General features: G+C 31.6%; 5 protein-coding genes across 8 annotated transcripts; 3 read left to right on the forward strand and 2 right to left on the reverse strand.

The window, feature by feature from the left end:
* Nucleotides 1-21212: 21212 nt before the first annotated feature.
* Nucleotides 21213-21713, reverse strand: LOC134727601 (toll-like receptor 2). The gene has a single exon (XM_063591981.1). It carries the CDS (start codon nucleotides 21711-21713, stop codon nucleotides 21213-21215), a length of 501 nt encoding a protein of 166 aa, XP_063448051.1.
* A 24053-nt stretch (nucleotides 21714-45766) lies between these two features.
* LOC134727602 (toll-like receptor 2) lies at nucleotides 45767-46981 on the reverse strand. The gene has a single exon (XM_063591982.1). The coding sequence runs from the start codon at nucleotides 46952-46954 to the stop codon at nucleotides 45767-45769; it is 1188 nt and encodes a 395-aa protein (XP_063448052.1). The 5' UTR covers nucleotides 46955-46981.
* A 4169-nt stretch (nucleotides 46982-51150) lies between these two features.
* Nucleotides 51151-76360, forward strand: LOC134727603 (uncharacterized). The gene is made up of 9 exons (XM_063591983.1): nucleotides 51151-51245; nucleotides 63172-64325; nucleotides 66112-66211; nucleotides 69183-69301; nucleotides 70565-70751; nucleotides 71115-71251; nucleotides 72664-72802; nucleotides 74350-74514; nucleotides 76180-76360. The coding sequence occupies exons 2-9, from the start codon at nucleotides 64166-64168 to the stop codon at nucleotides 76358-76360; spliced, it is 1188 nt and encodes a 395-aa protein (XP_063448053.1). The 5' UTR covers nucleotides 51151-51245; nucleotides 63172-64165.
* A 2564-nt stretch (nucleotides 76361-78924) lies between these two features.
* On the forward strand, nucleotides 78925-119175 carry LOC134680892 (cyclin-dependent kinase 17-like). Of its 4 annotated transcripts, none has more exons than XM_063540175.1 (10): nucleotides 78959-79305; nucleotides 81189-81406; nucleotides 83526-83648; nucleotides 84876-85064; nucleotides 86377-86513; nucleotides 92539-92742; nucleotides 93309-93351; nucleotides 94392-94482; nucleotides 96529-96606; nucleotides 101442-101591. In XM_063540175.1, exons 6-10 carry the CDS (start codon nucleotides 92564-92566, stop codon nucleotides 101465-101467), a joined length of 417 nt encoding a protein of 138 aa, XP_063396245.1. In that variant the 5' UTR covers nucleotides 78959-79305; nucleotides 81189-81406; nucleotides 83526-83648; nucleotides 84876-85064; nucleotides 86377-86513; nucleotides 92539-92563; the 3' UTR covers nucleotides 101468-101591. The 4 variants fall into 4 exon arrangements, with proteins under 4 accessions (XP_063396242.1, XP_063396245.1, XP_063396243.1 ...); XM_063540173.1 differs by lacking the exon at nucleotides 101442-101591 and adding an exon at nucleotides 97252-98938 and having other exon boundaries at nucleotides 78965-79305; XM_063540174.1 differs by lacking the exon at nucleotides 101442-101591 and adding an exon at nucleotides 97252-98938 and having other exon boundaries at nucleotides 78965-79305; nucleotides 86441-86513.
* A 7686-nt stretch (nucleotides 119176-126861) lies between these two features.
* LOC134681857 (uncharacterized) lies at nucleotides 126862-130422 on the forward strand. The gene is made up of 3 exons (XM_063541501.1): nucleotides 126862-127182; nucleotides 128884-129120; nucleotides 130099-130422. The coding sequence occupies exons 1-3, from the start codon at nucleotides 127131-127133 to the stop codon at nucleotides 130353-130355; spliced, it is 546 nt and encodes a 181-aa protein (XP_063397571.1). The 5' UTR covers nucleotides 126862-127130; the 3' UTR covers nucleotides 130356-130422.
* Nucleotides 130423-144179: the final 13757 nt, after the last annotated feature.

Here is a 144179-nt window from a genome sequence, read left to right on the forward strand (position 1 = left end):
TCAACTCCATGTCAGCGTCACTGACCGATACTTAATCGTTCAAAAACCTCGATTACATCATCAAATATTTCCCACGTCTGACATGCCGACTTCTTCCCCTTTTCATGAAAAGCGGAGACCGTGTCACAGCCAGTAAATGCATGAAAAAATGGCAAAGCCTCTGATTTAGGACCAAGAGCTTGATTAATTTCGTGAATCGGAAGCCATCACAGGTTTTTTCCCTTTCAAAAGGCAACCCAAAGTTTTGCTACTTGAAGTGTTTTGAAAAGAGACACCGCCAAAACCACTACATAAGTGTCTGAGCTGATTATCAGTGAAAACTTACACCCTTTGTGAGCTGCACTTTTGATATAAACAAATATCCTTGTGTCTGGTACTTCGTGATTACACGGACTGAGATCACCATGGTCATCATCGAAATTTGTCATAATAATTTCGCCTTTTGTCACAAAAATAATTTTGTCAGATTGAATCGAGCAAATTTTGTCGGCAAGGAAATAAAACAACGTTTTGTTTTCGTCTCTCGAATGAAGCTTGACCAAGCTTTCGGAGTCTAACTGGTGCCAACAAATTCCCTCCTGCATCCAGTACCCCTCGCTTTAAGTGTTTGTGCTTTTAGACTGTTTTCTATGTTAATATCATAGATGAAATCTACTCTGGCATGTTTTGAAGTAAGGTGGATAATGTACGGCAAATTCACATCTTTTGCATATTCATCAATAGTGTATGTTCCACGCAGTTGTCTTGAATTGACCATAGCCGCACCATCAACAACTACTATGTCTGTCTGAGGTTGTTCTCTTGGTAAATATCCCTTAGCTTCATGATTTCCATTAGCTGTGATTTGACGCCAATATTGATTTTTCCACTTTGAGATAAAGATGGAGGAAATTTCTGATTTTCGTAGCTGAAAAACTCTTCCAAGTCGCATTGTCTACTTTGACAGTCTATGAAAAGCCTTGAAAACAAACTGCAATCTTCAAGGCGAGGACAAGCTTGCTTTTAGTTTCACATGAACTTTTCTTTGGTTGGCGACTGAAAAACAGAAACCTTTTCTTCTTGATAGGCTCATAAATGCTTGCCGTATTCTGCATTCTGTTTCTGAAGTCAGCATACTGATTGCATCCAATTTGTTTAATTTGTGACAGTTTCCTTGTGCCTGCTTGTACAATATCTTTACTGTGTATTTTGTAAATATCTTCAGAATCCTCAAGAAATGGATTTCTATAATCATTCATGACAAATAGAGATTCCGGTACCATGACACGATGATTTTGATGTTGTTGAGTTTGGATTGTGATCTATGTTGTCGACTGCAGCTGTGGTAAACACTTTGCCCTGTAATAAAGGCGGGCATACCACACATTCATTTAAATAATGTTCAACAACAACTTTACCTATAGCTAGTTGAGTTGATTTTTCCAGTAACCGATCGTAAGAAGTATTTACCCATGTTGAAATAATAATTATAATCATAAGCAAACACTATATCTTTTTCAAACATCAAAAGTACATCTCTGCCCTTTTTGTGTGCTTCTTATTCTGGCATCTTTTGCAATAGCTTGTCCTTGAGTCGAGTAGAATGTCCCTGTGAAGGAGAAGAACCAAGCTGTGCCAATCTTTCCTCGTACAGATGTGCCAGGTCTACTAATCGAAACACAACCGACTCTTCAGAGTTTCTTTGAGTTTCAAAAATGTATTTGACCAGCTCAGCTAATGCAGTTTCTTTTATTATAGTTTCCTCCTGTGTGCAACTGCTTTCAATCTCTGTCTGTCTCTTCTTAAATCTCTCTCTGTTATATACAGCTGCGAGACAAGACGGGTGATACTCCATCTCTTGTGCTATAACATCACCACTACTCAGCTTTGCCAACAGTTGTTTATCCTGAAGAGCTGTTGCACAATCCACTCGTCGTTGGTTTAGTTTCACTGTCATTGCCTCTCTTAAGACAGATAATGGTGACTCTTTATCCCAAAAGAAACATTTATGCACATTTCCACTGGATTTTGTTGTTGATCTTTAGAAAGAGGAGTACATACACCTTAAAAGTTTAGGAGGCGTACAATCACTAGAACTTCCAGATGGTATAGGTGACATATTGTGTTTTTTTGGCTCTCTCAAGTTTAGTATTATTGAACGTTATCCTACTCAAATTATGGTACTTGGCATTTTCTTTTTTTTTATTGTGATTTCAATACCCTCTCCGGGGTTTAATCGCCGAATATCAAGAGGGATAGGGAGGGCATTTAATTCATGAAAAAGAGGGATATTTTTGCCTAACATTGTATATCCTTCGTCTGAAGATTTCAGTAGGTCTGTTGTGACCTCCTGACACAAACAACATTTTGTCAATCAGTTTCCCAACTATCTGCTGAAGAAGCTGATAAGCAGATTCTATTCACCATTTCAAAACCTAAGTAACTATTATATAAACAAAAGGAATCAACAATGAACTTTTAGAACAATAACGCAAATCTTATCTGAGCAAAATATAAATGAACAGCAAAAAAGAACCGAGTGAAACCAATCAACTATTAGAGAAGTGCACGAAGAGTGTGTGTCTGTAACTTGAATACATTTACTCAACATAGAGAAACGTCACAGGTAAAATTCTTGAAATTGTATAAAATTCAAGATTACTTTTCTAATGATGTTTTTTTTATGTATTAACAACATTATTATTATAGAATTGTGTTATCAATAGGGATAAAATTCCTTCAAACAATATCCGATCAGAATTGCAAATAAACTTCGTAACTAAAAATATTAACGGTGGATAGACAAGTACCGAGCCACGTCTTATAACAATGAGAACACACACTCTCAAAAAGATTAACTAGAATAAAATTGCACCATCTATTGGCATACAACCTATCGAACCTAATGTAGCAATCGAAGATTAGTCGAAGATTTGTGGAACATAACGACTGACATTATTCGGGTTATAAAACAGTCATATTTGGAATTTTCAAAAAATCAGGAGTTGGTTATAGACCGATATTAGACCGAAAGTGATACTTTATCTTATATAACAATGATTTACTCCATTTTGTAATATTTTGGATACAATACAAGCAAAACGGGCCGTAAATATGATGTATTTTTCAAGTGAAGACGTCATTTTGAAAATCCAAGATGGCCGCCATGTTCGGATGATTTTTTTTCGTGGCCATCCCCCTAATATGAATACATACACCTAAAGGCATGTTCTTACAAAGTTTCATGCTTGAATCACCATTTGCATGATTTTTGTGGTAAGCTGCTTATTATAACTATAACTGAAAATAAGCGACCAGAAAACGGAAAAAGTGAAAGAAAAAGAGGAACAGATAAAGGTAGTTTAAATGACAATAAAAATTGAGGACCTCACCAATCCTCCACCCAACAAGGAAGTACTGATTTTAGAAACAGAATAACATATAAATACTTCCTGTATCATGATGTCCTATCGTGTTACAAATACTTTCAATATTGAAACAAATTAATTTGGTCATACACAAACCTCGAAGGATTTAAATACAATTTAAAAGTGTAAACAACCTAGTCTGCTATTAATATCTGACTTACTTCTCCAACCGTGATGGTATATTGAAGCTACAGATGATTGCGGTAGATAACGGTAAGAAAATTTGAATATTCTCATTCATAAAGCATTGAATATTTAAATGTAAAGCAGTAATATATTGTAAAGAAAGGTCAATCTCCCTCAAATATATTTAACTGCTTTCTTATGAGAAAACATAATCATTTATGGTCTTTAGGGGTTTTCTGTATGTGCATAATGCACATTCAAACAAAACGTAAATTTAACCATTAAAGGGACATGTCCTCGTCACTTTGAATACATGTCGAACCTAAACAAATGCCAATCATCTTTTGTTTAAATATCAAAATGCTGTTTCTTACCCAGTCATCTCTTGGAAATTAGTTCAATCCAGGGTTTGAATAAATTACACCTTAATCAGAGGTGACACCCTCCGTATCCAAAAGCTTATTTATTAATTTCCGGTCATAATATTAAGGCAAACTCTATTTCCCTTATTTTACTTCTATAACTTCTATAAACTTAGACTTATCCTTGTGTACTTTCAAAACTTTTTCAACCCAATTCCTTCTTATTTAAAAAATGTTGATAATAATCATCTATTACTGTTTAAGATCCCCCTGTTACAAATCATTATATACCAGTTTGAATGTGATAAATTTATCTGGCAGACAATTTTGATATGATCAGTTTTTCCATTCTAATTCATACGAAAAAGGGAAGAGGATAGGGTATAAACTAATGGTGATTTTTAAGTAGACTACTGATACAAGGTACATATACTCCCTTTTGGTTCTTAAATCTGTATAGACATATAAATATCAGGTAACGTGCAGTAGTTTACGGATGTTCGAATCTCAAAAATTTATTAAGAATATACAAATAAAGGTTAAGATAAACCCCGGAGGTAATCTTATATATATATGTATTTAAACTAGACAGCCGCGTCAACCTGTTTAGATCTCCTGTAGACATGAATCACTCGCCCTCAAAATGTGACGTTTAGTAAACGTACAAATCGAACGACTTTTCTGGTATCTTAAAACAAGTAGCTTGAGACACAGACACATCGTATGTCAGAATATTTATTTCATATATGTATTTGCCAACGCATATCATCATAAACATCTTTTCAGTTTCTACAGATAACAACAGACATATGCGTACTAAATTATAATCCTGGTACCTTTGATAAATATATCCACTGGATATTAGCATGAGTAAATAAAGGCAACAGTAGTATACCGCTGTTTAAAACTCATAAATCCATGGACAAAAAACTAAATCGGGGTAACAAACTAAAACCGAGGGAAACGCATTAAATATAAGAGGAGAACAACGACATAACACTAAAATGTAACACACATAGACAAAATAAATATGTAGGCGTTTATGTATCTACCATGGTCGTCTATAGTTCCTTGGCAACATTTACCGGTCTTTTCATAGCTAAATAGACACGAGGAGAAAGGGATAACCTTCGGATATTGATTCCTTTATTCTAAAATTAAAAATGCACATTGAAATTAAGTAAAACAGTAATTGATGACCACTGCCTTTTGAGACACCTTTGTATTTTGTCATTCTCTGTATTTAGTTTGGATTAATGTGGTACTACAGTGAGATAACTCAGCTGAACGTTTTTTAAGAATCAACAATTACATTAAATAAAGGTAACAGTAGTTTATCGCTGTTCGAAATTCATAAATCGATGAGTACAAAACAACACTAAAATGTAACACTCAGAGAAACGAACTTTAACATAACAATGGCCATTTACCTGACTTCGTAACATTATAAATAATACCGCATTAGATTTGCTATTTCACAACTAGAGTCTCTGCTGTTGTTTACGAGGTTGCAATATTTAAAAATCCAGAAACCAGAAATATGTTTATTTCTCAATTTTTTGCTTCATTTTGTTAATAATCAAATGATGGTTTAAGAATGTGTACATAAACTTTTTAATTTTTTTTGGATTTTAATCTAATCATTCAAGTAAGCATTATTTTTATTTTGAAGTCAATTCTATTATGTGGTTTCCACTATGTATCACAAATAGGAACATCACAAACAGAATAATTGCAAACTTGTCTTATGTTAAGCAGGTCTTTTATTTTTATCAATGCTGCCTGATATTTGATTTTTTTGTAGAATGTGTTTCAGACAGGATCAAGAGAACACAACCATTGCCAATTTAACTAATGTGAAAGAAATCTTTGTTGTCAATGCTGATTTTTGTATCGTCAAATATTCTACAGGAGTCTGTGTATTTAACATAAGAAAAACCAAATGTTTGAAACTGAAATTGAAGATAAATAAAAGCATTGAAAGGTACAAAATTGTTTAGGTACAAACACGAATAAAATGTATGTTCAATAGCCTTGTATTCTACTGAACTCATTGAGATTATTATATGAATAATGTAGTTTTAAAAGTCTCACTTAATTCCAGAACAACGACCTTAGTGTTAAAGGTGGGTCTCATTGGTGTCTAAGCGTGACGCGGGATTGCCGATTATTTGTAAGCGTGACAAAAAGTCAAATAATTATGTCGTGAAAACGGGTAATGGGGTCTAGCGGGACCCGGGAAATGACAAAAAAATGAGAATCGCTTTCGTACATAGTGTAAGCGGGATGCGGGAATGTGACAAAACAGTAAGCGGAATACGGGAATATGACAAAACAGTAAGCGAGATACGGGAATCTGACAAAACAGTTAGCGGTATCCGGGATCGGAACCCCCCAATGAGACCCCCCTTAAAGCGGTATGGGTCTCGATTCGTTAATGGTGGTATGATTTATGATGATTTCAAATCAAACGCTATGTATATTAAGTAGTTGACCTCTCTGCTTTGCACCCGGTGTAAATGATGAGGACTAGTCCGATCGGAGTCCGAATTAATGTTTGGATCAGGATGTTTCCCTGTTGAATCAATATTGTTCTGATAAACCAATAAAATATATATTTTAAAAAGGATTCAATACAATTTGTGGAAATCAATTATCAAATCAATAATAATGAAATTAAAGGTTATTCCAAATCAACAAATATGGGTGCAAACAGTAGAATATACAAGATCGATTTTTGTTTTATGCTTTCAAACAATAAAAAAATACTTTTTAAAATTGAAAACAATTACCATATGAATTTCGAAAAGCGGTATACAACTGCCTTTATTTACCACCATCCATATTTTATTACAGTCACTTGAATACATGTTTACTTTTTATGTATTAATTTTATAAAAGTTTGATATATGGGTACTAGTAACAGCTATCATGTAAGTTATTTAATGCATTTCCATCGATTGTAATTTGTAACCCCGATTTTGTTTTTTGTTCCTGTTTTAAACAACGGTATACTACTGTTGCCTTTTTTTCTTTCTTTATCTACCTCAATCACAACTGTCGATCTTTTGTGAAGTTAATATTTGATATTGTATAGATTTTCAAATATATGTAGCTATCATATTACAATTGTTTGTAGGGATATTTTAGAAAGAGATGAATGTGTTATTCATTTGGCACACAACATTAATATTCGTATATTGGAGACAAAGATAACGAAAACTGATGAAAGGATTATTTATAGAATTGTACTGCATGCCGAAACCTTACTTTTGATCATTGAGATATCAGAACAACGAAGTAATCAGTAAGTCAATACAACATAACAGTAGCTTTATGATGAGAAATTTTCGCAAGCATTACATTTTATTTATATATATATATTTTATAAATGTATATGAAAAGGTATATTGGTAGGTACAAGTATGTTTTTGAACTCATCATAGAAACCAGCACTTAATTTTGTATATACGCCAGACGCGCGTTTCGTCTACAAAAGACTCATCAGTGACGCTCGAATCCAAAAAAGTTAAAACACACCATTTTTTCCCCTAATGGAACATCTTTTATTGTTAATAATAGTTGATTTATACCTTAAAGTAGAATTTTTAGTCAGGGTCGGGTGCAAAGGTATTCTTATTACTGAATATTGAAAGACCCATTTTTTGTGTGTTGCTTTCATATATGCAGGATCCGTTTCAAAGTGATGCTGGACCGCGGTCTTCATTTGGCTGCGACTGTGAACTGTCCCATTTTTTCAATACCAATAAAAGTCGACACTCTGATTTAATATTCTATATCTTTCAACAGCAATATTCAAACAGGAGTGTTTAACAGGCACATTAAAATGTGTTTTGAATACGTCAAGTTCAATTCCTTAATCTCAAATACTTTTATTAATAACATACATTGTTGGACGGTTATCAAAACACGAAGAACTTTGTAAAAAGTTGGTGAAAAGAATGTAAAAGAGAATTTTTTAAGTACTAGTATATAATTTCGTTAGACCGTTTAAATACATTTCTTAATTTGATGGTCCTTTTAATTCCAAGGACAATAACTGCTTCTGGACCCCTCTCACTACAATTCTTTCAAATTCTCAAAAAGAAGTTTTCCAATTTGAATAAATGGTTTTAACATTTTCATACATGAAAATAGATTTATTTCAAGCTTAAAATATATACCACACGTGATGATTTCAAATTTCCGAACGTCAACTTTTCATTTCTCAGCAGAAACATACCTTTTTTTCCGCTTTATGACGTTTACATATCAAACGTCGTCAGTTACGCTCATGTGTGTTATCACTAGACATACTATATCAACAGGATATCTTCCTTACACAAAAACGCCCCATCAGAGTTATTAAGCAAAAAGTCTGAAATCGGCACAGTAAAATTTGCTGACAATCTTCACAATTTGGCAGACCGATACGATGTGTCGGTGTCTCAAGTAACAAGTGACATTTTTCTCGGTTTAGTGATCTTCAGATACTAGTTCCTGTGGCTAATTGTTTTCGTGGAATGCTAAAAACTTTGATATTTGAATTCGTTGGTTTTGTCAATCTCTGTATTCATAGCCTATTGTAATATGTTATTCGTTAAACATTTGAAAGATGACGGAAGGTACTTAAAAGGAAATTCAAAACTCAGATATTACCAGTTAAATGCTGCATTTATAATTTGTGAATGTAGAGTGAATGTTCCTGAAACTGACAATAACAACCTCATGTCAAAGAAAACTATAAAAAAACTAGTCCTAAAATAACGACACATCTCTATTACAAACAGTAAATAATTTATTAATTATTCAGAAACTTTCTCTAAACATTTACATTTAAATGTAGTATTAAACTCGTTATATCTGAGTTTCAGTATACATGGGATAATGCTGTTTTTTTTTTATTTCTATCTGCTTTAGGTTTTATGAAGCTTGTATAACTACAGCAATACATCTGCCTGGTTTTCCGACATATTTCTGTTTTGTCAGCAGAAATGGTGAGTTTTTATTGACGTGAAAACAAATGCATTTCGAATAAATTTAAGCGGAAGTAATGCAAAGGATACTGTTGTCTCTGATTTTCACAAAAAAAAAATATTTCTCTAGTATATCGTATATATATTTTTACAACCTTTCAGTATTTATAAATATCATTTGAGGAAACAAACCATCTCTATTTATGACATAAAGCTAGTTTTGTTTTAAATAAGTGTTGAACATGACAAAAATAGAAAATGTCTTAAAGCTTTTTTTTCTAGATTAAAAATATGATTTATGAAACCAATAACGTTTTAGACTATCAATAAAGTTTATCATAGTTAACACCATATCAATAAGGGTGACTGGGGATTTGAAAGAAGCCAAGGCACACTTTTTCTTCTTCCAACCGGCTGTAAAACCCTTTGCTGTACAGTATATAACCTAGCTCTCAGAATGTCGACAATAAATCCGATGTTTCTTAAAGAGAGACAGGGATATACTCTTTGAATGATACATTTGCAACAACGGTTCACCATTTGTTTCATGTTAGATAAAATTACTGAACTTATCCCCTTGACTTTCATTTTCCAGTTTCAGTCTAAATTAATATATATCCCGGACGTCCTCTCTATTACTGTACCAATCTTTTGAACGTATTATCAATTTGTTCACGTCCAAAACATGTTTGTAGTATTTACCACTGTACTTTAAGCACCAACCCTCAATCTAAATAGATCGAACTTAGGGGATGTCCTTTTATTGAGAAAAAACTATCAACAATATGACTTTGTTCATGTAAACAACTACATATCACCATACAACGAATCTTACAGAAATAAAAGAACACCCTTACTGTATAGAAAGTTAAAAGAGGTACTTGATTTCAATAAGAAACTATAAAAAACAAAAAGTAACAGTCGGAACTTTTAAATCCTGGCTTCAAGCAGCCACACGAGGAATTTTGCAGGGTAAATATACACCAAATGAATGCAGTGTATAAACACAAATAATATAACTACTCGTTTCACATCAAATGAAATTGCGGAAAGTAAATATGTGTCAAGCAAAACTCATACCGTTTGGAATTATGTTAAGCCCCGACATGAAAAAACGTAAATCAAAGTATGACATATACCAACAAAAGATTGTTGTGAGCTCTAACCCGGCATGTGATAGATGTGCTCGACTTCGATACTAATTTGCTATGATCAGCTATTGTTGGGGATCAAACACTCCGGCTTACTCCACCAAAACAACTGACCGCTGCGTTAAATATTATTTCATGGATTGGATGACAATGACGTTAATCAACAATTAATCAATAAAAAAAAATTCACCACCACCTACTCTTTTGTATTTTGAATGTTATCATGTCACTTTATATATCGTAATGACTAGTTATTTTTACTTTTTAGCTGGCTTTCTAGTTTCTTGGAGACACGAAAAAGAAATAATTCATAAGTATTCAAGACAGCATTTGTTTCATTTTTCCACTGAAGATCAGCTATTAGGAACAATCCCATTCCTCATTATAGATACTTGGAATACATTTGTAATACGTCAGACGCGCGTTTGGTCTTCAAAAGACTCATCAGTGATGCTCGAATCCAAAATATTTAAAAAGGCCAAATAAAGTGCGATGTTGAAGAGCATTGAGGAACACAATTCCTAAAAGTTTTGCAAAATACAGCTAAAGTAATATATTCCCGAGGTAGAAAATCAAAGTATTTTAAAAATTCAAAAGTTTTGTAAACACAAAAATACAAAATGCAATACAAGAAATTGCCATTACACTATATTACTAAGTAAAATATATATCGTTGCACCAACTTTGAATGATATCTTACAAAATCAATAACCAGTATTTCATAAATTGCTTTCAAATTGGCCAACATCAATCATCTAATAAATTATTGTAACCAAAGAGGAATTGTTGAAAATCGATCAGATGAGACCATAAACACGAAAATGAAAAGATGTTTATTGTACAACAGACACTGTTTTCTTCAAATGAACACGACAAAGTAGCAAAAAAGTGGATATGGCTTTCATTTGATATTTGTAAATAAAACAAACAATTCATTTACAAAAATGCATGTTTTGCAAAAAACACATCAAATAACTATTGTGTAAACTGAATACAAATTCCCAAACGCTATAACATATACCTTATTAATATGTCACTTTATTTGATCGGCAAAATATTTCAAACAGATACTCTTTCACGGAGCACCTTACATGCATCTTCAAACAAAAAATACTCCACTAAATAATAGAATGTTTTACCCCACAAGTAGATAAGCTTCGGAGTATTTTGCAAAGCCTTCGAAAAATTTTCATTCAATGCTCTTTATATGGCATATTTTCTTATTAGCGTCACTAATGAGTCTTTATCAAATTTTGAATTCGACTTTAAATTCAGTATTTGTTTGTCAAAGAAATGATCTAGACAATGCAACAATCTAACTTCTTAAAATGATAAAGCAATTACAAACCATAACGAAGTAATGTAATACTGTAACAAGGTAAGTATAACACACAATTTCAATGTAACTGAAAACCACTATTGATTATTAACACAAATCAATATTAATATGCTTGGAATTGTTATAAAATACATCAAATAATATGATTACAAACCGAATCTCAATTTATTTTTAAAAAACTGTCAAATTCAAACTGCAAAATTTGTAAATTCGGCTTTTATTCATAGAAAAAAAAACTTTACTTCTAATTCTGTATTTTTATTTTGTAAATTTTTACGTTTTCGGATACGATATCATATTGTTTAAAGTGACATATAGGTCCAATGGGCCAGGTGTAAATATAAAATTGCTATGTATATAATTGTATAAATGTATGTTGTGATACACATGTCACTATAATAAATAATTACTTACTTACTTACTTAATTATTTGTAATTTTAGAAATTTACCTGTGACGTCACTTTTTGTGAAGTTGACATATTCGTATGACGCATCGTTCGTAATTCTTTTATGCCGATTTTGTGTACTGTCCTAAATCATTTTTTTGTATTTTGTTGTTATTTAGTGGTTGAGATTATGTACTATTATATTATTTGTATGATATGTCCTGATCATGATTGTGCTTGCATTTATTTGTACTGTAATTCTGGCATGTAATGTTGTCATTTTAACGGTATATTTAACATTACCATAAAGCGCAATGTTTGGCTAGCCACAAAACTAGGTTCAACCCACTATGTTTTCTAAAAATGTCCTGTATCAAGTCAGAAATATGGCGTTTGTTATCTCATAGTTCGGTTCATTGTTTCTGTATTTTGTTTTATTATTTTCCTCATCTGATTTGTTTCCCTCGATTTTAGTTTGTTACCTGGATTTGTTTTATAAAGGTTGTCAAAAACATGGTACTTAAAATTTATAGTTAAACTTACATGAATCTCCTTAAATGGTTGATAGACTTTTGGATATTGAACCTATGATTTAAACAATTTGAAGAGAATGAACCATACATCTTGTAGAAATGATTATCAGACATTAATGTGACATTCATTATTGTAAGAATAAAATACGTGTAACAACGAGGACTGGAATCTATCAGTTAGTCCTTTCGTCCTATAAGAATGTTGTGACGTACTCATCACATATACTTCTTTATATTTTGTCAGAAGAAATACAATATTTAACAATTTGTAACATTTTAACATTTCTGTTCGACCCCTCACTACTCTTTGTAGACAATTTTAATATTTCAAAATGTGAAATGAAATGTATATCTTGTAACACATTTCTGCTGTACTGCTGAAGAAAATGGCTTCATACTTGATCACAAGGTTGATCAATCTCCGGCGCAGAGATCACATATCCGTTCCGTTTAATACTACGTAACACTACACTCAATATATTAAGTGTAGTATTGCGGAGCACGTAAGGAACGGATATGATCTCTGCGCCGGAGATTGAAGGTTGATATGACGTCCAAAAACATATTAATTTGTCAATACCCAATATTTGGTTTCGGATACTTAGAATAATGTTCTACAGAAAGACATTAGACAAAAGGCATACTTCACATTGTAAATCTAGAAAAAAAACTAACAAACAGATACACAACTACAAAACAAAACATAATAAAAATAATGGAGCAATGATAAACACCTGGGTTGGTCTAAGCAAGTCTATATATATCAAGAGTTCAATCTCATTGGTGATAATAAAATTCATATTTTTTTAACAGAATTGCACAGTTTCATTTATGTCAGCGGTTTGTAAGCCAATGCAAGCTTAAGACGATTCAATCATGCAGTACAACATCATTGTGTTTACAGACATCTTCCTGAACATTGAATTTCACAACTGGTTTGATTGTGATTTGATATTTCTCTAGTCGAATCGATCTAATTTTCATATTTTAAACGTGATCCTTGTTACTGCCGATAGTTGTGAAATACCGTATTACGCGAGATTTAGTGGTGATATACTTACTCGGATTATATCTAGACGAAATAAGGACAAACTAAATCTTTCTATTTCAATAACCTGTACAAGATGTGTTCTTTTAAATCATCAGGCATGGTAAATGTTTTTTTTATTTTTAGTTGTATGTCATTTTTCGCAGAGGATTCAAGGTTGTGATTGGTAGGGAGAACTGTGCTATTTTAAACAGATATATCATGTTAAGGAGGGGTATTTGCGAAAAATACCAGTCGAGAGAATGTTAAATTTCGCGGGCCGTAAGTTATCAAGTTTAATGTTTTATAAAATAAACATTTCTAGATAGAAACGGTCAAATAGCGTTGGAAATAGAAAAAAATCATTTGATTCCAGAGATGGAGTGCAGATTCAGGTACAGTATGTTAAACAAAAACGTATTAGTTATGCGACTTGTAAAAAGTATATGAGCAAACCATCAATGTAGATCCATAAGGATCTAATAAATCGACCTCTAAAGTATTACATTTAAATATGGTAATATAACTGAACGTACACGGTATGAAAGGATATATTTTCTTAAACTATATCCTTTGTATCATGTTTTATGTGATTAAGGACTTTGCGAATTGATTTTCGTCTAAATTCAGTATTTTCGTGATTTAAGGTGGCTCACCCCAATAGTGACCCCCGGTAGATTTTTTTTATTTTCTCTTATTCTGTAGATTTTTTCATGCTGAATCCAAAAATGCAAAGAAAAAAGGGGGTCACAGGCTCGTTTTCCCCTTAAATTGAAGCGAAATGTGCGATTTTGACCCTATTTCCACACATGTCCACCCTTACAACAATAACGGTTACGTCAAATTCAAAGACTTTTAAAACCAAGTCAGTATGATTGTTATGTGAAAAAACATTAGAATTTGAAATGTAAACCTTTTCCGTGGTTGTTTTTGACTAAAAAATCCGTTTATTTTCAGATTTATGTCTAAATTGTGCATTTTCTAATTTCAGTTTAAGGCAAAAAATATTGATTGAATCGATTTTTCGTAAAATTTCCCCGGTAGATTTTTTTTAAAAACAGATATGTCAAAGCTATGAACTTTTCGAGCATTTTAAGGTAAAATAAAATGGGGGTCACCAGGCTTTTAAAAAAGTTACGAGCTTTTGCTTAACCCCTCTACCCCATACGGTCTGATTTCAATGCACCCCATTAATTACTTAATTGTGAATTCTTTATTGATGGCTTTACTAAAATAATGTTTGTAATTATATCAATAAACGGTGGCTGAATATAATTGTGGTTATCGTATGATTGTTTGTTATCAAAAAGCGAAATATTGATTATTTAGGTGAAATACGGTAATTTTGTCTGGCGCGAGTTGCTTCCCTCTAATTTGGCGCCATTATCGGACCAGAGGAATTCCAAGGTCGCCATTGCCGAGCAGCATATTACATTGATAAATACGACCATGTACATGCATAACAGACATTGTGGCGAATACACAACGATGAAGGTAGAGTTATTACATAAGAAAACATAGATTTCGATATTTAAGGCAGCCAAATGTTACCAGTATCACGAAAAGTACAAACTTGGGGGCTGTCTCAAAATACTCGCTACTGTTGAAAATTACTGCGACTGAGATCTTGCACGGGCTCAATTTCTGTTCCATGTTTAATCGTTATAGCTGGTATCTTATTTATGTGTTTATTTTAGTATTTTTACCCTTTACTGACAAAGTTGTAAACATGTCTGGCCCGTTTTGAAAAATATCCGTCTGCAAACGGACGAAGAGGAGGGGATGACATATCTACTATGATGCACCACAACTGTCATTTTTACGCTACTGTTAGTTTCAATGAATAAGTCTTTTTTAATCATCATTTATAAAATCTAATTTCGTAGCCAAGTTAGGGTCATAATTTGTATGTGGGGTACCCTATAACTTCCCTCGGACAGTTTCTACTCCCTTGCCCTAACTATATTTCCCTTCCTTTGTACCCTAAAATGTTTTCCCTCTTACTTCAATACTTCCATCTCCTTGTTCCAAGGCCAAATTAAAATGACAAAATGTATTTCCAAGATAACCCCTTTCTCTGATCCCTCATTCTCCTGTCCACCCCCTCAAATAATCAGTTAAGGGGTTTGATTGACTTGTTTGTTTTTTTTGGGAATATGAAAAAAATGGCCTAATTTGTAAATGATAACCCTTACAGTAGGAGGCAATACATCTTTTTGAAGGATTCATCTTTGACCAATCACAAATAAACAATTTGTTTACAACTAGCCCCAAAATTCTGTTTGGTATACAGAAATTTCATCAGGTCTAGTAATAGTAGTTTTAGGGTTAAACATATGTATACAGAGTGTGGCCATAAGTATTTGTCGTTTAAGATTTTTAGCTGTATACATGTATTGTATTTAAAACTACATTTAAAAAAAAATATTTTTGGGTCATTTTGGATTGGTTTTAAGCAACCTGGTACCAATAGAAGCATTATTGTCACAGGTACATGTATTAATATATATCATACATATGTGGTTCCATTTTTTTTTAGTTTCATTTTCATTATTTTTTGTTCAGAAATTGACTATATACATGATATAATCAATCAAATTTAATTATTAAAAAATATTTTATGTGTTCTTAAAGGAAAACAAAAACACATAAAACAAACCTATTATTAATTAAACACATATTAATTAAGACCTCATAGATATAAATCTGCCCGGCTAATATAGCGTTCCTGTGTACTGGGCGGAGTTTTAAAATTACCATCCAAACTTTTCCTGAACCTAGTTATAGTATAAAAGATTTTTTTTATATATAAAGTCTGTAGTAGTGTTTGTGACTGCCCGAAACGCTGCAGGTGTTCCTAGAAAACCCCCGACATGGTGAAACCAAAAACTTTGCGGTCCTCCGCAAAGCATGCAGTATTGGGGAATTATATCATAGGTCGGAATACTAGGTCAGTCCCGGTTACTTTTGACAGTGGTGGATCCAGGGGAGGGTTCCCGGGGGTGAAGCCCCCTTTTTTGGACGATCATTGCTTTTGAATGGGAAAATATAGTTGGAACATCCCCCTTTTTGTACTGGATTCGGAACCCCCTTTTAAAATGGCTGGGTCCGCCGTGATTGATCAATTTTCATATTCATGAAAAGGCGGAAACCAGCCAATTATTGAAGTGTCCTTTTATTTCTGCAGGAAAACAAATAATTATTTTTGTGAAATAAATTGCTGGATCCATTAGTCTATTATAATACTAACACTTGCTCTGATTCACTTAATGATGTTTCTTTTTTTTAAATTTGAACTCGGTTGACATATTGATAGATACAACAGAAAATTGCAAATCAACAAAATAACAATTAGCAAAATAAGTAATCATAAAATAGAAAACCTTGGTCCCGAGGTCTTAGATTATTGGACTGATTCTAGTGGTCAGGAAATCATGGAATTGTGATACGAGAAAGTTTATCAGATGATGTTCGCGCTCAATTATTGATAAGGTAATTAACAAATCTTTAAATGAAAATGTAAGGTGTGCCTTTCAAGTATTAAGTCTATTAGAAAATTGGCTTGTTCAAATAATCGGGAATTAACTCCTAAAAATAATTTGAAATAAAGATATTAAAGAGATTTATTACAGAAACAAACTGTTATAAAACGCCAAACGGACACATAGTGCAAACGAATGGGTCCTACTAAATTGCGCCCGGGAGCGCCCGGATGAAGAAAAGGCGCCCGTGGAAAAGAAAAAGCATCCGGAGAAGAAAAAATAGCGCCCAGGGAAAAGAAAAAGCGCCCGGGGAATATATAAAAAAATAGTTGATTAGCATAAGACAACTTTGTGTCGATGAAATCAGTTATGAACATTGATTTTTTTAAAATTTTAGACAAGTTATTTCCAAATTCAGTTAATAGACAATTGTCATAAAGCACAAAAACAAGTATGAATGATTCAATTTTAACAATAATATATGAATACTATTTCGAAAGACAGATAATACTGGATCACAGTTAATGCGGAAGATTTATAAAATGTAAGACGTCAAAAGACATGAAAAAAAACCCCGATATCATCATGTAAAAAAAACAAACTTAAATTCATGTCACTCACAGATAAGTATTAATTTAATCAAAATTATAAGAGTTACACATAATAAATCAGCAAATAAAGCAGTATTATACATGTACAGTAGTTAAAACACGGGGATAAAGAGCAGAGTTTGGTGTAAATTTAAAATTTGCATTAAAACCCTGATAATCATAGCCATTGGAACAGTTTTAGCTTTATAAAAAGATATAATAAAACTGTATCAGTATCTAAATAAGAAAGTGTTCACCACGCAGTTGCGAAAATATTACACCTCCGACACTGATTATTTTTAAATAACAAAATATACATTTTGATCGAGGACAATATCGTTCATGATTTTTCTATATACTCTTATTTATATTTAAAGAAAAAAAAATGTTATTAAATTTTATTTTAATTTATAATTTTCTCCTCCGGGCGCTTATTTCCCTTCTCCGGGCGTTTTTCCCCCGAGCGCTCTCGGGCGCTTTTTAGTAGGACCGAAACGGATAGCTTGAAAAAGTACCCGCCCCGATGCCTTTAAAGCATACTAAAATGTATACGGGTTTTACCTGACGTGTTTGAAAGCTGTACGATGACATGCAGTTGTTTACATCGCTATCATTTGTTTATAGTTAATCATTGCGTCATTGGCAAAACATTTTAAAAAATAAATCTCCAAGACATCATTTAATATTCAATCGGTATTTAGTGAATTCAAAATATGGTACAAACGGACCCAAGGGGCGACCGTGTAAGATGAGAATGCGTTTTTGGAGCGAAGCAGCACCGTCGATGTCATCCATGTGACTTTGTCAGTATTTGTATATTCTTTTTTAAATTTATTTTAATATAATTAAATCATGTTTACTTCTCTCCTTTTAGACATTTATGCGAAAAATGAAGAAAGCACTCTGAATTTCTGACCGTTCGTATTTCCTGTTTTGAAGAACATCACTTGTTTACATCGTCAAGGGTGCTTTCATACACGCCCGCGTTCCAAGGTCGTCAAAGCTATTTTTGAGAAGACCCCTGAAAGCGACCGTTTCCAAGGCACTCGTCGTAGGAAACATGATGGTAGTTAAAATATGCGCATTGGTAAAGGGCCGAGCCACCTTAACATTTTGAAACACGTACAACATTTGGAATCAGACAAAAAAGCGTAAACAAGTCAGTAGGTGGAAAAATGATAACTTATTATGATTTAATCCCATGATAAAAAATCGACTTTACTGCGGAAGAATTACAACATACAAATGTAATTTTTAAAATTCAACCCGTTATGTACATTGTGTGATTTTTCGTTTTTGTTCATGATCACCCGCAATGATATGTTACCTAATTTCAATTTCGGAAGTATTTAAAAAGTATAAATGAAGTGTTAACATTTAAAGCTTTGTGGAAAGCGATATTTTGATTGGTATCACTATAAAGGAATTCAAAGGTTACCTTCAGTGAAAATATGAATCAGGAAGTTATCGCGTTTCATATGGTGTGTACATGCACTTCCTTATTTGTTTGTTTATAATTATTAAAAACATTATATTGAAGTCTAAAACTCTTTGGCCCTGGAATTCAGAAAGTTCTCAATAAAATGCAACATGTATGATGATGTAACTCTGTGTTATGAAACACACATTCTTTTGTGAAATTAGTCGATGAAATATTCTACAAGATAATTGCTAATAAAAATTATATTCTGAAATATCATTTCTTTTGGAAAACATGTATCAATATTTGATCCTGACGGAATTAAGGATATAGAAAGTTGGAGTAGATAAAGATTTTTTTCTAATTTGATTTAGGGGGTTGAACCTCTTTTCCGAGAAACAAATAGACGTCGACAACTGGCCTTCTTTCCGAGACAACCTTAAACGAATACTTATTTTCTCGTAATTTCACAGTTATAGTATAGAAATGGTATTTTCGGAATTAGGTGCTTCTTTTGTTATTGTCATAGGGGTGTAAAACGTTGAATGTGCGCACATTTTTAGTATGAAGCGCGATATGAATTTGATTCTATCAGAATTCTGTGAAAAATGGTATATAGATAATTTAGGGCGGTAGTTTTCTCGTTTGAAATGTTTTACGTTTTTTATTATACCTGTTCCGGACCATATGAGTATTTGGACCATACGCGTATGGTCATGACCATATGCGTATACTCATATGGTCCGACCATACGCGTATGGTCCGACCGTACGCGTATGGTCCGACCGTACGCGTATGTTCGGACCATATGAGTATGATACTCGTTTGGTTATTAACAGGCCGGTCCATATGAGTATTTGGACCATATAGGTATATATATTTTTTTCAAATTACATTAAAAACGTTTCAATAATACAAAAAAAATATCTAAAAAACAGTGATGGTTAAAAACTTGACAATTTTTTTATTTCATAATCCAAAAAACTACGTAAAAATTTAATATTGATGCCATAGTTAGTTTTCACGTTAGTTACATTCGTTCATGTAGGCTTGGATGACATTCACTTCCACACTGTATCATACCTTTTTTGCATTTGCTAGAAATTTGTGCACGATCTTTTTCATTTACACATTTTGTTTGCGAGTGAAAAACAAGCCTTTGTTGCAGCTGCGTATAGTGATACCGAGGCAATTCTGATGTCAACGGTGTTTTTAAGAAGCTCTAGATCTCAAATATCGTATGCTACTTTCCAGTGACTTCTTATGTAACAGTTCATTAAGAAGTTTTTGGAATTTAATTTTTTAGTCGACATATTGCCATTTACTTGTAATAACAAATCGGTAATGACCATCGGTAATGGCCATCGGTATAAAATGTGTTTACTTTAAATTTGACAATTAAGTAAAATTAACTATGTGAACTTCTTATTTTTATTTAGCTTATCTATTTATTATTATAATATAATGATAAAATTTCCTATATGATAGCGTCTTTTGAATGAACGGTCATACCATATGAAGAGTTTAGAAGTATTAAAAGTAAACTGTAACCGAGTGTTAATTACCCCGACCATACGCGTATGGTCCGACCATACGCGTATGGTCGACCATATGAGTATATACCCATATGGTCATGACCATACGCGTATGGTCCAAATACTCATATGGTCCGGAACATACCCAACAATGCAGTATTTGCTCTGTTCTTTGTTGAAGGCCGTAGGGTAACATAAAGTTGTTAATTTCTGTGTAATAAGGTCTTTTATGGAGAGTTTTCTCGTTGGCAAGCATACCACATCTCCTTTTTATATATATCTGTGAATCTTTAGTAACAGCAAGTATCTATTTTGTTAATTTTATAACTTATTACATGTTTAATTGGTTATAGGCAAGGGATGTGCATACATATGATTCTGACTGTTTAGAGTATATGATGTTATTCATTAGGACTCACGCAGTGGATTAAGACTTGCGAAGCATCGGCAAAGCGTTATAATATGACAGAATAATTTAAATGTATTATTTTTATTCTATTGATAACCATTTACATTATCCGTGTTTCTTGAATATGTGAAACTAGATTTACTCTAAACTTTATTGTAATGTTTTGTAATATAATACAGTTCTCATACACAATTAAGCGGTATCACGTGTCTGTCGTACGTTTTTAATTATAAATGCATTTCCAGAATTTCTGAAACTTATTAAAACAAACATTAGGCAAGTCGGAATGATGTACGGAAAATGATTATTTGTTATACAACATGTACAAATACAAAAGTCATAAAAGTTCATTAAATAAATCAAACATTTCAACCTGTTGCTTCGTTCCGTAAAGCGTGTATTGACTTTGTTAATTCATCTAAACATTGTATAACTGCAATGCTGAGCTTTTATACTGAAGTGTTATCATCACTTATTCTCACACATTTGTGTACGACCGTCTGATAATGCTATAGATAGTTTCTCGTAGAAAATGTCCTCTGAATGATACGGAGTATCGGAATCGGATGGCCATATAATGCAGACGACCTTATACCAGATTTCTTTCAAGGCTTTGGGAAGTTTGTCTTTTTTAATGTCATCCTTTAGTATAACAACAACCATTGATTCACGACCCTCTCGGAAGGCATGCATTCTAGTCATTTCTACTTCGTACGTGCCCCAGCTACTCTTTAGGAAATCCTCAGTGATAACGAATATAACTTTCCTGCTTGAATTGATAGCTTTAACGACACACTCAGCAATATCCACTCCAACCAAGAAATCCTTATCATCTAAACAGAAACTAAATCCTTTCGTCTGCAACCTGTCGTGGAGAGTTTTTACCCAAGTTTTGTCGTAATGACTGTATGAGATAAACGCATCATAACTGAACTCTTCGAGAAGAGGCTGGTAATGCCTAAGTTTCATTTTAACTCTCAGAAAGAAATATTCAAATGCAAATCGGTAGCGATAGTATACTATTCCAAAGATTAATGCCAAAAATGTGAAAGAAGTAATGCAACTTGCAAACGTTATCCATAATTCCGTTTGGCAACTGATTTCATATGTTTGAAGATTTTGCAAAAAATGAGACAAAATTGAAATGGTCCCATTTTGGAGGACGCATTCAATTTCATTAACATCACTTATAAATCCTGAACGGTTCACCCATTTTAGAAAACGTAAGGTATTACATGAACATTCAATCGGATTTCCACGAAGAAAGACACGTGAAGGTTTTATTATGTTCAGTAAGGCCATATTGTCATCACTAAGACACGAAAATCTATTGTATTTTAGACTGATTTGTTTAATGGTATTCGGTTTCGACAGAAAGTTTGGTAACGCTTGTAAGTTGTTTTTGTCCAATATGATCGAAAGTTTTTGTCTAAAAGGATGATGAAATAAGTCATTAGGTAGAGAATTTATATAATTTTTCGTCAGGTCAATGTTTTGTAAATCTAAATTCATCTTAAGAAATTCGGAGGCATTTTTTAGGGAATTCAAACCAATTCCAAGATAAGAATCTTGTGCAATGAGATTTATCAGTTTAGGAAAATGTTCCAGAAGATTAACGCTCAAAACTTTGCAAATAAATCCTGAAATATCCAAATGCTCTAAATTTTCCATTCCATGAAACGTACCATCGCAATCTCGGAGTGTTATGTTAGCCATATTTACAATTTTTAAATTTGACGCGTTGATAATAGTTAGATTCGCAATTCTCCTTCTATTATATAATCTTACGTGAGAATAGAAGTCCAATTGTTCTAAGGTTTTTGGAAGGCAAAATGAGTAAGAAATGTCATTTTCACTCGATCTTTTTACTCTTTTGTCTCTTGATATCACATGTGGAATTCTGATTATTTTCAAATGTTTAAATGCACAAAATGCAAAAACATAATTATCCCTGCTGTCGAACATTAAATCAATATTCAATTCTTCTAAACAATTCTCTGTATATCCATATTTTAAAAATGGTCCCAACTTTATGCCAAGTATACTATCACCCATCAAATTTAACTTTTGTAGGCATATTTCTTGAAGAACTGCGAAATGTTTATGGCCTAACACAAACCCGTAAATATGTGGATTATTAGTGATGCTTATTTCTGTCATATTTTTACCTTTGAAAATCTTCAAAGATTTAAATATACTGCCGATAGTGTCGTAATTAGCTAGCCCTGACATAATATTTATTCTCAGTGTCTTTAATGTTTGAAAAGAAATTAAAGTATCTGGTGCTAGGGAAACCACCCGATCAAGTGACAATGCTTCTATTTTTAGACACTTAAATTCTTTAAATGAATTGTCTAAGTATGCTCCCCTGTGCATTCCAAAAATTTTAAGATCCTTTAACTTTGTTAAATTACAAAGACATTTATCTATTTGATGTCGTCCTCGAAGGTCAATTCCTAGCGTAGTCAATGACCTTATTTGAGATATTTCAACCTGCAAAAATGTATATTCGTCGTGGAAAAGATTATCATTTATTCCTAAATACTGAAGCGAGATCAAATCTTGAAATATTTTCTCATGAAGAGAATTTGATGCTAATTTATTAGTTCTTAGGTTTAGATATGTGAGTTCGGCTAGTCCAGCGAATGCTCCCTGTTCAATTAGCCTCAGTAAATTATTTGACAGATCTAAGCGTTTTAGGTGTTTCGATTTCTGAAAAGACCATGCGGGAACTGCTTGTAAATAATTTCCACGAAGATTAAGTTGGGTTGTAGAAATGTGCAGGAAAACAGGCATTGATGTTAAATTTTTCCTAGAACAATCTATGAGGTTGACATTCTGATTGTTTATTGTACTGCATGTGGCCTTTATAAAACCTGCAGAAGTAGAAACAAAAACAATATCATAAAATATGTTTATCATTAGAATAAATAAATATATATGTTGTTCGATAGGGTATTTCTTTAAAGTTCTAAAATACAGGATGATTAAAACAGATAATTTATTCTTAGAACACAATCAATTGAAAAAATCCTATATCGACTGGTTTTATACGTCTGTGCACTCAATTTGTTTAATTTGTAATAAATTATATAAAGACTTTAGATAGTTCGGAGGTCTACCGCTATCTTGATTGTTACATATAAGTCTTATATGAAAATTACAAATTTTCAGAGACGAATGTTATCAATAAGAAATTATTGTTTTTATTTTGATGTAGAATAATGTGTGTTTTATCATATTTTTGCAACTTACTGTTCTTTTCAAAATCAGAATATTTTTGGTAAAATTCAATTATTTCCATATAAGGAAAGATAACCTAAATAATGTTACTTTAAAAGGAATGTGTGATGAGTTTATTTATTATGTTTTGTAGCAAGGAACCTTCTTTTAATTCACGATAGCTCATTTAAAGCACGAATAGAGCGCACCGTGAATGGAATTGGCTCTGCTTCACACGGGATGGCGATATTGAAGCGGAGAAAAACGATGACAACTTCAAGTCTCAAAATGTCTTTTTTCAGAATTGTTTGTTATGTTGTACAACATAATATATATTGCACGGAAAAAAACAAACCATAACCTTTTTCCTGCAATCAAAAGTATACGTTTTCAGTGGTCTGTTTTCTCAAACATCTTTCCCTTATTTTCCATGTTAAATATGTCGAGGCTTCATATGCAAGTTTTAGGATTTAATATTACTTTTGACGACATTTCCGTTATAATTTATATTGAAGTCAATTCCTGTTATATATTGAAGTCAATTCCTGTTATATATTGAAGTCAATTCCTGTTATATATTGAAGTCAATTCCTGTTATATATTGAGGTCAATCCCTCTTATTCAATGTAACCAAATCCCAACTTATCAGTAAACAATTATTGGTTTCTAAACTACTTTTTCATAGAAATATATTATGCATTATTTCGACCTCTATCTCATTCTTTGTAATTCAAATACACCTTTTCTGTTCTGATAACAAATAACAAACTTAAGGATGTTCGCTACTCAGTTTCAGAATAACTTTTCATAAAACTAGTATGTATCGATAGGGAATGAATTGAGGAATCGAAAAAGCAAAAAAAATATAGGGGTCAATGTGCTTGTTTTCGAATTTTAGCCATTGGAATTTTGGCGGGAAAATAATCTCTCTTGATTTTTTATAGATTTATTATTGACCAGTTAAAGTTCTCAAATACTATTAAAAAATAAATGAAGTTATATAAGACTTTTATAAATGACTTATAATTATAAATGTAAAATATTTATAAATAAAAAATGGGGGTTCATGGGGATTTTTTTTTAAGGCATTAAGATGGATAAAACCAGAGGATTCCAAAAATCTGACAAAAAATCCAAAACATGACAAGCAGACAGTCTTAACGTATTTCATTTGACACATATTTTAGTCTTTTAAAGTGTTTTTTTTTTATTTTAAAAATGACGACAATACCTCAAAGTAAGCAAATATTATAATATGAAGAGCTGTTACATGGTATTTGTCTTTGTTGTATACGTATAAAGCATACAACTGTTGAATAGCACAAATATGAATATAAAAGGGTGTACCCGATTCATGATGTACATACGTTTGTTTTCAAATTAAGTTGCATAGGAAAGATATTAAATAGTATAAACAGATAAATCTTTTTATTATCTTTGTTTCAATTTCGTAAACGAAAAGGTGCAAATCTAATTTTTTTTTAAAAACCCTTGGGACTCAAAATCTGATACCCAGAACGCCACATTATAATTTGATGAAAAAGTAGTTTTTAAACCAATAACTGTTTACTAAACTGTTGTTCCGCATTAAACTGTCTGATTTTTACGAATCAAAAGGTAATATGTTTGTCACACATACGTTTACTTGTTAAATGTTCTTTGATAAACAGTGTAGTTGGTGTTCGTTTCGCAATATCAAATGAAAATAATAATTGTACCTAAATTCAATATTCTAATTAAGTATCATCACTCAATAATTTCATGAGCATTTGTTTATATCAATTTCATAAATGTAAATATGAATTTCTTTACAAGCCAGTCATTTAAATGTTTACATTATTCTTAGTTTTAAAATTATTTACCAAATTTCCTTGCATTTGTCGATTTGCTTTCAAACATTTCTAATTGATTTTACCACTAGCAGTTTCAATGATTCGTAATTTATTTCGACTTTTAATAGGCGCAACTTAATTATTTCTTATTCAAAAGACCACCAATTACTCTCATTTTAAAAAGAACTATACAAATATTTATCTTGTATGATGTTTTTGAAAATGATACTTGAAAGCTTCAAACGGTAACATGACGGAATTATGATGTGGTATGATTTAACACAGACATTGTAGAATCAAATCCTACTCGTGGTCGGTGCGTTCGACTCAAAACGTATTTGACTAGGAGTGACTTCCTTGTTTCCTGATTCAGGTCGGAGTTTCTTTTCAAGTACTCTCTCATCTTCAAGCAATACCAATGTTACGCAACGATAAGTCATGATAAGTCAAGAATGCTAAAAGTCGAATTGAACACCACCAATCAACAATCATTCATTGTTCTCCTTTGATAATATCGAAATCTTTGTCTACTTTAAGCAAAGTTATAAAAAGGTGAAAACACAATTACGGGAATCAAATTAGTCAGGAATATAAACATTTTATCCTCAGAGAATTTTGTAAATAACAGCCCATTTCCACTATTTATAATAAAAAAAATTAACTCACCTACTAGCAGTATACATCGACACATTGCCATTAAAACTGCAGACATTTTCATCGTCTGCATGATATGTGTTACAAACTGTAGTAAGCCTCTTTACAATGGTATATAATAAAAACAGATAAGAACTAAGACGAGAAACAAATTACCTAAAATATGGTCGACAAACGTCCGGGAAAACGATAAATCCAAATAAAACAGATGTGGTATATGCTTCGATAAGTATGATTCCGTCGCCCACCAGGTTCTGAAAAACCCGAAATGGCATTTAAATGTGTTGTATAGATCTTGTTCAATATTGAAAAAAGGGAGAAAGAGATATTCATATTTCCGATTATAATAAAAAAAAAATAGTGCTTACACATGACATTAAATATTGTTTTCTCAGTTTTCAAGAGTTCCATTTAAAATGAAATATGGGTGTCTACTCTGGGATATTGTATTTTGTTGTTGTTATGTTTATGTCTTAATTTTGAAAATATTATTGTTTCTTCTTCGTCATTTACACTTATCCAAATTAATTATTCTCCAGTCATAAACGCATTCAGACGATAAAACGTGACTGAAAACGTCTGAAATTCACTTTGATACAGAACCCTCGAATAAGGAATATAAGGTCAATATTAATACTAGTGGCTTTTTGTTTATCCTTAATTATGAAAGATAAATATTTATCAAGATTTAAATTTAGTGAACAATTTCCTTAATAAGTGGTATCAGAAACCATGCGAAGCCGAGAAATAGAGCAATAAGAACATCGACTTTATCATCCAAAAGAACAGTAGTCAGAAAGAAATGAGAAACCGGATGAGGATAGGGATATAGGAGAGATGCAGACAAAGGGTATGCTGCTACGGTAATCTATTCATGATATGAAATGTCATATCTATAACTTACACTAAACTTTCATGGTGTTAAATAAAAAAAAATGCTCAGGAGAATACAAGTGTCTTTTATTTATCCTTTGAAACAAATCAAAAATACAGACAGTCGTTTGAAAACCAATAATTTGTTTAATATTATCACAAGAATGGATGAACGTATGATGGCGGAAGATTTACAATAGTATATGTTTAATTTATGTTTGAAATTTGATGTTTATGGGTTTAGGACTTTTCATTCTTCATTCATTTGTAAACGACAATGATCATTAACCGAAATGTATTTAATCAAAACAATCTGTTAAGTAATTGGGTTTTAAAATAGTATATTGATCTTGTCATATTTCTAAATTGCGGTTAACGATCTTTACAAATTTGAAAAGCATTGTTCAAGGGGATATTTTGTTCCTTTAAATTTTTTGTGAAATTCTATTAAGAAAGTTATCACGGTAGTTCCTAGCGATAATACTTCCTTACTTTTTTTTACTATAATCAAGTATTTCATAAAATAGACGTCTACTTCATTTGGTCAGGAGGAGAGTTGTATTGTTGCCAATCATACCACATCTTCTTACTTTTATATCGACGCTCCACACCATTCCGCAATTCAGTTTGAGCGAGTCATTCTACGAGGTTTAATTTATTTCCCAATTGATTGAATAGATGTTCCTATATATTCTTGGTATCAAATGGAAAATCAAATCACATTATTATTTTGAATTGAACAATGCAGCACAATATACTGAACCAGTATTGTCACTAACAGTTTGAAGTTCAGCATTCTGAAATACATATACCCGTCTGAAATTCCCTTTGTGCCAATCATATTGCTAAACGGTATTTGCCTTAATTTGTCTTCCTTTTATTGTTTTGATACATTATGATTGACATCCACTCAGGAGGAACCCCAGTTGAAATAGAACATAAGAATCGAAGCTTTTTGTAAGACACGGCGATAAATGCTTACAGTAATGTTTACAACATTATAAAAAATTAATAGAAACAAATAACATGACAATTTTCTTCTAAATTACGAAGTGTTTTATTTTGAAAACCTCATTTGCATAAGTTTTCAATTCATCTAGTACATAGTTTAGCAGAACAATTATATATCAGGTCGACGTCATGAGTATCTTCCAAGTTGGATGTAGAAAATGCATAGTCTGCCCTTCCACGAAATATTTCATAAGAATTTTTTTAAATGATTTTGATTTTTTGAAAATTCTACCAAACAACCGATCAGACAAAAGTTTCAAGTTGAATCAATGCAGACAAGATCATTAACTGATGCTCATTAGCTAGTTGATACATTTGCCCTTAAAAATACAACTGACATATAGGGATCGTATCGATGCAATGTGGATAAACTTATCGGTTTCCATGAAAAAAAGTGGCAGCGCGTCATTTCTACAATAGTTTCCATTTCTACAATTTTAAAAATTAACTGCCGTAATGAGGAGATAATTTTGACGAAGTAGAATCCTGACTGCACTATAACCATCAAGGTATGTTAAAATTTAGACTGATATAGTGATACTAGAACGATACGTACGTGGTATGAAAAAAGGTTTTGCGTGATACATTTTTCTTGATTTCGGTTATTGAAACAGTTATAAAATGTCAAAACAGATATTATTCAAGTTATATTTTTCAGTCATACAAGGCATTGGTTACTTGCTCTTCATTCGCCATACCTTGTCCACGTTGTTTTAAGGCATTTTGTATTCTCGGGTATTTTCCCTTGGACATCAATGGAAAAACCATAAATTGCAGAAATGCGAAAAACAAATTTTACATATCAATCTTGTTTTTAAAAGATGGAATTGTATATTGAATCAAAACGTATATAAGTTCGATGTGGGATATGCTTCAATGTGTACGCTTCCGTCTTTTATATAGTTTAAGATCAAATAAATCATTATATACAAATTTCGATATATACAAGTTTCGATATATTGAAATTGATCAATATTGATTGCCTGTTATGATATTCAAAGAGAGGGCTATGCTATTCACGAATAGAAAAAAATCGAACAATATCAATTTACAATATATTGATCTAATCAAGAGGTAGGCGTGTTAACTTAGTATCTATTTTCTTGCTTTGTTATAAAATCACGTTGCATTTGCGAACGTAAATGCAAACTATAAATACATATAGGCTGCAAACGCTTTCAAGCTTAAGGTGATATGCCTAATTTAATATCTTTGGGTGGTCAACTATATGTTTAATTCAGTCTTGTATGATTTTATTTTTTGTTTTTTGTGTATATTCGGAGTTTAGTATGACGTCCATTATCTCTGTACTAGTATACATATTTTTCTAAGGGGTCAGTTGAAGGATGCCTACGGGTGCGGGAGTTTATATCTACATTGAAGACCCATTGGTGACCTTCGGCTGTTGTCTGCTCTATGGTCGGGATGTTGTCGGTTTGACACATTCCCCATTTCCTTTCTCAATTTTATTGACTAGAAAAATAACAATTTGAATTTGTGTGAAAGGCGAAGAACAAAAAATGATTTTTGTCGATCATTTTTCCATTTTAAAAGGAAAAGCATGATAATAATGATTTATTTTTTTTCAAAAGTATCACACATAAATTAAACATATAGTTGACTAACAGTACAAACCGACAACATCCCGACCATAGAGCAAACAACAGCCGAAATCCACCAATGGGTCTTCAATGTAAATAGAACCTCCCGCACCCGTAGGCATCCTTTAGCTGGCCCCTTAGAAAAATATGTATTATAGTACAGTGATATTGGACGTCATACTTAACTCCGAATTATACACAAGAAACAAAAATTAGAAATCATACAAGACGAGCAAAGGCCAGAGACTTGGGACAGGTGCAAATTTGCGACGGGCTTAAACATGTCCATGAGATCTCAACTCTCCCTCTATTTCCCTAGCCAATGTAGAAAATAACACATTCATTTTGTGTATGATGATCACAGGAAACCGTTAAAATTTTGAAAATTAGTATGGTGCAGACTCATTCTAATACAGATTGAAATGTTAGTATAAATGCAATTGGCATATTGGTTATGTATAATTACGCTAGATGAATATTGATTAATATAAATCATTTACTTTTACTGAACATTGGTCGCGAGTGGTAGCAGAAAGCATGAGAGCCAAGGGAGAGAGCTATTATTTCTGGAAAGTTGCAGAAAAGGAATACATTATTATACAATAATCAGAACAAATTAAGAAAGCGTATAGGAATAAGGATCGTGAATGGTGTCAGATTAAGGTTATGACAAATACAGCTAATCCATTTGCAGTATGACAAAAGCAAAATATCAAAAATACCAAACTCTGTATGAAATGTCACCTTTAAAACTCAAACTATAACTGACATGAAAGGTTGAAAGTTAAAATTGATGTAGCTGGGTACAGTTTTCCGCAATGTATTCATTGTAAACTATCACACGCCAAGAAAAAAAAAACATATAAGGAAGTCAGTAGTGTGGAAACCGATAAAATGTTATCACAAGGATAAGAATAGATAACATGGCGAAAAAAAACCAATTTGATAGGTTTAAATTATGTTTGAAATTTGATTCTTTATATTTGGGAATTTTTGTTTTTATATCTATTTGTTCATGCGACAACTTAACCAAAACGTAATGCATCCTTACAAACCGGGAAGTTATTCAGTTTTAAGTAGTGCAATACATGCAACCTGTTTATATTTCTAAATAATGATTAAATAGTTATCAAAGGTACCAGGCTTACAATTTGATATGTAGGACGTGCGGTTTGTCTATATAAGACTTATCAGTGAGGCTAATAACAAAATAGTTATAAAGCCAAAAAAAGTATAACGTTGAAGAGCATCAAAACCCCAAAATTCCAAATACGTCTAAGGTCATCTATGCCTGAATAAGACAATCTTTAGTGTTTCGAATAGTTAATGCTTTTGCAAACAGTTAATTAGAAAACACCCTTAATAATTGATATTCATGTAAACATCGAAGTGATGGCTACTTGGCTGGTGAAAGATCTTTAGAATTTAAGATTTGTGCAAGACTACTTTTTTGTCCCTATTATGATTTTTGTAGCTGTAATACCTAATGTTTTTCTCTACTATAATCAAGTAATGCATGATCATTTGATCTGAGGAAGTCTAGTCTTATCATGTTTATATCGACGGGTCCATACCACTCTGCAATTAAATTGTACATGGGCTAAAATATAACGAATTTAAAGCCTTACTATGATAAAACTACAATTAAATATTCTGACTCTGATAATTACTGTAATTTATATGTCCGATGTGTGTGAGTGTAGACCTTTTGTAAAGGCTCTTCCATGAACCTTCCTTAATGTGTTTGTTAACAAGCAGACACCATGCAAGTGTTTTTTTTCTGAGAGAGGGTTTTTGAACCTGCAACATAAACGTTGCCGTATCTAGATCAAATACGTCAATTGCGACTTTTGACACATTACAGTCATTGTATATGTATTAGTAACAACACGTGCATCATTTGAACGTTATAAATTGTTTTAAAATAATGAAATATATAAAGTATGCTAATTTCATTTTCTGCAGTAGTCAATATATGCATTTGCAAACAAATGTTATCGGGTTAGTTTACAGAGCGAATGATGCGCGTCATATTAGAATTTCATAGGAATGTGTCATTGAAAAGGAGTTCCTTTTTTTTATTAGTTTCCATTGCATGAAAATTGACCTGAATTGTCACTAAACGTGACAGTTTCTTTAACCATGTTTACAGTTTTAAGTTTACCTTTAATTCTATAGTTTTTTTTAAATATTAATTATATATATTAACATTATGTATGTGCCCATCGTATTTTGTATATACCCATCGCATTATATATTTGCTCATCGCATTATTTATGTACTCATCGCGTTATGTATGTGCTTATAGCTTTATGTATGTACCCATCGCATTGCTTAACGCTGGTTGTCATAATTATGTTTAGTTAAAATTGGCATCCATGGCCATTAAGTCTTGTCGATCACTTTTGCTATTTCAATTTTGTATTATATTTTTTTAGATAATGGACATGATGGGCAAGATTTAAAAGTTGATAAAACAGTTAATTAAAAACAAAAGTCGACAAACCTGTTCAGGACTACTAGTATTCACTTGTTTGTAGATCTTGTCGTGTAAATATTTTTCTAGTTTAAATTTCTCTCTATCTGCTATGGTTTTCAAAACGATAAGTAAAATCAAAAGAAATTGTCTTTTAAGGTTAGTTACTCCTTTAAAGAGTTTGCTGACAATTTCAGCCATTCAACTAATATTTGATTGATTGATAAGGATTTCACCACATCAAACTGAATATACTATTTTGCAGTGTTTGTTTTGCTGTAGGTAGCCTGGATTTCTGGAAAACTCATAATGCAATAGCTACGATAAGACTAAAGATTGCTGTAATCTTCTTTCTTTGACGATCCTTTTTTACTTTATATTCTTACTTTTCGAAGTACCTACATTGAATGACCGTAATAGAATTACCGTTTTACAGAATATATCGAATATGTTCCTTGTTTCCTTATTTCACTTCCCTTCCCTTTCGGGAATAAGACCTTCCGAATTAGCCAATTTACGGATTGGAATAACCATGATAACATGAGCAACACAACGGGTGCCACTTTAGTAATAACACTTATTCAAGGAACATATGTAATTGTTTTGGGTAACAATTTATAAATAACTTCAAGTCTTAATTAATTCAGAGGTTTCTATCTATTTATATTTGTCTACCTTCAAGATTGATGAGGAAAATGATATTTTAATAGTCCCAAGAGACAAATCTTTGACCCAAAAGCGTCCATATGAAAGGTAAACGCGTCAGAAACATAGAAAGATTAGATTTCATATTTCATTGAAAAAATAACCAGATGACTGTCAAAATTTGTTAGAGCTAGTAAAATCTGTATAGTTGGACACCTATAAAAATAATATTTAGAAAAGTAACTTATATAAGTCATATTGAAAATAGCTTCGTTTTCAACATTACTTAGTAAGGTTAATTTAAAATGTTACTTGTTATAGTAATGCCCCTGACTGATTATTTGTCTGTTTGTCTTTTTCTTTCATATTTCATAGCCATGGCGTTGTCAGGTGTTTTTTAATCTAAAAGTTTGACTGTCCCTCTGGTATCTTTCTCCTCTCGTTTACAAAGGAATTAGTTAAAAATATATAAAGAAATATATTCTCAATGAATAGCACTGGCCGATAAGTGCTGGTATAATACCCAAATTCTAAAGTTGACGAAGGAAAGTTATTATAACAGAGGCTACGTCAATACCCTTTCAAAAATCATAGCAGTTTGATAACAACAGTTAATGCTATGGAAGGACGGATAATAGTTGTCAGTGAACTATATACAAGAATGTTAGGTGCTTACAGGCATAAAGATTTACTCTTTGAAATCTGAAGAAGTGTGTATACTCTCGTATATGATATGACATAAAATTATTGTTTGTGTCCCAACTCATTAGCGAAAAGTTTTGATATACCAAAAAGTCGTTCTTTTTGTACGTATTTCGATTGTGACATTTTGACGGTAGGTGGTGCATAAGTACGGTAGACACTTACCATGGTGACGCAGTGGGCTCGCTGTTCTTTAATTCTGTATTCATATATTACTAACTGAAGAACGATAATGTAACAGCTGTAAATTACTGAACGTTTCTCGTAATAAATATACCTATACAGGATTAAAGAACCGTTTATCAGGGGCCTTATAAATAATACCATTGGCTTATACTTTTTCCTTTGTCAATGTTCAGATGAACTACAATGAATAAAAAAACATATCAAATTTTTTTATCAGATAAATGTATCACATTCAAGCAGGTCAAAGCAGATTTGATCCAGTGCTAGATAACTGTTTACTAGCTTTTGTCTTTTTAGTTACCTAATTCAGGAATGAAACGGGTTTAAAACTTTTGATGAGTACACGTTCAAATCGTTTTTTTAGAAGTTATGTAAAATAAGGAAAAGAAAGTTTGCTTATTCATAATTAAGAAATAGATACGTTTTTCTTGTTTACTGGAATAATGTGTCGAAAAAAGATGAGTGTTTCAACTGATTTGCGACAATTCATTCAAATGCTGGGTCGAACCGATATTCAAGATAAAACTTTAGATAAGAAACATAATTTTGATTTGAAAAGGAGTGATTGACAGTTGTTTCAAGATTTTAAATGAAGTGTCATCTGTAAATTTATTTCTAGACTAGGTATTGTTAACACAATTAAACCCTTGTGTATGATCATCTTATACTTTTCCGATATCGAAAGTAATTCTAATACGAAGCGACATTACGATACAGGAAGTATTTGAATTCAACACTGCTTCTATAAGTAGAACTTCCTTTTTGAGTTTTGGAAGTATAGGGTCTTTCATTTGTTTTGACATTTAAACCACTTTTCTCTATTTATTTGTTTTTATTTTCTGTTGATTTTGTTTTTCTTTATTCCTAATTTTTCCCAATTGCTCTATTGGTAAATAAGCAGTCTAGTACACTATCGTTTATACAATAATTTTATTTAAAATATCCTTTAGGCTATTCGTTTTAGCATTATCAATATAAATTCATCTGCATACTTGTTATAGGTTCCTTTATAGCTCTGTTCGATGTTAGTCAAATCTATGTGTTGAAGGCCGTACGCTGGCCTTTAGTTTTTTTCTTTTTACACATTATGACTAAAATGAAGGGTTGTCCAATTGTCTCCTCTGAATTCCAAAAACATGATGCAGAAACTTGTCCATACACACATACATCGGGTTTACTGTGTATTTTAGTAAATATAAATAATATTTATAAATGAAGTCTTGCGGTAAAAGAGGGACGAAAGATACCAAAGGGACAGTCAAACTCATAAATCTAAAACAATTTAATTTTTTACTTTTTACACAATATGACTTGAATGAAGACTTGTCCTATTGTCTCATCAATTCCCTCTCCTCTGAATTCCAAAAATGTGATGCATAAACTTGTCCATACACACGAACATCGGATTTAATTTACATTTTAGTAAATATAAATGACTTCTATGAGTTTAGTCTTGCTGTAAACTTGATTCAGGGAAATTAAGCCTTACTTTTTTATTTATTAATTAATCGTTATAGATATTTCTCTTTAATTTTCATTGAATTTAAGATATTTGGATGTTGTTTAGATCTTTATATACAAATTTGATTTCAAAGTTTCTTCGGAAATCAGTGAAGCATATAATTGAGTATATCACGCCCCACTTTTTATTCAAACAATTGTTCCGGTAGTTATTCAGTCTTTAAAATTGATTGGTTGTTTTTTTAATCTTAATTCATAGCTGTTGATTATACTGCGACGTTCGAAAGGTGATTTCAACCTTGTCATTTGTAAAAGAGGCGATGGCTAAAGTTTTCATAGCAATCTGGACTTTTATCCTGCAGGCAGGTATGTAGTTTTGTTTTATTAGAAATTGTACATCAAACGTGCGATATTAATGTTGATAACGTTTTTCTGTCAATACGGTATTACATAATAATATGAAGGTCTAAATGGGAGTTAACAGAATAAAGAATAAGTGATAAATACTACATAAAAAGGAGCTTCATTAACAAAGATTACCGAGAAGGAGGCAAACAAAATTCAGAATAGATAAAACAGGGGTGTTTAAATTATTTAGAAATCATACCTACACATTGCTACGTGTAAAACATAACGAATTGTGCGAAATGTCCGTTATCATCTTTTGATTTTCGTTGTCTATAAAATTATTCACTAGTGTAGACAGTGTGTTGAATTTATACCTTTTCCGAAATTATTTCTTCATGTTATATGCCTTATATAGCAAGCAGGATGATGAAACTACACCGTAATAATATGAGTCATGAATTAAGGTCCAGCTAATCAAGTTTTGAAATTAGTATTCGGGCAAGTGTCAAAAAAATTGAAGACCTTTTTATATAAAATCATTAAAAAAAAAGCGACGAAAATACCAGAGGAACAGTCAAACTCATGGATTGAAAATAAACTGATAACGCCATTTCTAAAAATAAAAAGACAAACAGAAAATAATAGTACAGTAGACAAAACAAAAAAAAAACTTAAAGTCTAAGAAACTGGGGGTGATCTCAGGTGCTCAATCAATTCCTAATTACAGGTTACATTATTGAAAAATATTCACCAGGTAAATGCGTATGTATACAATCTGCTCAAGGTGTAATACCACTAAATCAGGGTACGTCACATCCGGTTGCATACGAAAGTAAGTCTAAAAAAATATTCCCTTGAATTTGACCGTTGTAGGTAATTAATCCTACATTTTATTGCAGTAAAACTATTTCTGTGTCATTAACATATGTCTTGGGGATTTCAAAACACCATTATTTTTTATTTGTGATGTCTATAGAAAATTTTGTAATCTTGAGGTTACATAGTGACTAAACCTTGTACACAGATAGAATAAGGGGAGAAATTTGATTGGTTAACTTCCAATGATGGTTATTTTCTTATATGCAAGGAAATGTTATGTGAAACTTTTTCTATAGAACTGGACAGGATAAAACTTTACTCATGCCAAGTATTTCTTTATTTGAAACAAAGATAAATTCTGCACAATTTTTTGAAAAGTGCAAATTTAACAAAGACTAATAGGGGAAAATCAATGGTGGTATTACACCTCAATATGAAAAGGATACTATAGTATATTTTTATAGTAATACATCTAAAATTACGTTTTTTTTAATATAAGATACAGAACACCCAATTGCGATAGAAAAATATGCATTCAAGAGAACACAAACACAAATCATCACATGAAGCGGTTTTAAACCGAGGAACGTCATTTTAAAAATTATAAGTAAACCAATATAGTCATTGATGAACATGAGAATTAAAAGGGGTAACTCAGATTAGAAAAAGTTAAGATTAACATGAAAATCAAATATAAAAAAATTTCAATAACCCCATAATAGAAATTAGAAATTATGATATAGTGCTTATAAGACATTCCTCAATCTAAGTCAAACTGTGTAAAAGGCAAACAAATGTAGGTCAAAGAACGGTCTTTTACAAGGAGCATTAGTCCACTCTGAACAACAAGCCATAAAGGATCAAAAATGCCTAGTGTAAAAGAAATCAAACATAAAAACTAATGTCTTATCAATATAAAATTGCAGTGAGTTTTTTTGTAGATGTGTGAAATTTATATTTTGATTTTTCTCTTGATATACAGGTTTTTCAAAGACAACGCAATTTAAAATGAATGGTCAGATTATCAACCTTATAGATTTTTCGAGGAAAAATTTAACAACAATGCCTGATGTTCTGAACAATTCTACAACAGATCTATATCTTCAAGGAAATTATCTACATGTAGTTCCTGCATGGTCTTTCCGGAAATTAAGAATATTAAAAAACAAAGATTTATCTAATAATAGGATTAGCTTTATTGAACATGGCGCCTTTGATGGACTAGTTGGACTTAACATTCTCAACCTTAGCAGTAACTTGTTAACTTCAAATTCTCTTAATGAGAATATTTTTCAAGGTTTAATTTCTCTTCAAGATCTGGTTATACTTCATAATTATTTTCACGATAATTTTACATTTTTTCAATCTGTTGTATCTCGAATAAAATCATTGGTTACGTTAAAAATCGATCTGAGCAGACAAAACCAGATAGATAAATGTCTTTGTAATTTATCAAACCTACAAGACCTGGAAATATTTGAAGCGCATGGACTGACATATTCAGATTATTTATTTAAAAACCAAAAGTGTCTTAAAATAGAAACATTAAGGATTAGTTCTGTGCTTTCACTTGCATCAAACACGTTCATTTCCTTTCCGCATTTAAAAACGCTTGGAATAGTAATAAACACGGGTCTTGCTACGTACGACGTTATAAGCAACATATTTAATGCTTTGAAGATTTTCAAGGGTAGAAACATGACGGAACTTAGTATTACTGGAAATCCCCATAGCAACGGATTTGTGTTGGGCCATCCTCACTTTGCAATACTTGAAAAAATATGTCTAAAGAAGTTGAACTTGGTCGGTGATAGTATACTTGGTGTAAAATCCAATCCTTTTTGGAGATATGGACTTACAGAGAATTGTTTAGAAGAATTAAATTTGTCCGGTAATTTACTGTCCGCTATCAAATATAGATATATTTTTGCATTTTGTGTGTTTAAGCATTTAAAAATTATCTCAATTAAAAATGAGGTTGTTGGAGACAATAGACTTAAACGATCCGGTCAAAATGACGTATCTTTCTCGTTTTGCATTCCGAAAACATTAGAACAAATTGACCTCCGTTCGCATGTTAAACTATACACTCAAAGGAGAATTTCAAATATGACAATTATCAACGGCTCAAATTTAAAAGTTTTGAATTTGGCTATCTTTACCGTCCGGGATTGTAATGGTACAATTAATGGCGCTGAAAATTTGGAGTATTTTGATATGTCAGGATTCAACTGCAAAGTTTTGGGTGTGAATCTTCTTTCACATTTTCCTAAACTGATCACTCTAATTGCACAAGACGCCAATCTGGGAATCGGTTTGAATATCCTTCACAATGCTTCAGAATTTCTAAAGATGAATTTAGATCTACAACACCTTAACCTGAGGAAAAATAACTTCAAATCTCTACCAGATAACTTTTTTTGTCATCCTTTCAGACATAAGCTTTCTATCATATTGGACAGAAACAACTTACAATCCCTTCCGAATTTTCCATCGAAACCAAATACATTTCAACTTATCAGTCTAAAGTACAACAGATTTTCGTGTTTAAGCAAAGACGATATGGCTAAACTTAACATTATTAAACCTTCCAGTGTATTACTTCGTGGAAATCCGATTGAATGTTCTTGCAATACACTACGATTTCTTAAATGGGTGCAACATTCAGGCCTTATAAGTGATGTTGATGAAATAGAATGCGTCCTCCAAACCGGGACTTTTGCAACATTGTCCAAACTCTTGCAAAATCTAAAAAGTTTTGAAATTAGTTGCCAAACAAAACTATGGGTTACACTGGCAAGTTGCATTACTTCTTTCACCATTTTAGCTTTGCTCTTTGGAATAAAATACTATCGCTACCGATTTGCATTTGAGTATTTCTTTCGGAGAATTAAAATGAAACTGAGGCATTACCAGCCTCTTTTGGAAGATTTTAGCCATGACGCGTTTATCTCATACAGTCATAAAGACATATCATGGGTTAAAACTCTTTACGACAATTTAAAGTCAAAAGGCATTAGTCTCTGTCTATATCACAAGGATTTCAAAGTTGGAATGCCTATTGCCGAGTGCATCATGGAAGCCATCAATTCAAGCAGAAAGGTCGTATTTGTTATTACTGAGGATTTTCTGGAAAGTAGCTGGGGAACGTATGAAATAGAAATGACAAGAATGCATGCATTCAGAGAGGGTCGTAAATCAATGGTTGACGTTATACTGAAGGATGACATAAAAAAAGACAAACTTCCAAAAGCATTGAAGGAAATTTGGTATAAGGTTGTCTGTATTGTGTGGCCAACCAATCCCGACGCTCCGTATAACTCTGAGGAAAAGTTCTACGAAAAACTATGTATAGCATTATCTGACGGTCGTACACGTCTAAATGATGATAATAATTCCAATAAAATAGTTTAATACTAAACTGGTGCAAAATTGAAATGAATGAGACAATACAGTAAAATCATTATTCATACGTTATAGATTTTTTAGTATCGTGCTGAAAAAATCAGAATAGGTAAAGTATTTGCATACTCACAAAGAGGGTAACCAAGGTAACTTTTCAATCTTTTAAATCCTCAAGTGGAACAGGGTTGACCACATAATGGTAAACAATCAAAGGGAACGAAAAGATAATCAATTTCCAAAAACATAATCAATTTCCAAAAACGTTTCACAAAAAACCTGAGGACCATATAACAATAAATACATATTTCCTAAAATGTATTTGTGCAATGCATATAACCAATGCTTTTACGATAGTTCTATCCGACTAGTCTTGATATTTTGGTTAAATGAACAATGCTTTGACTATAGTTCTATCCAACTAGTCTGTACTCAAAGTAAATTTTGAGGTGAAAATACGGCCATTTTAGCCCTAGGTTCCAAATGAAACCTTAACAATCGAAACTTTAAAAGCGCAACTTTTAACATGTGTCTAGTAACTTTATTTTTTGTCACTAAGAAGATCATTATAAGTAAGCACACAAGTATGTGCTACAGATTGGATGTTTTCTTTTCACCGTACATCTTCGAATGTGTGTTTGCATAAAAGAAATCTCTTCACTGAGGTATCTAGAGCTGAAACCTGTAGTCTTCAGTTAAGCAGGAACTTAACTCTTTAAGTTCTTTTTATTCATTTTTGAAAATAGGATCTAAAGAACACACCCAGTGCAGAAAAGCTATGCTTCCAAAACAACATGTTTATTTAGATACGAAATAATGCATCAAAATAATGACTTTGCGATATATTTCTAGAAACTCTTGGACATATAACAAACCCTTTCTTATAAAAAAATTTTGTATATATAAAGGTTTCTACCTAAAGTTTGTAAACGGACCTAATATCCATTTTAAAAGCCTTATTTGGTTAAAAGTTAAATATAAAAAATCACTAACCTTAAATTATGTTAAACTGAAAGACCTGAAAATTGTAGTCCCTACATATCATGGTTTTACCTTTCCAACCCTGTATGTAAGTCTAGTATAGTACGTCTTTGTCATGCACTCGCTTATGAGAAAAAAAGATAGCTAACATTTTCAAATACTTCTCATTGAACGTTTCTATTCCACAAGACATTCATGAAGAATTGCCGTTTGATGTAGCTGCGTTATGTGCAGCGACAAATATATCAATCATAATATAAAAAGATAGTACCATATATGTGTTGCAATACATTGCTTTAGTCAATTTGAAGCCCCAGTTAATAGATTCTACAAGGTATTCACAGAGAGGTGTTATTTGATGAAGCTGATTTATGTCCAGCGACAAATATGTCAGCCACAATACAATAAAAATAGTAATATGTATGCATGTTATGAGTTGCAAAACATTTCTTCAGTCAAAATAAAATTCAAGTTTATAAATTCTTGTTTACCCAACCAAAAATCGATGTATGAAATGTCTAAAACACAATGCTTGATTTTATTGATATCTTGGTGTGTAATGTCACTTTCATCACTATTTGCGTTTTCAATGCGGACAGTTTTTTTATGTGGAAAATAAAATAAAATCGAAAAAAAACCTTATACAAATGGTAGCATCTGCCAAGTGAAAATGTCGTTCGTGTATATTTTTAGTCGCTGTGATGCTGTCACATTGAGGGAAACATGCATATCCTATTTCACATTTTAGCGTGCACATGTCTTTTGATTATTTTGATTGCTAGGTTACTGTTCCTTTGACGTTTACCCCATATTCTGAATTATTTTTTGCTGCACTCTATATATTTTCAAACATGCAGTACATGTCTTATTTCATGTACTATAAAGTGAGGAAATGCCGAAGAGAAGAGCAAATGACTAAGTAGAAAAAAAAAGAAATGATGTATTTTTTTCGATGTCAAAGACCGACTTGTTTTGGCCGCTCGCAAATTTTTTTAAATCGGCTGTCTACAAATATAGTTCCTGTCATTTTTATGAATGTAAACGACAGATTGCATTGTCGGACTTAGTGTCAGAATTTTAGAAACTCTTGGACATACAACACACCGTTTTTATTAAGACAAAAAAATGTATATATAAAGATTTCTACTTAAAGTTTGAAAACGGACTTATTATCCATGTTAAAAGCTTAACTTAGTTAAAAGTTAAATATAAAAGAACACCAACCTTAAATTGTGTTAGACTGTAAGACATGAAAACATAGGCCCTACTTACCTTGCTTTTACCTTTCCAACCCTGTATGCAAGTCTAGTAGAAGGTATTTGTCATGTATTTGCTTATAAAAAAAAAGATAGCTAACATTTTCAAATATTTCTCAATAAATGTTTCTATTCCACAAGACATTCATGAAGAGTTGCCATTTGATGTAGTTGTGTCATGTACAGCGATAAAATAAAAAGATAGTACCATATATGTATTGCAAAACATTGCTTTAGTCCCAGTTAATATATTATACAAGGTGTTCACAGAGAGGTGTAATTTGATGAAGCTGATTCATGTACAGCAACAAGAATTTGTCAGCCACAATTCAATAAGATAGTAATTTGCAATTTATACTATACGTTTGCCTATTATGTATATATAAGGGTACAAGCCCTGTGTGTATGTTGTACCGATGTTTATCATATATTCATTTATGGTTTTACACTAGTAATTTTGGGGCCCTTTATAGCTTGTTGTTCGGTGTGAGCCAAGGCTCGGTGTTGAAGGCCGTACTTTAACCTATAATGGTTTACTTTTTAAATTGTTACTTGGATGGAGAGTCGTCTCATTGGCACTCACACCACATCTTCCTATATCTATTTAAATTGTAACCGATTTGTAGCATAGAGGTTTCGTCGACGTCGATATGTTGATATCAGTAGCACGCTAAAGAATTCATGGACGGGTTCGATTCCTAGTGAAGGCATATAGAAATTATAAAAATGAAAGGTAAGTTTTAAAACAATTCAATAGTGAACAGAAATCAGTAAATTAGTCCATTAAATTTATGTAATTAATGTAATGTAATTAGGCACACAAAGGAAACAAAATAATATTAAATGTTGAGTCCATTTCAGAGACATATTTAGGAAGCGTTAGATCTAGAAAAAGAATCTACGATAAATAAATAGGCTTACGTCATCTCAATGGTTTAATTAAAAGTTATCCCACAAGAACGCGGTGTGTGAGTGTAAGATCACCCCGATGGCCGGAGTCTAGAGGATGATCTTACACTGACATATACCAAGTCCGAATGGGATAATTATATAACATCCAAGCTGCTTTAGATAAAATGAAAACCCATTTACAATTCATAAAATCTAGTTTCGAACGCCACACAATCATTATAATATACTTTATATATTACTATATGATGTATACCCTTTATGACCCCCGAACACGATGAGTAGATATCAAACAATGTCAACTCGGCCCACTTTCCAATCTACCCACACTATCTCGCAACTATATAAAAAAAATCGCCCATTCTTGTTTACCGACTCGCCCCATTTTTAAAAAAAGTGTAAAATCAGTCTGAAAACTCATTTATAGCGAAAAAGGTTTAAACCCACTGAATAAAAGTCTGCCAACTCGCCCAACTTATAAAAATATCTTTCTTCCTTTAAGTATGTTAAATAACTGTTAGTTCGTATCCAGTCGTCCTGGTGTAGCGGTATGTGTCGTGGCTGGATATGCTAAAGGTCTTGAGTTCGAATCCCAGAATATACACGAGATTTTTTCTACGTGAATGCTGATAGATAGTCTTTTCTCTATAAGTAATTATAACTTTTATAGTGTATTTGACATTCCCGCCAAAATGTTACAGAACAAAGGAAAGCGTGGAAAAGACAGAAACTGAAACTGGGGTGATCTGGTAGTGGTGATCCGGCCCAGATAACCCCTGTTAGAACAAAGGAGCTGGAATGTAATCACTTTGATAGGCCACTAGTAAAAATACCACACGAGAAGATAGTCGGTAAGATAAATTCGTTACACGGCGTGCTATAGCTAGTGTTCAAATATATATACTATGGGGTCAGTTAATACCATATGGAGTTTTGAGCTTTGCTCTCACGCCATATGGAACTTACTTACCCGATATAAATCGTGTTAGGTCATTATCACACCTTATAACTAATAATATAAGCATGCATTATATTAAGTAATTCATATATCTAAATACAACTGTAGAACTAGCTTTTGGTGTTTTCTCGATTATTAGAAAAAGGCTCCAAAAATTATATTACGGTCTTATTAAGAAAAGAAGAGTAAATATAAATGAGGATAGCAACTATTATTATGATTTCCTCACTTTGTTCATCAGAACTTAACACTTTACTGGTTACAACTGAAGACTAGTATGAATTATGGAAGCACCGAAGCAGTTCGACAAAACAAAGGAAAAAAACATTAAGCTGTAGTGTGACCATTTTCATCTCATTTCTAACGACTATCAATTCAAATATTTTGAAAGTGATAATCTTTGATTAATGTTTTCTTGTATGAACCATCTTAAGTAAAAATTGTAGCTCTACGACCGTGCGATTTTAGTAATCTTTCCAGGGGGTGATTATGTGAAGACTCTGAAACCCCGCCAATTTTTTTGAGTTTGACTTTCCCTTTGGTATCATTTGTCCCCCTTTCTTAAACCTTGAAAATCAAATGGTTCTTTTTTACAACCTATTTCTGACAATGCGCTAAACAAAAGCACTAGGGTTCGTGTATATGACAACGATATATTTTCACAAAACAAATGAATACCCCTTCATTTAAAAACAAGAAATAGCTCTAAAGATAAACTCATCTGAAGACAGGAGAAAGTATGCTTGCTGTTTTCATATAGGTTTTTAACACTTCAGTGTGCATAATTCAGAGTTTGATCCTCAATGCTCTTCAACTTTGTACTTGTTTAGCTTTTTAACTATTTTGATCTGAGCGACATTGATGAGCCTTATGAAGACGAAACGCGCGTCTGGCATATTAAATATAATCCTACTACCTTTCATAATTAGTAACACCACGAGGTGGATACCACTGCTGGTGGACGTTTCGTCCCCGAGCGTAATACCAGCCCAATAGTGATAAAGACTTGGGAAACTGGATGGGGATCAGGATCTGAAAACCATCCAGCCAATAATCTGCCTAATACAGCTACGGTAATCTCTTCGTGGTATGAAATATCACCTATAAAACTTACACTATAACTTATAGCTTCCTTGTGATGTTTTTACTTGTGCATGTAGTACTTAATTTCTCAAGGAAGTTTTCCGTGTAAAAAAGAGAATTTATTCCGATTGTAACACAAGAATGAAAATAGATGGTGAAAGATTTACAATATAATAGGTTTAAGTAATGTTTGAATTTGATTTTAAAATTTAAACGTTTGGGACTTTCATTTTTTAAATCATTTGTTAACGACAATGATCTGAAACCAAAATGTAATGCATCATCACAATCCAGGAAGTGATTTTGATTGTAAAAAGTGTATTGACCTCTGTTCAGATTCATAACGTTTAAAGCTTTGTGCAAGGTGATATTTTTTCCATTTAAATATTTTGTGAAAAACATATATATTATATTATTATTTGTACACGATTCATTTTCATAAAAAAAAAAGAAGTAAAATTTGTGATACATGAAATTAATTTTGAAAAGTTTATCACATAAATCGCATACAATTATGTAAACATTTATTTCAAACGGTTTCAATATAATATTTATATTATTTGCATATTCGTCTTTACTTTACACGAGTTTAGTGTTTGCCTTTTACATTGAAGTGTTATCATCACTTATTTTCATACGACCATCTGATAATGTTTTACTTAGTTTCACGTAGAACATTTCCTCAGAGTTGTACGGAGCCTCAGAATCAGATGGCCACACAAAACATACGACTTTATACCAAATTTCCTTCAATGCTTTTGGAAGTTTGTCTTTTTTTATTTCATCCTTCAGTATGACAACAACCATTGATTCACTTCCCTCTCTGAAAGCATGTATTCTTGTCATTTCTATTTCATACGTTCCCCAGCTACTTTCCAGAAAATCCTCCGTGATAACAAATACAATCTTTCTGCTTGAATTGATAGCTTCTACGATGCAATCGGCAATTGGCTTCCCCACTTTAAAATCTTTGTGGTATAAACAGAGGCTTAAGCCTTTTGAATGCAAATTGTCGTAGAGAGTTTTAACCCATGATATGTCTTTATGACTGTATGAAATAAACGCATCATGAATAAACTCTTCCGAAAGAGGCTTGTAATGCCTAAGTTTCATCTTTATTCTCAAAAAGAAATACTCAAATGCAAATCGGTAGCGATAGTATATTATTCCAAAGATCAAAGCCAATATGATGAAGGCACTAATACAACTTGCTAATGTTATCCATAGTTTTGATTGACAACTGACTTCATATGTTTTAAGGTTTTGAAAGAATTGAGACAAAATTACAAGAGTCCCATTTTGGCTGACGCATTCTATTTCATCGACATCACTTATAAGACCTGAATGTTGCACCCATTTAAGAAATTTTAGTGTATTACAAGAGCATTCAATCGGATTTCCACGAAGAAATATACTTGAAGGTTTTATAATATTAAGTTTGGCAATATCGTCATCGCTAAGACAAGAAATTCTGTTGTATTTCAGACTGATAAGTTGAAATGTATTTGGTTTCGATGGAAAGTTTGGAAGTGATTGAAAGTTGTTTCTGTCGAAAATAATAGAAAGCTTTTGTCTAAAAGGATGATTGAACAAGCCCTCTGGTAAAGATTTTATGTTATTTTTCATCAAGTCAATATGTTTTAGATCTGAATTGGTCTTTAGAAATTCTGATGCATTTTTAAGGGTATTCAAACCGATTCCAAGAGTAGCATCTTGTGCAATAAGAGTAATCAATTTAGGAAAATTTGACAGGAGATGTTCACTCAAAACTCTGCAGTCAAATCCTGACATGTCCAAATACTCTAGATTTTAAATGCCATAAACCGTACCATTGCAATCTCGGAGTGTAACGTTGGTTATATTAACAACTTTTAGATTTGATCCATTTAGAATAGTCAGATTAGCAATACTCCTCGTATTATATGTTTTAACGTTCGAATGGTAGTCCAATTGTTCTAAAGTCTTTGGAAGGCAAAACGAGTAAATTACATCATTTGGTGTCGATCTTTCTAGTCTGTCGTCTTTACCTATAACATGTGGAATTTTCAATATTTTTAAGTGTCTAAACGCACAAAAAGCAAAAACAAAACTATCTGTGCTGTCAAACATTAAATTTATGTTTAATTCTTCTAAGCAATTCTCTGTATATCCATATTTAAAAAAAGGTCCAAACTGTATGCCAAGTATACTATCAGCCATCAAATTTAACTTTTGAAGACATATTTCTTGAAGAACTGCGAAATGCGTATGGCCTAACACAAACCCGTTTCTATGTGGATTTCTATAGATACTTATTTCTGTCATATGTTTACCTTTGAAAACCTTAAAAGAATTAAATATACTACTTATTGTGTCGTACGTAGCAAATCTAAACACAATGCTTATCCTTAGTGTCTTTAACTCTGGAAAATATATGAACGTATCTGGTGCTAGAAAAACCACCGAATCAAGTGATAATATTTCTATTTTAAGACACTTCAAGTTTTGAAATAAATTGTTTGAATATCTCCGCAATCCAACAAGTTCAAGATCCTGTAATTCAGATAATTTACAAAAGCTATTATTTATTTGGAGTTTTCCACGAAGATCAATTCCTAGCTTTACCAATGACTTTAAATGCGATATTTCGGACTGCAAAAAAGAGTATATTCATAAGAGAAAAGGTTTGTGTGTATTGTTAAATCCTCAAGCGAGATCAAATCTTGAAATATTCCACCATGGAGAGAATTTGATGTTAACTTATTTTGTCTAAGGGAGAGATATGTAAGTTCTGTAAGTCCTGCGAATGTTCCCCGTTCAATTAGTTTTAGTTGATTCATTGACAAATCTAAGAGTCTCAGTTTTTTCGATTGTTGGAAAGACAATGCGGGAACTACCTGTAATAAATTTCCTTGCAGATATATATCTGTTGTAGAATTTTGCTGGAAAATAGGCATTGATGTCAAATTTTTCATGGAATAATCTATTACGTTGACGGTCTGTTCATTCATTTTACTGTATGAGGCCTTTATTAAACCAGTAGAAGCAAAAACAAATGAATATCAAAGGAAATGTGTTATCATTTACATAAACAGCTAATATGTTATTATATTAGATGGATTAAAGTAAAAAAATAATTGTTTATAAAAAAAATGTTTTCTCATAACCTTTGTTAACTGTTAATCGCGTATTTGGACTAAATCTATTAATAAGTAATAACTGATAAAAAAAATAGGTTGATCGAACTACGAGGTCGTCTGCCATCTTGATTGTAAATATCAGAAACAAAATCGTATAGATCAAGGATTGGCACGATTACTGACTCATGTAATCGATTAATACTTTTTTGTGTATTCGTTTACCATTTTTATCTTTGCTTTATATAACATGTATAATATCAGATAATTCAGATAATGTATAATGAATTCACATAGTATGACCAGAGGCAAGAAAACAAGCACATTAATCCCATTTTCTTTATTTCTGAGAGCACACTATATTATAAGAGATATATTCCTATATCTTATCTTAAAACTCTACAAATATCGTTTATATTTTTTTCATTCTATCAAAATTAGGTTGACTGTCCATGTATTATCTGCAAAATCGGTGTGACTTTTTATTATATCATTAAAAGTATATACTATATTTTGGCAAATTATAAACAAGTTATCAATTTCAATTCAACTACCCATGTACATTAAACAATAAAAACTATAATTATTCAAAAAGTACGATAAAACAATTACAAAGTTTGTATAATAATTTATCCGGACCATTGGTCCTATAAGTCATCTTTTTATATCGTTTCTTGGACTAAATACTAATATGATATTTCTGAATTAATTTAAAATTATAAAATATAAATAATTTGAAAATGTTATGGATTATACAACAACTGGTGACTTATATGAATTGCACGAACTATATACCTAGCTTTTTTCCAACTTTTGTAGAAAGTACTCAAAATTTTGATACAAATTTGAGAAATTGCCTTTAAATTGTTGAAAAAATCACCAACATGTTTAATTCGACAATCAATATAAAAAAGGCAGTCAAAATGAAAAAAAACATGGTACTCAGTTTCGGTCATTTTGCAATTGCTACAACACATGTAGTCTTTCTTCGAGAGTTTCGTTAAACAAATTCCAGTTATAAACTCATTTTAACATTCAGATTCCAGTAGGTTTATGAACCTTAAATCTAAAAAGGCCCTATAAAGGAAATAATACAAATGAGCCTCATCATGGGTTTGTAATTATGTGATAACTTGGTAGTTTTTATAGTGACTACATGATTACAAGACAAAATATAAAATGATTATTTGATTATTTGATAATTTAGGACTGTATTATTGCTTTTTGATTATTTTGTTAAAAAATCTTAATGCTTATGTGATTTCTTGACCGTCCCCATGAGGGACCTCACTAGCAGGTAAAAATATCCCCAAGTGAAATTATGTCAAATGATTTAATCTGACTCATCCAACTGTTTTTTTTCTCTTAAATATCAGCACTACACCCTTTAATATTGATAATATTATTTAATCATAATAATGAAAAGAATACTCACCTACTAGCAGTATACATTTACATAGTGCCAGTAAAACATTAGATATTGCCATCTTCTTTTTGATATATTACAGTCTATATTGAAAACGTTTTCACATCTGTAATGAATTAAAACGACTAATAACTGAGAAAAAGAAGTTGTTTTGAAAAGACGAAAGACTTCCTGAATAAAAATACATCTGAACTAGAGGTCCAATAGCGTCACTAGGCCCTCACCGGCGTCTTAACCAATGACCACTTATGTTGTTAAAATCATAATCAAAGGGGAATATCTCTATTAAGAGTTAACTGATTTTATCTATTGAAGTGCCAGTCTTTGTAAGAATCAGGCAATTTAGGTAAAAATTAAAACATGATGAGAAAAAACCCACCGAGGTAATCATGCTATTTAATACTAACCATCATCCCGAGTTAAAAAGTTTTAGTCTTTCGTTTGTGTGTGTCTGGTAATATCAAATAACTTGGTTAGAAAATTGGTTAGAATGATAGTAAATTACAGAGTTATCTCCCCTTATTCGTTAATTTCTAGTGCATTTCAACCAAATTGTATCTTCTATTACCAGGACAGAAAATGGAAATGAATGTTATTTTTGTGCATAAAATGAACTGAAATCGATTTCAAAATGAATGGGTTTTTTTGGTCATGTTTTCACCACTGCCTGATTCTTAGGCAGTCTGGCACTGATTTTGTCAAGATAATAGGAACAATGCATCAAATTGGGAACAATCGTAATTAAAGGATAATAACTTCAGTAAGTTGTCGATATAATAACATAAACGGTACAATTTTTTCAGCCCCAGATATTTGAATAAAGTATCGACTGACTATTTCTGTCTGGTTGACGTATTTGTAAATCTTAACCTTGTACATGTATTGCCGATCATGTTTTTCTATGCATATGTTCTGTTTACTTATTATGATTTAAAAAAAATAATAAGTAACGTCGAACGACGACGGCCGACAAACGAATTATGCCAAGTGATGAGACAAGTTCACTTGTCTCTTTATGCTCTTTAGGCCAGGTGAGCTTTAAAGGTATAGCGTGACACCATTGTCTTTAATCTTTTCATTGTAAAATATACAACTTTCGCACACAGAAAAAAACCCACCTTATAATGCAAGTATTTGGAAAAACAATAATGTTTTAGATTTCACAATAATGGAAAAAGATATGATTTTGGAGGAATAACAAAGAAATTCGTGTTAAAAATTTGGTTCTTTATGTATGAGACTTCGTTCAGTAGGTACGACAATGATCGGTCAACAAAATTCAATGAAGTATTATTTACCATCCGGGAAGTTTTTTAGTATTTGACAGAGGCGTAACTTGTATATGTATACATTATGTTGAATGATCTTTGAAAGATCGAGCCGATAGTCTTTTTTTCGCTTACTAAGAGGTAAAAGAATGTTCCCTTTGTTGCAAATACGATATCAGGAAGTTGTCACGATTGATCACCGGTAGTACTCATAGTTTTCTTTTCATAAAGATGCACAGTACTCAAAGTTTATACTGACTATACAGTGTTAAGTAAGAGACGACTTTGGTCTTTTGGTTGTATATCCTGATGTTACCTTTCAGAAAACCTAGCACACAAAGCATGTGTAAAATCTAGTTTCGATAATTAACAGTCTTTTGTGTGGAACTTTACAATATGTCTTAGAGAAATCTATGATAGTCTTGTTGGATTCCACTATCTATATATATAGCTATTGTCATACAAAAGATGATGTGGCATTGCTAGTTTACCAATGATACAACTCTCTAAAATATTCCACATGACACAGAAACAGCTATAATAGTTCAACAAAGCCCATCTGCATAGTCAGTTGTTATAAAAGACCCCGAAATGACAAATGACAAATGAAGAATACTTTTATTGAGAATTTGTGAATTGTAATACTTGTTCACGAGATCGTTTAGTAATTTGGTGTCACGACCTTTCCGAGCTCTAGATCCATGTTGCTATATGTGGTGTTCTTTTCTAGAGGTTTCATTAGGTTGCTTGTTATGATGTATGATCATTGTAATTTGAAGCATACACATGTTGATAACACTGGGCGGCAGTGGTTATTATGACTTGCATTGAATCGGCGGTCGTTTCTTTTTCTATTCTATTCTACCATACAGTTACCGCTTTCAACAAATTGAAGATTATGTCACAGGAGGAAACTTACAAGACATAGATTGAAAAAATGTACAATTTTTTTAAAAATATGAAAAATTAAAAATATAAAATGTTTTTTATAATAAAGTAAGATGTTGTAATTGAGTTAATATTGATGCTTAGAAATTGAAGATTTGAAAGTCTACTGAAGTGCAATTTACAATGTTGTCCGGTAGTTTGTTCCAGTCGGTGATAGTTCTTGGAAAATATGATTCTTTTCTGTACTGTGTTTTTGCAGGATGGAATTTGGAAGCTGTTCGAATTAGAATGTCTTATTTGTCTTTTTAGTGGAATTAATTTATTTTGTTTAGGGATTACAACCTTTTCGTGTTCAATTTAGTAAAGCATAAGCTGCATTACCAATCTGGAGTCTTTTCTTCTGTCAGAGAGACTGCGCCATCCAAGAAGTTGTAACATATTACCAACGCTTGAGGTGTTAATTCTGTATTTGTTGGTATAACAAAACGCGCAGCCCTCCTTTGAACTTTTTCAATGCTATCTATGTCTTGTTGTAAGTATGGATCCCAAACAGAGCAAGCATACTCTAGTGATGGTCTTACTAAGGACTTATATGCTTGCTCTTTAATGGATGTTGAACTTATGTTCAGGTTCCTCCTTAGAAAGCCTAGTGTGCTATTAGCTTTCTTGCATATGTTGTTAATATGCACATCCCATTTAAGGTTGGAACTGATGGTGACCCCCAGATATTTTACATTACACCCAGATAGCAATACTTTGTTGGGCCAACATTGGTGATAAGTTGGCACAGTTGGTAAACAGTTGGCGTTGGCAGGACAACAAGAGACCAACGTTGGCCCAACAACACTCAGCCAACAGTTATTTTGACACTGTTGGCCCCTCGTTGCCCCAACAACTTGGTACCAACAGTCATTTTTGAATGGTTGGCCAAATGTTGGCCCAACATTTTCTTACCAACTGTTATTAAAGTAGTTGGTACAATGATATTCAACTTATGTCGTCCATTGGTTCAGTGTAAGATCGTCTGACTGAACCCACTGAACCAATTTTAAACAAACTGGGCCTTTATAGCTTGTTGTTCGGTGTGAGCCAAGGCTCCGTGTTGAAGGCCGTACTTTAACCTATAATGGTTTAATTTTTAAATTGTTATTTGGATGGAGAGTTGTCTCATTGGCACTCACACCACATCTTCCTATATCTATTTATTTGAATGCTCATTCTTAGGATATATTTCATGACAATATTGAAATATAAGCCAACATTGTGCCAACAATATGCCAACGTTTTAAGTACTTATCTCCCCGTTTTATACCACAGAATTTTTTTTAATTTTTTTTTAAATATTTATAATTTATTCCAAAGTGCAAACAAAAAGATGTACTCTTCATTCTCTTTATCTAACATTTTCAAATCTGTGTAGTCATTTAAATGTATTTATCTTAATGTTTGAATATTTTTTTGCGCAAACAAAAAATATTTAAATCCAGCTCAAAAAAAATAAATAAAATTTGAATATAGTTTCATTTAAAAAATAATCATAAAATTCTTCTAACCATTTGACACGAGTGATTTGACATGAGTGGATTTTAAATGACTGTTGATTGTATATCATCTATGTACCATACAGTAGAGACCATAATTTACTGACTACTAATAAAAACTTATATGAAAAGCATAATTAAACGTTGTTAAAGACGTTGGCAAACTGTAGTGCGACCAACAATGGCCCAACATAAATTCAAAACTAGACTACGTTGGTAGACTTTTGGCAAATAGTTAACTTTGTTAGCATACTGATGTTGGCCCAACAAAGACCCAACATGTTGTGCCAACGAAGGGCCGATGAGCAAAATGACAGTGGCCCAACATAGTTTTCCAACGTTGGCCCAACAATGTTGCCAACATAATGCTAACGTGGGCCCAACAGATGTTTGCTATCTGGGCACTTATCTTGGTGGAATGCCATTTTCCAGGTACTAGTAGTTTCCCACGATGCCAGTTTGTCGAGATCTTTTTGTAGTGTTAATTTATCCTGCAATTGGGTGTCCTACTATACAGATACAGCCCTACAGATATCGCTATGCTGTATCTGTATACTATACAGATATCGCTTCTAAGCTCCGCCCACTGCCGGACTATGTATTGTTTGGACCTGTGTGACCTCAGAATGTGTATTCCACTTGCATTCCAATGACGATGACAATTGTCGATTTCAAAACTTGAATGTGTATGATTGTGTTACAAAATCAGCCATGTCAATTTCAGCATGCATGTTTGTGAAAGTCAAGTCTGAAGCCTAGGACAACTCGTACACTTCTGTTTCAAATCGGACGATGTTTTGTTTTTAATTTTTACTGTTGAAATTACTTGTTATGTTAAAATAGATATTTATTCACCTTGAGCGATGTATTATTATTTACCATTCGAGATTCTTTTTTTGCGAATCCATCTTCAGCGTAATGTGTGATTTTGATATTACTACGCGGGCCATAAGGGATTACAAATCGAAAATAAATGCTAAATATGTAAGTTTTTGTGTTTTTCAAAACACAAACAATTTACAGAATTTATTGCAGGATAAAGACAATAACTGTTTAGTGTCTTTAAATATCAGCTGTATTTGTATTCGGCTCGAAACAGGTGTAGTAGCTCGCTAAAAGCTCGCATACACCTTGTTTCCTAGCCTCGTACAAATACAGCTGATATTTAAAGACACTAAACAGTTATTGTCTATGCATCGGAGTTTGATTTTATTGCCAAATAAACTATCGTGTCGTCTGCAAATAAATCTACTGTATATATGTTAGATTAGTTGGAATGTCATTAATAAAGTACAAGAAGAGACTTAAATTGGTCCAAGAACTGACCCCTGTGGAACCCCTGACTCAACTGCAACATACTCAGCCTTTTCCCCCTCTAGAACTACTGCCTGTTTGCGATTGCTAAGAAAATTTTGTATCCAGTAATTTAATTCCACCTGTATCCCGGGATGATGAAGCTTATTAGTTAAAAAAAGAATGTGAAACTTTATCGAATGCTTTAGAAAAATCCATGACCTAAATATCGGTTTGTTTACCGTTTTCCATAAATTCTAGTAGTTGTGTTTCGCAGGATCAACCTCTGCGAAATCCATGCTGTAGGGGATAATTAACTTGAAATGTTGTAATTATCTGATGTGTTTTACTACGACTCGATGATGTGTTCTAAAAGTTTGCAACAAATCGTGACATGTAAGTGATATAGGACGGTAGTTTTCAGGGTTATATTGTTGGCCTTTTTGGTATACAGGAGAGACATGGGCAGTTTTCCAGTCATCTGGAACAACGCCTGTTTTGATTGACTTCTCAAAGATAATAGTAAGTATGGGTGCAATTTCATGTGAAAGTTCTTTTAAAAATCTTGGTTTAATTTCATCTGGTCCTGCTGCTTTAGATCATATGATACATTTCTTCTGTGGTTTTTTTATTTGTCCCGAATGGGATTTTACCATTTTGCATAAGTGGTGCGAGTTGGTAAACAAGAGTGGGGCGATTTTGTAAAAGCTGGGGCGATTAAGGAGTGGGGCGATTTGTCATGGATTCTTTTTAGAATCTGAATACTTTTTATCTGCCTGTAAATCACAAAATGTCGAAATGTTAACCCATATTATGCTCATTAAGCAAAAATTTTGTTCAATATTTTTTTTTATCGCATTCAAAGTTACGGAATCTTAAAAAATTACAATCGACAAACTTCGGTAGATTTCGTAGTCAAATTTTATGTGCCGAGTATTGCCGAATGAAAAACGACGTCATTGAACTTTTACTTTCACTTTGGATGTTGCACAATATTTACAGAACTTTCTTCGGATCCCCAGTAGCAGAACCACCTTTCCTCCCACTTCTTTATGGTGCAGTCGTTCATACAAATGCACAAGATTGGTAGGTTGACATGCAACTCGTTTACTGTGAGCTCTTCCAGCAAATAGGTTCTGTTATAGCCTAATATAACAATATAAAATTCATACTAATCGCCTTACCTCACAGTTAATTTTATAAAATTGTGCGTGGTGTGTAATTAAACACAATTTAAACAACAGAGTTGAAATTAGTGACAAATCCTTGGGCTCTTCTACATTATAATACTTATTTAGAAATAAATTTAGTTATTGTTGAATTGAGGGGGATAGGCTCTGGGTCCTGATCCCGAATTCCCGGGCTTAAATACACTAAATCCTGAGGTCCCGAAATTAAATAAAGTAAATTCTGGCATCCTGATATAAAAAAAAAGAATTCCCAGATCCTGAAAGGGTCAATCCCGAAATCCTAAGCTTAAAAACAGATGATCCCGGAGTCCCGATAAATGTCATATTCCCCCCTCTTGAATCACCAGATTTCATTTTACTTTTAGCATGTTTAGTGATATATCGTCGCTGTTATGCAAAAACCTCGTATCTCAATTTTTTCAGACCTGCCAACTATCCCGATTTTCGCGGTATCATCCCGATTTTTACCCCTCAACCCGAATCCCGATATCGGGATAGTAAAATTAGTCAAAATCCCGATTTTCAAGAAATATACCCGAAAAAATTATTGTTTACCGATTTTGAAGTTTTTCTGATCAATTTTAAAAATTCAATCATTTTACCTGGGGACATATTATGACAAGTTAATGACCCTACGCTAATCAACAGTAACAACAGGTGTCATAATTAGTGGTTATATGTAATCAGATTTATAATGGGTCGTAACACAATTTGATCAAACAGCCTTTCAATTTATCATACAAGCACAATTTGCAACATTTGCCGTAGTTCCACAGCAAAATCATAATTAATTGAAAGATGAGAACTGTAATGAACTCTCAAGAAAACATCGTTTATCTTGAAATCTGTTTTATTTTTGAAATCAGACATGTGTGTCTGTTGATTTAAAATCGACGCCATTTTGTATATGTTACAGTAAATAGGTGAAATTAGGAATTACATGTAATTACTAAAATTTAGGAATTACAGGTAATCCCCGATGCACTTAGTTAATACAAGTAATTCCTGAAATGGCCCAGTTATTACCAGTAATTACTTATTTTAAAATGAATTTTTACACCTATTTACTGACTGCTAAAACAATGTTGAATTATGGTCAGGTGATCAAAAGTTATGGTAATACTAGCTAAAAGATCAGTAAGTACAGTACAGTAAAATTTGAATGGTTGATTTCTATAAAAAATATCTTGAATAAATATGGACTTTCAAATATTTGGTTAAATCCGAGTATAACTTTAGTTTTAATCCAAAATGGTTCAAATTGAGCATTATACAGATTATTTTTTATCAATTTCAGCAGACATGGAAATCAGAAATGGAAAATTCTCCTAAAGCATTATGTTTTAATTTTTTTAAAGAAAACTTTGAATTTTAAGAATATTTAGACTTACTACCTTAAATAGATAAGGTAACGTTATGTAGGTTAAGAACTGGAATGAACTGTTGTGTGCATTTAATAGCTTCGAGATATAAAAAAAAATATAAATATATTTTTTGTTGTTGTTAAACCATTAATAAAAATGATATAGTGAAATCATAATTAACTGTTAGCAGCCAATCTGGTTATTTAAAATAGCTGAGAAACAAGGTTGATGAGTTGTGCACTTGCGAGTGAATACTTGGACCTCATTGAATACGTGTTCATGTGACCTTCAATTCAACCTCTAGCTGGAGATGGGTTATCGATGTATTAAGCTATTAAAGTTGTGAGGGTTTTGCAGAACAAATAGCCTACTTTTGCTGTAAAATAGCAGGCTCAAGAAAAATGAGGAAAACATATTAAAATTTTCCTCTAGATACTAACTTTTGACTAGTACTGTAAGAAGCTTCTGTCAAAATTGGCTAAAAATCCAGGATGGTTTATAAAACCTAATGTTTTAAAAACTTTAACTGCATAGTGTATGAAATGTTAACTGGGAACAAACTCTAGTCTATTTATAAGTAATAATACGGAAAAAAAAGGATTCTTTTTAAAAACTTTACTTTTGATATCAACATATGATCATGAAAATTTTGCTTCTGTCCATGTTTGGTAGAAATCCAGGATATTTGGAGAAAGTTATTTTAAAGTTTTAAACCACAGTGCATGATGGAGATTTTAGTTTAACCAAATTATGAAAATCAATTGGAGATAGATATCATTGTCTTGCATACATATATTTACAGAGTTTCAAAACCTATAAAACAACCAGTTTCCAGTTTGAATTCACAAACTCTAAAGAGTATGCACTTTTGATGTGCCTTATATTCCTACATCCTTAAGTAAGCTCCCTTAAAATCCCTATCCCTTTACTTTGTTATTTGGTATCTTGAATTATGTTTTTAATTTTAAAACAAAAACATCAAGTTAGTAAATAGCTGTAAAAATGACAAAATAAATCAGTGATTACCAGTAATCACTGAAACAACTAGTAAATACATGTAATTACTAAATGGGCTAGTAATTACAGGTATTTACTGAAACGTTTAGTAATTACGTGTAATTCCTAATTTCACCTATTTACTGTAACATATACACTTCTACTGTGTTACTGTATAAGCCTCCGCCGGTAAGAGCACCTCTGAATACAAAGAAAGATAACTCAAATTGTATCCATTTTCTCATTGATACTGATAAGTAATCCTGACTTAATCAAAATCTGCCTTCATCCTTCTTACTTTAGGACATGAAATTTTAGGTGTTTTGAGTCAAGGTTCATAGATGAGAAGGTCATTGGAGGGGGGAAAATGGGGGGTCTCTACTTTGAATCCTTTATTTTTAATGCCATTTTCTCAGTTATTTTGACAATTTTATAATTTAATAGTACAAGAATCATACAAATAAAAGAAATCAAGGCCTACAAGCTCATTATTAGTATTCCAAAAGAAAAAAGAAGAGAACTTAGACTATTTAAGGAGTAAAAAACAATGCTCACAGAAAAGTCGCTAAAATTGTAACCCTTAAAAATCTTGTTGCGCGCTAAATCCCCCATGGAGATTTTCAAAAGTTGGCAGGTCTGATTTTTTGCGGAAATCTTTTTATCGATTATTAAGAATTAAATATGTATGTTCCACTGAATGCGAAAATATCTGATCTTCTAACCAATCATTAACCCGAATTCTGACAAGTGACGAAAAAGTGTAGTCGGATTGGTGAGACATTTTGTTGTGCGAAAATATCATATCTCAAAAGAAAAAAAAGATGGCACTAACAGCTGAGATTATAACAGGTACAGTTTTGTCAATTTTTTGTCTAATATATTATGTATAGCTTAGAAATAATGAAAAGCTTTGAAAATACAATATAGGTGCAGAAATTTTTGCTCGCCTTGGTAATTGATTGGTTAGAAGATACGATATTTTTGCATACATTGGAACATAAATATTTAATTCTAAATAATCGATAAAAAAAAATCAGTTTTTATTGCCTGGTGTAAAATTATGAAAACCTTAGATACAAGGTTTTTGCATAACAGCGATGATATATATATCTGCGGACTAGAATGACTTTACATAGACAGCAAACCAACCATGAAGATTTAACACTCATCAGGGCAAACGACCATTTCCATCGTTGTTCTAATGGACGATTTAAAATATTTCCATTGTATATGGTCAATCGTCAAAATGATTTTCTCCGGAGGAAGAAGGAAGAATTATTCATAAACATTCTCAACCCGGGATTAAATGATAAATGATATTCTAATTTTAACATAACATTTTAAAATCTTAAAATGACATTATGACATAAGTAGTCTCCCTTGTATTTGTTAACGTCATACTATTGTTAACGTCAATCAATTGTTTTATTTATATACAAGTCACATTACCTGAAGATCTGCGGAAGCAGTGAAAGTACTAGTAAAAAGTGATGCATTGAAACCGTTATTATCTTTTAATAATTTTCTTATATATATATTTACAGATCTAACATTGTTGGGTTGATGTTTAGACGAGTTGTATATATATATATATATATATATATGCATGTTTATATAATAATAATTTGGCAGTGGCTATTTTGCTGGCACTGGCTTTATACAATACAATAATACAATATTTTATTAGCAAACTTGTTATTGTGCTGGTACCATTCTACTAAAATATCTTAATTCAAGCGGGCAAAATAGCCTTATGTATAGAAATGGATATTTGACTAGAACCAGCATATGCTATTTTGCCGTCTCTGATTAAAACATCGGAATTATATATATAATTTATATACTATACAAATCCTTGCAGTAGTTTAATAAGCTGACAATTATATGAGAAATATAATCATTTTAAAACATTAATTTATAATACCAACCGTCAATATCAATTGTTTTTTTTTTTTCACCAGGAGATTTTCTACTAGTGTAACAACTATTTTTTTTTCTTGACAAGGTTTGAATTAAAAATCAATGTGCAGCAACTCACTAAATCACCAAGAGCATAAATTTAGATTCTTTCATGCAGTTATGAACTAAATTTTTTTTTTTTGGATGAAAAACACTTGGTCGGAGGAGAAAAAAAAATTAAAATCAACATTTTTAATTTAATTTTTTTCCTATTTGGCAAAAATTAGGGTAGGAGGGTTCGTAAAACTAAAAATTAAAAAACTACGGCCATATGGATATGGATAGTAAACTGCACATTGCCAGAAAACAAAAAAATAGTGATGGCAACGTTAAATATGTTAATATAGTGATGCAAATAGACAGGAAATAATAAAAAATAATTTAAAAACATTGATTTACAAAATTTTAATCCGCTAACCGAGTCCCTGTGGCAGACATTTGTTAATGAACTCTATTACGTCAGTCTTTAGTCAAAATAATTTGCCTGTTTAAAATTAATTGCGGAGTTATTTCCCCTGATTTTGTTTATTACAAATAAATGCTCCTCGCATATAATTTCTCATTGAAAATAAAAATAAAGTACAAATTGAATGCAAAATTATATTAGAATGTAATATTCAGGATTGAAAACTTATTACAACATACCAACAAAAATGTTTTGCAAATTATTTTTTAAATCAAACCTTTATTGATTCGCAGACATTATTATACCGAATTGGTAGTTTTTTGGTATGTTTTGATTGCGTGAGGGATTTGCTTCTGCCAGAATTAAAAAGGAGTACAATATAATCCCTTGCAGGATTATAGCAATTTTAATGAATAGATAAAACATTTAAAGCAATTTGAAAGTATTAACTATAAAATTAAATTGTTTGGTAGCACTATGTAGTCTAACAATGATTTTTTGAAGATATTTTTTTTTTTACCTAATTTTGAAGTTATTACTATTCTGCACAGTTTGTAAAAATCCCAAAGTCATTATCATATCACAACAGGGAGTAAATTGATAATTAACTTATGTAAATAAAAGCACATTGTAATTAATCTAAATATATAGGAATTTGGGAGGGGCTAATATGTCAATCATCTGTCGATGCCAGTGTCCAGATGTTAATCCCTGACCACAAGATAAATATTGTAGTCTTATCTCTTATGTCATTGGTTTGCAACAAAAATAATTTATGTATCAGGGAAGTGAACAGAGAAAAAGAAAAAATCTGAAGGGAAAAAAATCTACAAAAATGAAAAAAAAATACTATGGAAAAGAGTGGGAAAGTATTAAAAAACCTCTAACTGCCAGTATAAATTAATTCCCTTGTTCTTCTTCATTTGAATACAGTTTTATGCATTTTAACTAATTTTTATTTTATGTGTATTTTTTCAGTTCCATTAAATTAATAAAAAAAAATCTGAGGAAAAGTGTATTTTCAAGAAGAGGATGGTCTAACTCTTGATCTTATTATAAACATGTTTTTTTATGCACACTTTTAATGTTCTAGCTTATTTCAGACATAGTTTATTTCTTTTTTAAAAATTCAAAAGAAAATTATGCTTTATATATCTAGAATAATGATGTTAAACATTGATTATATGCAGCTGGTCAATCATCTTATTCTCTTATCTTAGACAGTCTGGAAAGAGGCGGAGCTTTGTCTATATTTAACTACTGCACTACAGGTGTTGGTCAAATCTGTGATGTCAAACTCCCGCCAAATGCTAAGTTATTGTTGGACAGTTCACATATAATGCAAAATTTACAGCATTAGAGCATCAAAGACACAAAGTGTGTGGTTCTATTGATATGGTAATGGTACCAGAACACTCCTGGGTGGGGTGTTCCCAGTGGAATATTTGTATTTGTATTGACTTTATAGAGGTTCTAAGGGGGAAATTCAGTTTTTAGGTCATTTCTCAGAACAATTTTTCATGAGAATTGTAATGAAAAAATGAAAATAGAAACTTGATGGGTACCCCCTTTGGCTTGAATTTGATATATATGATTGAAGGGTGTATTTTCTACAATACCAGTTTTTGGATAATATGCTTCTAAATGAATTTATTGATCTCCAAAGATGAAAGGTGAAATGAGGTTTGGAACCCAACAGTTAAATCTATATATCTTCTTACTGGAGGCATATATCAAAAATCTAAGACACGGTTTTGTTGATTTTATATGGTTGATTAAAGAAATGGAAACAAATTTTTACTACCATTCGACATGAATGTGCCATTTTGATACAAGTTGGAAGACCACTTTTTTGGCAATTAATGAGCTATATTTTGAGATTAATCAAACCAAAAATAAATTTTTAAATATATTAAGAAAGAGTTATATTTCAGCTTTAAAATGAGTTAAAGTATTTAAAAATCCATGGAGTACGAGTAGTTTTAGAGAAATTAATCTTTAAAGACTGTTGATTGGAGTCAGAAAACTCTGACTGTAGTGCTACCTTAAAGAACGATGTCTGAAACTGTGGAAAATAGTTTATAATTTACTGAATGTTCTGTATCAAAATTTAATCTTGTTCAAAGTTCATAGTTATGGTGAAATCTAACATGGGGAATGTGTAGTGTAACAACAAGTATCGGGACAAAATGGCTTGATCAAAATATAAGAAGTGACTTTAGTTTAAAGACTAATTGTGCTTTCTTTTATTTATTCTTCAAAGATATTAAAACTGTTTATTGAATTACTTTTTCTACCAATAATTTGTTGACCCAAAGTCCATACAACACAGTACCACAGTAAACAAAACAAAGGCAAAAAGGTTGTGACAAAAACTAACAAGAAAAAAATAAGCGATGCAAAGCGACACAAAATATTGTAAAATTCATTTTGTCACGTGTCACCCTGGTGCTATTCAAAAATCCTGGGGGGAACACTGTCCCGGTCTCGTTAACTCTAGTAAATGTCATTTTTATACAGTTGTCAGTATATTTCATCTTTTTAGTACTCCATATTTTTAGATAATGGAAGAAGCCAGATGTTTAGAGAGGCTGGTGGAACAGAGGTCTCAGAGGATATCATATATTAGACTGTTGTCATGGGAAATGGATCCAAAATTGTCAGAAAATCCTGCAAGGAAAAACAGGCAATTGGCAAGTGCTGAAGTCCAAAATGAATCTTCAGGTTTCCAGATTCATAAAATTAGCAGTGAATCAGACATGAATCTTCAGAGTATTGGGACTGAGGTTATAGAATCTGACAAAAGTTCAGACAGTGATACCTATTACTCTGCAGATGGAAATCAACTACAAGATTGTAGCTCCAGTGAATCAGATGAATGTTTTGATGCTTTTGAGGACTTAGGTGACAAAACTTGTACTGACATGAAGGAATTTGAATTTGATGAATTGAGTTATAAAAATGAACAATTAAATGATAAGGACATGGATGTTTATTGTACAGGTGCTACTAAATTTGAAAAATTAAGTGATAAGCAAATGAATGTTAATCATGGTCATTGTAGTACTAATTCTGGAGAATTCAAGCAGAAGAGAGCACTAAGTAAAAAGCAAAAAAGAAAAAAAAGGGGGAAAAGTAAAATGACATGGGATTACGATAACCAATTACCTTATATTGATGATGATATAGACTTGAATGAGATAAAAGAGCATATTAATGAAAGAGATATCAGCGTTAGAAAAACAATTCCCAGTCTTGCGGAACTCTGTCTCATGAGCTCTAAAGGAATCAGTTGGATTATTGTCGGAAAGGAATTATTTCTGTAAGGCATTTAGAAAACTGTATTGCGATATTTTTGCTGAAACAACATTCCATAAAGATCAGTTGAAATGGTTATTGTATTTGTTATCCTGTTAAGAGCAGGAGGAAGAAAAAAAAGAAAATACTACCAACAGTGAACCGACCTCTAATTGGGTTCATCATACTGACCATGGGCTTGGTGATAAAACAGTTTTTCTTCGCAGTTGCAGAAACATTTGGAGTCCTGCATTATATATGAAACGATATTCAAGTAGACTTTTGCAAAGTTTAGAGCAGTACACCTATTCACACATGGCATTAACTGCTTGTCTGCCCCATAATTTTCTCTTGTCTTTGATTACCTCAGATCAAGATTATGCTAACAATTATCTCTGCAGTTTTCTTGGATTATCAGGTAAAGTACTAACTGTATTTTGTAGCTATATTGTTAATAATTTAATTTTGGATGTAACACGTCTTTTGATTGGCTAACATTATTTTGTTATGAGCCCATAGACATAGTTGGGTCATGCGACTGTGACATCATCAACATTTTTTCATGGTTTTCTACGGTTTAAGATGGAATTTGGAATTAAATGATAAGAAATGACTGTAATATTTTTTCTGTCTATTCGAAATAACATAAAAAATGTGGTGCACACTGTTGAATAACCGGCTACGCCCGTTATTCAGTGTGCACTAAATTTTTTATGTTATTTCTTCATAGACAGAAAAAATATTACAGTCATTCCTTAATTAAAATAAACATGTGGAATGATTGCCAATGAGACAACTCTCCACAAGAATCAAAATGACACATCTTGTTGGTTACTGCAGTGTGCAGGTTTTGTATATTATATTTTAACAACAAATGTTTTAAAAAGATGAAGGGGATAACATGATAAACTGATTTAACTTCACCTGATAGTCATGATAATGTATCTGTACTGACCTGATAAATTGTTGCGAAGCTCAAGCAAAGAAAGAACTACACATAGATATTATGAAACCAGTGGCGGTGGTTCTTGGGGTTGGAACCTCCCTTTTTTGGGATGATCAATGTAATCGAATGGGAACATATGGTTTAAACCCTTTACAAACATGCTTTATCATTTTTATCTTGGGTTGGGAACACCCCCCTTTTGAAAATGTCTGGATCTGCCCATTGAAACAATGTATGCATAAAAACAATTGAGTTGTTTTTAAATTAGTCTTCAAGAAGACATGTGACCCTTCCTAGAAATATTTTTCTGACTCCAAGCTTATTGGTATTTACTTCTGCTCCTACTCCTGAATACAGCAGGCTGTGTAGAGAAGAAGCATCATCAACTTATACCAATTTTCAAGTCCAAATTAGTTTAACCTGGCAGCTGGGGATCAAACTCACTAGACACAAGCATGTCTATACATTTAGGGTTGGGTTGGTCAACTTTAAAGTCCAATAGACAGGGACTATCAATAAGTACTGGTACATTTACATAAAAAGTTAAAATGCAGATTTTTGTTGTTATCAGAGATTAGAAATTGTCTTTTTATTTATTAGAAATACATTCATGACATACATGTTACCAGAGTTTAAATAGGCAGCACATTAACATGGCCCCTCTTGTGCACTCTCAACCTTCCACTTCATTTTGTTTTTATCTTAAAACCTGCACATTCATCATTTTCAAATATAATGCAGATATTATAGGTGATTGAACATAGTTCTAACTGGATTATCTCCCTTTTACCAGAAAAATACGTGACTAAAGAAAACTCAAAAAGAATTAAATGTAAAACCGCATTGCATGTTCATGTTATATTTATTTCAAGGAGATATGTCGAATTCTTAGATAACGTATTATTTATGTCACTTCTCCAGACAACTCTCTCAAGAATATGTAAAAAGTACATTGAAATATGATAAAAGCACCGAATATATAGTGCTTTGAAATACATGAAATATTATGATAAACATTGCCCCAAAATCTGGAAGTTATTAAAATTGTGCATTAAATTAACACAAATGTCAATCAGATAATGATTCTTTGAGAAAATGCTACATTACAAATAATGAAAGCTTTCAAAATTGCACATGTTATTATTATTTTTGCGACGACTCATAACCTATATATAGCTATACATTGCAATAATTCCATAATTTACAGTAATTCATAATTTTTTTATTATTAGATATTTTTTATCACATTGTATTTTAGTTTTTGCTGCAACTATAGATTCTATGTTACCGGCCTCTTACCTTGAACCAGCAAGATACAGTACACTGAAAGGCAGAGTCAAGCATGTCCTTCAGAAAAGGTATTTTAAATAGCTACATAAGTTAAATTTAATGTGAAAACAAGAATTTAGGAGAACTTTTTATACGACCGCAAATTTTGAAAAATTTTTCGTCGTATATTGCTATCACGTTGGCGTCGTCGTCGTCGTCGTCGTCGTCGTCGTCGTCGTCCGAATACTTTTAGTTTTCGCACTCTAACTTTAATAAAAGTGAATAGAAATCTATGAAATTTTAACACAAGGTTTATGACCATAAAAGGAAGGCTGGTATTGATTTTGGGAGTTTTGGTCCCAACATTTTTGGAATTAGGGGCCAAAAAGGGCCCAAATAAGCATTTTCTTGGTTTTCGCACTATAACTTTAGTTTAAGTAAAAAGAAATCTATGAAATTTTGACACAAGGTTTATGACCACAAAAGAAAGGTTGGGATTGATTTTGGGAGTTTTGGTTTCAACAGTTTAGGAATTAGGGGCCAAAAAAGGGCCCAAATAAGCATTATTCTTGGTTTTCGCACAATAACTTTAGTTAAAGTGAATAGAAATCAATGAAATTTAAACACAATGTTTATGACCACAAAAGGAAGGTTGGTATTGATTTTGGGAGTTTCGGTCCCAACAGTTTAGGAATTAGGGGCCAAAAAGGGACCCAAATAAGCATTTTTCTTGGTTTTCGCACCATAGCGTTAGTATAAGTAAATAGAAATCTATGAAATTTAAACATAAGGTTTATGACTATAATAGGAAGGTTGGTATTGATTTTGGGAGTTTTGGTCCCAACAGTTAAGGAAAAAGGGGCCCAAAGGGTCCAAAATTAAACTTTGTTTGATTTCATCAAAATTGAATAATTGGGGTTCTTTAATATGCCGATCTAACTGTGTATGTAGATTCTTAATTTTTGGTCCCGTTTTTAAATTGGTCTACATTAAGGTCCAAAGGGTCCAAAATTAAACTTAGTTTGATTTTAACAAAAATTGAAACCTTGGGGTTCTTTGATTTGCTGAATCTAAAAATGTACTTAGATTTTTGATTATTGGCCCAGTTTTCAAGTTGGCCCAAATCGAGGTCCAAAATTATACATTGTTTGATTTCATCAAAAATTGAATAATTGGGGTTCTTTGATATGCCAAATCTAACTGTGTATGTAGATTCTTAATTTTTGGCCCAGTTTTAAAATTGGTCTTAATTAAAGTGCAAAGGGTCCAAAATTAAACTAAGTTTGATTTTAACAAAAATTAAATTCTTGGGCCTCTTTGATATGCTGAATCTAAACATGTACTTAGATTTTTGATTATGGGCCCAGTTTTTAAGTTGGTCCAAATCAGGATCTAAAATTATTATATTAAGTATTGTGCAATAGCAAGTCTTTTCAATTGCACAGTATTGTGCAATGGCAAGAAATATCTAATTTCACAATATTGTGAAATAGCAAATTTTTTTTTATTTAAGAGTTATCTTTCTTTGTCCAGTATAGTAAGCAAGAAATATCTGCAAGATTTTTTTTTAATTGGAGTTATCTTTCTTTGTCCAAAATCAACTTAAATCTTTGTTATATACAATATACAATGTATATTCACTTTTTACTACCAACTGATAAATTTAAATAATCTTTACCATTCAGTGATAACAAGCAGTTTTTTTACATCTTAATATTTTATGATGTATTTAAATGAGTAGTAATTGTTGCAAACTCCATTAGAATATTTTAATTGAAATTAGTTTTGGATTAAGGGAAAGGGGGATGTGAATAAAAAATTGGGTTCAATTTTTCTCATTTGAAATTTCATAAATAAAAAGAAAATTTCTTCAAACATTTTTTTGAGAGGATTAATATTCAACAGCATAGTGAATTGCTCTAAGAGAAAACAAAAATTTTAAGTTCATTTGAATACATTCATTCTGTGTCAGAAACCTATACTGTGTCAACTATTTAATCACAATCCAAATTTAGAGCGGAATCCAGCTTGAATGTTGTGTCCATACTTGCCCCAACCGTTCAGGGTTCAACCTCTGCGGTCGTATAAAGCTACGCCCTGCGGAGCATCTGGTTTTTATTAAAAGTATAAATTTATCAGATAACTGTTGCTTTATTTGGTAGAACCTTTAAGAATTTTAGGGTCCCTTGAACCAATCATAGAAAATCATAGCAATTACGTTAATGAACAATGGCTCTTTAACTGTCATGTAACATCATAGTACCTAAATTGCACCGAATACTCAAATTACACCTACATGCATGACCTATTCAACATTTGAACAGCTGAGAAATTCTTAAAAGTTTTCTTTGAGGCTAAAAAATTTGTGTTTTGATTATTTGACATTATGCACATCTTACAAAATAGGCGAATTAATTCAAATATTCACTAAATTGAACAGATGAAGTTTTCACTGAATAATAAAAATATACAAAAACACCACCATGTGACATTTACAAAAAGTCATCTTTTAAAAATTCACCAAAAAAATATGTTGCAAGCATCCATTTAATTTTTTTTTATAAGGGATCGAGCATGTTCTAAGTTCTAACGTCATATTGTTCTACATATTTGAAAAAAATAGAACAAAACATCTGCTATTTCATTTTTAATGATCTGAATTTAAGCATGGATGCAATTTGGGTACTCCTCATTACGGAATCATGGATAGTTTGGAGGTCGATTCAAACCCTTTTTTCTATGACCATGATGACTCAATGGGGATACAAAAAAATCAAAATATAAAGAAGGATATGGCTAAAGAATAAATACAGCATGGACATTTTCTTCTTTATCATAAAAAATGTAGGTGAAAAAAAAAAATAGGTGCAGTTTGGATTCTGTCACGTTAATTATATACCTAAGCATTGTGATAAAGAAAATATACAGAAAAGGCATGAAAGTTAAATTCTGTTAAAAGGCTAGTGTATAAAAATAATATCCATTAATAAAGTAACATTGTTACACTGCTAATTTATTTTTCATGTAACTTTGACTTAAGCATGATATGATACTTTGTAGATTTCCAGTTGGAACTAAGGTCTGTTTTGATATAGCCCTGCCTTATGTATACTGGGCCAGAGGAGAATTAAAACTGGCAACAGATCATTTCTTGGCTTTAGTACAGACAGAAAATAGAGGTAATTTATGTTGTCAAATTTGAATGTTGATTACTTAAAGTTAAGGTGGTACCCAACACTTTTACTAAAATTAATTTGGCTCGTTTAATTTTCATAAAATTTCGTCAAAGTATTTACTTTGACCCTTTAACAAATAAATGAAAATTTCAAAAATTTTGAACCAACCATTTTGTCAGAAAAATTACACTTGCCCTACCTAAGATAGTAGAGGGGCATTATGTTTTCTGGTCTGTGCATCCGTTCGTTTGTTTGTTCGTCTGCTCTTTTGTCCGTCTGTTCGTTCGATAGTCTGTCCCGCTTCAAGTTTAAGTATTTGGTCAAGGTAGTTTTTTAACTTGAAACTTAGTATACATGTGCCCTATGATATGATCTTTCTAATCTTAATGCCAAATTAGAGTTTTGACCCCAATTTTACGGTTCACTGAACATAGAAAATGATAGTGCAAATTTCAGGTTTAAGTTTTTGGTCAAGGTTGTTTTTGATAAAGTAAAAGTCCAATCAACTTGAAACTTAGTATACATGTTCCCTTTGATAAGATCATTCTAATTTTAATGCCAAATTAGAGAATTTATTCGAATTTCACGGTCCACTAAACATGGAAAATGATAGTGCGAGTGGGGCATCCGTGTACTGTGGACACATTCTTGTTTTGCATATTATCTGTATACAGTAAATATCAAAATTCTGCAAAGTGTCTTGTTATATAATTTAAGGGTATAGCATGTTTTTATGCTGCCTTTGCCAAGCCCTTCATTTTGTGATAGTACAATTGATTCCATAAATATATATTATACTGTTAAGTATTTATTTTCACACATAAATATCATGAAAAAGTAATCTCTGTTATAATGTGAAAAATGGCAGCTAATTAATTAATAAACAAAGAAGCATGGATATTTAGAATATCTATAACATGTACAACACGATAATAGTTTTGAAATTCCAAGTTCACTGCATAACAGAAAACATATCGACAAATTATAAACTGGAAGCAAATAATTAAACAAAATAGTAAATTACTTCTAAATTTGGACGAATTATAGAATTTTCATGAGAAAAAAGTTAATGCACATAAGTTGTATATTAAAAACTACCCATTTAATTATAAAAAAAACCATACAGTATGCTTCAATTTGTTTTTATTTCGAAATTTCATTTGACTTTAAAGCATTGTTTGAATAACTATGACAATTTGAAAATCTAAAGTCTATACAAGGGGAGGTTCAACTTTCTGGTAAATCATTGAAAGTATTTTTTTACAGGAAGATTTAAAGCACTTTATTTGAATGAATTAGCAAGAATGCATGCTCAAATTGGTGAAGGAGATCTAGCTGCTAGATTCTACAGAATGGCTAGTGATGTGGCACTGGAAAAACCCAGGGATTTTATAACAGGGAACCAGATTAGTGGCCAGTCAATGATGCTTGTGGCCAACCTTAGTGATCAGGGGTAAGTATATTTTACAGAATGGCTAGTGATGCAGCACACGAAAAATGCAGAGATTTTATAACAGCTAAACAGGGAACCAGGTAAACATCCAGTCAAAGGTGTTACAAAATGTAGTAGCAAACCTTATAAATAATGATCAGGGGTATTTTTTTTTCAGTTTTCAAAATTTAATTAACATATATTCTGTCCATTATACATTTGTATTTGCGCTCATACTATAATTACCATGTGCAGCTGGTTTGCTTTCAGTCAAACATTTTGAAATAAGTCACTGTTGAATTTAGATTTGTGTAAGGTTGTGTATGTCGAGAAACAATCTATGCTTCACTAGAACTTAAATCTTTTATTTACATATTTTTTTAGGATATTGAGTGAGGAGAAGGCAAGGAGGTCTAGAGGTTATTGGCAAAGTGTGCAATCTTCTCCTGAATATCATAAAGAGGGAAGTGAACGTGCAGCCATTGAAGCTATGTTATGTTACCATGATTACTGGTGGACAGGTAATAATAAAGTTATCAATATTTCAAAAAGTAAGTTTGGGAAAAAATTCACTTTATCTGGTGCTAAAATCCATCTTGAACTTGTAATAGTTTTTACTGCACTGAAGACCTCACGGACATTAAGAGGGAGAACAACAATGCAAATGTTAATTCCAGTGCTCTTGGTTTTTTCTCAGATCTATAATGGAATTGAAAGAACAGTTTTAATATGTAATCATGTCAAACCTGCGACTTCTATGTTGTGGAATTAAAACAAAGGGATCCGACATTCAATTGCTCTTGGTAGCATTAATATTTAGGTTAAGTATGTAGTTTTTTGATTGAGTTAAGTCTGCCAATTGATATTTTATCGTATGTTTTATATGTTGTGATGTTATGCTATTGTTTCAGAAAAAGGGAGAAGGTTTGGGCCCATTAAAACGTTTAATCCCGCTGCAAATGTTTGCACCTGTCCTAAGTCAGGAATCTGATGTACAGTAGTTGTTGTTTATTTATGTAATATATACGTGTTTCTCGTTTCTCGTTTTGTTTATATAGATTAGACCGTTGGTTTTCCCGTTTGAATGGTTTTACACTAGTTATTTTGGGGCCCTTTATAGCTTGTTGTTCGGTGTGAGCCAAGGCTCTGTGTTGAAGGCCGTACTTTAACCTATAATGGTTTAATTTTTGAATTGTTGTTTGGATGGAGAGTTGTCTCATTGGCACTCACACCACATCTTCCTATATCTATTATAATGTTTATTTATATCAATATCTTTGTCAACCCTTCATGGAATTTTTCATGATAAGAAAAACAGTTTACAGAACAAAGCTTGAATATATTTATTGTGGGGACTATTTCAGAAAAATATATATGGGGAGTTGAGTTCACTGATGATATTTGAAGTATTTTTGTATGGTTTATGGCAGTCAACTTATTACAAACTGTGTGATTATTTACTGGTATGCAAAAAAAAACCAATGCAAATATGGGTGATTGCCATACAATGGCTTAATATACACAATGCTTATTGCATTGTACTACCAAACAGTTAACACAGATACAGTTGGAAACTGGTAACAGGCAGGCCCAGAGCCAAGGGAGGGGGAAGGTTCGTTGCACTCACAAACTCGACTTTAACAGTCACAATTGGAACAGAACATTAACTTTAACAGTGCTTATTTGATTTCAAGGGGGGGGGGGGCAAAACCTCCCCTGGCTACGGGTATAACAGGGTCATGTTTGTCCCATGGGCAAATTCTTCTTTAATTTAAAGAAAATTCTGTATTTTACTTACAAATAGACTTACTTTTTATGGTTAACATTACACTTGAACACTGACAGTTGCAATCTAAGGTATAAGACACAAGGTTTAAAAAAAATTCCTCTAAATACAAATACTTTACAACATAACAGTGTGCTTTATTTACAGATGATAAGTCATCATGGTTACAGGTGGCTGCTGATTGGTTTAAGGAATCGGTAAGGTCAAATCATGACCTTCACTATTATTTGGCTTGTGTTTATGGCTTTATGGGTAATTTTGATGAAGCAGATGCTTTAATGAAAATGTAAGTTAGAAATTGTTGAAACATCATACAGTTATTTAAATATTTTATAACAATACACTTTTTTTATAATGTGTCTTTTTTATTAGTTGATTAGGGTAACTGTTTTTATACCACCGCAGTAATATTGGTATGACATTGTCGTCGTCCGAAGACATTTGGTTTTTACACTATTACTTTAGTAAAAGTAAATAGAAATCTATGAAATTTAAACACAAGGTTTTATGACCATAAAAGGAAAGAAGGGATTGATTTTGGGAGTTTTGGTCCTAACAGTATAGGCCATAAGTACCAAAAAGGGCCCAAATAAGCATTTTTCTTGGTTTTCGCACAATAACTTTAGTACATGTATAAGTAAACTAAAATCTATGAAATTTTAACATAAGGTTTATGGCCATAAAAGGAAGGTTGGAAGTGATTTTGGGAGTTTTTGTCCCAACCCTTTAGGAATTAGGGGCCAAACAGATCCCAAATAAACATTTTTTCTTAATTTTTGCACAATAACTTTTGTATAAGTAAACAGAAATCTATGAAATTAAAACATAAGGTTTATGACCACAAAAGGAAGGTTGGGATTGATTTTGGGAGATTTGGTCCCAACAGTATAGGAATTAGGGGCCAAAAAATTATCAAAAAATGAATTATTGGGGTTCTTTAATATGCCAAATCTAACTGTGTATTTAGATTTTTAATCTGTGGTCCAGTTTTCAAATTGGTCTACATTAAGGTCCAAAGGGTCCAAAATTAAATTTAGTTTGATTTTAACAAAAATTGAATTCTTGGGGTTCTTTGGTATGCTGAATCTAAACATTTACTTAGGATTTTTGATTATGGGCTCAGTTTTTCAAGTTGGTCCACCACGGGGTCGAAAATTAAACTTTGTTTGATTTCAACAATAACTGACTATGTGTGTTTCTTCAATATGTTGAATTTAACCATGTAATTATTTAGATTTTAATATTAAGGCCAGGTTATCAAATTAGTCTACATTGAGGTCAAATTGAACATTATTTGATTTCATCAAAAATTGAATTCCTGGGGTTCTATGATATGCTAAATCTAACCATGTATTTAGATTTTGGATATTGGACCATAATAGGTAAATGTCCAATTTCAAAATTTTTAAGTTTTTAAGTTTAATTTCTTAGACCACATTCATTCTGTGTCAGAAACCTATGTTGTGTCAACTATTTAATCACAATCCAAATTCAGAGCTGTATCAAGCTTAAATGTTGAGTCCATACTTGCCCCAACTGTTCAGGGTTCGACTTCTGTGGTTGTATAAAGTTGCGCCCTGCGGAGCATCATTTTTTTTTAGTTTTGCATTGAGTTTATAGCTTAATCAGAAGCAACCACATAGAAAAGCAAGATACTATTTTGCCATTGGATTTATCTCCAAAACTGACCAGTAAATAAACATGAGGAGATGTTGTATACATTGTAGTTGTATAATTGCCTGTGTGATGCAGATATAAGCAATTAGAAATGGTTCATTTGTATTAACTGTATGTAAACAGTTGAGTAAAACTTAAATTTATATGTATTTGTAGGAGTAACTTTAGATCGCCATATTGTCGTACCATACCAAGGGATATAAAGTTGTCAACAGTTAGGAGAGAATGGGGATTTTTAACATCATGTGACCAGAGAACAATTCCTCACATGAGGGTCATGTGGAGGACACAGTTATGTCATCCCTTATATAATGGTTTACGGTAAGTATATATATACATATAAATAAAATAAGAAGATGGGATATGATTGTCAGTGATACAACTCTCCTGCAGAGACCAAATAACAGAAGAGTTAACAATTATTGGTCACCATATGACTTTCAACAATAAGCAAACCCCATAATCTCATATAAGGTCCCGCAATGACAGATGTAAAACAATTCAAACAAGAAACTAATGGCCCAATTTATGTACAAAACAATGAACTGAAAACTGAAATACAGCAACAAACAGCAACCACAGAATTACATGCTTCTGACTTGAGACAGGCACATACAGAAGTCAACATGCCAAATAATTTTTGACAGGAATATAGAAAAATCCTCTGAAAGTACATTTATTGCCATCAATATAAATGGGTCATTTAGTTACTTAACTACATTCAGTTTAAACTAGATACCTTTTTATTCCCAGAAGAAAAATGAGAAAAAATGAAGATGCATGTGTCTATACATTTGTGCATCTAAAACAAATTATTGTCATGTAGATGTCATTAAATTTGTTAGTGTTGTTGGTTAGCTGTCTCATTGATGTTTGCCTCTACATTGTATATCCTCTTTTCATGTTTCCAGATGATAATACTGTAGATTCATTTATTTTCGTGGGTACCAATTTTCGTGGTTTGAGGAAAACTTACATATTCGTGGATATTTAATTTCGTGGTTTTGACAAAGTCTACACTCATTCCTTTACAAAATTTGTTATTCGTTGAACATTTGAATTCGTGGTTCTCCTGTACCCACGAAATCCACGAAAATTGGTATCCAACGAATAATAATGAATCCACAGTATTTGATTTGGCTCTCAATTCAAATCATCTGAAAACAAATCTGCTGAAAATTTGTAGTCTATAAAAAAGTTAATGGTATTTGGCAAAATGTTTTATCCTGTATTGTAGGAAAAAACAATTGATCTGAACATCTGACAACAAATCTTTTACATTATCTGACTACACAAGAGTGCACACGCTGAAATGTCTCCCTTTCTTTACAAATCTTTGATATTATGTTGGTAGTCCTAAATAAAAAACTTTACTACAACTTTCACATAAGGGCTATTCCAGAAAAAAAAAATATAGGGGGGGGGGGGGGGGGGTGTTGGAAGGCAGTTTTATCCTTACCCCCCACCCAGACAATTGTAATTGAGAATTAAAGTGCATTATAGTGTGAAAAGTTGCTCTGATACCCATCACCCATGTATTATTAATACAATGTGCCTTCCAACCCCCCCCCCCCCCCCCCCCCCCATTCATTTTTTTCTGGAATGCCCCTAAACTTATTATGATCCAAGAACATTAGGTCATAGTCATATAAACCAAACAAAAAATACATGTACACCTTACAGTCATTCAATATACTAAATATATAGGACCTATTGCTTCTAGTTTCTAAGAAACAGACTTAATCAAGAAAACTAATCATTGACCAATGAACCGTGAAAATAAGGTCACGGTCAAATGAACCATGCCCAACAGACATGTACAGCTTACAATTCTTTCATAGAACACATATAGTTGACCTATTGCTTAAAAACCCCAGACATAAACACAAAAATTAAAACTAATACTTTAAACCAATCAGAAGACACCAAATTTATTTATTATGGTATAAAATAAAACATCTTGTATATTTTCATTATATTTTTCAGAAAAAATGGAATGGAGTCTGATTTTTGTAACTGGGACTTACATTTACGTCTTAACAGAGACGGTTGTAGCACAGGAGATATGCAAATGTGTTTACCACCAATCAGAGCAGTTTGTTTAAATCCATATACTGGGTATGTACATGTAGTCATGGATGACAATGAAAATATTTATCCTGAGTAATTTCCTCTAATTTGATTGGCTGATATCTATAATACTAAAATAACTAGGTCTAATTTGTCAGCCCTTATCACGTAAAGACGACGAATCTAAGAATTCAACTTTATATATAACTAATATAGTACAATTTTAAGGTATAGATTCAAAATTACACCACTCCCAGCCCTTTTGTCTTCCATGTAATTAATATTGCCAATAATTAAGAAGTTCCTAGTTGAGTCTGATACCGATACCAATAGTATATTCACCTGTTACCTATATCTTATCTGTACGTTCCACATCTGACAGGCGCACGACCAAACAGTGTATTAAGGATTAATATGCTATATAACGGGGTCATAATCACAGGGTTGACACTACTAAATTGTCAAATTGTTACCTGTTGTAGTATTTTAATCAGTAAGACTTTCTAAGATAACAATACAAATACTAAAAAGCTGGACTAAAAATAAGGCGTATGGGTATAGTTTTCAATTTGTTAGTGGGCATGACGTAAAACAGCGAATCGAAGAATTCAACTTTATTTAAAACTAATAAAGGGCAATGCTGTTGATTAAAAAATACTCCATTCGATGACCTTTTGTTTTCCAAATAATTAATATTACCAATAATTGATAAAACAGAAAGATTTGAAAGCAGAGAAAACTGTGTAACCATCTTGTAATCGGCATGACTTTATCAGATGACAATACTAATACTAAAATAAGGCTTGGGCAAAGTTATATACTTTAATTCAGTCACAGACCCGGGATATCACGGGTGTGTTCTAGTTGTCCAAATAATTTCAAGTCCAAATAAATTTCAATGCAATATTTTATTTATTCAATTTGAGTTATCTCCCTTATACTATTGACTTAATAAATTTTTTTTAAGTTGCTTTCCATTGTTTATTACTAGTGTATGTTAGAATAAAAATCAGTGTTCATTTATTCAACAGTATCCAATTTTCATTATACTAAATTTTTCATGGAAAAAAACCCAGTAAATTATAAGTGGTGTAATGAAAATATCTGGATCAATTCATTACACAATTTGCAATAATTTTAATACAGAATTTATCTTTGAAAAAAAGACAATAAATAAGTTGTGCGATAACAAAATAAGGATAAATTCTTTACACATTGTGCAATTGTCCTAATACAGAATTTATCAGGTCAATTTAACTCATATCAGGTGAGGCAAATTAATTGGGTCAATAAAATTCATTCACCTCAAATGGTGTGAATTTTATTGACCTGATAAAATCATGTATTAGCTTAGGACAATTGCATACTGTGTAATTTATAGTGTCCCTCCATCAGTCAGTGGAATTACTTAAACATTTAACTTTTAAAATTACCTATACAAGTAATTCTGAAAACAAGGCTATTTTTAATATTACTTATATAAGTAATTTTTCTAAATATTATTTTTATAGGTGTCCAATTATACAGATTTTACTAGCTTTAACAAATTTTCACAATCATCTGCTTATTTTTCCCATGAAATATAAAATCTAATCCTTCTGAAACACTATAAATTGCCTTTCTGACGCACTTATCTTTCATATTGACGCTTCTGGGTCAAAGATTGGTTCTTGGGACTATTAAAATATCATTTTCCTTGAAAATCTTGATGGTAGACAGATATAAATAGACAGAAACTTGTGATTTAATTAGGACTTTAAGTTTTTTATAATTTGTAACCCAAAATAATTACATATGTTCCTTAAATAAGTGTTACTACTGATTATTTCAAAGATGTATAAAATAACTTATTCAAGTAATATTTTTGTCGTTATTCTTAAAGTAACCCTTTACCCCTATACTCCTTTCAAATTTCATAAATTCTTAATTAAGTCTCCCAAACAAATTAAGTCTCCCAAACAAAGTTTGGAGACTTATTGGTTTTGCTCAGTTCTTATTATTTTTATTATGTCACCTGATTTATGTCACCCGATCGACAATGTCGGGTGACATATTGCTTTTCCTCTGTTTCTTTTTCTGTATTATTATTATTCTTCCACCTATTTTGTCCGGCAGTTTTCTCTGAGCCAATTGAACCAATCGTAATGATAGTTCACTATAATGAGGAACACCAAATTTCGGGTTGCAGTAGGGTCTAAGACCATAAAAAATGGCTGCCGTTACCATGGAAACGGAACAATTGTGAAAAATTCCAGTTTTTGGTTTTAATGTATTATTTGGAGTTGCTTTAACTTAGAATCATTATATTTTGATACAATGTAGGTACCGGGCATATACTGGTTTTGGATGATTTTGGCAATCATTGGAACTATCATGTTGCCATGGAAACTACACCAAAAATTTCCAAAATATCAAAATGCTCCAAATTCAATAATGACGATTTTGACTTTTACAGTTCAGGAGTTATGGTTCTTGAAAGATTGAAAAATGGTGTTTCCACTCGTGTCCATGCATTTTCTCATGAACCATTCAGTCAAAGCTTTTCAAATTTTAATATGTTGTTACTGATGACAAAATAGAGGTCAAGGTCAATAATGACGATTTTGACTTTTACCATTCAGGAGTTATGGTTCTTGAAAGATCGTAAAATGGTGTTTCCATTCATGTTGTTGTATTTACTCACGAACCATTCAATCTAAGCTTTACAAATTTTAATATGTTGATACTAATGACAAAATGGAGGTCAAATTTGATATTGACGATTTTCACTTTCACTAATCATCAGTAATGGTTCTTGTGATATTGCCAGGACACAAATAAATGTTAATAAATCCGGTTTGCTGTCGTTGTGACAGCCTCTTGTTACCTATGAAAGGGGACGTAGTCTGTATGAATTATTTTTTTTAATTCAAACAGGTTTAAAAAAAGAAACAGAAATACTGTAACACTTCCAATTTTGGTGCTGTTGATAGAGTTTTTAGTGGTGACGTTATTTAAATTATGACGTCATTTTCAATGTAAACAAAGAAACACTGTTATCAGGTAATGTTTTGTTTATATCAAACTATTATTAAAAATGAATTGGTATTGAGTTCCTTCTCATATTTTACTTATATGACTGATAAATGTATATTTTATTCAAAGTCTCATGCAAACAAGACTGCAAAAAGGGAGTAGATTTATGCACAGACTGCATCCCTATATTATTTATATAAGGGGTGGAGATAATAAAATAAGATTCTCTTGTATTTTTGTACTGACCAAAGAGGAATATATCTTGAATTTTACTATGCAAATAAATCCAAGAGATGAGAGGCTTACGGGTATCTGTACTGCTTTTTACCTCTAAACTACGACACTTACTTATTAAAAATATGAGGTAAACAGCTTATTGTGCTGCTTCTTATCTCTATGAACCCCTGCAGGGATCCTTGCTGTAGGCCAAATGTAAATAAGCAAAGACAGACAAACTTGATCTTGCTCGGGTATTTATTCATAACTTATTTGAAGTATACATTCTTAGTTGGAAGAAAACAATGCCAAACAATGAATACAAATATTAAAAAGAAGAAGTGGTATGATTGCCAATGAGGCAACTGTCCACAAGAGACAAAATGTCACAGACATTAACAACTATAGGTCACCGCACGGCCTTCAACAAAGATCAAAGCCCATCCCACATAGTCAGCTATGAAAGGCCCTGATAAGACAATGTGAAACAATTCAAACAAGAAAACTCACTGCCTTATTTATATAAAAAAAATGAACGAAAAACAAATATGGAACACACAGGCATCTGACTTGGGACAGGCACATACTTAAATAATGTGGTGGGATAAAACATGTTAGCGGGATCCCAACCCTCCCCTAACCTGAGACAGTGGTATAACAGTACAACATACTTATTCTAATAAACTATCATGACTTAACCAACCTGGACATGTCAATTCTTCTAGTTAAAAAATCATAAGAGTACACTTTAGGGTATACACATATAATATTGACCACAACAGTAACATTTGAAAAACACATGACACATTTTGCGTCATATTTAACGTTATAGATACAGCTAGCGCTGATAACTTAAAGTTAAATGTGCGTTACTTGTTCATTATGATATACTTAAATCGTATCAAATGTATCAGGCTTATAATTTGATACGCCAGATGCATGTTATGTCTACGAAAGACACATCAGTGATCCTTTGATCAAGTAACAATATTTCATAATTTTAAAAATCATCAGTGAACACATTTGCAACAAGTACTTTAACATTCCTGTATAATCAATGCAACACTATATTCATGCATACAAAGGGGACATCATCTTTGTCTGCTGTGGATTCTTTATTATTCATTTAATAAAATTGAGAATGGAAATGGGGAATGTGTCAAAGAGACAACAACCCGACCATAGAAAAAAACAACAGCAGAAGGTCACCAACAAATATATACTAGTTCAGTGATAATGAACGCCATACTAATTTCCAAATTGTACACAAGAAACTAAAATTATAATAATACAAGACTAACAAAGGCCAGAGGCTCCAAACTTGGGACAGGTGCAAAAATGCGGCAGGGTTAAACATGTTTGTGAGATCTCAACCCTCCCCCTTTACCTCTAATATAATCTAAGCTGATGTAGAAAAGTAAACGCATAACAATACGCACATTAAAATTCAGTTCAAGAGAAGTCCGAGTCCGATGTCAGAAGATGTAATAAAGGAATAAAATAAACAAAATGACAATATTACATAGATAACAACAGACGCCAATTTTTGCAGGTACAGCAAATTTACTAAGTACTATGAATGAATATTTTTTGTTATGGTTTGAATGTAGATTTCAATAATCCACGAAAATTGGTACCCGCGAAAAATACAAGAATCCCCAGTAGTTTATAATCTAACTTTCTTCTTTTTTCAGATTTATTTTATATTGCTACTCCATATGAACTATATAGTGATGAAGATGGCATAACAGTTCATCTTAAACACCCACGAAGTGAACATTTTGCAATTAAATACCGTGGGTATTCTAAGAAATTAGAGTCCACACATTCCATTGTTCTCAATTGGAGGAATAACGAAGGACTTACAGAGAAAATTAACTTATTAGGGAAAATACAAGATTATTTATACAAGGTTTGTTCATTTGCTTTCTGTTATATTATATTGTGCTTTTCAAGAAATTGTCTGTACGCTCAAATTGAAGAGGGTGAAAATTCAAGAACTCTTGAGATATGGAAAAAGATTTGGTTGGAAAAATGGGTAGAATTCTGGACAAAATGTATGATATGAAAGAGCGATAAAAGATATCAGAGGGACAGTCAAACTTATAGAGTGAAAATAAACTGACAATGCCATGGCTAAAAATAAAAAGACAAACAGACAAATAAAAGTACAGAAGACGCAACACACAAAACTAAAGACTTAGCTACACGAACCCTACCAAAAAGTGGAAGTGATCTCAGATGCCCCAGAATGGTAAGCAGATCCTACTCGACATGTGGCACATGTAGTGTTATGAATCTTATAAACAATGCTTTTGACTGCAAAACATAGATCAAATTTGAATTTTGGTGCATCATTTTTAATATTCTATAGAGTTATTCTCCTTTTCAAATGGAAGAATTACTGAATTTTTCTTTTCCATTCTGTTTAATACTTATGTTTGTTTTAACCAAATGTAATGAAACTTATACAAACTGCTTATTACCACTTTGAGTTTTAACTTTGATGGCGTCATTTTTCCTGTTCTAGAGTAATGCCCCTTTTCAAATTAAAAAAATGCTTAACCTTTCAATTCTATTCTCTTATATATTTATATAAGTTGACTTCAACTAAATGGTATCTTCTTATCTTCTAGGCTTGATACCATAAAATGCAGATTAAGAACAAAGGAGTAGGTCCGGTAAGGGCCGATTTTGGCCTCAATTTTCAAGTTCATCTGACGACATATTTTATACACTTTTTAAACACTTAAGTGTGTTTTTCAATTGATTTAATTAGTTTTTGTGAAAGATTTTAACTGATTTAAAAATCATTAAAAACGCTCCAATTCAAGCTGAAATATGAATAATCTATCAAATTTGCAAAAAGTCATCACTTTTCAGATGGTTATTGTCAAAAATGAAAGTGGCTGCATTCGTGTTCATCCTGAACCTTTGTATATATTATGTATTATCGTCAAATACAACTTGCATTTCAATATTATGAATGAACACGAATGTGGCCACTTTCATTTTAGACAGAAACCGTCTAAAATTTAACTAAAATGCTAATTTTGTGAAGATTTCAGTAATTTAGCATGACTTTATGATGCTAGTACCTGATATATGGGCATTGTATTGTCAAAAACAGTCCATATTTATGTAATAATAATAATAATAATAATAATTCTATATTTAAAGAGGGTTACACAGTTAGCTATAAAGCTAATCTTCCCTGAGGCCCTCATGAAATACAATGAAATATGACAAACAATTACAAAATATCAAACAGACACACATACATGAATAATGAAATTTAAAAATGTCATGAAGTATACAATTTTCAAAACAGGTTAAAAATTACAAATTCACATATGACATATATTTATAGTAATAACATCAACAATAACGTCAAGTTTGAGTAAGTGTGTGAAAATTATTATGCATATAGAAAAACACTCAGCAACTTAATGTTCCAACCTGTAATTTTTTTAATCTTTTTTGAATGAGCTTGTACTTGATGTTGATTTTTTCTGGGATATTGGTAAATTATTCCATAAAATAGATCCTGAATATATAAAAGATTTCTTATAAAGCTCTAGATCTGTTTTGGCTTTTGGAACTTGTAATTTTTGCAAGAGGCATTTCTCAAACAATATTGGTTTATTTCTGGCATTTCTTTAAATTTTTCAGTGAGATATACAGGGGCTTCATTTTTAAGGCATTTCTGCATCAAAACTGATTTGTGGTATGAGATTCTGTTCTCTACTGTCATCCATCCAAGCTGTTTAAACAGTGGAGCTGATGATGCAAGTGGATGTAGCAGAATCATTCTACTTTCCAATAAATAGCTCAATGATTACAATATCCTAATTTTGTAAAACTGCTATATTTTGGGGCCAAAAAGGGGTCTTACTGAACCTACTCCTTTACTTTAACAGTTCTTGAGTTATGTCCCTTTATAATATCCTATGCAAGCAGGGACATCATTTGTGTTCCATTTCAAAGGTTTAACAAATGTTATACTTTTTATAAGATGGTATAATTTTCAGGAAACAAAGAATGAAATTTTGCAGAAAGATTACAGTGACATGGAAAACCCTGAAAAGTTCAAGAATGATGCACTTCAGTTCTTGGAATTTGCCTACAAAAATGGGTGGTTTATTTCAATGCAAGTATGTATATATATAAGTTTCTCTAATTCTTTGGAAATTTATCCCTTTCTGAACCCATTGTATAAATAAATTTAATCAACGTGTGGTTGCTGGTGATCTCAAAAGATCATTGGATGATTTTAAGGGTCATGACCTTTTTAGCTAACTGAATGAATCAAAATATGATAACAGGTGTTAATGAAATTGAAAACTTCGTGCAATGTGAAAGGCACTCGAAGGGGATTTTCGGTTAACAAAAAAGAAAATGTCTTTTTAATCATTAGAGAAACAGATTTTTACATAGTTACTCGTGAATTATGGGATTTATACTATCTCGATTGGATAAATCCGATAATCCACTGGTATCAATGTAAGAATCTATATTTATAAGAAGATTAAGTTTAAATGGGAAACACAATGTGATTGGTATAATTAGAGAAGAGTGATGGTGTAGCAGTTAGCACATCAGACTACAAACACAAATCTTCCTGGTCCTATCCCCTTTCTGGGACTGAATTTTTCAGCATCTCATTGACACCATTTGCAAGTATGATCTTCAGAAACAATTATAGTCTTGAAAGAGAAAGAATAAATGGCTGGCAGGTGAAAATAAAGAGCAATATCTCTTGCACGTAATAGACTTGAAGATTTCGGAAAGAGGGCAGGCAACACTTGCCCAAACAAAGTAGAAAGGGATTTATATAAATTGTAAACTTGATTCCCAATCCACTACATAAATATGTTTAAACTAATTATGTTATATATAGTGTAAGACAAAATACACCATTTTAGATTATGAGTAAGTGATCCAAAACTCTTGAAAATAAATAAGATTCCACATCATGTGGACTAACTCAAGACTCATAATATTGGGAAAAATAAGAAGTAGGTGCCTGAAATATCTGAAAAGCACTTTGCATTTTACAGTTCATCCATACATGATATGTGATTCTTCCAGCGGAATTCAAAATTTTAAGTTTCAGACCCTCTTCTGTCCCTTTTCAGACCCTCTTCCGTCCCTCCCGTTAAAATTTGAAATCTTCTGCTTTTTGAAAATGTCAACCTCGTAAAATTTTCAATACATATTTTTGTTTACAAAATCAATAGGGACAGAGAAAAAGTCTGAGAAACTCGAAATTGATATGGGAAAAGTCAGAGAAAAACAGAAGTCATCACTGTGAAAACTTATGATAAATGATACAACAAAATAGTACATGAGAAAAGTGTGATGACTTTATATATTTTCAGGTGTGTATGTTAGCAGCAGATCATCTTAAAGGTTATGAGGGGAAAAAAGCAAAAACTAAGGAAACATATTATCAAACAGCATTAAGTTACAAACCAGAACTGAAAATACAAGGACACCCAGTTATTTATGGAAAATGTCTAATGTTTCTGGTTAAATATAAAAGTTTCTGGACAGATACGTTAAGAGTGGTAAGTCTAGGTGTGTGTACAATTTTGAGTTTAGTATGACATTCATTATCACTGAACTATTAAAATTGATAATGGAAATGGGGAATGTGCCAAAGAGACAACATCCTGACCACAGAGCAGACAACAGCAGAATGTCACCAACAGGTCTTCGTATATGTTTGTTTAGGGACCTCAGGGTGCTGGAATTTCTTGTTGCATTGAAGACCTGGTGGTGACCTTCTGCTGTTGTCTGCTCTATGGTCGGGTTGTTGTCTTCTTTGGCACATTCCCCATTTCCATTCTCAATTTTACTAATATCACATAACTCAAATTGCGCCTAGCACCCAAATTGCACTCATTTAGTAAAAATAGTAAAGCAAATCTTAAAGAGTTATCTAAGAGACTAAGTAACTTATATTTTTAGGATTTTTCATTATGAATGTCTTTGGACAATGCTGAAATATATTTTGATATACACAAAACAATCACAGTAAATTATATTGCAACAGATAAATAATCCACGTTGTAAAAAAGAAAAACAATTGAGATGTCACTATGCCACTTCAAAAATAAGTCAACTTTGAAATAAACGAGCAGTATTAGTATGCAACAGGCATCCATTTCTAAATATATTAAAAAGTAAGCATGTAATTTTGTCAAATTCTTCTAAATAATTTTACAAATAAAGCAAAACAGTTTTATGATTTTTAGGCTGTAAATTTAATCAAGGCTGCAATATAAGTACTCCTCATTACAGGACCATGAATCATTTGGAGGTTTTCAAACCCATTTTTCTATTTTTTAATATATGGATTAAAAATTGAATTGGTGGACAGAATTTATATGATAAACAAGGATGCATCTACAAAATAAACACAGAAGTAAATTTTTGTCTAGATAATTTACAAATGTAAGGTGGAAAAGAAATGCAAAAATTTGGAATTTGGGTCCCTCACTTTGATATACTTAAGAAATAGTCTTTCCCCCCTCCCATTTTGACAACATATTCCTTGACATCTGTCAAAACACATAATTTTCAAGTACTTTTAATTCATTATTAATATCTACCAAAAACGTCTATGACAAATAAATTTATGACCAATCCTTACTGTCTCGTCAATCAAAACAAGGAAATTACAAAAAAGTGCCCAGGTCAAACAAATCACAAAAGGTTGTTCATTTAATGTTACTTTTTTATGTGATTAAAATACAGAAAAAAAATGCAATTTGCTTGAAATGCACATGAAAAACACATAAAATGCACATGAAATGCACATTTTCTTACAAATGAATACATGTTTAAAAATTGATTGTTAAATTGTCTTTGCTGTAGATAGTTAAATGTGGTGACAAAGAAAGCTTTAAAAGTCCTAAAATATAATGGTTTAATTCCACAGACACAGTTAAAATCTGTGAAACCAAGCCATACAAAACTGTTGGAGCAAAATTAGCTTGGTCTATAGAACATGGGTAAGTATTAAATAGCACAGTAAAAATGATACCACTGTTTTTGATTCCCCCTTTCACAAACTTCAAAGATTCCTGGACTTGAAGGCATAAAACTTTGCTCATTACTCTGAGCACAAAACATAAATTCCAGCAATTTGATTGGTTGATGTTCGAGTCTGAGTACAAAAATCATGCTCAAGAGTTTTATGACCGTGACGACTGGACTCTTTGACTTGATTGTCTTATTCTAATTTTATTTTCTTGCAATAATTTTAGAAAGTTTTCATTATATTGTAATCATTTGCTTGAACTAGTTTATGTCATTGTATAGACCAATTGCAGTGTGTTAAGAAAAGTCTCCCAAAAAAGACCAAATTAAAGAACCTTAGTGAGCACGCTCACATACCCCACGTCCCCACATTGTCACTGGAGGAATTAAATAAGTGTAAGGAAAAAATTGTATAAGAAAAAATATTGAATAATAATATCCTGTCAATATGCACATCTACGTAGTTTGTCCTTATTATCTACAAAGTTTCATGAAATTCTATTGTGTGGTTTGAGAGGAGTTGAGATGACAAACTGTTGAAGTAGTACCTTAAAGCAAATAAGTTCAAAGAGGTGTAACTCCTAGAAAAAAAAATTGAATCGTAATTTCCTGTCGATATGCACATCTACATAGTATGTCCTTATTATCTGAAAAGGTTTCATAAAATTCTGTTGATTAGTTTCAGAGGTGTTGCGATGACAAACTGTTGCAGTAGTACATTAAAGTAAATAAGTTCAAAGGGGCGTAACTCCTAGAAAAAAAAATGAATCGCAATTTCCCGTCGATATGCACAACTACATAGTATGTCCTTATTATCTGAAATGGTTTCGTAAAATTCTGTTGTGTGGTTTGAGAGGATTTGCGATGACAAACTGTTGCAGTAGTACATTAAAGTAAATAAGTTCAAAGGGGGGTAACTCCTGGAAAAAAAATTGAATCATAAATTCCCGTCGATATGCACAACTACATAGTATGTCCTTATTATCTGAAACGGTTTCGTAAAATTCTGTTGGTTTGAGAGGAGTTGCGATGACAAACTGTTGCAGTAGTACACTAAAGTAAATAAGTTCAAAGGGGCGTAACTCCTAGAAAAAAAATTGAATATTTCCAGTCGATATGCACAACTACATAGTATGTCCTTATTATCTGAAAAGGTTTCGTGAAATTCTGTTGAGCGGTTTGAGAGGAGTTGTGATGACAAGAAACAGGACTGACGGACAGACGGACGGACTGACAGGTCAAAAACATTATACCCTTCGCAACTCGTTGTGTGGGTTATAAATATCATGAAAAAACTTGTTTACATGCATGCATTAGTCTTAAAATTTCCATAAAATTAATATGACCAGAAGCTCTTAGAACATATTTTAATTTATTCCAACCAAATGTTATGATGCTATTATTTACCACCAAACACAGATTTAGTCGAATTTGTGTGGCTTCACTTTCACCATTCCATATAGTATCTGTTTACATCGTATAGAAACAGGTCTGCAGCAAACACACAGAAGAGAGATTAATTTTCATAAATATGTTTGCAGCAGGTCTGAAGCAAATACTCATTTGCATATAAACATTTGCAGCAGGTCTGCAGCAAACACTCATTTGCATGGTAAATTGTTTGCAGCAGACCTGCAGCATATTTGCAGCAAACACCGTTTACATGCCACAAATACGGACTCTGTGTTCGCTGAAGTCTGCAGCAAGTTGGCAGAGGACTTGCAGCAAATGTTTGCAGGAGGCTGTTATTTTTTCAGTAAGGGAACCTATTCACAACTTTTTATACGACCGCAAATTTTGAACAAATTTTCTTCGTATATTGCTATCACGTTGGCGTCGGCGTCTGCGTCGTTGTCGTCGTCGTCGTCCGAATACTTTTAGTTTTCGCACTCTAACTTTAGTAAAAGTGAATAGAAATCTATGAAATTTTAACACAAGGTTTATGACCATAAAAGGAAGGTTGGTATTGATTTTGGGAGTTTTGGTCCCAACATTTTAGGAATTAGGGGCCAAAAAGGGCCCAAATAAGCATTTTCTTGGTTTTCGCACTATAACTGAAGTTTAAGTTAATAGAAATCTATGAAATTTTGACACAAGGTTGATGACCTCAAAAGAAAGGTTGGGATTGATTTTGGGAGTTTTGGTTTCAACAGTTTAGGAATTAGGGGCCAAAAAAGGGCCCAAATAAGCATTATTCTTGGTTTTCGCACAATAACTTTAGTTTAAGTAAATAGAAATCAATGAAATTTAAACACAAGGTTAATGACCATAAAAGGAAGGTTGGTATTGATTTTGGGAGTTTTGGTCCCAACAGTTTAGGAATTAGGGGCCAAAAAGGGACCCAAATAAGCATTTTTCTTGGTTTACGCACCATAACGTTAGTATAAGTAAATAGAAATCTATGAAATTTAAACACAAGGTTAATGACCATAAAAGGAAGGTTGGTATTGATTTTGGGAGTTTTGGTCCCAACAGTTTAGGAAAAAGGGGCCCAAAGGGTCCAAAATTAAACTTTGTTTGATTTCATCAAAATTGAATAATTGGGGTTCTTTGATATGCCGAATCTAACTGTGTATGTAGATTCTTAACTTTTGGTCATGTTTTCAAATTGGTCTACATTAAGGTCCAAAGGGTCCAAAATTAAACTTAGTTTGATTTTGACAAAAAATGAATCGGTTGGGTTCTTTGATATGTTGAATCTAGAAATGTACTTAGATTCTTGATTATTGGCCCAGTTTTCAAGTTGGTCCAAATCTGGGTCCAAAATTAAACTTTTTTGATTTCATCAAAAATTGAATAAATGGGGTTCTTTGATATGCCAAATCTAACTGTTGAACTAAATTGGCCTACATTAAGGTCCAAAGGGTCCAAAATTAAACTAAGTTTGATTTTAACAAAAATTAAATTCTTGGGCCTCTTTGATATGCTTAATCTAAACATGTACTTAGATTTTTGATTATGGGCCCAGTTTTCAAGTTGGTCCAAATCAGGATCTAAAATTATTATATTAAGTATTGTGCAATAGCAAGTCTTTTCAATTGCACAGTATTGTGCAATGGCAAGAAATATCTAATTTCACAATATTGTGAAATAGCAAATTTTTTTTTAATTAGAGTTATCTTTCTTTGTCCAAAATAGTAAGCAAGAAATATCTTATTGCAAGAATTTTTTTTAATTGGAGTTATCTTTCTTTGTCCAGAATCAACTTAAATCTTTGTTATATACAATATACAATGTATATTCACTTTTTACTACCAACTGATAAATTTAAATAATCTTTACCATTCAGTGATAACAAGCATTTTTTTTACATCTTAATATTTTATGATGTATTTAAATGAGTAGTTATTGTTGCAAACTCCATTAGAATATTTTAATTGAGATTAGTTTTGGAATAAGGGAAAGGGGGATGTGATTAAAAAATTGGGTTCAATTTTTATAGGACCGCAAATTTTGAAAAAATTTTCGTCGTATATTGCTATCACGTTGGCGTCGTCGTCGTCGTCGTCGCCGTCGTCCGAATACTTTGAGTTTTCGCACTCTAACTTTAGTAAAAGTGAATATAAATCTATAAAATTTTATCACAAGGTTTATGACCACAAAAGGAAGGTTGGTATTGATTTTGGGAGTTTTGGTCCCAACATTTTAGGAATTAGGGGCCAAAAAGGGCCCAAATAAGCATTTTCTTGGTTTTCGCACTATAACTTTAGTTTAAGTTTATAGAAATCTATGAAATTTTGACACAAGGTTTATGACCACAAAAGAAAGGTTGGGATTGATTTTGGGAGTTTTGGTTTCAGCAGTGTAGGAATTAGGGGCCACAAAAGGGCCCAAATAAGCATTATTCTTGGTTTTCGCACAATAACTTTAGTTTAAGTAAGTAGAAAATAATGAAATTTTAACACAATGTTTATGACCACAAAAGGAAGGTTGGTATTTATTTTGGGAGTTAAGGTCACGACAGTTTAGGAATTAGGGGCCAAAAAGGGACCCAAATAAGCATTTTTCTTGGTTTTCGCACCATAACTTTAGTATAAGTAAATAGAAATCTATGAAATTTAAACACAAGGTTTATGACCATAAAAGGAAGGTTGGTAATGATTTTGGGAGTTTTGGTTCCAACAGTTTGGGAATAAGGGGCCCAAAGGGTCCAAAATTAAACTTTGTTTGATTTCATCAAAATTGAATAACTGGGGTTCTTTGATATGCCGAATCTAACTGTGTATGTAGATTTTTTACTTTTGTCCCTTTTTCAAATTGGTCTACATTAAGGTCCAAAGGGTCCAAAATTAAACTTCGTTTGATTTTGACAAAAAATTAATCGTTTGGGTTCTTTGATATGCTGAATCTAAAAATGTACTTAGATTCTTGATTATCGGCCCAGTTTTCAAGTTGGTCCAAATCGGGGTCCAAAATTAAACTTTGTTTGATTTCATCAAAAATTGAATAAATGGGGTTCTTTGATATGCCAAATCTAACTGTGTATGTAGATTCCTCATTTTTGGTCTTGTTTTCAAATTGGTTTACATTAAAGTCCAAAGGGTCCAAAATTAAACTTAGTTTGATTTTAACAAAAATTGAAATCTTGGGGTTCTTTGATATGCTGAATCCAAACATGTACTTAGATTTTTGATTATGGGCCCAGTTTTCAAGTTGGTCCAAATCAGGATCTAAAATTATTATATTAAGTGTTGTGCAATAGCAAGTCTTTTCAATTGCACAGTATTGTGCAATGGCAAGAAATATCTTATTGCAAAATATTGTGAAATAGCAATTTTGTTTTTAATTAGAGTTATCTTTCTTTGTCCAGAATAGTAAGCTAGATATATCTAATTGTAAGAATTTTTTTTATTTGGAGTTATCTTTCTTTGTCCAGAATCAACTTAAATCTTTGTTATATATACAATATACAATGTATATTCACTTTTTACTACCAACTGATAAATTAAAATAATCTTTACCATTCAGTGATAACAAGCAGGTTTTTTACATCTTAATATTTTATGATGTATTTAAATGAGTAGTTATTGTTGCAAACTCCATTAGAAATTTTAATTGAGATTAGTTTTGGAATAAGGGAAAGGGGGATGTGATTAAAAAAATTGGGTTCAATTATCTCATTTGAAATTTCATAAGTAAAAAGAAAATTTCTTCAAACATTTTTTTGAGAGGATTAATATTCAACAGCATAGTGAATTGCTCTAAGAGAAAACAAATTAAGTTCATTAGAACACATTCATTCTGTGTCAGAAACCTATGCTGTGTCAACTATTTAATCACAATCCAAATTTAGAGCTGAATCCAGCTTGAATGTTGTGTCCATACTTGCCCCAACCGTTCAGGGTTCAACATCTGCGGTCGTATAAAGCTTCGCCCTGCGGAGCATCTGTTTTTTTTTAATACTAATGCATTTTATTGCAAGTGTGGTTGATATAGATAACAAACAAGTAGCCCAAAAAGAAAAAAAAGAAAAATAGATATCCACATATGTATAGTACACAAAAAGTTGGATCAATTAAATATATAATAATTAGCCAAAAAGAAAGTAGAAATTAAACATGTCCATGACTCATCCTATATAAAAAAATAGAGAAACGAAAAAAAACTTATGAACTGCATCAACAAACAACTTCTACTGAATATAACATTCCTGACTTAGGACAGGGCAAACAAATGCAGCGCTTTTCTTCACAATTTGATGATTCTTTTTAGGATGGAAAAACTTTTTTCAATTTTGTATGGACATTTTGATATCTATGTAATTGATTTTATTTTTAGCTGCAGTATAAAAACTATAGAAGGTCAATTTCAGAAATTTTTGACTTTTTTGTATTTGGCAGGAAACTGTTTAATAGTTCAGCAAACATTGCCCTTCCTGAGATTAAAAAATAGATATTTTTTTACATTGACCTTATATTATTTATAGATATATTTATGATAGTATGTCATTAACCAACTGTTATATAAAAGTTAAACTTTATCTATTTTCTTTTACAGGGGAGTTGGTTGTATATTTTATGAGATGGCATGTGGTCGGCCATTGTTCCCAGGGTCAACAGTAGAAGATGAACTTCATTACATATTTAAAATTCTAGGAACACCAAATGAAACTCAGTTCCCAGGACTTAGTAAAAATGAGGACTATTTGTCTTATAACTTTCCTTTCTATAAGCCAGAACCACTTATTAATGTAGCACCAAGGTAGGTTTAGATCTTCTCACTAAAGAATCCAGCTTCATATATTTTCATAGCAAGTTTGAGTTACTTAGCTTTTAAAAGTCTAGCATGTCATAATGGTCTACATTATTATGACATATAATACAGGTACATTTCATAATAACATTGAATCTAATACATCATTTCATATGGTATTTCATAACTTTATAATTATAAAAAATTACTCATAATGATCATATTTTAGAAATGCAATTTTAAGGAATTACCCATAGTATTCATGTTTCAAAACTATAATTATGAAGAATTACTGATGGTATTCATATTTCAGAAACAATGATATAAACATATAATGAGTAATACATGTGTAATGACAGAACTGAAATGTGTTTTTTTTTATTTTATTGCATGAAAATATATATTTACTATTTTATGTTACATTAAATTAGTTTAGTTTGAATTTCATGCTGCCCACCACTCAGTGGTAGGGATACATAGTGTCGTCTTTGTTCCTGACTTAATGTAATATTTAATTGATTCTAATTTCCCATGATATGTTATATTAAATGTATTTTGATCTTGTTATATTACAGATTAGATGGAGATGGTTTAGATTTGTTATCAAAACATTTACTGGTAAGTTGTTTACATTGAGGAGGCAACAATTAAAATTTCAATTTAAAAAAAATAAAATCTGAGGAATCAACCAGCCATTAAATATAAACTCATTACTGTGGATTCATTAATATTTGTTGGATACCAATTTTCGTGGATTTTGTGGGTACAGGAGAACCATGAATTCAAATGTTCAATGAAAAACAAATTTTCTAAAGAAATGAGTGTAGACTTTGCCAAAACCACGAATTATAATATCCACGAATATGTCAATTTTCCTCACGAAAATTGGTACCCATGAAAATAAAGGAATCCACAGTACCTATACTACAGTTGTAAATTGAGGTTTCAACAATATTTGTTAAGTTCTGTGATGAGGAATTCACTGTTGTACCAGTAACTTTTTATCTCAATAACGACCATATATTACATTTTTCATATTTGTTTTCATAAGAAGTTTTGTGTAAGCAAATTCCCATATGGCCATTCCTACATTGTGATATTTAGCCAAAATGCCAAGCTTCTTATTTCTCTGAAGGGAAAAAGAACTGAAACACCCAAAATTCAGTAAATGAAACAAATCACTCAAAATACAAGATTTAGTAACACTTACCCTACAAACTTGAGTTGAACTCGTGAACTCAATGTGGAGATTTCCTGCTTTACTAGTAGCACCCTTTGTGTTGTTAATGGCAAAACAAATCATGATGATAGGTCATAATCAGTATTGTCACAATTTAAGGTTAACATGATGGATTGAGGCTATGATAAGTACAGTGAAAAAAATAATTTCAGTTCCAAAAATAATGGCTTCAACAAGAGTCATGTTTATATAGTAAGTCAAGCTCTGAATGGTGTCTTATTTATAGAAAGTTTGTTAATGCGTTTCACAGAACTTATCAAAGATCTTACCTAAACACCAAAGTCTCAAAGCAAAATAAAAATCATTGAGGCATAAAGAAAACTAGTGGCAAGGTTCATGACTTGGAAATTGGAATATATGCATGATTATATTATGTATATGGGTTAAGATTTTAAATCTATAATTTAATGTTTTACAGTATACAGCTAACAGAAGGTGCTCAGCTGCAGAGGCAATGAAATATCCTTTCTTCAACAGTTTGGGACCAAGTGTACATAGGTTACCAGACAGTACGTTAATACTTATAATTATCACATGATTAATCTGTGTGTAGTGAAAATACCTATTTTAGTTACATAGACACAATCAAACCTGCCACAAAAGCCAACTTTTGACATTACTTCTAAAAATATAGCATATGAAATGTGGACTTCAGGAGTGACCCATCAACATCAGATGAACTTGGAGGGGTTCACCAATTGGGTGGGAAATAAATGGTTTGACAATGAAAAAAAAATCAAATTTGAAAATAACTTAGATAAAACTTATTTTATAGTATCAAGATGATTGTTGTAGTACTTTCTCAATAGAAAGTATATGTACACTTTGTCATCTCAGTGAAATAGGCCAATGTTGTTAAAAAATGAAGGAATTCATGATTATACACTTGAAAACATTTTAAAAAGATCACTAAATTACTTTCAATATACTGCTGATGGAGGATGTCCTCAATTTGATGAAAAAGGAAGTATTAAACGTATTCAAATGAGTGAAATAGGCCATTTATAAAAATTTCGTTGAAACCTTGAAGGATGCTTTAGGATACACTTGAAAACATTTTAAAAAGATAATTGAATTACTTTCAATATCCAATTGAGAAGGATGTTTTCATTTTGATGAAAAAGGAAGTATTCACCTTATTTAATATTTAAACGCCTAATAATGTTATGCCCCATTTATGGGCATTATGTTTTCTGGTCTGTGCGTCCGTTCGCTTTTGTTCAACTGTCTGTTTGTTTGTTAGTCTGTCCCGCTTCAGGTTCAAGTTTTTAAATGAGGTAGATTTTGATAAAGTTGAAGTCCAATCAACTTGAAACTTAGTAAACATGTTCCTTTAGGCCAGACTTTTTTTATTATCTGTTTAACGAGAAAATTTGTAAAAAAATAGGGTCGAGGGGACGAAATAAAAAAAAAAATAAAAGTGCAAAATTGGTCCAGTCGACACTAAAAATAAAAATAAAACCAATCTAAGTGACCTTTTTTTTTTTTTTTTTTTTTTTTAAGAATTTATCAAAATACAAGAAAAATGGAAGAAAACAGACCTCTAGATTGTGAGCTGGGCTACTAAAATTTTGATAAAATTTAGTTCAAAATACAAACATCATTTAGGAATAATTTGGTCTGGGCTACCAGCTTGAGTTTCCTAAGTTTTATTCCGGTGTAGGGTGCAAACGTGTACTGTAGGGTGCGAAAGTGAAAGGGGGTGAACGTGAATAAAAAAAGTGGTTTTTCAAATGATTTGGTCCCATCCATACACAAAATTCAAAAAGCATTATTGATTTTAATTGATATCTTTGATACTATTTTAATATGCATACTATGATACTACTTCAAAGGAAAAATATAAACCCACTCTTCCAAAACGTTGACCTGCATGTCAGGTTCAACATCTGCCTCGTTGGTTATAATGCAGCTGATGCCAACATCTTCCGGTAACTCATTGGACAACATGACCCCGATTGCCTCATCTCTATTACACTTAACAAATTTGAGTGAACACGAACTTCTCTCTAGTGATCGGACTTAAAGTTTAATGTAAAAAAACGGTCCCTTCACGGAAGTCGCCGTTTTGTTTGACCATGCGACAAGAGATAAATTAATAATCGCAGACCCGAACTCGTACTTTTTTTTTTTTTTTTTTTGAGGATTTCGTAACAGTCGGCGGAAAAAATAAAAATAAAAGTAGGAAGCACTACTTTTATTTTTATTCTGAAATTGGACAATGTGGAGTCGGCGGATCTCGTTAAACAGATAATAGAAAAAGTCTGGCCTTATGATAGTGTCTTTCTAATTTTAATGCCAAATTAGAGATTTTATCCCATTTTCACGGTCCACTGAACATAGAAAATGATATTGTGGATGGGGGCATCCATTTACTAGGGACACATTCTTGTTTTATTTATCTTTTAATGGAAACACAGAAACTATATTTAGAACATTTCTTGCTCTGAAATGTATCGGCTAAAAAAGAATTGAAATCAACTGATTTTCTTAGAAAATAGAAATGAAATGATGTAATAGATATTGTATATTAACTATAATGATATTTGTTTCAGCTGTATCTATATTTACACTACCTGGTATAATATTACACAAAGATCCTGGAATGAGGTCCTCATCATTATCATCTACAGGTAGGGTTAATATAATGTCATGATAATAGATCTACTAAAAGTACAGCTGAACAATTGACATGGCTACTAAACTGGTACCATGAACTAGGTTACATGATGAAATAAAATTGAGAATGAAAATGGGGAATGTGTCAAAGAGAAAACAACCCGACCAAAGAGCAGACAACAGCGAAAGTCCACAAATGGGTCTTAAATGCAGCAAAAAACTGTTTATTAACTGTGCTACATGTAAGAAGTAAAATAACAAAAATACTGAACTCCAAGGAAAATAAACAAACAGAAAGTTCCTTATCAAATAGCAAAATGAAAAGCTCAAACACATAAAACAATAGTAAGCAACTGTCATATTCCTGACATGGTACAGGCATGTAGAAAACAGTAGATAACTTGCTGTAGAAAATGAATGACGATTTGATAAACTGTATCATATTCAAGATGTACAAGATAAATGAAACATTTTCACAGAGTGATATATACATTATCAATATAGAACTAATATTTAGGTAAAATGATTATTTTGAGATGCAGTCTGTGGCAGATCCAGCTTCTTTTGGATCTTCCACTGGCAGTTGCAGGTTTACAGTTATTCAAAATAAAAGTTATTTGAAATAAATTAGTTCAATTATCAATTTTTTATCATTGTAGGTAAAATAAGAAGACAGAGTATGCTGTTTTGATCCATGTGACATGATTAGATTATGTATTTAACTGAGCTTGCTGTTTTAATCCATGTCATGTGATTAAATCATGTGACTGACATGTGATACATTTCATGTGTTAATCAAAGCAAATATTTCTTATGTGCAAACCAGTGCTTTTGAATGACAAACTATACATATGATAATTGCTGTTAATTGATTTTGTAGTATAAAACTAGTGTGTGCATGCTATAATTACATTTTTAACCGTATTTTCACAGGAAAAATTGGTTATTTACTAGTTACCTCTCATTTTTTAGTTAACCATATTTTCAAAGGAAATATTGTTTATTTACAAGTTACCTCCCATTTTTAAGTTGACTTAAAAATGAAAATTAAAATAACACAAGGTCTTGTATTTTTATTTTAAAATTTTTACTTGTCAAACCAAATATGAAACTATATGAATTTCATCGATATTCAGAATAGAGTTGTTAGTAGAGTAGCATACCCGTAGCCAGGGGGGTTCGGGTTGAAAACTAATAAGGACTGTTAAAGTCGATGTTCTGTTCGAATTGTGACTGTTAAAGTCGAGTTTGTGAGTCAAACGAACCCCCCTTTGAAAATTCCTGGCTACGGGCCTGAGTAGCCAAGATCACATTAGTTTAATAGAAATACCATTTTGACAGTTTTCAGTACCATGTATAAGATAGTAATTATATGTTGATTGCTATGCTGGTTTTCAAAGATAACATATTTTAAAGTTGGACAGTAGATATATTTTGTATTTAATGAAATAACATATCATGCTTGGTGCTTTTCATATAATTGCAATTTTTTTATGACAAAACTTTTTTTTGCTTTAAGTGCTTTAGAATAATAATACTTTTTTTTTAATAATGCACAAAATCAGTCATTTTATAAATAAGATTGTGGACAAGCTCTAACATAATAATTTTGGAGTTCTTAATTTTTCTACTCACTGCATTAGTGAAAAGATTTGTTAAAATTCTAGAAAATAGTATCTCATATAAAGTCATAGTATACATAATAATTTGAAAGTGCTAAAAAAAGAAAAAAGTGTCCCATGAAGATTAATTTGGAATGAAAGTTGTCATGAGTGCTTATTTTTTTTTTAAAGTTTACATAATTAATGAAAATTTAAAGAAATTTTAAAAGCATGAAAGGCTTTATTTATTAGGAAAGCTGAGTCTTACAGACTTATCATTTTCAATAGAAAAAATTCTTGTAGCTGCCATCTTGAACTTCATCTTCATTCAACCATGTAACAAGTTTGTTTAACTCAGGCAAACATTTTAAAGGGTGTTATTAATTATTATAATTCTTCTTGATGTGTATATTGAAAAGAAACCACCGATTTTTCATCATTGGTCATTTTAACTGTGCCATGTGATGTATTTGTTCATTGTATTGTAATGTAAGATTGTAACATAAATTGTAACAGTTGATGACATAGAACACTACAAATAATGACATAGTACACTACAAATTATGACATAGTACACATATTATGACAATGAAGACACTAGCCTAGTGTTGCATGGAATAGTTAACAAAACAAGACAATGTTTGTATAGTATTTTTATAAATAAGTTTATATTAAACTTTTGATTACACCAATGATCATAATTGTTTACAACGGAGAATAATGGGAATATACATTGCTTTCAGGAGTTATTCTAATTGTTGATTTTTCCTCTAAGTTCAGTATTTTTGTGATTTTACTTTTTACTGAGGTTTCATAGCATTGTTCAGTAGTATTTGAGATGTTTGAGGAAACTGTCAATTTAAATTTACAGAAAAATACCCTTTTTTGGTTGATTTTGTAAAGATATTTTTATACGACCGCAAATTTTGAAAAAATTTTCGTCGTATATTGCTATCACGTTGGCGTCGTCGTCGTCGTCGTCCGAATACTTTTAGTTTTCGCACTCTAACTTTAGTAAAAATGAATATAAATCTATGAAATTTTAACACAAGGTTTATGACCATAAAAGGAAGGTTGGTATTGATTTTGGGAGTTTTGGTCCTAACATTTTAGGAATTAGGGGCCAAAAAGGGCCCAAATAAGCATTTTCTTGGTTTTCGCACTATAACTTTAGTTTAAGTTAATAGAAATCTATGAAATTTTGACACAAGGTTTATGACTACAAAAGAAAGGTTGGGATTGATTTTGGGAGTTTTGGTTTCAACAGTTTAGGAAAAAGGGGCCAAAAAAGGGCCCAAATAAGCATTATTCTTGGTTTTCGCACTATAACTTTAGTTTAAGTTAATAGAAATCTATGAAATTTTAACACAAGGTTTATGACCACAAAAGGAAGGTTGGTATTGATTTTGGGAGTTTAGGTCCCAACAGTTTAGGAATTAGGGGCCAAAAAGGGACCCAAATAAGCATTTTTCTTGGTTTTTGGACCACAACGCTAGTATAAGTAAATAGAAATCTATGAAATTTAAACACAAGGTTTATGACCATAAAAGGAAGGTTGGTATTGATTTTGGGAGTTTTGGTCCCAACAGTTTAGGAAAAAGGGGCCCAAAGGGTCCAAAATTAAACTTTGTTTGATTTCATCAAAATTGAATAATTGGGGTTCTTTAATATGCCGAATCTAACTGTGTATGTAGATTCTTAACTTTTGGTCATGTTTTCAAATTGGTCTACATTAAGGTCCAAAGGGTCCAAAATTAAACTTAGTTTGATTTTGACAAAAAATGAATCGGTTGGGTTCTTTGATATGTTGAATCTAAAAATGTACTTAGATTTTTGATTATTGGCCCAGTTTTCAAGTTGTTGGTCCAAATCTGGGTCCAAAATTAAACTTTATTTGATTTCATCAAAAATTGAATAAATGGGGTTCTTTGATATGCCTAATCTAACTGTGTATGTAGATTCTTCATTTTTGGTCCCGTTTTCAAATTGGCCTACATTAAGGTCCAAAGGGGTCCAAAATGAAACTAAGTTTGATTTTAACAAAAATTAAATTCTTGGGCCTCTTTGATATGCTGAATCTAAACATGTACTTAGATTTTTGATTATGGGCCCAGTTTTCAAGTTGGTCCAAATCAGGATCTAAAATTATTATATTAAGTATTGTGCAATAGCAAGTCTTTTCAATTGCACAGTATTGTGCAATGGCAAGAAATATCTAATTTCACAATATTGTGAAATAGCAGATTTTTTTTTTAATTAGAGTTATCTTTCTTTGTCCAGAATAGTAAGCAAGAAATATCTTATTGCAAGAATTTTTTTTAATTGGAGTTATCTTTCTTTGTCCAGAATCAACTTAAATCTTTGTTATATACAATATACAATGTATATTCACTTTTTACTACCAACTGATAAATTTAAATAATCTTTACCATTCAGTGATAACAAGCAGTTTTTTTACATCTTAATATTTATGATGTATTTAAATGAGTAGTTATTGTTGCAAACTCCATAAGAATATTTTAATTGAGATTAGTTTTGGAATAAGTGAAAGGGGGATGTGATTAAAAAATTGGGTTCAATTTTTCTCATTTGAAATTTCATAAATAAAAAGAAAATTTCTTCAAACATTTTTTTGAGAGGATTAATATTCAACAGCATAGTGAATTGCTCTAAGAGAAAACAAAAATGTTAAGTTCATTAGAACACATTCATTCTGTGTCAGAAACCTATGCTGTGTCAACTATTTAATCACAATCCAAATTTAGAGCTGAATCCAGCTTGAATGTTGTGTCCATACTTGCCCCAACCGTTCAGGGTTCAACCTCTGCGGTCGTATAAAGCTACGCCCTGCGGAGCATCTGGTTCTCATTTGAAATTTCATAAATAAAAAGAAAATTTCTTCAAACATTTTTTTGAGAGGATTAATATTGAACAGCATAGTGAATTGCTCTAAGAGAAAACAAAAATTTTAAGTTCATTAGAACACATTCATTCTGTGTCAGAAACCTATGCTGTGTCAACTATTTAATCACAATCCAAATTTAGAGCTGAATCCAGCTTGAATGTTGTGTCCATACTTGCCCCAACCGTTCAGGGTTTAACCTCTGCGGTCGTATAAAGCTACGCCCTGCGGAGCATCTGGTTAGACTCTTGCGAAAATTGAATATTAACAAGAATTTGACATAATATAAAGCTATCTTTCTATTGTTCAAGACTATATGGACAGCCAGGTTTTATTTTCATTACAGAAAGTCCAGCAATATTACCCTGTTAAACCAGAATGGAGAGATACATGAAAAAATACCTTATGAGGAAGTACTTAAAAGAAAAAAGAAAAAGAAGATAAAAAGCTTTTGTATAATGGGAGATAACTTTGTTTACATTGACACTAATAGCAGGTAAGCAAGTTTTGTTTCATGGGAGATAACTGTGCAAAATAACTATTAAATAAAGGGAGATAATTTGGTTAACTTAGACCTAGAATTCACACTACACACACAATAAAAATATATTTGCAAGTTCACAAAGTAAAGGGAACGGACAGACAAAAATATATCAAAAACAGATAGCCAAAAAAAAACATGAAATATACAGATAAGTTTTTGAAAACAAGATAACAAAATAAATCAACAATGCAAATTTATTAACAGACTTAAACCAAACCTATGTATATATGATTTTGGTATTGCTTTCTGTATGGGTTAGTAGACAGTAGAGTGTTTTCAAATCTTTGTAAGAGAGGTTGGACACAGGATCACATTTTATATAGATTGGTACTTTGGTAGCAATCCAAAAACATAAATATCCAAAAGACATCTAGATGTTTGTAATCAGCACTGATTTTTGTTTCTTTCAGAATGTGTATTCGCCAGGAACACCAGAACATCCCCATCACTAGTTTTACTGGAGTTAAAATGATCTATGTTGTTAATGCTGATGTGTGTATTGTACATGATACTTTAGGAGTCTGTATGTTTAACATCAGGACCAGCAAATGTTTGCAACTGAATGTGAAAATAGAAGACAGTATAGAGAGGTAAAGCATGATGACATTTATAAATTTTACCCCTTGTCCAGCACTCATAATAAGTAAATAATCAATCTTCTTAAGTCTGAGTCTCTTTTGAATCAATATAGAAAAAATACTGTTTTTGTCCAGCCTGTGACTTTTGTCACAGAAAGCTCGACATAGGGATAGTGATCCAGTGGCAGCATAAGTTATCTTATTAAAAGCTTTATGTTTTAGAAGGTTGAAGACCTAGATGCTTCATACTTTGTATATAGATGCATCATGCTACAAAGTGTCTGTCAGTCACATATCTAATGTCCTTGACCTCATTTTCATGGTTCAGTGACAATTTGAAAAAAAAGTTAAATTGTTTTGTAATTTTAAATATTCTCTAATTATACACAATAGGATAACTATATTTGGTATGTGCATACCTTGCAAGGTCGTTATGCCTGTCAGACAGTTTTCACTTGAGCTCAACCTCATTTCATGGATCAGTGAACAAGGTAAAGTTTTGGTGGTCAAGTCCATATCTCAGATACTATAAACAATAGGTCTAGTATATTCTGTGTATGGAAGGACTGTAAGGTATACATGTCCAACTGGCAGATGTCATCTGACCTTCACCTCATTTTCATGGTTTAGTGGTTATAGTTAAGGCTTTGTGTTTTGTCTGTTTTTCTTCTACTGTATGCAATAGGTCTACTATATTTGATGTATGGAATGATTGTAAAGTGTACATGTCTAGCTGGCAGGTGTCATCTGACCTTGACCTTATTGTCATGGTTGAGTGGTCAAAGTTAAGTTTTGTGTTTTGGTCTTTTTATCTAATACTATCTGCATAAGTCAACTATATTTGGTGTATGGAAACATTTTATGATCATGCATGTTTTATTTGACATTGACCTCATTTTCATAGTTCATTGCTCAGTGTTAAGCTTATGTATTTTGGTCTGATATTTCTTAAGGTAAAAAGAAACCTCAAATTAAAAAAAATATACATATGTTTTTATAACTCAATGGATAGTTTTCATTATAAAACTTATTTACATTTACTTTTTTCTGAAGAAAATTCTTTAATTTGTTCATATTTAAAAGAAGCTTACTTTATTTTAATTGCTTCTTTCCAGGAAGCAATTCCCCGACATATTTTCCGTATGCAAAGTGACCACTCGTAAAAATCCAGTGATCACAATACGCATGGATGTCCTTAAAATTAACTATTATCTGATTGTACATGTTAAACATATGCTCAAGATCCATGCTTTTTTGTTGATTGTTGACAAACAGATGACAATCGTTAAACTTCAGCTTCAAAACATGAACTTTAATTACCTGCCATATTTTCACAACAACACTGACCGATTCAAAAAAAAAATTTGGCAATTAAATGAACTGTATGCGAAAAACTTGATAAAATCGTGCACAGAAGACTAAGTTTATGATGTTTGTATGCATTGGTTCAAGAATTGGAATAACATTATTTTTCACTGGTTACTTGTTTACTATGACTTTAAACAATAAGCAATAGGTCAACTATATTTGTTGTATGGAAGTATTGTTAGCTGTACATGTCTGCCTGGCATGGTTTATTTGACTTTGACCTCATTTTCATGGTTTATTTGATGATTTATTGGTTAATGTCAAGTTTATGTGACAGTTGTAATAAGGCTTCATATTTAGGACTATCGACACAATATCAATTATTAGTAAAGAAGGCGAGACATTTCAAAGTGTGCACTCTTGTTTTTTAGTATTAACTAATTTCTACACAAGAAATTATCAGCACTAAATAGGCTATTTGCCAATTCCCGTATTTGACCCTATTATTAGAAGCCTTATTTTTTTGTTGTCTCCCTTAGCTTTATGAGGGACATAAATTTTTATTTACAATGGAGAGCTAGCAGAAATAGCAAATTTACCTGTGCATAATGTGAGTAATCTATAAGGTTTTTAAATCTATTAATTACATTAATTTGTTGTTAAGCTAAATACTTTTGACATCAGAAATTATTTTTCATGAAAAAATAGTTTGACAGCCGATACATCACTTTCAATTCATCATGCTTTGCATTGGCAAAAGCCAATATTGTCAGATATGGAACCAGTCTAAGATTGACAAAGGGAAGTAATTTATTTATAAAGTGTGTAATAATAGAATCAAATCGGTCATTGGCAAATGGACTATTGATGCTACTACGGGAGATAAAGTTCATGAAATATGTCCAAAAGAGGGATAGATACTCGAGGAATAGTCGAACTCATCAATTGATAATAAACTGACAACGCCATGGCTAAATATGAAAAAAGACAAACAGACAAATAATAGTAAACATGACACAAAATAGAAAATAAAGACTAAGCAACATGAACCCCACCAAAAACTGTACATTAAGCAATCAAACAACAATCAATCTTATTCCCTTATGATAAAAAAAACCATCGAAATATGGTGAGATGCAGTTGTTTAAATTAGCACCATTTAAACTCTGTTGGATATTTGTCTAGTTGGCATCATACTAAATCTTCTTATTGTCTTATTGACAAGGTTCCAGACTTGGCTAGAAAATTAGATTTAAATGACTTTATTGGTTCAATCATATATCCAATGTTAAGAAAAATTTTCAATCAAACCATGAGAATAATTTGAATTGTATTTTCATTTTGTTAAAATCACATTGTCTTAATATTTTTTGCTTTGAAATGTTATTAACACTTTGAAACAGCTTAAATCCCTAAAGTTGACATGATTCTAATAAATGAATTAGTATTATAACAGTATGTTAAATTACAGTGTGTTGCATAGTGTTAATGTGTGAATAACAAAAGTGGATGGACATGTATTACATTGTTGAAATTAAATAATAATCAGCTTTATTTTCTAATCAATATTTAATCCATATAAATTGTACAAAATACATACACATGAATACATTGTATGTTAGTTAAATTATTAAGTTAATTAAAATAAGATAAAAGTAAACACCTACCTAAATAAAATCTATCACAATTTAATAATTTGACACATTCACTTAAATAAAATATATAATATTAGCAAATTAAAGCAAAAAGATATTAACAAACATTGACTAAATTATAATGAAATAAGATTTAAAAAAAAGATGCATACAATAAAATTACATTTAAGGTGGTACCTAACACTACAGGGAGATAACTCTGTAAAATCAGCTAAACTTTTTAATTATGTTGTGTTGTTAAGGCAATATAAAGCTTCTCAATGATTAAACTTAGTGTATGTTAAACTACTCTATAACCAGTGTAATTGTTCTGATAAAATAGTTGGTTAAAATTTTTGAAACTTTGATATTTTTGTCAAAGGTTAAAAGTAAATACTTTGTCAAAAGTTCATGAAAATTAAACTAGCCAAATTGATTTTAGCGAAGGAGTTGTGAACCACCTTAACTACATTATTACAAAATAAAACTGAATACTGAGAGACAAATAGAATAAATAAATATACATTTAAATGAATTACTAGTATACCAAAATAAAATTTAAAGCAGACTTAATATACATGTTATATAAAGTGAAAATATATTTAATTGAAATAAAGTAAAATAAAATGGACAAATACAATGAAATTCAGTGTAAAGTTAACTAAAGCATAATGAAACAATATCAAATACAGAAAGATTAACAAAACAGTCATTAGATTGTGTCAATGGCACTCACACCACATCTTCCTACATATATCTGTCTATTAAAAAGATTATATAGCACTCAAGAGAGACTGACATTTTAAGACAACATATTTTTGTTGAATCGAGTTCAGTTGTTCACACAAATAGATAAACAAATAAACAACAATAAGCAAACAAATAAACAACAATGAACAAACAAACAAAATAAATCAATTTTCCATAACCTTGTGACGTCATTTGGTGAAATATGACAACATTTTACTTTGTAAAATGTCATAACATATTGTTAAGCATTTAAAAATTCCTATTAAGGTGGCTCATGGGTACAAAAATTTTAGCAAAAAATTAAACCTTTATTTTTTCATTACAAATTTTATTTATTACACTATTAGTTGTAACTTTATGATATGGTACAAAAAACAAACCAAAAAAATGATTTAGTTTGTCCCCAGATGACTTTAAAAATTGAAAAAGCTCCAAATTATCTCCCTTTGATGCAGAAATGCCATTTTTTGGCCTTAAATTTGAAATATTTTTTCTAACTCATCAGTGACCTATATTTTTTATTATTGTTTTCAAATAAGCAGTACATAAACTAAATAATTGTAGAATTTAAGCGATTTCTTATATTAGGTTATTTTTTTATTTCGATATTTCCTCTTTTTCTCCTATTAGTTCAACAGTAAAAAAGGACATTAACAAAAATGTAGGCTTCTTCCAGAGGCAGATTTTAGCTTAAATGAACGGTGACCCCATTTTTTTATTTCATTTTTCTTTTAAGTATATGATAAAGTTCATTTATGAAAAAATATAGCGAAATCCTATATTAGAAAAAAAAAATCATTTATACCCAGGAGCCCCCTTAATGGTTTATGTTACAAATACAGGATAACTGTATGTCTGTCCCCCTTCAGGTTAAAATTTTTGGCTGAGGTAGTTTGTGATGAAGTTGAAGTCCAATCAAATTGAAAATTAGTACAAAAGTTCCCTATGATATGATCTTTCTAATTTTAATGTCAAATTAGAGTATTTGCAGGGTCCACTGGACATTGAAAATGATAGTGTGGATGGGGCATACAATGTACTAGGGACACATTCTTGTTTCAATTTAATTTTATTAATCTTATATAATACATTGCAGTACTTGTTTAAGATATACCATGTTCATTGCTTTTACAGTCATAAAATGGAAGTATTAAAAAATTCAGTTCAAATTCTATTAATTAAAAATGGAAATCAAGGCAACCAACAAAATACTTGGGAATATATTAAGATAGCCCCCAAATTTACCTCCATTCTACTTTGGGTATACTGATTAATAAGGTTCATGTGCTGATTCATGGTGCTAACAGAGGAAAAAGACAGTTTCTCGTGTACAATTTGGAAATCAGTATGGTGTTCATTATCACTGAACTAGTATATATTTTTTTAGGGGCCAGCTGAAGGACACCTCCGGGTGCGGGAATTTCTCGCTACATTGAAGACCTGTTGGTGACCTTCTGCTGTTGTTTTTTTCTACGGTCTGGTTATTATCTCTTTGACACATTCCCCATTTCCGTTCTCAATTTTAAGGAACAGAATCACAAAGACCAACTAAACTTCAGTATGGTTAAGGGATTATAATGAATAAAAACATTAATGTATTATTCACTACAAGTTAGTTACAATAATATGATGAGAAATATTATTGACAAAATCTGCTTAGGATTTACAAAAAAACTCATCATATATACAAGGAATAAAATTCTATAATTACGCCTGACATGTGTTTTGTCACAGTCTACAAAAGACTCATCAGTGATGCTCAAATCAAAAATGTTTAAAAGGCCAAATAAAGTATTAAATTGAAGAGTATTGAGGACCAAAAGTTCCTTAAAAGTTTGCCAAATACAAAAAAAATCAAATATTTGTAAAGAGTAAATTTATTATTATGAACATATTAATGATAACTCTTGTCAACACATAAGTGCTGAGTACTGGGCTGGTGATACCCAAGTTTCTGATTTTCTCACTGCATCTACAACTTTATATAGATATAGGAAGATGTGGTGTGAGTGCAAATGAGACAACTCTCCATCCTAATAACAATTTAAAAAGTAAACCATTATAGGTTAAAGTACGGCCTTCAACACGGAGCCTTGGCTCACACCGAACAACAAGCTATAAAGGGCCCCAAAATTACTAGTGTAAAACCATTCAAAAGGGAAAACCAACGGTCTAATCTATATAAACAAAACGAGAAACGAGAAACACGTATATATTACATAAACAAACGACAACTGCTATACATCAGATTCCTGACTTAGGACAGGTGCAAACATTTGCAGCGGGATTAAACGTTTTAATGGATCCAAACCTTCTCCCTTTTTCTGAAACAATAGCATAACATCACAACATAGAAAAACATACGATAAAATATCAATTGGCAGACTTAACTCAATCAAAAAACGTATGATTACACAATGAACGAATTAATTTTATCTGCGATATCTGAAAACAAATTCACAGTTAATTAAATATTAGAGACAAACATTCATGACCAAAAAGCTAACAAACAAATTCAAACACAGGACATCACTGAGAAATATTTAACCAATCAATGTTCACTTTAGAAAAAAAACGTTTTTTTATAATCTTGAAGTTTATACAAATGTTGTAAGAATAAGTGAAAAATTGAAGATATTACAAATAATCAAAGCTGGTGTATAGACAAGATCCATATAAATAAAAAATAACAAAAAAGAATGTTTCCACAATTTCAAACATAATATGAAGTTAATTCTTCCCTTAATTTATCATGAAGGGATTAACATTTTTCGTATTTTGTTTGAATTTCCAGTTACAATTACCTTTTAAGTGATTATACTTTATTTCCAAATACCCTTCAAACACAAATTAATCATGACATAAATTTATAGATATATTATCATGATTGTCAGTAATATTTGGGTTGTCTTTGTAAACATTTACTATAGAATGTCTTTAATGTTGTCCTGAATGCTGGTATTCTGAGCAATATCAAAATAGGATCTATAAATGATACCAAATATCTACACATACCACAAATGAATCTGATACTTCTACTACTGGTATAATAAGACAGTAACTGTCTGTTAGATAAAAATACAAATGATGGCATACCACTTAGAAGATGAAATCCTACGTGCATGAGAACTGTTAAATAGGCCTTGAAATTTTTCGACTTCAGAAAATTGTAGGTCGTTGATGCTATCGTTCGCTGCTTGGTTGTTGTTTTAAGTTTTTGATTGTGATCCTTGGTTATTCTCTTTTCTATAGTTTGACTTTCCAACTCACTTTTTATATTTACTTGTGACTTTGATATTTTTCTTTTTGGCAACGGCACATTTTCTGGGATGTTAGTGTTGAATATTTTATGACTAGTACGAGGTTCATCTAGAGTACTGGATGTTTCCATCTTTGTTGTCAGACCTCCACTGATACCCGGCTCTAGAACAGACATGTTAAACATTCTATCTTGTTTTCCATCCATAACTTGGTTGTTGTGTGGTTTGCTCTCCAGAATTCCATTGTTACTTGGTTTATCAACTACAATTGAGGTATTCAGTACATTTTTGAATATTCTAATTGTACCAGAGTCAACGTTACCTCCAGTGTCCGGTTTAATCTCCAATTTTTTGTTGTGACCAGGTTCATCAGATGAAGTTCTTGTTTCTATGTTCTTTCCGGAAACTCTGTTAACAACACGAGGTTCACCAACTGAAGATCCAACATCTGATGAAGCAGTGATCATTTTACTTCCTAGAACTCCTTTAGTACCAGGTTTATAAGTGGAAGTGTCGAGTTTACCTTTCAAAACTCCTACCCTTTTGTTTCTTTTTATTATAGTCATAACAATCTTTGCGTTCAATATTATCAGTGAAATAATAAAAATTCCCATGGCTGATTTTCTTAAAGTCATAAATTGTCCAAATTTGTCTCCATATGCACTGTACAGATCACATTCTTGTCCTAATGTATACACTTGATTTTGTACCCATAGCAGTGATGGAATTATGACAAGTCCCGAAGTAAATATCCACACTCCAAAAGATAGACGAATGGCCATTTCACGTGTGACATATTTTAGACATTTCAGAGGAGTGATGATAGAAAAGAATTTCACAAATGTCAGTAATAAAAGTAAATATCCAGTTATAAACATGTGGGTTTGGGCCAATACGGCAATTGAGAAACAAAACTTATAGTTTTGAAAAAGAGAAAAATCTTTATAAAAGTATGTGAATGAATTCATCAGTAAAAATGACCCATTCAATAGATCCGATACTCCGAGAAATGTATAAAATATGTGTAGTTGATTCCTGATTTCCTTTTTAATCTTGCATGAAACAAGAAGTAGGATTGTGTTTAAGATAATTATTCCTAATCCTTCGATAACAGATATAACAAAGACAGGAGCTCTGTTTTGAAGAAAGACATCAGTATTGTTTCTCATTATATGCACTGGATTGTGTTTAAGCAAGGATTAATATAGATTAATTTAACTATAAGTTCCTTACTTTATAAAACTTTATTCCGTTCTGCCCTCTCAAAATAAACTGAATTCCTGTGTATTTTGTAGTACATATTTATATTGTTATTTTAAACCAATATATCAGCTCATTAAAAACAACAGGCAAACTACTATAAAACATCAATGAGAATCATATATTCCTATTGCTTCAATAATCATTACTTGAAGATCAGCAGTTACGATAATTATAATACTTTATCCAAAAAGCAATACAGCTTATAGAATAATACGTATTTTACAATAAATCTTTCATTGCACCAGTGACAATAAACTATGCTATTGTTTGTTAAGCATAATTGCTAATTTATGGCAATATACTAACAGTTTTCATGGTTAGGTTAGCTTTTTTCGTTGACATTATCAATTGAAAAAAAAACTGGTCAAATTTCTATTGCTCCCAAGTTTGTTTATTACAACATGTATTATGAAGGGTTATATGAATAATCATATAAATATTTATTACACTTTTTGTATTATAGAAACGTGATTTGTGAACATGTGTTTAATTATGATTGTTGTGAAATACTACATATTAAAGGCATTTATAGTTATGCCCCAACTTATGGCATTTTGATTTTCAGTCTGTGCCTCCATATGTGTGTCCGTTTATTTGTTCATCCGTTCATTCGTCTGTCTGTCTGTTCCGCTTCAGGTTGAAATTTTAGTTCAAGTAGTTTTGATGTTCATAGTTGAAGTCCAATCAACTAGAAACTAAGTACACATTTTTCAATTGATACGATCTTTCTTATATCAATGCAAAATGAAAGTTAATTGACCCCAATTGCATAATCTATGGACATTATTATTATTAGAAAATGATAGTGTCCGCTCCACGTTAAAATTTTTGTCAAAGTAGTTTTTGATGCAGTTTCTGCGTCTGTCCAAGGTCAGGAACCTCTGGCCTTTGTTAGTCTTGTATGTATTTGTTTAAAACCCACTTTGAAAATTCGAGAGTATACTGTTTTACCTCTTTCTGTCCGTCAGTCCAGTCCATCCATTCATCCGTTAGTCCGATCCATTTGCGTTTTCATATTCATCACTCAACATCTTCCAGTTTACCGAACACTTTTATCATATTACACATGCTAGCCAAGTAGAAATTTTGTCACAATTTCCTCAGCAACTGCAATACAAGGATTTTTCAAATTTGGTTTCAGGGTTTATATAATGCATTTTCAGATTCATCACTCAACAACCTCCTGTTTACAATATTTGGGCGGGGTTATCATCAGTGAGCAGTAGTTCATACTTTCACTTGTTAATTTTTGTTCATTTATATGTTTTGGGGTATAGGAAGACGCTCATTTTCACAGAACTAGTGTAAAATTTTATTTAGGGGCCAGCTGATGCCCGACTCCAATAGTTAAATTTATCGCTGCGTTGAAGACCCATTCTTGATCGTTGGCTGTTTTATACTCTTTGGTCGGGTTGTTTTATTTGACATATCCCTATTTCCATTTCCAATCGTTTTCTTTGCTCTCGCTTTGAAGGAGTTGCATTAAGTGTTACCTTTTTCCGTCTGTACGTACATCCGTCCACACTAACGTACGTCCTACAGTTGGTTTCTGTACTTCAGATTGTCTCAACCAAATGTTATGAATATTATTTGAACTTTGAAATGTTCTAAATTTATGCTCCTTTCCAACAAAAATGTTGAATTTTTCTTTTCCGTATTTTAACTGCAGTTTGGTTCTTCCTAAGGCTATAAAACTTATACATAATGTTTGTAACTATACAGTACTTCAACTTTGAATTTTGGTGATATTACTGAAACATTCTAGTCTTATGCCCGTTTACATATGAAAACATTTCTTAATTTTTATTTTCTTTTCTCTAACTAAAGTTGCCTCAACCTTAAATGTTATGAAACTTATACAATTGTAATTAACACAATACTCAGGTCAAGTACATATTTGCGAAGAGCACTATAACCGTTTTTCAGTTATGTCCGTTCATTACTTAGTATGATAGACAAGTGGGGGTATCATCTGTGTCCCATGGACCCATTCCCCATTTATATTTATATTTAATTGGAGTATTCTGTAACACTAATGCTTGCAATATGTTTTTGATATATAGACATTTTTCACAAGATAAACAAGAAGATGTGGTTCAAATGCCAATAAAAAACTCTCCAAACAAGTCCCAATGTTTAAATTTGTTAGGTCAAAGAATATAGCCTTTAACACGGACTTCGGCTCACATGGACCAGCATACCATAAAAGGCTTCAAAATGACAATATTTGTTTTATGAATAAAATCTATCACCCATATCAACTTAAGATGATTTAGAGCATACATATATAGGGTCATATACACAACATATCTCTTGCGTTTTGTTTTTAAGGCAGTCCATCTGACTCTATTTCAACACTGTAGATGTCATGATAGTTATCAAAAGTACCAGGATTATATTTATATACGCCAGACGCGCGTTTCGTCTACATAAGACTCATCAGTGACGCTCAGATCAAAATAGTTAAAAAGCCAAACAAATACAAAGTTGTGATGATATGACAGATTTCTGCAATGATCACTGCATTTGAAGTAATTTTTTGAAAAAGATAAGCAACCTGCAAAATATACAAATTTTCCAGTTGTTGTTCATATGTTCTGCATTAGATCCCATCAGATCCACTTAGCACAGATTTATAATATACCTATCAGGTTTACTGTTAATCAACTGGATGTTAAGTTAAGTTTGATTTCATTACTGTTTTTTTTTATTAAAGTGTTATCATCTAACCCAATATACTAAAAAAATAAAGAGAAAAAAGAAGACAATATTTGTCTTTTGTAAGGAAGTGTCTTTTGTAAGGAAGTTGTTTGAGTCGATGTCACTGCTGGTCGAGTTTTTATTTATCGAGGGTATCACCAGCCCAGTAGTCAGCAATTCTGTGTTGACATGAATTATCATTGATATGATCATAATCATAAATTAACTACATGTTTACAAAACTTTGAATTTTAGACAAACCAAGAATGTTTTACCTTTGGTATAGATAATTTTTTAATTTGGCCTTTTTAACATTTTTTTAAAACATCTGGCGTTAATACAAAAATTTTAGACCTGGTATCTATGATGAATTTAGTATTTATAAAAAATTGAGTTAAAAAACTACTTGATCCTTGGTATACTAAAATAAAAATTGATAAAAGATAAAAAAAAAAAAAAAAAGAATAAAGAGAGTATAAACCCCTTTGGAACATGAACATGATAACAAGCATTAACTGTATGGATCAAGACAAACAAATAGTAACAAGTATATAACAATCAACAGTAGTAGAATCCCTGAAGAAAAAGATGAATATCCGTTATATGTAGGTGTTTCCTTAATTTTAGTCATTCAATAATGATTTATTTAAAAACAGACATAGATCATGACTTAAATGAACACCTGTTTACAGGTATCAGGTTGTATATCCTGCCTTGATTTCCTATTTTCAATATTTTGTTTTAATTACTGACAAGAAGCATCAAGGAGACAGATATAATAAGTTAAATTACAAAAACAGTTGGGTTCAAATAAAGGTAAACAAAAAATCAAGCATGAATAAGGTTGTATTTTGTTGCTAAATAAGTGAGACCCGCAAATAAAACAAATTGCAAATGAAAAAACACAAGGATAAAAAGAAAATGTGATTAATTAAATTAAATCTTTTTTAGCTGGGGCTATAAATTATAAAAGTTTTTAAAACTATTGACTGACAAACATTTTGTCAACTCCTATAGGTTAACATATATAAATATAGTGCTTACTTAAAAATATCAGTTACATGTGACTAAGTAACAATAAAATATCAGTTATGTGTGACTAAGTAACTATCAAAATATGAGTTACATGTAACTAGGTAACTAAAAAAATATTAGTTATATGTGAATAAGCAACTATCGAAATATCAGTTATATGTGAATAAGTTACTTTAAAGAATCAGTTATAAGTGACTAAGTAACTATAAAAGTATCAGTTATATGTAACTAAGTAGCTATAATAATAACAGTTATATGTGACTAACTACCTATAAAAATATCAGTTTAATGTGACTAAGTACCCATAAGAATATCAGTTTAATGTGACTAAGTACCCATAAGAATATCAGTTACATGACTAAGTACCTACAAAATACTACTTCTATGTGAATAAGTAACTAAAAAATATCAGTTATATGTGACTAAGTAGCTATAAGAATATCAGTTACATGACTACGTAAGTATAACAATGTTAGTTCTATGTGACTAAGTAACTACAAAAATATTATTTATATGTAACTAAGTAGCTGCAAAAATATCAGTTATATGTGACTAAGTAGCTAAAAAAATATCAGTTATATGTGACTAAGTAGCTATAAGAATATCAGTTGCATGACTAAGTAACTATGAAAATATCATTTAATTGTGACTAAGTAACTAAAGGAATATCAGTTGTATGACTAAGTAACTATAAAAATATCAGTTATTAGAGACTTAGTAACTATAAGAATATCAGTTATATGTGACTAAGTAGCTTACAAAATATCAGTTATATGTGACTTAGTAACTTTAAGAATATCAGTTACATGTGACTAAGTTACTTTAAAAAATATCAGTTATATATGACTAAGTAGATATGAGAATACCAGTTGCATTACTTAGTAAATATAAAAATATCAGTTACATGTGAATAAGTAGCTATGAGAATATCAGTTGCATGACTAAGTAACTATAAAAATATCAGTTATTTGTGACTAAGTTACTATAAGAATATCAGTTATATGACTAAGTTACTATAAAAATATCAGTTATAAGAGACTTAGTTACTAGAAGAATAGCAGTTATATGTGACTAGGTTACTATACAAAATATAAAATATCAGTTATATGTGACTAAGTAGATATAACAATACCAGTTGCATGACTTAGTAAATATAAAAATAGCAGTTACATGTAAATAAGCAGCTAAAAAAATATCAGTTATATGTGACTAAGTATCTATTAAAATATCAGTTACATGTGAATAAGCAGCTAAAAAAGTGTAAGTAACTATAAAAAATATCAGTTATAAGAGACTTGATTACTATAAGAATATCAGTTATATGTGACTAAGTTACTATAAAAATATCTGTTGTATGTGACTAAGTTACTAAATAAAGGACAACCTTACAAGACATGTCTGTTCATGTTTCAAATGCCAGGTGACCATTACTTGTAATCAAAGGGAATTGGGCCTATTTGGCTAGTATAGGAAACACTAATTATAATGCAACAACGCTTGTAACGTTCATTTTGATTGGAAAACGTCACTGTCTTACATGGCAACAATTGACAATTGATGCTATGGGACGCACACGAAAGCGCAGACGGCATATGACAGATTTTAAATACATGTTTAAACGTTGTTTTCTGTCAGTTTCATTAGAATGGAGATAACAATATTGTATTTTAAGCTCCGACGGCATCAATTTGGGATTTGATGGTCGCAAATACCCGTTTACTGTCTCCGCAAACGCGTCGCCAGTAAACTTAATTTGCGACCATCAAATCCCCAATTGATGCCGTCGGAGCTTAAAATACAATACAGTTATCTCCTAATTTTATTGCATATTTTTGTTTTACATTTACAGGCAAAGGTTAGAAAAAGACAAACATGTCATCAGTTTGCCTCACGACATTGATGTTATTGTTTTAAAGACAAAGAGGATAAAAATTGATGACAGAACAATTGACAAAGTTGTACTTGTTGCTGAAACCCTATTATTGGTCATTGAGGTACCAGAACAGCAAAATAATGAGTAAGTTCTCTCACAATCTAAAATATTGTAGAATAGAATATTTTTGGAGCGTTTTTTTCTTTTGATAATTAAGTTTAATTCATAAAAAAACATTGATGTTACTATATCTTAAAGTGGACCAGAATTACAGACATGCAAGAAAACACAATATATATATAATCAAACCGGTTTGGCCTAAGAAACCTCCTTTTTTTTTGTCATAATCTTAATTTCTTAATATGAAATAATAATAGCAAGCCAAATATGAAAATGCATATTTTCAATAGTCAGATATTATTTTGAAGTATGAAAAATATATCATTTTTATTAAAGGTGCAATGATGTTTCTATAACCACAGCAATACATCTACCTGGTTATCCAACAGATTTCTGCTTTGTCAGCAAAAATTGTGAGTTTTGTTTAAATTAAAGTAAAACATGCATTCAGTTTACAAATTGATTGATTGCTGGTTTCTTAACGTCGTGAAAAATATTTCAATTATATTCAGGACGAGAACAAATAAAAAATACATTCAATTATAGGTAGGTTCTGTAATACAGGTCATAGGGAATGAAGGTCAGAGAAATTTTGACCCCTCAAAGAGTTGTTGCGATGTTATTAACATGCAAAGAGCATGGAATTCTATGTTCAAGAGGCATCATATTTAATATCCCCATCATGTCAGGGAGTGGCTGGGGCTACTTATACATCCTGAACCTACAAACAGACGCTCCACTTCAGCTAGAATTTTAGGTATGAAAAAGACCAGTACCCATACTTTCACTTTATTAAGGGCTACTATACATATTAAAATGAGGTAATATGTTTCTGTCCCTTGCTTCGACTATTAGTCACAAATTTTTCACAAAACATTGGTCAATAATCAAATTAGAAATAAAGTTATAATATTAATAGAGGTCAGACTGGAAGCACGAAGGTGCCTGCATCTTTCACCTGAGATTTAAGGTACACCAAGAATATTAAAACCAAGTTTTGAGGTTTTTTAGCTCACCTTTCCTAAAAGGAAATGTCAGCTTTCGCCATCACTTGGCGTCCGTCGTCGTCCGTCCGTCGTCGTCGTCGTAAACTATTTCAAAGATCTTCTCCTCTGAAACTACTGAACCAATTACAACCAAACTTTAGCTGAATGATCCTTAGAGTATCTAGAATGAAGATTGTGTTTTATTTTCCATTTTGTGAAAAAAAAACATGGCCGCCATGGCTAAAAATAGAACATGGGGGTAAAATGCAGTGTTTGGCTTTTTTCTCAAACACGAAATCATTTAGAGCAAATCTGACAGGGTAAAAACGTTCATTAGGTCAAGATCTATCAGCCCTGAAATTTTCAGATGAATCAAACAACCCATTGTTGGGTTGCTGCCACTTAATTAGTAATTTTAAGGAAATTTTGCAGTTTTTGGTCATTATCTTGAATATTATTATAGATAAAGATAAACTGTAAACAGCAAAAATGATCAGCAAAGTAAGATCTACAAATAAGTTAATATGACCAAAATTGTCAATTGACCCATTAACGGGTTATTGTCCTTTAATGACAATTTTTCACAATTTGTTCATCTTATTTGCTAACTTTAAAAAAAATTCTCCTCTAATACTACTCAACCAAATTCAACTAAACTTCAACTGAATGATCAGTAGGGTGTTTAAAATAAAGTTTGTGTTTTATTTTCTATTTCGTCAAAAAACATGGCCGTCATGGCTAAAAAGAGAACACAGGGTAAAATGCAGTTTTTGGCTTATATCTCAAAAACTCCAGCATTTAGAGCAAATAAGACAAGAAGTTAAAGTATTTTTTAGGTCAAGGTTTACCTGTCCTGAAATTTTCAGCCGAATTGGGTAACTGGTTGTTAAGGTATAATGCCCCTGAATTGGTGATTTTAAAGAAATTTTGCAGTTTTTGGTTATTATCTTGAATATTATTATAGATACAGATAAACTGTTAATAGCAAAAATGGTAAGCAAATTAAGATCTACAAATAAGTCTATTTGACCAACATTGTTAATTGATCCCTTAAGGAGTTATTGCCCTTTAAAGACTTTTTTCACAATTTGTTTATCATGTTGACTTACTTTAAAAAATCTTCTCCTTTGAAACTGCTGTATCAGTTTCAGCCAAACTTAGGCTAAATGAGTTTCAGAGTATCTAGTATAAATTTTATATTTTATTTCCTTGTATGTCAAGAAACATAGCTCCTATGGCTAAAATAGAACACAGGAGAAAATGATTTTTTTTTGCCTTTGAAGAAAATAGGACGATTCAAAAATCATTTAAATAAATTGAAAAGCCAAAATAATCATTTATGAGAGATTTAACCAAAAAAATTAAGGTGAGCGATTCAGGCTCTTGAGAGCCTCTTGTTTTAAATACCAGTTTCTGATTTTTACTAAAGGTTTCTAAGTCAGAAGAGGAAATTTAATATACTTCAATGATAAGTCGATTAATGATTTAAGTAATTTGCATTTTCTATGTAGTATAGTTAGCAAGACCAACGTTTTTTTAGCCATGGTGGCCATGATGTTTTCTTATGTGGTGTAATCAATAACAAAAATTAAATAAACACCCTGATAATAAATGTTGCGAAGTTTGATCCAAATTGGCAAGGTAATTTCATTATTTATTTTGTTTTCAGGTGGCTTTCTTGTTTCTTGGAAACATATCAGTGAAAGAGTAAACGATTTATATGCACGAGAACATTTGTTTCATTTTTCTCCTGATGGGAAGTTATTAGGAATAATTTCATTCCTTGGTACTAGCCCATTCTCATTTTCCCCAGTTTTCCTTGATGGAGATTTGGGCATAAAGGAAAAGTATCTAGGCTACGGAAGACCGGGATGGTATGTTTACATGAGGGATGGACATGGTGGAATACTATGTGTAAAAGTAATGGACTGTTAATAACTACTTTCTATATACACGATTGTGTTCTGTTCAAGTTAACATTTGAAATTGAAGTACTGACTGCTGGGTTTGAAGTTATTGTAATAAAGACTAATATATTTGTAAGATTTTTGTTTTTGTATACCCAAATAACTTTATTATTGTAATTAAATGTACAAAATATAGCATTCACAGTGATCATGACCTAATTAATCACCCAAAGGCCAATTGAATTTTTTTAATAGTTTTGTATAGATTTTATTGGTTGATTATAGAAATTTTACAAGGCGTGGCTCGTGAGCCTGTGTCCAACTGTGAAGATGGAATTTATAAAACCTACCTGTCACTTACAAGCTTGTTATATTACCTTAGACAAATAGTACATTGTAGTTAGGTTTTTCTATATAAATTGGACTCTTTATAAATAATATTAATCTGAAGAAAAGGAATATTTTTAAAGTTTAGGATTTGTTCAAGGTACAATTAGTTTAGTTAAATTATTGTCATTAAATGCATTGTTTTTCTTGACGCCCCTTTCGTCTACAAAAAGAATAATCAGTGACACTCCATTCCAAAAAAGTAAAAAGGCTAAATAAAGAACAAAGTTGAAAAGCACTGAGGACCAAAATTCCGAAAAGGTTTGCCAAATCGAGCTAAGGTAGTGTATGCCTGAGGTAGAAAAGCCTTAGTATTTCAAAAATTAAAAATTTTGTAAACAGTTTATTGATAAATATAACCATATCAATGATAATTCATTTCGGCACAAAAAGTGATGACTACTAGGCTGGTGATACCCGTGGGGAAATATATCTCCACTAGAAGTGGCATAGATCCAGTGGTTGTAAATAAACTCATCAAAGATACCAGGACTAAATTTTGTATATACGCCTGACGCACGTTTCGTCTACAAAAGTCAATAAAATCACATAACTACCTCATCAAAAGACAACTATATCTTATCTATTAAAATTAACGGTACCAATTTTCTTGCACCAGATGCGCATTTCGACAAAACATGCCTCTTCAGTGATGCTCGTGGCCAAGATATTTGAAATCCAAAGCTTATCTAAAAGATGAAGAGTTTAATCCAAAAGGTCCAAAAAGTATAGCCAAATCCGTAAAAGGAATCAAAGCTTTGCATGAGGGAGATACATTCCTTAATTTATAATAATTTCTAACTTTAGAGTCAACCTATAAGCTTTCTTAGTTTCTAGTCTATATTCTTCATTTGTTCTATTTCTAGACTTTTTTTTTTAGATTATTACTGATAAGAAATGATTGTTTTATTATATGAACTATTTAAATAAACACCATGCCTATACATATCATAAAGTGCTATAACTGAATTGTACATTCACCTTACTATTCTATGACGCACATTATTTTTGGATTAATATAATTTCCCAGATGCTCTGTTTTATAAAATACAAGGAAGAACAGAGGTGAAAAAATACCAAGGGAAGTTTCAAAAGTGATTGCCACAAGCTGACAAGAGACCAAAACAAAAATGGAACAATACAAGGGCAAATAAAAAAATAAATAGTATTTTCCACAAAAAACACCATGAACCCGACTGAATCAGGTTTACCTCATGGACTCCAGAACGGTATATATATCCGGCTCCTTATAAAGTGGCACCAGAAGGATTCTGTTAACAGTTTCCTATGTGAGTAATTAACAGGCTAGCTAGAACATAAAAAATAGTGTTTCAGGAAATCAGATGATCAGTTTATTGACGTTTGAAGCTTAGTTATGGGATGATGAGACTTAAAATTTAGATTTGATTTTGATTTTTGGTGTTTAAATGCTACTTTTAAGAACCGCTTTTGGGTTAATTCGTGGCGGCCTGGTTTTATTGGTGTAGGGAGCCGGTGTGCCAGGAGACAAGCACCGACCTTCATCAACTGACAGTCCTAGTCAATTAAGATTGGAGTCGAGTGCACGAGGACGAGCGGGATTCGAACTCACAACCTGTTGGCTGGCAAGTGATTACAGTATTAGAACTACTTAGACCGCTCGGCCACCGAGGCTTCTTTTTTTAAGAAAAAAACGTGTTTACAATTCAGAGACACCTTTTTAAACCTAACCTATTGTGTGCTATGGGGAATAGTGTAAATTATCCTTTTTAAATGTATTAGCTTTTCTAAGGCAGACAATGAAGTAAAGGGGATACTAGTACATTTACGTTTGAAAATCACTCAATTGCCTTCATTTCAAAGGGGAGATACATTTCTGTATTCTTAAATGTTTTGGGTAATTTTTCCTGACTACTAACATTTTTATGCTCCATTTATTGACATAATGTTTACTGGTCTGTGTGTCTGTCCTTTCGCCCGTCTGTCTCGCTTCAGGTCAAAGTTTTTGCTCGTAATAATTTTTTTTTATCAAATTAATTTCAAACAACTTGAAACTTAGTACATATATTCCCATTGATATGATCTTACTGATTTTAATGCCAAATTAGAGTTTTTATCCCATTTTCACAATCCACTGAACATAGAAAATTAAGTGCTGATGGGGCATCTGTGTATTATGGACACAATCCTGTTCTAATATTCTCCTATGCCAAGTAAAATCAGAAAAATTACTCGAGGAAAATTGAAAACGGAAAGTCCCTTATCAGATAGAAAAATCAAAGCTTAAACTTATCAAACGAATTGACAACTGTCATATTCCTGTCTTGTTTTAAGCAAACACTTTAGGGAGCTACCATTTGATTTTTATGGGGGGGGGGGGGGGGGTAATGGGCTAGGATGAAAATTTTTGTCCTGCATTTTATTTTTAGCTGTAATCTCTGTCCTGCCTTTTTATTTTTCACTCTGTACGGTCCTGCCTTTTTTTTTTAGTTTATCCTGACTTTTTTTTACCTAAATTGTCCTGCCTATTTTTTTCAAATTTCATCCTAGCCCCCCCCCCCCCTCCCCCCATAAAAATCAAAAGGTAGCTCCCTACGTAGGTAATGGTGGGACCACATTATTTGAAAAATAAGAAATAAAATGAATAGATCACTTTCGAGTTCATCCGGCACCGGAAAAAACTCGTCAATTATACGCGCCTTTGTGACGTCATTAACCAGATCTCGCCTGTATCACAGCACTATAAACATTAATCAAGCGTCTTCGTGATCATCAGTGTGCAGGATAAACTAGAAATAAAGTTTTAATTCAGTAGGTACTTAATTCAAATATCCTAAAACAGCGGTGCAGATTCGCAATTATGAGAATTTAGTTTGCCGAATAATTCGTGCAATATAGCTTTATAGTTTATCAATCACACGCACAACATTGAAACGGAAGTCATTACGTACCTACATTTAAACGCACGTTTTTGACGGAACTGCATCGAACTCGAAAGTTGTCTATTAATTAAACAATAGTTGACCGAATAAGAATATTTTTAAAGGACATGTGGACCAGCATATAATAGGGGCTCGCCTGTATCACAGCACTATAAACATTAATCAAGCGTCTTTGTGATCATCAGTGTGCAGGATAAACTAGAAATACAGTTTTAATTCAGTAGGTCCTTAATTCAAATATCCTAAAACAGCGGTGCAGATTCGCAATTATGAGAATTTAGTTTGCCGAATAATTCGTGCAATATAGCTTTATAGTTTATCAATCACACGCACAACATTGAAACGGAAGTCATTACGTACCTACATTTAAACGCACGTTTTTGACGGAACTGCATCGAACTCGAAAGTTGTCTATTAATTAAACAATAGTTGACCGAATAAGAATATTTTTAAAGGACATGTGGACCAGCATATAATATTTACTTGGTCGAAATATTGCATTAGTTTCCTTCTCAGATATAAATAGGAAGATTTGGTATGATTGCCAATAAGACAATTATCAACTAGAGTTAAAATGTTTAAGATATCAACAATGTTTTTAAGCATAAATCTGAATGTAACTAATATTCATAGACATTGATTTACAGTTACTAAAACAATTGGAGTTGTGAAGAAAATGTAAGGTAATAAGAAAATAATATCATCAAAACTATGTCATGATTCAGACAACTGGGAAGCACTGTTAAAGAAAAACAAATTTTACAATACAAGAAAATATAAAAAGCACAATATTAAAAGAAGACAAAAGATTTCATGTAAATGGGGAAGGCACATACAGGGTTTAAGGTTGCCTCAAAACAACCATTTACCTTGCATTAACAGGTTTTTTGGAAAGTACTTTTGTTTGCGTCTTTAATATGTAGTCGAGCCATAAACACATATTCCGAGACCACTTTTGATCTACTTTATTTAATAATGCTGTCTTCTCTAATATCTCGGAACAAAGGACACCGATCTTTATGCCAGCTGAGTCTTGAATTCACTATTTGTATAATGATTTCCTTTACAAAAGGTAGAAATCTATATCGTGTTTAAAAAATCTTAAAAATATCAAAGGTTCTCATCTGGCATATGCCCATTGTCCTTGAATAATTGTCAGTAGTTGAAACACTATAAAACACGAGTGGACACGCGAAGATGTCTAGCCTGCTTAAGTTCACTACAGATATGACATTACCGTAACATTATCGATGATCAATTAAAGTAAGATCCATGTCAACTGAACACTGCCAAATAAACAAACACACATAACAAACACTTCAAAACTAATTGCAGTTGACACATTTCTTTTCGTGTCTTAGAAATGTCTTAACGATAACATAATTTGACCTTGAACAATTGCTATGAGATAAGATCCGGCCTGTCAAAAAGTTTACTTATTATGTCTATAGTATCGATTCAAAATTTCTTTTCAAAATTAGAAGTTATCTCAGTTTGAGTTGACTACCATACAGATCTATTAAAATTTTCTACCGTTAAAAATGATTCACATAATAATGATACAAACTTATTTCAGAGTTTTCTCTTCCTCATTATAGATTGTACATTTAAATAGTTTTGTATTCATTGCTTTTAAAGTCATAAGAATAATAATAAAAAAAATATTGCATATGTTTTTTTATAACTCAACGAATAGTTTTCAATATAAAACTTATGTACATATACTTTTTTTGGAAGAAATTTGTTCATATTTAGAAGAAGCAATTCCCCGACAAATTTTCTGTTTGCAAAACACGAACTTCAATTACCTGCCATATTTTCACACCACTGACCGATTAAAAATAAATTGACGATTTTACGAAATTTATGCGAAAAAAATGGTAAAATCGTGCACAGAAAGAAGACTAAGTTTATGATGTTTGTATGCATTGGTTCAAGAACTAAAATAACATTATTTTTCACCGGTCACTCGTTTCATATGACTTTTAATATTACCATATATTCAAGTGTTTGCCTGATTGAAGTAAATGCAGTACAAAAAAGTTGATGTAAAGTAGGATCGGGGGTTGCTCAGTATAATACGTTTTGAATTAAGACAATACGTACATATTTTTCAAATTCATTCTTTTATGTTAAAAAAAATTACTCAACTCAATTTTAAAAAGTAAACTGACATTTATTTTAGGCACAGGTCTGCATTGGTGTTTTACAAATTGGTATAAACTGAATAAAACTACTCCATGGGTAAATGAAACTGCCAGGGACCGTAGTAGGGTACATAATGTCTGTTTTTGTTTTTGTTTAATTTTTACGGTATTTTTATCTTTTAAAATAAAAATCGCATGGCAATGATTTTACTCTCGACAATTTCTATAATTAAATGATTTCTCTACTCTGTACATTGTTCATCTCTATATTCAGTTTTGTATATTCCAAATTCTTCTATATACAACAATTATTCTGTATACTTTCACACCTTACCATTCTCTATTTTTTATAATTTCACTTATTTGTACCAATTCGTTTATTTTTTGTGCCATTCAGGAATGAATTATTGGAATGATATGAAGTGCATATAAACCATGTTAGACAGAGATTTACACATTACAATCATCCAACTCACAAATTAAGGTACTATCGAAAAAAAAAGTACAGGAGAAGCAAATCAAACCACAAAATCTTAATATTGATCAATGTATTATTAAAACTAGGTCATATGAAACAATGCTAGACAAACATGTACTTGTAATCTTTCCATACACCAAATTTTGTGGCCCTTTCAATAAACCGGATTAAACCACAAAATCTTATCATTGATCAATGTATCATTTAAATGAGGTTAAGGTCATGAGAACAATGCTAGACAAACGAGTACACCCTGTAATCATTCCATACACCACTACAGTGGCCTTATCGATAACAGTACATGAGAAACAGACCAAACCACAATATTGACAAGTGAATCCTGAGAATAAGGTCAAGGTCATATGAACCATGCATACAAACATTTCTCGCTACATTGAACACCTGTTTGTGACCTCCTGCTGTTGTTTTTTTCTATGGTCGGGTTGTTGTCTCTTTGACACATTCCCCATTTCCATTCTCAATTTTAAACATGTACACCTTACAATCATTCCACACGCCATATATAGTTGACCTATTACTGCAAGGTATCTGATATATTGACAAAATAACAGAACTTATCATTAACCAGTGAACCATGAAAATACATCCAAGGTCATTTGAACCCTCCATTACAGTCCCGTACATCTTTTAATCTTTCCTTCGTATGCCTATAAGGCTGGCTGAAAATAACAATGTGCATATCATATGTATTATATAATGGCAATTCAGGTTGCACTTAAAAGAATTATTGATTCATTCATATATGAACAAAAATTGACATATTGCTTAGAATATCTGACAAGTAGACTAAACGATAGAAAAACCTTGTTCAATGAACAATGAAATTAAAGTCGCCGTCAAATGAAATCTGCCAATCCGACATTTCATACACCCAATATAAGTTACCTCATGCTCATATTATATGAGATACTGAGATGACCCCGTAGCTTGAACCTTGATCACTGGTCCATGGAATGAGACCAAGGTCAGATGAATACTACTCGACGGATAGGTATGCGCTAGAAGGAACTTGTATACCCAATATATTTATCCTTTTACTCATAGTAACTGAGTACTTCACTTAATGGTTCGATAAATTCTAGCTTCGTTACGTGTGTATTTAAGTCTAGACGGCTTCTAAATAGATATGGAGTTGACCTCGTAAAACCTCCGATGATCATATAACGTATCAAATATATACATGTATATAAATATAAATAAATTAAGCGAAATCGTGCATTTGGTTTTGTTTAGGTCTATTTAATTCCATATTAAAATATATGTTAATGTTGTTATCTGTATATAAGAACAATTTTTTGTCGAACGAATCAGTTAATGAAATAATTTACCTTTGTTTCACTTTCAATATTGACATTATTTTCCTTTAAAAGACTGATCATGCACGAATGGTGCGGTTTCCATCTATAACTAAGGGGTTAAATTGAAGTAAATAAGGATTCAATGAGGTCGAATGATTCACTTGCAAGCTAATAATTAATTTTCAACGTTTCTTCGCTTACTTTGTCAAAATTGGCCCATACTTTCTGCTAAAAGTTAAATATTATTCAACTATTTCACTTTTATTATTGATTGAACCAAAATATTCATATTTTAGATTTTCAATATATATCTCGTAGCTAGTGCCCCTTTAATATTACAACGGTAATTTTTTGTAAGCCGATTCTAAAAATGAGGCCAAAAACAATTTACAAATGGCAGAAGAAAACTTCCGTAATATAAGGTATTTGCATGCAAAATAAAATGCACCTAGATCTTCCTATACTGTTTGTTTTTTTGTCTGTATGTATGTGCATTTACTTATGTTCCAATTGTCGTCGACATGGTTGACATTGTATCGTTTGTTCAATGATTCTCATCCAACAAATAAATTTAAAAGGATTCTACCTTGAATACAGCGGATTATATAAATTTCAGAAATTATACTTTATTAGCTACATCATTGCACCCAAAAAATTAAACAAGAAATAAGATCTTTCTCGGTATCTATTTTTTTTTTACAAAGGACAGAATATGGTTAACTTAATTTTTACATGTTTACTATATTTATAAAAACTAGTGATTCGAAACAATTCACTAACGGCTCGGTGTTTTTCTTCGAATTATCAATTTAAAACTTCGTCAAAATGAAGACAGTTTGGATCATAGGACATCTATTCTTCGTTGTTTTTATTTTCGGTAAGTTTTTAAGTTTCGAACCGAGTATTCAAGTGTTCTGTACACGATTGTTCAAATAATTTGATTATAGCAAAACGGAATCACCACGCCGTTTGAAAAACTCAGATTTTTGTTTCTCTGTCAATTTATCAATGTTTTCAATCATTTTCTTAATATTATTAATTGATCTACACCAGATATATATGAGATGCTGTGTCTCAGCACATACAAGTTTTTGTAACAATTTGTTTCTCCTTATTTATATAACAAAAACAAAGTTCATTTCAAACCAAGCTTTTCACAAAACAAACTTCAGTGATCGGAAGACGAATAGTGAAACACTGAAGTCTAGAAAACTATTTACAGACACTGACTCATCTGTTAAAAGAAATTTTTATTAGGAAAAAGATTTTGATATGATCAAAAACAAATGTTCCGATTCAGCATTTACTTTTGCACAAAGCACTAACATTTTTCAGTTTTTCGAAGCTCTTATTCAAATTTTTGTTTTGAAAATTTAACGGCGTTAGTTACGGCAAATCTGGATTCAGAATAAAAAAATTTGTCATCTGCTTGACCAAAATTTTGTATTTCTTCATCCAATTGGGGATCAGAATATTTTTAAGGAAAAAAATACCCCCCCCCCCCTTTTTGAAGTTAAATGGTCGTTTTCTAAAGTGAAAATGTTAAGCCTTTTAAACGAGGATGAACAGTTCTTCTTTGCGTGGATTAAATAATTTTATAATGTGTGGGTATATATTAATTTGCTTTAAAATTTAAAAAACTTCTTATCCATCATTTGAATTTATAATTGCATTTTACAATAGGTGCAATACAAATTCATCAGAATGAATAATACATGTAAAAAGCTTTTTGTAGGTGTATTGTGTGTTCTTTTTTATTTGTACCATTCATATTCTGTCAATCGTATTCTTTTTTTCCTTCAGCTTTTGTACTTGTTTAAAAATTGATTGTTATACCTTGTGTGCCTATGGGTAAGAACAAAGTATCTTCTATTCTATATGATATGCCCTTACACATGCACTAAAAATAAACTGTACGATAAAAAGAATACAAATTCCAAGAATAACAATACGTGGAAAAATATTTTCTTTTCAAATGATTATTCTTTTAACAAAGACGTTATCACATTTGATACTGCTTTATATTTTATTCGTGTTTAAGTTTAGTTTGAGGATTTTAAATTCAAAATGTATTGTTTATTTGTTTGTTTTTTTATCTTATCCATGTTATTGTTTTAACTTTAATTTTTTATGAATATTAATGTAAAAAAACTAATCTTTAAAAATAGCTATTCTAAAAATTATAACTTCTTGAATTGAATTTTAAAGAAAATATAAATCACATAGGCATTCAAACTTAAATATGTTGCAGTCGCAGTCGTTTTCTCACTTTGTATATACAAGAGACAGATCATGTGCTTTTAAATTAGGTAAATGTCAAATTTTTAACTAACAATATTATAAAATAGCAACAATTCTTTAGTAATCGACAATCATGCATCCAACACTTTTTGGCTTGACCGTTAAATTCCCTCAAACCTTTTTTTAATATTTTTTTTAAAAATAAATTAAAGATGGCTCGCTTCTATATAAGCATATTTAAAACTTATCTGATCGAAACGAAACTACGGGGGCGGTACTATTGTAATCGTTTCGAAATTAAAGTAATATTAAATGATATAATTCTTGAATATTTCAGAAACAAAATGTGAAACTCGAATGTGTTTTGCCTGCATGGACTCTTCCAACGCAGAAGGTAAAAATGACTGTCAGGTAAACACCGGAAGGATGGAAGAGCTACACACTAAGCTAATGTATGAATATAAAAACAATACAGATGTTTTTATGAGAGATTATAAGAATGATCCGTACGTACAGAATTGTAGTGCTTTGGCTGGACATAACTATTGTTGCGTAGAGGAATATGAAGGAGGGGGTATGTTTTTAAACAAAAACAATTTTACAGTCTTAATATATAATATAGTATAATTTCCTTTACACTCAGAGGTCCTTTTTTCAAGTTTTCCTAAGATGTTATGTTTTCTTTATTATTAAGACATTTTTTTATCATTAATTTGTGAAGTTTAACCGTTTCTATCATTACTAAGATATATAAAAAAAAAATTAGGGGGGACGGGGGAGATACCAAGTGAAGAAAAATAAATTCAAAGAAAACGAACAACATCATGGTCGAAAAACAAACGAGGAAAATACAATTTACCAAGTGAAGAAAAACAAAGTCAAAGAAAATGAACAACATAATGGTCGAAAGACAAACGAGGAAAATACTGACAACAGCCTACAAAACATACAAGATAGAACTATATATTGAGCAATACGAAATCGACCAAAAATAAATCAAACGAGTTAAAGTGGAACAATGAAATGTTTTGCATTACAAGCATGCACCACCGTGAACGCTACAGGTGTTCTTTCATTCTGAAACTCCCGATAAATCAGGAAGTTAAAGACAAATTATTCTTTTCAGATCTGCCAGAAAAAAAATGTTCTTTATATTTTGTTTTCACTTAGGCTAGGTAAATGCTTTGAAATTATCCCATATAATTGGTCCCCTGACCTCGTTGTCGATTTAAAGCGCCAGCCTAAATTAACAGTGTAATATTTTATAAAAAGTACTCTAATATAACCTTGATGTTAGTAGAAACAAAAGGTTGACATTATCATCCTCTGAGGAACAAATGACAATAGTAGTTAGCCTGCCTATTCTATGGTGACATGTCTGTGGAACAAAATCGTGATAAAAAATAACTGATCAATGTTTTCTTGTTAGAAATTCAATCTTATTATCATCTAAAAATCCCCAATGAGGGATACGTGACGACATTAAAGAAACACAACTTATTCAAATTGCATATTAACGATGTAAAATAAGTAAGGGTTTTCTATATTTCAGGATTTGTGAAAGCGTATATCAGAACATGTTGCGATGGCATTAATTGGTCGTTTAATACAACAGTTTTCAAAAAGCTGAAGAATATCCAAACCAGCAACGATTCTTTGTGTGAATATCGTTTAGACAGTGAAACAACCACATGTGTTTCAATGTGTCGGGGAAATTTCTGTAATGGGCCAATCGCTGCAGCAGATAATTTACATATAACATACATAACTTTTATAGGCACTTATATGTTATATCAGTTATTTTTTTAAACAAAGTATAATTTCCTTTACACTCAGAGGTCATTTTTTTCGAGTTTTACTAAGATGTTATGTTTTCTTTATTATTAAGACAAATTTTGTTTATCTTTTTTTTATCATTAATTTGTGAAGTTTAACCTTTTCAATCATTACTAAGATAAATATTTGTATCTATTATCTATATAACATGATATATATTGTCAGCTATTTTTTCAAATTTATATGATTTGCAATTTAATAAAACAAAATAAAAAGTAAATCTTTAACTATGATTATGGCAAAGTTTAAATCAATTTTGCTCTGTAGTTTGTGAGGAGAATGTATGTGTTAGACCTTAGAAATAAACGAAGAGAGATTTTTTTAAATCGTCTTTAAATGGAAATAACACTACTTAAAAGTAATCTGATGTTTTAAACAAAGTGGGATTATTTTTAGTTCTAGTCTTGCTGTTCATTTCTGTTAATACAGTTTCTTTCAATACTTTTAATGCCTCTTTTATGGGCATTATGTTTTCTTGTCTATATGTTTCATTCGTTCTTTTTTTTTCGTCCGTCCGTTCGTCCATCTGTCCCGCTTCAGGTTGAAGTTTATGGTCGAGGCAGTGTTTAATGAAGTTGAAGCCCAATCAACATGAAACTTGGTACACTAGTTCCCCATGATATACCAAATTAGAGATTTTTCCCAATTTCACGATCCACTAAATATAGAAAATTATAGTGCGGATACGGCATCCGTGTACTATGGTTACATTCTAAATCTTTCTATATTTAGAAAAGGGCAAATATTTAAAACAAATTGATAACATTTGTCATATTACTTATACTACAAGAAGTTTTGATGAAAATGGACAATAGGTAGAGAGCTGAACATTATGTACATTTCTGCCCTATCCAATTTTTGAAAGATAACCGACGACGGACACTACTTGATACAAAAATCTGTGGGTCAGATAAGCTCAAAAGATGTACCGACTGTGATAAAAATAACGATATACATGCTAACAATATGGCACCCACAATTACTTTCCATAATTTCGACCATTACAGTAAAAAAACTACGGTGTATTCATTCGTGCGTTTGGATTTCATTTTCGGTTAACATTCATCAGGAAAGTTCAAATCCAAACATTTGAAATCCAATGACGTACATGTATATAAGAAACCAAATAGTATATTCAAAAACGTCATAGTCATGAAAATGTTTTGGATTAGTATTGGAAAAATAATTGTGGAATTCGTTACAAATAATTGTATGAATTTGTAGATAATATATACTTCACTGTTGGTGGTGTCATGCATATATTGTCGTGAATAGTAGATGTCTGTTGCTATTCTGCGCTTTACGTGATGTCGTGAACAATTATATTGTTTGTGTAGTTCCCTGTGTACCGGGTTTGTTCTTGTCTATACTGTATTCCCGTCACGCAGCGATATTATTTTATAATTTCCATATAAGCGGGAGGTAAGGGTATCCATAAAACCCACCATTTTTCCTAAAATATCCTGTACGAAGTCATGAATATGGCAGTTGTTTTCAAATAGTCCGTTTCTATGTACATTGACGTTTTTTTTTTGTTGCACTTCAGTGTTTCGTTTATTCTATTCCTTCCTCTTATAATTGATACGTGGTTCCCTTGGTTTTATTAAAAAGAAAATGTGAAATGATTGCCAATGAGAAAATTCTACACAAAAGACCAACATGACACATAAATGAACAGCTATAGGTCACCGTACGGCCTTAAACAATGAGCAAAACCCATACCGCAAAGTCAGCTATTAAAGGCCCCGAAATAACAATGTAAATCAATTCAAACAAGAAAACTAACGGCCTTATTCATATAAATAAAAGGACGAAAAACAAATGTGTAACACATAAACAAACGACAACCACTGAATTACAGGCTCCTGACTTGGGACAGTCATATACATACATACATAATTAACCATGTTAGCGGGATCCCAACCCACCCATCCTTAACAAGGGACATTTAGTATGTAACCCGGATTTATTTTCTTTCAATCTTTTAAAAAGCGGTGTACTATTATTGCCTAATGTTGCCTTTAAATGTGGCCAATATGTTCCTATAAGTAAAAATAATATGAGGTCAATTTTGCCTTTGGAAGTAAGGAACCTCATGCAGTTTCTTCATAATTTTTTAATCAATCAATAGATAAATATGTTATTTTATGTATGTACATTTTATATACTTGAGTTGCACATTACATACACTCTGTCATAGCCTATGTCTTTATGATATATTATGAAGAAAAAGATTCAATATTACAGGGTTATCCATATATTTTGTTTATATAAGAAAAAAATGTATAGCAAGATAATAAAAAAAAAACGACCGAAATAGCTTCAATGTTTAGTTGTAAAATAGAAACTATATCAATTTGAAATCTATCGACTCTCTACTGTTATGATTCTGATATGTGTAATCCAAATCTTTTTCGGATTGCTTTTCTTGTGTGTAAACATATGCTCTAATTGATATCGAAATGGTGCATATTTGGTCGATTCTGCAATGATTGTCATTTAACAAATATATAGGAATAAATTAGAATGAAATGAATAACATAGAATATCGTGTCTTTTTGTTTTGTTCACACATTGATGTCAATATAGTGGAAGTTTATGCAGGTGAGATATAAAGCTAGCTATGAAACCAGGTCGTATTAAATATTAAATCTGGTACTTTTGCATTTGTAGCTAAGACGTTGTCAGTTTATTTTCGATTTATAAATTTTATTTTCCTTTTGGTATCTTTCGTTCCTCTTATGATAATTATTTACACCACTGGGTCGCTGCAACTGCTGGTGGACGTGTCTTCCAGATGGTATCACCAGCCCAGTAGTTAGCACTTCGGTTTTGACATGAATATCAATTATATGGTCATTTTTACAAATTTTCGGTTACAAAAATTTTTTTTAATCTAAAGATTTTCTTATCCCAGGAAGAGATTACCATAGCCGTATTTGACAAAATTTTTTGGTAGATTTGGTCATGAATGCTCTTCAACTTTGTACTTTATAACTTTGTTGATCGGATTGTCACTGATGAGTCGTATGTAGACGAACCGAACGACTGGCGTATTAGATTATAATCCTGGGGCCGGTAACAAGAAATTTTATTAAGAGAGGTCATAAGTATTGAATTAAGGGGAAGATAAGATAATTCTAAAATCACTCAAAGAGTGTAAATCAAAGCTCCCTCAGGTTGTTCGTAGATCGCTCTTATTTCTCCCTTAGGTTGCATCGTAATAGTTTTCAAGTTACGAGTTCTTAACAATTTTCTGGTGACTCCGTTTTTTGGTTCCTCTGAAAGAAATTAGAATAAACTTAAAGGAATCATAGAAACGTTTTAATGAACGATAAAATACGATATTAAACAATCAACTATCCATTAAACCCAAGAAAAACAATTCTGGCCGCAGACCACCATTATTCTTCCGGCGCTTTTTTTTATAAAAGTAAAATTGAATTAAAAAAATTTGCACCGCTTCAAACATGAAACTATTTTAACTGCTTATAAAACATAAATATTTTAATAAAAATATGCTTGTCTCAGGACAATTTTTTGAGGGCCCTATTATTCACCAGGCAATCATGGGTAGGATTTTAATCGAGTATAAATGACGAGTCTCAAATGACTTAGGCTTATTTTTCTATCCTACCGTTCATTTCGGTCAAATCACTACTAGAATGGTTTACTTTTATAATTTGTAATTTGGATGGAGAATTGTCTCATTGGCACTCATACCACATATTCTTATATTTTTTCATATTAAATCAATTTTTTTCACATTTTAAAAGCCTTCTTACAAAAAAAAATCACAAAATTACTTAACTCCGAGGAATATTCAAAACGGAAATTGTGTCCTTAACCAAATGGCAAAATCAAATGATTAAACACGTCAAGCGATTGGACGACACTTGTCATATTCATGACTTGTTACAGGCATTTTCAAAGTGTAAACAATGATGGATTGAACCTGGTTAAGAGAGCTGAATATCTCACTTGTATGACAGTCTTGTCAAATTCCATGATATTGATAACGATGCGTGAACAAAAAAGAAACAATAGGCAAACATTAAAAAAAACCCAGGTATACAACAACACCCAACCCACTAAAAACTGAAGATGATTTTAGATGATTCGGAAGGGTGAACAAATCCTGATCCAGGTGCGGTGCCCATCGTGTTGCTCATCATATTACAAAGTCGGTAAATAATTGATCAACCAACTCATGATAGCTTCGGTAAAATTTAAGGAGTGATGATTTAAACTTCACCGTTTCGAACTCTTGGTTTAAAATTGAAAAAAAAGGTCACAAATTTCTCCTTGCTTTATATTTAACACTTCTCTCAACAAGCCAAAATTGTAATGATTTACAACAAAGAGAAACTACCATCCTCCACATGCATGGCCAAGAAAACACTGATATATAATTTCTTATTCAGATGAATTAATAATTAGAATAAAAAGTTCTAAGGTTGACGTATTAACTTTTTTAAGCAGCTTGTTCTAATATTACCAAGTGAATGTACAGCTAAGAGCAGTCGGGACCACTCTTACAAAAAATGTCAAGTGAAGCTATTGCGAATTGTTCTTGGTACACCCCTAAGTTGCTAAGTTCGTTTTAAGAACATTTAATAACTGACCAAAATTTAAGAATGATTTTGTGGTACCGGAATTAGTAAGAATGCTTTAAGTTAGACGTAAGAATCGTTCTTACATCATGCACGTTTTCAAAACATTAAGGGCTGTCAATCATTCGAAGATAGGTCTGAGGTAGGGTCATGTTACATTCTTAATTCTTAAGACGCCCTTAAGACGTTCGTAGGACATACGAATGCTTCTTGTTATCGGCCCCTGGTTCCTTTGATAACTAATTATCAACAACTGTCTACATGAAAAATGTCTGTTTCAGGTTGATAATGTGACAGTTGTTATCCATTTGGTTGATGTGTTTGAGCTTTTGATTTTGCCATTCGATTAGGGACTTTTCGTTTTGAAATTTCCTCGGAGTTTTTGTGTGATTTTACTTTATAAAATATCGTAAATGAGCTACATTATGTCAATCAGACAAACCGAAAAAAAAAATAAGATCTGTCTCTCCATACTGTTTTTAAATAACATTGAATAGTAAATGTTTAAGATTGATTCTTTTGAAAAGTAGAGATCCGTAATAGGTAACTACCGGGTTAGTGTGTTCTGCCACCAAACATGAAGACGGTTTGGATTGTAAGACTTTTGTTTTTCGTTGTTCTTATGTTTGGTAAGTTTTTTGGTTTCAAAATGAGTTTTAAAAAGATTTGTACAATGCTAAAACATTTCGGTTATTGCAAAACATCACGAGGCAATTTCAAAATTGGACTAAAAGAATTTTGTACTCTCAATTTATGCTAATCGTTTCATACTGGCGGTGAAACTATTTGATAAAAATGAAAATATGAAAGTAAGAAAAACATGCATTTGTTTTTAATACTATCCAATAAACTGATCTGCACCGAAGATAATTCTCTGTGTCTGCAAATAAAATTTTACATATCAAGAAAATGTCTGCTAAACAAAAATGAAGTGATCGGAAGATTAATAGATAATAATGATTAAATTATGTCTTGAAATGTAGGTACTTACTTATTACTTCTATTATTCTGTAAAATATGATTGTAATTTAGTTAATAGAATAAGATTAAAATCTTTCACAATACACAATTTTATAATTTTATGAATTTAATGTCAAAATATTGTCACGTAAATTATTTATGGACAAATAAATGAAAAGAAAGTTAACTTGAATATGTGAAGAAAAATTAGGTAGAAAATGAATCGCAACTTTTTTTAAATTAAGTGCTAATCTACATAAGAATCAGGCAGTGGTGAAAACATGACAAACAAAAACCCACTCAGGTTGTCATTAATTTATGTTTAAAATGTATTATGATGCAAAAATATACCATTCGTTTCCTTGTCCTGTTCTGGTAATTGGAGATAACATTTGGTAACGATGCACTAGAAATTAACAATTAAGGGGAGCTAACTCTGTAATTTGCTATCATTCTAACCAAAGTTTATCTAAAGATTTCTCAAGTTACCAGACACGCAGACGCTAAAGACCTACCATTTCTAAATCAGGAAGAGTGTTACTTCACAATAGGATGGCTAGGTAGGTGTTTTTTTCAGCCATATTTTGATTCTTTTTCAAAATTGCCAGATTCTTAAAAAGGCTGGCACTTTAATGAGCGAAAACACATTTCTTACTGTAAGACAGTAATATGAGGAGGAAAAGTACTTCGTATAATAATTGAGCTGCGTCGAATAAAAAATTTCCTGATACAAGTGCACGTGAAAATATGAACACATACATTTATAAGTAAGTAAATAAGTTAGTAAATGGTTTATTATAATCACTTGTGAACATAGATCAATATAATATATACCATTTGCATTAGACTTTCACATATTTAGGAAAATTTAAATACGAAGTCCAAAATCTATTTTGGTATGTTTCGGTATGGTTCTTTTATCAAATCATGAACAAATTACAAATTTTGTGTAGCAGATTTTCAACTGGATAACAGTTTACAGATGGGGATTAATCGGTTTAATTTCTATCTGACGTAGCTGTCCTTAAAACGAGGACAAAGATATCATATATTTTAAAGTTGATTATTGTGTGAAAATTGGCCTTACCTAAGATTAAAAATTTGCATTACTTTGTGTAAATGCTATTGACTTTAATAATAAGTACAGGGCAAATTCATTTCAATAAATAACACATGTATAAAGCTGATTTGTGATTTTTATTTGTTTTATTTCTATATATATATCAGACAAGTAACTCTATCCCGCAGTATCGTTTTTTTTGCATTTATTAAATTGTATATTGTTATATTTTTTTTGTGCATATTATGTTGGAATAAATAGTATGTTATTCTATATTATACATAGACTTGCATGTATACCAAACAAATATATATATGTATATATATATAAATCATGCAACGTAAGAAAAATTGTTTGTTTCCAATTAATAGATGGTTTCACATTTGATAGATCATCGTTACTGCTTTATATTATGTTAGTTCATTATCATGATTTAAGAATTTAAATAAATGTGATTTTCTTTTCTTTACACATTGATATTTGAAGGTCAATTTTATTCATGAAGTAGAAAATATTGTATTTTGGGAAAATTTTCGAAATTGCTGAGAATGGCGTATATCAATAGTATTTATGGTTTCTGAAGATTTCCAAACAGCAACTCTTCAAAAACGCCTCATCAGAAATCATGATTGTCATATTCCTGAATCTGTACAGGTATTTCATACGTTGAAAACATAATAGGTAAAAATGTCAAAAATATGGATGCAGCAGTCAACATTGTGTTGTAATCTTAATCACTTTACCAATGATTTGATGATTTGTTTAATCGTTAACACAAAAGGCAAAATGATAGATTTTAAAAAAGTGGGAGGGGGATATTCAGTAATTATATATATATATATATATAATTTAACCTTGGTTTATTGTAAAGCGTGATAAATGCAACATATACAATTGCAATGGATAACAGTATGTATTGTAGGGTTATTATATCAAATCATTCTCAAACAATACATACTTTAAGATTTTTTAGATTTTCAACTCGATATAATTTAACAGATGTAAGTCGATCAGGTCAATTTCTATCTGATGCAGATGTCCTTATACGAGGACGAATTTATTATTTATTTTAAGTTTTAGATTTTTAATGACTTATTGTTTTACATTTCTAGAATTACATTTCTTTGTGTAAATGCTATTGAATAATTACAATAAGAAAAAGACAATATAATCACAATGAATAATACATGTATAAAAGAGTGACGAAAGATACCAAAAGGACAGTCAAAACATAAAGCTTTTTTGTGTTTTTATTTGTTTCATTTTTATTGTACCACACAAAACATAATATCTCTCATTATGGTTCTTTTGTATTTGTTTAACTGTAAATTGTCATACCTTGTGGGTATATTATGTTGGAATAAATTATCTATAATACTAAAATTACGAGGTCCAATTTGTCAGCCGTCATCACGTAAAAACGACGAATCAAAGAATTCAACTTTATATTTAACTAATATAGTACAAAGATGTATATTAAAAATTACACCACTTCAGGCCCTTTTGTTTTCCACGTAATTAATATTGCCAATAATTAAGAAGTTCCGGGTCGAGTACGATACCGATACCAATAGTATATTCACCTGTTACCTATTACCTTATCTGTACGTTCCGCATCTGACAGGCGCACCACCAAACGATGTATTCAGGATTAATATGCTATATACACGGGTCATATTCACAGGTTTGACACTACTAAATTGTCAAATTGTTACCCATTGTAGTATTTTAATCAGTAAGACTTTCTTAGATAACAAATCTGGACTTTTTCAATTGTATTCATAACTAATATATTACAATGCTGTTGATTAAAAAATACTCCATTCCAGGACCTTTTGTTTTCCAAATAATTAATGTTACCAATAATTGATATGACAATACTAATATTAAAATAAGGCTTGCGCATAGTTATATAGTTTTCCAAATAATCAATAATAATTGATAAGTTTCAGTTCGACGGGTTCAAACAGAAAGATTTGAAAGCAGAGAAAACTGTGTATCTTATAATCGGCATGACTTTTTCAGATGACAATACTAATACTAAAATAAGGTTTGCGCATAGTTATATACTTTAATTCATTCACAGTCCCGCGATATCACGGGTGTGTTCTAGTATGTTATTATTATGATATGTTACATGCACGTGCCTATATAAATACACTGCATGATAAAAGAAAATGTGTAAAAATCATGCAACGTGAAAAAATCTTTTGTTTTAAATAAATCAGATTTTCAATTACGACAATTTTACATTTGATCAAACATCTATGCTGATTTAAGTCTTACAAGTTCATGATTCTGATTTGAAGTTTTTTAAAACAGATATGATTTTTATTTATGTGCACATTTTCATTCGATGATCAATTTAATTTATGAATATTCCGAGAATGTCTTCAAAATCTACAGAGAATAGCGAATTTTTATAGTTTAATTTAATTCTGAAAATATCCAGATACCATCTCTGATCATCTCTTCAAAAACACCTCACCTACAATTATAATTTCTTAATTCGAATCTGAATGCCAATTTTATTTGAAACTGTGAAAAAAACAAAGCATATTACCAATTGAGAGTGACATTTTAAATTCATATATTCATAATACTGATATATTTAAACCATAATGTGTTTCAATAATATGGATATATTGTAACAACAGGTACACCCACAATATTGAGTGTATCTAATTTACTGTTAATACAAAATGATAGATTTAAAACGTTTAACAGGGGGATATTTAGTAATTTTATCTTGTTTCATTGTAAACAGAATAAAGGCAGAATATCCAATTACACATGATGACATGATGGTTAAAAGTTATATTGTGTTATCTGCTTGCTTCTCATAATGTGTATATAATGGTTGTTGAATAAAGTTCAAGGTTACTAATGTTTTATTATGTTCTATTCAAGGTCAAATAACATTCAGTGAGATATTTTACAGATTTTAGTAAAAAAATATCATGCAACACTGGCTCGTAAACTACAATTTAAAATCGAAAAAATAATGCATTTATCTCATTTACTATTCGCCATATCACTGAATAAATGTTTTTTAAATGGTACAAATGTGTATAGAAATCACATAAAATCGCCGCAAAACCATCACAAATTTGTCTTAGATTCATCAAATATCTGATTTATACTCCATAGATATTTTTTAAAGCATGCAATTCTATTTTCATGATTCAAAATAAATATAGGGTCATCGACTTTATATTTACGCTATACATCATTCAAAGTTGTGTTCTTTGTGAAAAATCCCACAACGTGCCGAAATTGTTGTAACGTCATCGCATTAGAGGCTGTTAAATTTTATTTATTTTACGTTTTTTTAATACCATCAAGGTAACAAATTGATTATTAAGTCGTAGACCATAACATGATTACTTTATATCCTTAAAACGAAAAAAATATGTTTCCGAATTTTTATTTTTTTTTGAAAAAGATGAAAGATGAAAAATCAACGGAGCAAGAATAAGAGATTTTATGATTTGAAGACAAATTTTAGAAGGTTGTTCGCCGATATTATGTGCTTTCTTTATAAATATTATTAGTTACATAGTGTGCTAGTGACCTAATACGGTATATGAAGGAGACAGTAAATGCAATATGGGGTGAGAGCGAAGCTCGAATCCCAATATGGAATTTACTGACCCCATATATAATACCGTATTACGTCACAAGCACACTATGTAACGAATTTTTCTTACCGACTAAATTAACGTGTAAAATTTAGTCTAGTGACCTATCAAGATGAACAAGTCTTCAATGCTGTTAGCAATAAGAAACTACGTCCATTTATCGCCAACAATAACAACTTGTTAGGTTTAACATTGTTTTATGAATTTATTTCCATCTCAATCATCAATTTCTTCGTCTGTTGAAACCTTTATGATTTTTTCTCAGTACCGTTTTGTTTTTATTATGGGACATAACACCACTACTAACCGTGTATGAAATCAGCTCCGCCTCCATTCTTACCGAATATGGAATATAAAGGGACGTGACACCACTACTAACCGTGTATGAAATAAGCCCCGCCACCCTACCAACCTAATATGAAATATACATGGTATCCACCCGGACGCTTTTAAACAATCAAATTCCTAGAAATCTTTAGGAGGTAAGATAATTAACAAATCTGTAATATTTAAGGTTATAAAAGAAGTAAATTCCATATTTTTTAGATTTTCATTTGTAGTTCAACGAGATAAGATTTGTATGCAAAATTTTAGCAAAATCCACTGTAAAGCCCATTTACTCTTCCTTGTCCTTGAGTATGGTTTACTACTTATCTGATCAACACATAATTTCGGGAGCAATACCATACAAATCTTTCGAATTCAAAATAATCCTTAAACGATGTAAAATGATTTGAGACTTCTTGAATGTTTCAGAAACACAGTGTGAAACTCACATGTGTTTTGCCTGCAGGGACTCTCCTGAATGTATCTCCCTCATGCAAAGCTCTGATTCCTTTCACGAATTTGGTTATACTTTTTGGACCTTTTGAATTATATCATTTTTTATATATGCTTTGGATTTCAAATATTTTGGCCACGAGCATCACTGAAGAGACATGTATTGTCGAAATGCGCATCTGGTGCAACAAAATTGGTACCGTTGATTTTATTCCAACGCAGAAGGTCAAAATGACTGTCAGGTTAACACTGGAAGGATGGAAGAGCTGCATACTATTCTAACTTCATGAATATACGGACGATGCGGATAATTTCATGAAGGATTATAAGAATGATCCGTACGTACAGAACTGTAGTGCTTTGGCTGGACATAACTATTATTGTGTAGAGGAATTTGAAGGAGGAGGTATGTTTTTAAACCAATTTTACAGTCTTTGAGTTGTTTTGAAAAAAAACACAGAAATACCTAAGGAGATATGAAAATGCAAAAACGCAAGGAAAACCCAACCTTGGTAAAACGACAAACAAAGAATAGACCAACACTAGTCCACAAAACAAGACAGATTACTTAAGATTGATCAATGGAAACTCTCCCGAATCGTTGTTGAATAGAATAGAAAAGCCAAAATATTTAAAGCTTTTCATAATTATGTACCACTGTGCACACTTCATGTGATTGTTTCATTTTAAATGTCATGATACAGTCAACAGCATATGAAAACATAAGTCTTTAATAGTGCTCTGAAAATAAATGGTTACACTTTTAACTAGTTCTACTATCTTTGATTTTTTTAAAGAGTTAATGGCTCTTTTCAATATGACATTATTACATGTCTCACAGCAAGTTAAACTGGAGAGTTTACTAATGAAAAATCAGCAATCCTTTGGAGATTTGTAAAATATTTCGGGTCTTTCGATGGGCTGTCAATAAATGTAAAAAGGAATTACTAACAAATTGCTTCTGAAACTCATCGAATAATTGTATACTGGGAAAATATCTACAGCTACTTTCCCGGTATTAAATACCTAATGAAGGAGAAGTTATTATTAACAAACACAAATATAATTGCTTACCATATTGTTGTAAAACATACCAAAGCCATACACCAGATATATTATTTGTATATATATATATTACATTCCAGGATTCATGAATGCGTTTATCAGAACATGTTGCGATGGCATTACCTAGTCGTTTAACACAACAGCTTTGAAAACTCTAAAGAATGTGCAAAACAGTAACGATTCCTTGTGTCAACATAGTACAGGCACTATAACGACAACTTGTGTAACAATGTGCACAGGAAACTTTTGTAATGGACCGACCGCTGCGGAGTATTCTGTACATGCATACACAACTTTAGCATTGCTTTCGATGAGTCTTAAACATTGTTTTTCTTACTCAAGTCAGCAACGGTATGGAATGTAGTGACAATACATGATTCATGAATTAAAAAAGCGGTTAGATGTATCCGAAGTAGGTTTTACAATTCCACATAAAAAATATAAATACTTTCATAATAAAGTAACATATAAATTATAATCAATTATGATGTATTTTATGTAAATGAACAAGTAGCCCATGGTTTTTAATTCAGAGATGTATTTCAAAAAAACAAAACTTACACTGGTAATGACCACTTCAGAAATATTTGATAATATATAAATGGTTGTGAAGCATTGGTACAATAAAACATTGCCCAAAATACTTGTAATTGCTAACTTTGGTGGTATTAGTCTCACATGATAGAAAATTTGTCTTATTTTCAAATATCTGTACATGACTCGTTCGTCCACATACATCAATTTTTTAGATTAATAAAATAATGCCTAACATGTTTAATGAGAAAATGTACACCTAACCAGAAGATCGAACCCTCCGATGGTAATACATGCATATGTTACTTTTATTAGGTAAAAACCAATCAAAAACAGACATTGAATTCTAACGGATTGACAAATCCATGTGGTTTTGTTGGGTTTGTGTCTATGAATCTTATATGTTCTACACTGTGTTTAATTAAGTTGATAAATCATGTGTTTCGAAAAAACTGTAAGGAACTTCTTCATAATTATAAATCTCGATCTTCCACTACAATTTGTTCTATAAAAACTCTAATTTTTTTCAACCTTGTAAACCACCATGTGAAATTAAAACTCGTCTAAAAAAAATCAAAATAAACACGGTAGTTATTTGGGATACCCTATGGCTTATTTTGTTAATAGTGAACAAAAAATTTAAAAAATGCTAAAAAATAGAACAAGTTATCAGTATGCACGAGTTTCTTATTGAAAACATAATTAGTTTTACCTAGAGGTAGACTTTTTTCAACACATTGTCGGCATTCCTATGGAAATGAACTGTGAAACTCTCCTTGCCTACCTCGTCTTATTTTTATAAAAATCGGAGATCCTTAAGACACTTGTCAAAACTAAAAACAAGATGATTAAATTTCACATTCAGGATTTTTTTATGGCGTTCTTTCCATTAACTATCCATACTTTTCTTATTGAGTGTCATTTATATTTCCTCAATGATCTAAAAATTCAAAATTGAAATTTAGGAAACAACAAACATAGCTTCGTTTGTGTTTGGCTTACTTTTAATTTTTATCTTGAATTTGTCGCAAGCGGTCATCTCAGTATTAGAATCCATGACAAACGAGACGATTTAAATTTTGAAATTATCAAATTTTCTCTTTGTACAAAATGTAGCAAATTACCAACTACACCTGCATATAGA

Source organism: Mytilus trossulus, chromosome 8 (assembly GCF_036588685.1).
Source record: "Mytilus trossulus isolate FHL-02 chromosome 8, PNRI_Mtr1.1.1.hap1, whole genome shotgun sequence".
Lineage (NCBI taxonomy): Eukaryota > Metazoa > Mollusca > Bivalvia > Mytilida > Mytilidae > Mytilus > Mytilus trossulus.

What these genes read in the sequence shown, in the direction of transcription:
- LOC134680892 (XM_063540172.1), top strand. Translation starts at nt 101,554, where the DNA reads ATGGGAGATAACTTTGTTTACATTGACACTAATAGCAG. An exon ending in CCAGAACAGCAAAATAATGA is followed by an intron (nt 116,185 to 116,496) that starts GTAAGTTCTCTC and finishes TTTTTATTAAAG; the next exon opens with GTGCAATGATGTTTCTATAA. An exon ending in CTGCTTTGTCAGCAAAAATT is followed by an intron (nt 116,574 to 118,815) that starts GTGAGTTTTGTT and finishes TTTTGTTTTCAG; the next exon opens with GTGGCTTTCTTGTTTCTTGG.
- LOC134681857 (XM_063541501.1), top strand. Translation starts at nt 127,131, where the DNA reads ATGAAGACAGTTTGGATCATAGGACATCTATTCTTCGTTGTTTTTATT. An exon ending in CTTCGTTGTTTTTATTTTCG is followed by an intron (nt 127,183 to 128,883) that starts GTAAGTTTTTAA and finishes TGAATATTTCAG; the next exon opens with AAACAAAATGTGAAACTCGA. An exon ending in AGAGGAATATGAAGGAGGGG is followed by an intron (nt 129,121 to 130,098) that starts GTATGTTTTTAA and finishes TCTATATTTCAG; the next exon opens with GATTTGTGAAAGCGTATATC.
- LOC134727602 (XM_063591982.1), bottom strand. Translation starts at nt 46,954, where the DNA reads ATGTCAGGATTTGACTGCAGAGTTTTGAGTGAACATCTCCTGTCAAAT.
- LOC134727601 (XM_063591981.1), bottom strand. Translation starts at nt 21,713, where the DNA reads ATGAAACTTAGGCATTACCAGCCTCTTCTCGAAGAGTTCAGTTATGAT.
- LOC134727603 (XM_063591983.1), top strand. Translation starts at nt 64,166, where the DNA reads ATGAAACGATATTCAAGTAGACTTTTGCAAAGTTTAGAGCAGTACACC. An exon ending in AGTACAGACAGAAAATAGAG is followed by an intron (nt 69,302 to 70,564) that starts GTAATTTATGTT and finishes ATTTTTTTACAG; the next exon opens with GAAGATTTAAAGCACTTTAT. An exon ending in GCAGATGCTTTAATGAAAAT is followed by an intron (nt 72,803 to 74,349) that starts GTAAGTTAGAAA and finishes ATGTATTTGTAG; the next exon opens with GAGTAACTTTAGATCGCCAT.